General features: G+C 50.0%; 7 protein-coding genes and 2 long non-coding RNA genes across 21 annotated transcripts; 6 read left to right on the top strand and 3 right to left on the bottom strand.

The window, feature by feature from the left end:
- Window positions 1-2,775: 2,775 nt before the first annotated feature.
- Window positions 2,776-9,929, top strand: LOC132227839 (uncharacterized). Its single transcript, XR_009451243.1, has 3 exons — window positions 2,776-2,902; window positions 4,624-4,761; window positions 8,881-9,929. It is a non-coding gene; the product is annotated as an uncharacterized LOC132227839 (long non-coding RNA).
- Window positions 9,930-30,242: 20,313 nt separating this feature from the next.
- Window positions 30,243-31,218, top strand: LOC132227838 (uncharacterized). Its single transcript, XR_009451242.1, has 3 exons — window positions 30,243-30,414; window positions 30,667-30,716; window positions 30,762-31,218. It is a non-coding gene; the product is annotated as an uncharacterized LOC132227838 (long non-coding RNA).
- Window positions 31,219-48,395: 17,177 nt separating this feature from the next.
- CTDSP2 (CTD small phosphatase 2) lies at window positions 48,396-70,639 on the top strand. Of its 3 annotated transcripts, XM_059683425.1 has the most exons (8): window positions 48,396-48,948; window positions 61,568-61,716; window positions 63,209-63,247; window positions 63,696-63,797; window positions 64,328-64,384; window positions 66,551-66,643; window positions 66,765-66,950; window positions 67,146-70,639. In XM_059683425.1, the coding sequence occupies exons 1-8, from the start codon at window positions 48,885-48,887 to the stop codon at window positions 67,269-67,271; spliced, it is 816 nt and encodes a 271-aa protein (XP_059539408.1). In that variant the 5' UTR covers window positions 48,396-48,884; the 3' UTR covers window positions 67,272-70,639. The 3 variants fall into 3 exon arrangements, with proteins under 3 accessions (XP_059539408.1, XP_059539409.1, XP_059539410.1); XM_059683426.1 differs by lacking the exons at window positions 48,396-48,948; window positions 61,568-61,716 and adding an exon at window positions 61,739-61,996; XM_059683427.1 differs by lacking the exons at window positions 48,396-48,948; window positions 61,568-61,716 and adding an exon at window positions 61,740-61,966.
- A 145-nt stretch (window positions 70,640-70,784) lies between these two features.
- Window positions 70,785-99,342, top strand: AVIL (advillin). 4 transcript variants are annotated; one of them, XM_059683413.1, is made up of 19 exons: window positions 70,785-73,805; window positions 75,101-75,175; window positions 75,844-76,040; window positions 77,411-77,519; window positions 77,601-77,711; window positions 78,017-78,219; window positions 78,684-78,762; window positions 78,850-78,948; window positions 79,613-79,766; window positions 79,862-79,962; window positions 80,440-80,577; window positions 80,678-80,836; window positions 81,581-81,760; window positions 83,061-83,206; window positions 83,311-83,455; window positions 84,930-85,118; window positions 85,722-85,790; window positions 86,707-86,823; window positions 99,038-99,341. In XM_059683413.1, the coding sequence occupies exons 1-19, from the start codon at window positions 73,671-73,673 to the stop codon at window positions 99,161-99,163; spliced, it is 2,532 nt and encodes an 843-aa protein (XP_059539396.1). In that variant the 5' UTR covers window positions 70,785-73,670; the 3' UTR covers window positions 99,164-99,341. The 4 variants fall into 4 exon arrangements, with proteins under 4 accessions (XP_059539396.1, XP_059539397.1, XP_059539394.1 ...); XM_059683414.1 differs by lacking the exon at window positions 99,038-99,341 and adding an exon at window positions 89,991-90,578; XM_059683411.1 differs by having other exon boundaries at window positions 77,411-77,711; window positions 99,038-99,342.
- TSFM (Ts translation elongation factor, mitochondrial) lies at window positions 91,161-101,879 on the bottom strand. 5 transcript variants are annotated; one of them, XM_059683419.1, is made up of 6 exons: window positions 101,673-101,879; window positions 101,300-101,449; window positions 100,571-100,699; window positions 99,700-99,822; window positions 94,129-94,216; window positions 91,161-91,752 (listed from the first exon to the last, which is right to left on the bottom strand). In XM_059683419.1, exons 1-6 carry the CDS (start codon window positions 101,769-101,771, stop codon window positions 91,346-91,348), a joined length of 996 nt encoding a protein of 331 aa, XP_059539402.1. In that variant the 5' UTR covers window positions 101,772-101,879; the 3' UTR covers window positions 91,161-91,345. The 5 variants fall into 5 exon arrangements, with proteins under 5 accessions (XP_059539402.1, XP_059539403.1, XP_059539401.1 ...); XM_059683420.1 differs by having other exon boundaries at window positions 101,682-101,877; XM_059683418.1 differs by having other exon boundaries at window positions 101,300-101,470; window positions 101,682-101,876.
- A 143-nt stretch (window positions 101,880-102,022) lies between these two features.
- On the bottom strand, window positions 102,023-110,100 carry EEF1AKMT3 (EEF1A lysine methyltransferase 3). The gene is made up of 3 exons (XM_059683428.1): window positions 109,784-110,100; window positions 109,567-109,678; window positions 102,023-103,915 (listed from the first exon to the last, which is right to left on the bottom strand). Exons 1-3 carry the CDS (start codon window positions 109,958-109,960, stop codon window positions 103,524-103,526), a joined length of 681 nt encoding a protein of 226 aa, XP_059539411.1. The 5' UTR covers window positions 109,961-110,100; the 3' UTR covers window positions 102,023-103,523.
- Window positions 110,101-110,180: 80 nt separating this feature from the next.
- Window positions 110,181-113,938, top strand: METTL1 (methyltransferase 1, tRNA methylguanosine). 2 transcript variants are annotated; one of them, XM_059683424.1, is made up of 7 exons: window positions 110,531-110,676; window positions 110,976-111,061; window positions 111,350-111,513; window positions 112,418-112,602; window positions 112,695-112,808; window positions 113,167-113,268; window positions 113,415-113,938. In XM_059683424.1, exons 3-7 carry the CDS (start codon window positions 111,369-111,371, stop codon window positions 113,568-113,570), a joined length of 702 nt encoding a protein of 233 aa, XP_059539407.1. In that variant the 5' UTR covers window positions 110,531-110,676; window positions 110,976-111,061; window positions 111,350-111,368; the 3' UTR covers window positions 113,571-113,938. The 2 variants fall into 2 exon arrangements, with proteins under 2 accessions (XP_059539406.1, XP_059539407.1); XM_059683423.1 differs by lacking the exon at window positions 110,976-111,061 and having other exon boundaries at window positions 110,181-110,676.
- A 151-nt stretch (window positions 113,939-114,089) lies between these two features.
- LOC132227832 (25-hydroxyvitamin D-1 alpha hydroxylase, mitochondrial) lies at window positions 114,090-119,163 on the top strand. 3 transcript variants are annotated; one of them, XM_059683415.1, is made up of 9 exons: window positions 114,090-115,000; window positions 115,605-115,795; window positions 116,263-116,465; window positions 116,580-116,780; window positions 116,866-117,038; window positions 117,236-117,408; window positions 117,607-117,685; window positions 117,968-118,165; window positions 118,467-119,163. In XM_059683415.1, the coding sequence occupies exons 1-9, from the start codon at window positions 114,806-114,808 to the stop codon at window positions 118,578-118,580; spliced, it is 1,527 nt and encodes a 508-aa protein (XP_059539398.1). In that variant the 5' UTR covers window positions 114,090-114,805; the 3' UTR covers window positions 118,581-119,163. The 3 variants fall into 3 exon arrangements, with proteins under 3 accessions (XP_059539398.1, XP_059539400.1, XP_059539399.1); XM_059683417.1 differs by lacking the exon at window positions 116,580-116,780; XM_059683416.1 differs by lacking the exon at window positions 117,968-118,165.
- A 2,613-nt stretch (window positions 119,164-121,776) lies between these two features.
- Window positions 121,777-126,102, bottom strand: MARCHF9 (membrane associated ring-CH-type finger 9). The gene is made up of 4 exons (XM_059683405.1): window positions 125,738-126,102; window positions 124,589-124,744; window positions 123,719-123,911; window positions 121,777-123,242 (listed from the first exon to the last, which is right to left on the bottom strand). The coding sequence occupies exons 1-4, from the start codon at window positions 126,092-126,094 to the stop codon at window positions 122,908-122,910; spliced, it is 1,041 nt and encodes a 346-aa protein (XP_059539388.1). The 5' UTR covers window positions 126,095-126,102; the 3' UTR covers window positions 121,777-122,907.
- Between the last annotated feature and the right edge of the window lie 565 nt (window positions 126,103-126,667).

Here is a 126,667-nt window from a genome sequence, read left to right as displayed (position 1 = left end):
GGGTGAAAATGTTTTTTAAAGATGGATGGTGGTGATGGTTGCACAACAATGGGACTATACTTAATGCCACTGAACTATACACTTAAAAGTGGTTAAAACTGTCAATTTTCTGTTACGTATATTTTACTACAATAAAGAAGTAATGTCAGCAGCATTCACTCTGACCCCCAGAGACACTTGCAGTTAACTCAGCAAAGGGGGGTTTTCCCTCTGCCACCTTGAGTCACAGCAGTTCTGTGAGCCCTGTCCCGGGGTTCCCTGCTCCCAGACTCACCATCAGACCTCACCCAGAGTAAAACAGAACCAAAAAGGCGTGGCAACCAGAGCAGGAGCCTTCAGACTAACCCTAGCTCAGTCGCTAACTGCACTCTCAGGTGAGTTACTGCATCAATCGCAACGCCCTTATAAAGAAATCGGAGGCGACAATAGCAGCCCTGAGGGAGATGATGGATGTGAACACAGAGTGTGTGCAAGCTGACTTCACCACCTCCTACTGCGCTTGGTCAAATGAAAACATCTGGAACATAAGACGGAAGTTGCTTCCTGAAAATAAGGAGGTAGACAGCCAATAACTCAGTAAATACACCAAAAACTAATGCTTTGGTCTTCAGTCACCATCCCCATCCAAGGTGGGATGAAGCGGTTCTGCACAGTCTGTCCCCACCCCGAGACCCCATTTTGTCGAGATACTGATTTTCTCCACGATGGGCTTTGGTTCAGAGCCAGGTTCCAGCTTTGCCCACAGGCGGCCACGGCGTTGCCTCAATGAGGCGTGGAGTGGGGTTCTGAGCAGGCGCTAACTGGAGAGGGCGTATGGGAGAAGCGTACATACGAGTTGTATCCCATGAGTACATATTCAAAACCGCTCCTTCCAGCCCAGCCCCTGTGACTCAGGGGTTGAGCGTCGACCCAGGAACCAAGAGGTCGCTGGTTCGATTCCCAGTCAGGGCACATGCCTGGGTTTCGGGCTCATCCGCAGTAGGGAGCTGATGGATGATGTTCCTCTCATTGATGTTTCTATCTTTCTGTCCCTCTCCCTTCCTCTCTCTCTAAAAATCAATAACATATTAAAAATCAAAGATAGCTCCTTCTAATAATGTTCAAAGTGCTCTAATACATTGACATGACAAAAGACTGGTGGAATGGTGCCGGCGCCAGAAGGTGGCCACCAGACAGACCACAAACCCCATGGAGAAGGTGGTCAAAGGTGGCTGAGGTGGCTGCCCCTCAGTCTGACCACGCTGGTCTCACTGCTGTTAGAGCCACCAGCCCTGGCTCTGCTTCCACAGGACGTAGGTCACAGCCCTTCTCTCCAAGAAGGGCCTCTCTTCCCCGCAGCCTAAGAAGGAAGTTCAGGTCACCATGGCCTGATAAACCCACCCCTGGCCCTTCTCCTTCCTCCCTCTTGCCACCCCTCCTCACCAGGACCCTGTCTGGTGCTTCTCTCAGCCTTCCCTCCCCTCCCCTCCTCTCCCCTCCCCTCCCCTCCCCTCCCTTTCCCTTCGAGAAGTGACTTGTCAATGGGGAGCAGAGAGAGAGAGGTCCCAGGACTCCAAGTCTCCAGCCTCTGCCACAGCTCCAGGCTGCCTCACAGGGACCAGCTCGGCCCAGATGGAAATCATCTGGTGAAGGCTGCACGCTGATTTCACCCGTAATTACGTTATGCTCACCCACACCCATTCCCACATCGCCTCCTCCCACGTCCCCTTCCCACTCACTCGGGCGGTGCCAAGAAGTGAAAATGGAGGCAACCCTGAAGGCACCCTGACAGGCGATCTGGGGACACAACCAGAGCCCAGGGCTCGGCCTGCGAACAACTTCAGGCCCATGACCCGGTCGGGCCCAGCCTCCCGCACAGCCACTGCGCCTCAGCTGCAGAATCTGGAACACCAAAGGCCGAATCTCTCCTCAAAGCACAGGAAGGGGTAGCCGAGAAGTCCCGAGAAGCCAGCTCCTTTGGAGTGGCCCGTCCCCTCCCTTCCCCTGGGCCTCCCGGTGGCTGGTGGCTGGGGTGGCCTGTCCTTGCTGTGGGCCCCACAGCCTCACCCACACCAGCCAGAGGGGGCTGCGAGTCATCACACCCAAGGTCCAAAGACCCAGAGTTGTGAGGCTTTGAGAATGTCACTGTGAGTTCCAAAGTCCTTCTCTTCCATTTTGTGGGCTTTTAACTTTTCTGAATTCTCCAGGCAGGGCAGACCAAGGGGACTTTGATCCCAGGGGCACAGGGTGGAATAAACTGTTACTGCAAATGGGGCCTCATCCGGCCGGCTCTCCACCCTTCCTCTCTAGGCGGCCTGCGTAAGAGCAGGCCTGCTGGGCTCACCTGACCACACCTTCCCGGGAGGGAGCCGGTGGGGGCGGGGAGGTAGGGCTTGGGGAGCAGAGCAGTCACTTGGACTGGGAGCGGGAGGGAACTGTAGACACTCCCCACAACCCCCATTCCTGAAAGCCGGAGCGGTTCCTCACAAGAAACCATGAAGCACAAACAGCCCGACACTAGCGCAGCCTGGAACGTCTGAGCCACCACCTCCTCCCCCAGCTACCCTCTCCACGGCTCCACGGGGCGGGGTGGGGGTGGGGGAGAGCACTGCCCCCCCAGGAGGCCCTCACCGGCCTGGCCCTCCCCCGCTCTGACTGGGTGCTTAGAGGACCGGGCAGCTCCTGCCTCTCCAGCCTGTGCGCTCACAAAGGCGCCCTCTGTCTCAGCCTCCCCAGAACAGGCCTCCCCCTCGGTCGCCCCCCCACTCCCCCCTCCCCCCTCCCCCCCCCCCCCCCCACACACAGGCACTTCCTACAGGAGCAGCTTCCAAGCCGAGTTCCTGGCGGGCACTGTCCCCCAACAGCAAGCTGGAACAAAGGCCGCATGACTGAGTGCGCCCGTGCCTGTCAGGGCGCGGGGAAGGTAATTACAGGGGCAGCGCTCGCAGCCACACCTGGCCGTGCCGTCAACAGCCTCTCTTCCCGGCGAGCTGGGGGAGCTGAGAGACAGGGAGGCGACAAACCACAATTTGAATCATTTGGAGAGAAGCTATAAATATAATAATGAGTCATTTGTAAAATATAATTTCATCCAAAAGCCTGGGGAAAAAAAATGGGAAAGAAGTTCTTACGCTATTTCAGGCCAAATTGTTCAGGAGTGTTCTGCCAGAACCTGGGGAGGGGACCCGCTGCCCACCCCGAGCAAGGCTGGGCCTCACGGGAGGGCGGCCCTCCCCAGCCCTCGCTCGCCCTGGCGGAATGCGGCCTGGACACCCCTTGCCCAGGCCCCTCATCATAGCCTGGGATTGGAATGCTCGCAATTCAGTTCTCCCTCGGAGGGCTGATAAGCATCGCGGACACGCAGCCTTGCATCCAGGCTGAGCAGCTGAGAACAGTTTAGGGCAGGCCCGCTGTTGTTCTTGGCAACTCTCTCCAGCCCCGGGCCCTGCAGCCTTTCCTGCGCGGGGTGGCTTTTCCAGTGTGGCCACAAGGTCTCTTCTGGCCTCAGCTCCAGCCTGGGCCCCAGCTGCTCTGGGGGGAGGAGGCGCCAGTGCAGAGCTCTGTGGGGGAGTGGGCTGCAGTCACTCAGCCAGACCAGCTCACCACTGCCGTCCAGGGTAGCTGGGAAGAGCTGAAGCTCTGAAACTAGACTTTTTCTACTATCTGTGTGACCTTGGGTAAGGTACTTAACCTCTCTGGGCTCAGTTACATCATCTGTGAGATGGGTTTAATAATAGTCCCTTGCTCAAAGATGTTGAGAAGATGAAGTGAATTAACCTGTAAAACACTTAGAATTGGGACTGGCATCATGGGTGCTCAATAATCCTATATAATCAAAGGCTAACATGCAAATTGTCCCCTCCACTGGGAGTTCGACCAGGGAGCAGGGCCGGCCGGGGCCCCTCTCCCAGGCCGACCCTGCCCCTATTGGCCCCCCCTACCCCGATCCAGGTGGGCCTGCCAGACACTACCCATGCACGAATTCATGCACCGGTTCTCCAGGGTTAGCTAATAAAATCCTCGTTATTGTTTCTCACTGGGCACTTGATGCAGCAAGGAACCACAGGACACAGGCGCAATGGCACACATGACTGACCCTGAGTGATCAGGGATAAATGCCCGGTGCCCTGGCTTGTCCTTCAGCCATTTCATCATCTCAACTTGCCTGTCGACCCGAGCAAGCCCCTTCGCCTCTGTGGCCCGAGCGTCCCCTTTCTCCCTCTACCAGGCACCTTGTCTCTGAACTGAGCACAAGGGGAGGAGGGCAGCATCCTTCCTAATGTTTAGAGACCAAAAGTCAATTGGTACTTTAAAGCCACTGAGTGCATACTGAGCTTGAACTTCAGCCTTCCCTGCTCTCTTCCCTCTTCTCCGCCTCTCTCTCCTTCCCTCTTTTCTTTCCTCTGCTCTATGCTAAGTCCTGGCCTTCCACCCGCAGGCAGAGCTAGGAGGGTGGGATGAGGTTAAAGTGCTCAAAGCCTCTGTCTCTCCCAAGCGGCCAGGTCCACGTCCCCAGTTGCTGAGGGTGGCCCTGAAAGCCCTCCAGGAGACCCTGCTTCCAACGCACTCCCCCCTTCCCCAGGGGGCCAGGAGAAGTCAACAGAAATAGTCTCCAGGTCAATATTCTGCATTTTCCTTTCTCAGAAATCAGAGCTCCACAGCCAGCCTAGCTTGGAGGGAAAGGCAAGCTGAGGCCTTGCTCCTGTAACTGCCAAACTGTCCCCCCTCACGGCGGCCTGCCTTTTCCCATGCTGGCCCGGGGTCTTCGTCCTGTTGGCCTGGGTAACTTTTTTCTGTCCAATAATTCTTTAAATACCTGTCAGTGTTCACATTTCCCTGAATGTCTTATCTTATTTCCTTTTTAATGAGTTTGAACTAGGAATCTAAACAAGATCCATACGTTGTGATTGGTTGGTTGGTTGATTGATTGATTGATGTGTCTCTTAAGTCTCTTGTAGTCCCCCTCCATGTAAATGTGCCTCTCTCTCCCTCTCTCTCTCTCTCTCCCCTTGCAATTTGTTTTTGTTGTGTGTGTTTTTTATGAAAAAAATCTGGTTGTTTATCCTACAGAATTTCCTATCTGGATCTTTTTTTTTAAGTAAAACACAGTGGTTTTATTAAACACATTTCTTTATCCCCTGTGTACCTTGTAAATTGATAATTAGATCTCAAAGTCAGATTCTGGTTTGATTATTATTATCTCTTTTTGTTTCTGGTGTTTTTTTTATATTTTTATTGATTTTTTACAGAGAGGAAGGGAGAGAGATAGAGAGTTAGAAACATCGATGAGAGAGAAACATCGATCAGCTGCCTCCTGCACATCTCCCACTGGGGATGTGCCCACAACCCAGGCACATGCCCCTGACCGGAATCGAACCTGGGACCCTTCAGTCCACAGGCCGACGCTCCATCCACTGAGCCAAACCGGTTTTGGCTTGTTTCTGTTTTTTACATAGGTGGTGAAATGTGCCTCTGTCAATGTATATAATATTTGGTTGTCTCTCTTTTTGTCATATTGTCAGCTATTGTTCAGCATTGCCTAGATCCATTAATTCATTATGGGTTTCAAAACTGATATTCTAATTATATTATTATATACTAGGGGCCCGGTGCACAAAATTCATGCACTGGGTGTGTGTGTGGGTGGGGGGAGTGTCCCTCAGCCCAGTCTGCCCCCTCTCACATACTGGGAGCCCTCAGGCGTTGACCCCCATCACCCTCCAATCGCAGGATCGGCTCCTTGCTCAGGCCTGACGCCTCTGACAGAGGCGTCAGGCCTGGACAGGGGACCCTCATTTCCCCCCATCACTGGTTCTGCCCCCAGCCCAGGCCTGATGCCTCAGCCAGAGGCGTAGACCCCCATCACCCTCCAATCGCCTGATCGGCCCCCTGCCCAGGCCTGACGCCTCCGCCAGAGGTGTCAGGCTTGGACAGGGGACCCCCATCTCCCCCTGATCACTGGCTCTGGCCCCCGCCCAGGCCTGAGGCCTCTGGCCCAGGAATCATGCCTGGGCAGGGGACCCCCATCTCCCTCTGATCGCTTGCTCCACCCCCCGCCCAAGCCTGACGCCTCTGACCCAGGCTTCAGGCCTGGGCAAGGGGACCATCATATCCCCCCAATCCCCGGCTCAGCCCCCCGCCCAGGCCTGATGCCTCGGCCAGAGGAGTTGACCCTCATCACCCTCTGATCACCAATCACCGGATCGGCCCCTTGACCAGGCCTGAGGCCTCCGGGAGAGGTGTCAGGCCTGGGCAGGGGACCCCCAGCTCCCCGCGGCTGCAGGCTCCACCCCTGCCCAGGCCTAACGCCTCTGGCCTAGGCGTCCGGCCCAGGCAGCGGGGACCCGCAGCTGCAGCGGCCCCGCGATCGTGGGCTCCGCTTTAGGCCCAGGCAAGGGACCCCTAGCTCCTGGGACTGCCAGCTTCGACTGTGCCCAGTTCCCATCGCTGGCTCCACCCCTACTTCCTGCTATCACTGGCCAGGGCGGCAAAGGCACCTGATTCTCCGATCATGGCTGGGGGGCAGGGCAAAGGCGGCACCAGGGCCACCTTTGCCCTGCCCCCCAGCTCTTAGCTCCCCCCTGGGTTTCTGATCACTGTCAGTGGCAGGGGGCTTCTTCCTGCTTTCCCTTTCGCCTCCCTGCATTGTGCCTACATATGCAAATTAACCGCCATCTTGTTGGCAGTTAACTGCCAATCTTAGTTGGCAGTTAACTGCCAATCATAGTTGGCAGTTAATTTGCATATAGCCCTGATTAGCCAATGAAAAGGGTATCGTCATACGCCAATTACCATTTTTCTCTTTTATTAGTGTAGATCATAGAACACCTCCTTCCCAGTGCTCTTAATTGCCTTGTATAGATCCAGACTTCTATCTAGTATAATGTTCCTTCTGCTTGAAGGACTTTTGTCAACATTTCTTATAGTACAGGTCTACTGATAATGAATTCTTTCATTTTTTTAAGTGTTTTTATTGATTTTAGAGAGAGAGCAAGGGAGAGGAAGAGAGATAGAAACATCAATGAGAGAAAAACATCAACATCAATCTGCGCCTCCTGCACGCCACCCACTGGCATTGAGCCCACACCCGGGCATGTGCCCTGACCAGGGTCGAACCGAGTGACCTCTTGGTGTATAGTTGATGCTCAACCACTGAGTCACACCAGCCAGGCTGAATTCTTTCACATTTTGTCTGAAGTTGTTTTCATTTCACCTTAGTTTTTTAAAGATACTTTTGTTGGGTATAGAATTCTAGGCTGACGATTTTTCTTTCAGTATTATAAAGATGTTGCTCCATTAACTTCTGGCTTTCATTGTGGTAAAAAAAAATTTACTGTCATTTTTCTCTTTGTTTCTTTGTACATAAAATGTCTTTTTTCTCTGGGTGCTTTTAAGATATTTTACTTAGCACTGGATTTAAGCAATCAACACTAATAAAAGAGAAAAATGGTAATTGGCGTACGAGCTACCCTTTTCATTGGCTAATCAGGGCTATATGCAAATTAACTGCCAACTAAGATTGGCAGTTAACTGCCAACAAGATGGCGGTTAATTTGCATATGTAGGCACAATGCAGGGAGGCGAAAGGTAAAGCAGGAAGAAGCCCCCTGCCACTGAAAGTGATTGGAAACCCAGGGGGGAGCTAAGAGCTGGAGGCGGCCCTGGGGCCGCCTTTGCCCTGCCCCCCAGCCATGATCAGAGAATCAGGTGCCTTTGCCGCCCTGGCCAGTGATAGCAGGAAGTAGGGGTGGAGCCAGCGATGGGAGCTGGGCACGGTTGAAGCTGGCAGTCCCAGGAGCTAGGGGTCCCTTGCCTGGGCCTAAAGCGGAGCCCACGATCGAGGGGCCGCTGCAGCTGTGGGTCCCTGCTGCCCGGGCCAGATGCCTAGGCCAGAGGCCTTAGGCCTGGGCAGGGGTGGAGCCAGCAACCGCGGGGAGCTGGGGGTCCCCTGCCCAGGCCTGACACCTCTCCCGGAGGCCTCAGGCCTGGTCAAGGGGCCGATCCAGTGATTGGTGATCGGAGGGTGATGAGGGTCAACTCCTCTGGCCGAGGCATCAGGCCTGGGTGGGGGGCGGAGCCGGGGATTGGGGGATATGAGGGTCCCCTTGCCCAGGCCTGAAGGCTGGGTCAGAGGGGTCAGGCTTGGGCGGGGGGTGGAGCAAGCAATCAGAGGGAGATGGGGGTCCCCTGCCCAGGCATGATTCCTGGGCCAGAGGCCTCAGGCCTGGGCGGGGGCCAGAGCCAGTGATCAGGGGGAGATGGGGGTCCCCTGTCCAAGCCTGACACCTCTGTCAGAGGCGTCAGGCCTGGGCAAGGGGCTGATCCTGCGATTTGAGGGTGATGGGGGTCAACGCCTGAGAGCTCCCAGTATGTGAGAGGGGGCAGGCTGGGCTGAGGGACACTCCCCCCCCCACACACACACACACCCAGTGCACGAATTTCGTGCACCGGGCCCCTAGTTTTATTATAATATGCTTTAGTATAGTTCAATTTCTTGTGTTAGGGGCTCACTGAGCATCTTAGATCTGTTGGCTTATAGTTTTTTATCAATCTTGGAATATATTTGACCATTATTTGTTCAAATGTATTTTCTGCCCTCCCCCTTTTTCTGGGACTCCAAATATACATAGGCCCTCAGAAGTTTTCTCACAGATCACTGATGCTCTGTTCTTTTTTTCTTTCCTCAGTCTTTTTTTCCCGTGTTTCTTGTGTGTGTGTGTGTGTGTGTGTGTGTATTTACATTTATTTATTAAATTAATACCATTCAGGGATTAATTCTGGCAGAAAAGAAGGAAGACGCAGTATGCCTATATAAATGTATTAACGAATCTTAGCATTGAGATTTGTATTGATAAGTTTGTCGATTCTGATTACATATATTCATTTTCTCCCTTTTTGTAGATTCAAAAGGGCAGTACAAGAAGTGGAATCCTAAGAATGGTCTCCCTGAGCTCCAGCCTATGGAATGAAACCATGACATCTGTTTATCAGTACCTTGGTTTTCAAGTTCAAAAATTTACCCTGTGCATGATAACTGGGACACTACCTGCTTTGTCATTCTGCTTTTATTTATGTTTACAGTAGTATCGTTAGTGGTGCTGGCTTTCCTTTATGAAGTGCTTGCCTGCTGCTGAATTTTGTTTAGAGCAAGATGATCCTCCATGTTCTAGCTTTGCTTTCTTCTTCTTCGATGGTGATGATGTTGACGCCTCTGAAGATACTGAACGCTTTTCTACTACAGGAGTGGAAAGAGCTCGTTTTCCAAACAGCTCCCCTTCTCTCAAAAGGCTTGGATTCATAATGTTTATGCCAGCGGTTGGACGCTGTGCGGTCTCCACTTTCGGTCCTCGGGTATCAGGGTTCTCTCCTGCGAGTCTTCCGTAGATTATTCAAGGAGTTTTTCTGTATTTTAGTTGTAATTCCAGTTTGTTCTTGGGAGCATGTCCGTGCAACATCCACTTACTCTGCCGCCACTTTTAATCTTCCTGTGCTTCATTTTGGATAGTCCCTAGGACTGTATCACCAAGTTCACTAATGTTTTCTTTTTCAGGGTCTAAGCTGATGTTAATCACATTCAGTGCTCTTTAAAAATATTCCGCATTATATTTTTCATCTCTATAAGTTAGACTTGGATCTTTTTTATATCTTCCATGCCTGTACTTAACATGCTCAATCTTTCTTTTACTTTCTTGAACATATAACATTTTTTTTATGTCTTTGTCTATTAATGTCCTTGTTGTAACATCTGTGTCATTTCTGGGTTTGCTTCCATTGATGGATTGATCGGTTTTCCTTGTTATGGGTCATATTTTGCTGATTATTTGCTTGCCTGATGATTTTGGACTGAATGGCAAACATTGTGAATTTTACCTTGGGTGCTGGGTATTTTTGTATTTCTATAAATACGTTTGAGCTATGTTCTGGGACACAGTAAAGTTACGTGGAAACAGTTTGATTATTCTGTGTCTCACTTTTAAGCTTTGCTAGTTGGGACCAGAATATCAACTACTCAAGAACTAATCCGCTACTGAGGGCATCCCCTTCTGAGTACTCCATCTGAAGCCTTGTGATGTATGAGGTTTGCCATTCTGGCTAATGGGAACATAAACTGTTCTTGGCCTCGTGTGAGCTCCAAGAATTATTTCCTCTGCTTTTGTGTGGTTGTTTCCCTAAGTAGTTTCGTTACAAAATGCTCTGAGCAGTACTCAGCTAAAGACTCAAGGGAACCCTCTGCAGATTCCTGGGTATCCTTCCCCCCACCCATCTAACCCTACAACCTCCTCTCTCTTCCTTCCTCTCTCCACCTCTCACTCCTCTCTGGCACTCTGCCTTGAAAACTCTAGCTGCCATGACCTCAATGGACTACTTGCTCCATCTCTTCAACTCAGAGAAACGGTTGGACCCCACCTGGGTTCCTCCTCTTTGTGCTGCAGCCTTGAAACTCTCCAGGCCGTACACTGAGGTGACCACAGGGCTCATTCATTTGTTTCCCCTCGCCTGAGGATCACTGTCCTGTGCTGTCTGATGCCAGAACTATTGCTTCATATACAACTTTTTCATTACTCCAGATGGGAGGGTAAACTCCATCCCTGTTATTCCATCTTTGCCAGAAACTGAATGTAGCCTGGGCAACTTCCACTTAACTTTATATATTCCACCCAGGACCCTGCTTCCAGAATTTTTCCCTATACCCCACCATCATCTCCACCACCCCCAGTTGGACACCCCTCTAGAGGGAGCTTATAATAACTATGAGTTTGATTATCACTCATGAGTCTCTCTGCAGGGCCTCTATGTTGCTTCCTAGTCTGGGAGCTCATCTGGGGCAGGATCGTGTCTACACATCTTTGTATCCTCCCCGGTGTCTGGCACACAGTAGGTGCTGAATTAAATCTTTAGGATAATGAATAAAGAGAACTATATGGTCCCTTGGGCATCACCAGCTAGAACTAAACAACAACATGGCCATACCCGTAACTGGTGTGTGCTGTTAGGCTTGCCATACATGGTGGCACGAGCACTGACAGCTGTCCTCTGGCACTTCCCTCTCCCTGAGCTGAGTCGGCAGGATCCAGAGCGCTCCCAAGAATGTGGTTTTAAATATCCTGACCTTGACCATTCCAAGGCCTTTGATGGAGGGTGTGAGGCCCTGAGACACATGAGTCACACAAGGTGCCAGCAAAGTGTAACTGCTTCACGGAGGCTCCCAGAACACTCCCTGCCCTGAGGTGGTCGAAGGAGGAAAATAAACATGGAGAAGCCTAATAAAGACTCTCTCCAACGTTTGGCACATCCCTCACCCCCACAGATGTGCCCCGAACTCTCTGGCTGAACAGGGGGCACTGACGGGGATCCCGGGCATGTTCCACTGCCAGCTCAGTGTCTGGGGAAGGCTGCCCCAGTCGGTGCAAAGCAGGATCAAGAGGAGTCAAGGGGCAGGGGAGCGGGGACGCAGGCAGGTCAGTCTCTGGAATCACAGCCTGCGTGCTTCCCAAACCCTTGGCTCTGGAGACCCATGCCTCTGGGGTCTAGTAGACAAGGTCTGCAAAGCTCCTGTTCTGTGCCCTACACACTGCTAGATACCGTGAGGACAATGCAGTCCTGCTGCCAGTCCTTAAGGAATTTTAAAAAATATATATATATATTTTTATTGATTTTTTACAGAGAGGAAGGGAGAGGGATAGAGAGCTAGAAACATCGATAAGAGACACACATCAATCAGCTGCCTCCTGCACACCCCCTACTGGGGATGTGCCCGCAACCAAGGTACATGCCCTTGACCGGAATCGAACCTGGGACCCTTGAGTCCGCAGGCTGACGCTCTATCCACCGAGCCAAACCAGTTACGGCTCCTTAAGGAATTTAATAATTTCCCTAAAGGCTACGTATGTCTCCCAAAGTGGGGGTTCCCTATCACCTACATGTGACTCACCAGGGACATTAATTAATAATGCAGATTCCCCAGCCCAATCCCAGATAGAAAGAATCATATTCTTTGGGGATGAAGCCCAAGAATTGCTACTTTTAATAAACTTCTTATATACATAAAAGTATAAGAATTACTGCTCTAGTGTATCCCTATGACGACTGATTCACTGTGTTTAGGGACCTAAGACTTGCCAGAAGTTAAAAAACCTGGCCAGCCCTAGCCTATTTGGCTCAGTGGTTACAGCATTGGCCCACAGACCCAAGGGTCTCAGGTTTGATTCCCAGTCAAGGACATGTACCTTGGTTGCAGGTTCGATTCCTGGCTCGGGGCATGCAGAAGGCAACTAGTCAATGTGTCTCTCTCACATTGACATTTCTCTCTATCTCTCTCCTCCCTCTCTTCTACTCTCTCTAAAGGTCAATGGAAAAAATATCCTGAGGTGAAGATTTATAAAAAAGTCTGGTCATTGTCACCAAAGAAACCTAGAGTTTCTTTGATACTATAAGTCCCTTGGTGGACAAATAAGTCTCTTTGCTGCTGGTGGATTCTATGAGCTAGAATATAAAACCAGGAAAGGGCTGGGGAGCAAGATGCATCTATATCTGTCTTACCTCATACAATGTATTCCCCTATCCCTATTTCTGCTTATACTAATACTAAAGGCCCAGTGCACAAAATTCGTGCACTGGGGGAGGGGAGTCCCTCAGCCTGGCCTGTGCCCTCTCACAGTCTGGGACCCCTCAGGGGATGTCCGACTGCCGGCTTGTGGCTGGATGGCCTTCTGCTGATGCACGGCCTGCTGCTTGAGCTTCAGCAGCTGCTGCATGTGCACGGGCTGGGCCACCACGGTCTGTCCTGTGAACACCATCGAGTGGGTGAGTCAAACATGGAGGCAGCCTCACCCTGAGTTCCCTGCACTTCCCTGAGTCACTGAGTTGTTCAGACTGAGTTCCTTCTACAGAGAACGGCACCGGGATCGGGCCTAAGCAGGCAGTTGGATATCCTTCTCGCAGTCCGGGACCCCTCAGGGGATGCAGCAGTGCGCCAAGTGGCAGGCAGCCAGGGAGGAGCCCAAATCAGGGCGGCGCCACGCTGCTCGTGCTCATCCCGGCCGCTGTGCCTGCTGCTGCTGCTCAGTCATGAGAGGCTCCCGCCATGGCAGCTGTGCTCGCCAGCCATGAGCCCGGCTTCTGGGTGAGCGGTGCTCCCTCTGTGGGAGTGCAATGACCACCAAAGGGTAGCTCCTGCATTGAGCATCTGCCCCCTGGTGGTCAGTGTGCATCATAGCGACCGGTCGTTCCACTGTAACAGTTGCTTAGGCTTTTATTATACAGATATCTAGAGGCAAAGTTTCCAGGGTTTTCTAATCCTGCCAGTTTCCAGAATATCATCCATCTTTGTTTATTTGTTTGTTTGGTTAATCCTCACCTGAGGATATTTTTTCCACTGATGTTTAGAGAGAGTGGAAAAGAAGAGGAGAGAGAAACATCTATGTGAGAGAGACACATTGACTGGTTGCCTCCTGCACGCGCCCCAACCAGGCCTGGGATCGAACCTGCAACCCAGGTATGTGCCCTTGACCGGGAATCTAACCCTCAACACTTTGGTGCGAGGGCCAACACTCTAACCACTGAGCAATACCCTCCAGGGCCAGACTATCAGCCAACTTTGATCATAGGCAGGAAGGGCTTCCTGTAGCTATGCTATGTTTTCTTCCTTTTCTGTCTTTGGGTGGGCTAGTTTGAGAATAAGTTTTCCTTTTACAGTACTTTACTAGTACCAACAAGAAGCCAGCCCAATCTAACATTAAATATCTCTACTAAGTAATGTACTGCTACAGCCATAGTAGGCACATGATCTGCATCCCAACAGGAAACTGAATAACTAGATGTATTAGATTGCCAGTTTTTCAACCCAAGATATAGGGGTTCTTACTGCCCTTCCTCTTACCTCTTTGGTTGAATCAATTCCATGTTTTAGGTCCTGCCTTTTTTAAAAAAATATATATATATAGTTTTTATTGATTTTTTAGATAGAGAGGAAGGGAGAGGGAGAGAGAGAAACACTGATGAGAGAGAAATATTGATCAGCTGTCTCCTGCATGCTCCCTCCTGGGGATTGAGCCCATAACCTGGGCATGTGCCCTGATGGAGAATCGAACCAGTGACCTCTTGGTGAATGGGATGACTCACAATTCACTAAACCACATTGGCTGGGCTAGGGCCTGCCTCTTGAAACCCCCCACTTGTGGTACTAATTTCTGTACTAGTTAAGATTCTTTAGGTTAGAATAAACAAAAATCCAACTCACTGATTAAATAACAAAAAATAATTTATGGGCTCACAGTGCTCTAAAGTCCAGAGAAAGAGCTGGCTTTGAGCAAGACTTGATCCAAGAGTTCATACAACTGTCACCAAGGACTCAGTTTCTCCCTCTCCTACTCAGCAGCCTTTCACAGTGGCTTCATCACCATGTTTCATACAGTGGCCTTCAGGTCCCAGCACCTCCAGTCATAAAGTGGATACAGCAATTCCAGGCTCAAATCCAATACAAGTGACTGTTTTACAAATCCAGAGACTCACATTTTCTCATTCATTTGAAAGTCAGGTGCTCGACCCTGTACCCAACCACTGTGGCTGGAGGACTGGTTGGCTTAAGGACAGTTGAGACGAGAGCCCGTCCCACCCAAATCCCACGGCTGGGAGTGGGTGACATAATCTAAGGGGAAACCTTGTCCTATGCAAGAAGGTAGGGAATGGCTACCGGTTAGGCCAGTGGTCGGCAAACTCATTAATCAACAGAGCCAAATATCAACAGTAGGACGATTGAAAAAATTTTTTTTAATATATTTTATTGATTTTTTACAGAGAGGAAGGGAGAGAGATAGTGAGAAACATCGATCAGCTGCCTCCTGCACATCTCCCACCGGGGATGTGCCCGCAACCCAGGTACATGCCCTTGACCGGAATCGAACCTGGGACCCTTCAGTCCGCAGGCCGACGCTCTATCCACTGAGCCAAACCAGTTTCGGCTGAAATTTCTTTTGAGAGCCAAATTTTTTAAACTTAAACTATATAGGTAGGTACATTGTTATTAACTTAATTAGGGTGCTCCTAAGCTGGCCTTTGCTAAAAACACCCTCAATCTGATTGAGGTACGTTCACTGAGGTCGGCCCCTTCCAACTCTCCCATCCACACTCGTCTTGTATACTTGTTTCATCTATCTCCTTTCCAAAAACCGACTTCTGCGCATGGGCCACAAAGTTTCAATTGCACTGTACGTGCACACCCGTGGTATTTTGTGGAAGAACCACACTCAAGGGGCCAAAGAGCCGCATGTGGCTCGCGAGCCGCAGTTTGCGGACCACTGGGTTAGGCAACTGACAAGGAGTTTATCATCAACTGGAAGGGAAAACAGAGACCCACACGGTGTTACCAAAAGGAGGTCAGCACTGATACAGAAATGGGGATAACATTAACCAAGGGAACAAAAGAAGGTGGAATAACACCTGGAGAAATTTAGGGAGGTTTCTGGAAAGAGGAACAGGTACTTTCCAGGGAGATGAGGAGGCAAAGGATGAAGGAGGGCGGTTCAGGCAGAGATAAAAGCATGCCTGAGGGCATGGAAGCTAAGAAAGTCTGGCATATTCAGGGCACTGTCCTGCTGGAGAATAAAGGGGGAGGGAAAAGCTGGAAGAGAGAGGAATGCCCGCAGGTGGGGATGGACAGGTAGGCAAGGGCCAAGCCACGAAGGCCCAGAGCCACACTGTGGATTTATCAGTATGCAATTATCAGGTAGGTGACAGGGAGCTTCTGGAGAGAATGTGAACAGAGGAATGACAGGAGACTTCTATCAGAACAAAGATTCTGGCGAAGGAGTAGAGGATATGTTGGAGGGGTGTCAGATCCCAGACTCATACCCACTTCCCCATCTCTGTGAATGGCATTACAATTCTCTATCTGTGGTAATCATTAGTGCTGTTCCCCCACCATGTCCAGCCCCCCACCCATCACTTTCCTGCCCCTTTGACATGAGGAAAAGCCACAAGACTTGTTTTGACTAAAGAACACCGAGCACTAATTTTAAGGGATTTGCCACATCCCTTTTCTTGTCTCAAGTGATTATGCAAGTGTGTACCAAGAATCACGTCTCAATCTGTGATAGATATGGAGCAAGAAGTAAATCTTTGCTGTAGTAAGCCACTGAGATTTGGAGTTTGTTGCTGCAGCGCGACGTAGCCCATCCTAACTGATGCCCCCCATCTGCCAAGCCAGAAACCTGAGTATCATCACGGACTTCTTCCTTGCTCCCACTCCTCACCGCCATGTCTCTGAGTCTACCTTTACAGCTCTCTCCAATTAATCTATTTTCCGCCCTCACATCTGCCACTGGCCTAGTCCAGAACCCCATCCTCTCTTGTTTGGCCAACTGCTTCTCCAAACGGCTGTCTCTTTTTGTAATCTCATGTGACCCACTAGTTTTTTTCCCCATACTTAAGCCAAAGCGATCTTACTAAAACAAAGATTCGATCTCATCACTCTCTTGTTTTAAATTCTTCAGGCTTCCCATTCCTTTAGAATACAGTCAATACTTGTGAATAAAGTTTGCAGGATACTGTATGACCTGGTCATTGCTTATCTTCAATCTCTCTCTCTCTTCTCTTCCTCACACTTCAAATGAACAGACCTTCCTTCGGGGTCTTAAATTTGCCGCACTCTCCCTCAGCTTTGACACATGCTTCCCTCTCGTTGCCTGGCTAATTCCTACTCAATCCTCAGAATTCGTCTTAGATGTCACTTCTGCCTGAAAGCTTTCCCTGAGCCCCTAGTACTGAGTTAGATACCCTCTATATCCTCCCTTGTGCTTTCAGCACCTTGAACTTCTCATAGTTATATCATTTGTTTGGTGTCACTGGTACTTAATAAAAGATAGAAAGATCATCATCAAGGTCCTCAAGAAATGACCACCTGAACTAAAGGGGTGGCTGCAGAGACCAAAGGAAGAGGTGATCAGTGAAACATTTAGAATGACTCCCATGTCTCAGCCACAGGTAATAGAGGGATATCAATGTCACAATGAGGATGCAGATTCTATCATGAAGGTGACAGGAGCTGCAGCAGACAGTCCCCCAGCACTAACAGCATCCCGCCTCAGTGGCCACCACATCTCTGCCTTTCTGCCAGATGAAGCCTGGGGAGCTCCCTCAGCCAGCGTGCAGGGCAGCCCAGAAATAACGGGAGGTTAATGTTCCTGGCACAACCTTCAAAAAAGTGGGGGCTAGCCCTGGCTGGTTTGGCTCAGTAGAAAGAGTGTCAGCCTGCGGACTGAAGGGTCCCTGGTTCGATTCTGGTCAGGGGCACATGACCAGGTTGCAGGCTCCATACCAGTGGGAGGCGTGCAGGAGGCAGCCGATCAATCATTCTCTCTCATCATTGATGTTTCTATTTCTCTCTCTCCTCTCCCTTCTCTCTGAAATCAATAAAAAAAAATATTTTTTAAAAAAGTGGGGACCAGAGACCTTGGCATAGACACCCTAAGCTCCTGCTCTTCTGCAGGACAATTTGAGATTCGTTCTACCCCACTCCTCGGGGCCCTGGCAGATTGAGTCCACAGTGGTAGCCATGCTCTTCATGGCTTTTCCTCATTCCCTGCCTCACTCTCCTTGTTCCCCCCACTCCTGCTTCCCAGGATCACCTCCCAGAAACCACATGCAAGCCTCAGGCCTGCTTTCATCCCACACGGGAGTCACTGAAGACATTTGACAGGAAACAAGAGGAGAAGAGGCGGAAGGGACGTGTAGGGCAATGACAGCGCCTTAACCGCCATGTTTGCTGAGGTGCTCGTGGGACCGGAGGGATATAACCTCTGCTAAACCTACAGTGGCTTTTTGCCGTTATTTGCCACTGCCGGCCTCTCTCTCTTTGACATGCTTTATGGACACAATACTTCTCTGGTTTTCCTCCTATGTTCCTGGCTACTACTTCCAATTTCTTTTGTAAAAATGAAGTCGATGGTGTTGAAGCTGGGTGATGGACACTAGCAGTTGTGGTTGTATTTTATACTGTTCTATACTTTCCAAAATGCTTTTTAAAAACTTTTTATTTATTGATTTGAAAGAGAAAGAGATTTGTTGTTCCACTTATTTATGCATTCACTGGCTGATTCTTATATGTGGCCTGACTGTGGATTGAACTCACAACCTTGGTGAATCAGAACAATACTCTAGCCAACTGAGCTACCCAGCCAGGGCCCAAAATACTTTTTAATAATACATTTTAATTAAAAAAAAACACAAACATTTTAAAATGGGTTTCTCTTCTCCGTCTACCCCAGTCCTCAAATGTGTGCACAGCATACACAGGCGTCACCTGAGATCCTATTAGAAGCTGGCTCACCTTGGCCTGCTTGACCTGCCCTGCTGTTTTTCTGAACTCATCTCACACCACGCTACCTTGCGCGGACATAGCTCTGGCCACACTGGCCTTCCTTCTCATCCTCAAACACACGCATCAGTGATCTATGACTTTTGCGCTTGCACAGCCACAAAGGACAGATGCCACTACATGATCTCCGCTCAGATGCCACCCCCTCAAAGCATCACTCTAAAATAGCGCAGGCAAAGCGCACACACAAGCTCTATCCCGCTGACCTGTTTTAGTGTCTTATCAGGATCTGAAATTATCTGTTTATTTCAATTTTGTCCACTAGCTCCATCTCGCCTAGCACTCCTGGAAGGTGCTCCTGTTCACCGCGCTCTCCCAACTCCTGGCAGATTCAAATTGCGCAGTAAATATTTGTTGAATGCATGAATATATGCCTGCAGAATTCAGGAGAGAGCGAGCTGGGGGTGTAGACTTGGGAGCTGGCATCACAACAGTAACAGTTGCAACCATGTCATGAATTGGTTTGCCCAGAGAGTGGGCGGAAGTGCGGGAGACCGGAATAGAATCCCGGAGATCATCTACAGGGAGGAGGAGAGAAAGGAGCCTGAGGGAAGCGAGGAGATGTGGCCAGAGAGGCTGCGCGAAGCACTGGTGGGGACACCAGGGCAGAAGGCAGTGCAGGAGCGGGAAGTGGGGGACAGACGGAGGAAGAAGGCATCGGAGAGAACCATGCCCTTGGATGCTGGTCACTAGGAGATCACAAGTGAGCAGCCAGTTCCAGTAAAATGAGGGGCAACCGGCAACCAGTGAAAGTCATTGGGTACATGCCTTGGCCTCCCGCCATGTGGGGGACAATTCCGATGTCCCTCAGAAGGTCCCCAACAGGATCGAGCCCCAATGGAACAAGGTCAGAAGTACACCCTTTATCAGCTTGTCTTCCTGTCCTGCTGCATTCTCCCTACTCCCTTCTCTCTACTGCCTCTCCCCTGCTTCTTGCAGTCCCTTCCATTAGCCTGAATCCTCGGGCTAGCTTTCTGGGAAATCCAAACCGGAGCAGATCTTTCATTTCTCTCCTCTCTTTCTGTTTTTCGAGGAGGGAAGGAGCCTTTCCCTTACATCTCACTGACCGGAGGTTCCTATGCCCGTGTGTACACTAATCATAACCACCAGGGAAGGGGGTTATTATGACTGGCTTAGACCCCTCCTGATCCATTCCCTGGGGCTGGGCATACCATCCATTGAGAACATGAAGCCAGATCCTGGCTCCATTTCCAAACCATCACTATTCCCAGGACTAAGTAGCGTGGGGGGCCTCCCCAGGGATGGCACATCTTTTGTTGTTGCTGTTCATTCTCACCCGAGGATATTTCTTTCCATTGAGAGTGGAAGACAGGGGGAGGAGAGAGAGAGAGAGAGAGAGAGAGAGAGAGAGAGAGAGAGAGAGAGAGAGGTGAGAGATACATTGATAGGTTGCCTCCTGCATGCACCCCAACCTGGGTGGGTCAGGGACTGAACTTGCAACCCAGGTACATGCCCTTGACTGGGAATCGAACCCGTGACCCTCTGGTGTGCAGGCTGACACTCTAACCACTGAGCCACACCGGGCCAGGGTGGCACATCTTAACCCCTGCACACACTCCCTCTGCACCAACCAGAGCGCCATATTGCTGGGTGCTCAGCTTATACCTCTGCTCTGCAGGGCACGGTGCTAAGTGCTGGGGACCAAAATGCAAAGACCATAAGATAGGATGCCTGACCTGAAGGGCTGTAGCACCCTAGACGCATTGCATACACAGGACTATAATGCAAAAGTACAGAGAACAGCACAGTTAAACAGTTAATTCTAAATCAGGGAGGGAAGAATTATCAGTCAGGGTAGACTAGGCCATACTAAAGAAACAAACAACCCCTTGGATTTATTTATCCCACATGACACAGCCGCATGGTGGGCAGGAGGTTCTGCTGCTTGGCATCACTTCCACACCGGAACCCAGTCTGGTGAAGCAGCCAATATCTGGATATTGCTGAGCCAGAGGGAGAGAGCTCAGGAGGGTTTTGAATTAGCAATTGATTCTTGGCTCAGAAGTAAAATGTATGACTTCCACTTACAACCCATTGGCTAAAACTGGTCACGTGGCTCAAATCCACCTCAGAGAGCCAGGAAGTGAGATTCTACCATATGTCAGAAGGCAGAGAGGCAGGGATATTTGGTGTAAAAACTTCCAGAAATCATGAAGGAAGAATAACATTTGCACTGAGCTTTGAAAAAAAATGTTAGTCTTCAATAGATGAAGTTAGGGGCAAGGGAGGAGGGCCTGCCTGATAGAGAGCTCTATAAAAGCAGTCCCAGAGGCTGGCTAGTGTGACCGAAGCCAGGCTTCATGAGGGGGCAGAGGTGGGGCTGGGATTGAACTGGGAAAGAAGGCTGAGTTTAGACTGTGAGGGCTTTGAATATCACGATAAGGATGTATACTCTAATAGATTTTTGGCAATAGGAAGCTGCCAAAAGGTTTTAAGCAGGTAAGTAACATGATTTGATCAGGTTGTTGTTGTTTTTAAAATATATTTTATTGATTTTGAGAGGGAGAGGGAGAGAGAGATAGAAACATCAATGATGAGAATCATTGATCAGCTGCCTCCTGCACGCCCCCTACTGGGGATCAAGCCCACAACCCAGGCATGTGCCCTGACCGGGAACTGAACTATGACCTTCTGGTTCATAGGCTGATGCTCAACCACTGAGCAACGCTGGCTGTGCATGGGTTGTTGTTGTGTTTTTGTTTTTGTTTTTTTAGGGAAGTAACTTTGGCAAAAGAATAAGAAGGAAATTGGAAAGACCAAAGGCTAGGAGGCTATAGGAAGCTGTTGTCATAGTCCAGGCAAGCCATGAGGAGGAAATGAGACGTGGGAGGGGCTAGAGGAGGACACTGAGGAAGAGACAGATGGGAGAGACACTTCCTATCCAGAAAAGATACTGCCTGTTTTTAAAAAATATTTTTTAATTGATTTCAGAGAAGAAGGGAGAGGGAGAGAGAGATAGAAACATCAATGGTGAGAGAGAATGATTGCTAGGCTGCCTCTTGCACACCCTGCCCTGGGAAAGAGCCTGCAACCTGGGCATGTGCCCTGTCCGGGAATCGAACCTTGACCTCCTGGTTCATAGGTCTACGCTCAACCACTGAGCTATGCTGGCAGGGCTCCAGTACATTCTTTAAAAGCAAATCCTAGTTACCGTATCATTTAATTTGTAATTTCTACAGTATGTGATAAAGACTCTTTTACCCATAATTACAATGCCATTGTCATACCGAAATAAATTAACAATAATTACGTAAGATTATCATATATCCAGTCATTAGCAACATTTCCCTCATGGTCTCTCATTTTTCCCGAGTTGGTTCATTTGAATCCAAACACCATCCACACATTCCACTTGGTTCTCCGTCTTCCTCTCCCTTGTCATTTACTAGCTGAGGATTCTGGGTCATTTGTTCTACAGAATTCCCCACATTCTAAATTTTGCTGATGGAATACCCCTGCTGACATTTGACATGCTTGCCTTCCTCCTGCATTTCCTGTGAACTGGTGGCTGGGCCTAATGCTTCCCTCCTTTGAACAGAAGCAGGGGGGCAAAAAGGGAAGGGGGAAGCGGGCCATTTTTGCACAACACCTACTATGTGCCAGACACTGTGTAGGTTCTTTACAAAGATGATCTCACGTAACCCTCAGCACCACCCTTTGAGGAGAGTACTCATTATCACTAGTCTGACAGATGAGGAAACTAGGACTCACTCTAACCCAGTGGTTCTCAACCTTCCTCATGCCTCGACCCTTTAATACAGTTCCTCATGTTGTGGTGACCCCCAATTTCATTGTTACAAATTGAACATAATTAAAGCATAGTGATTAATCACAAAAACAATATGTAATTATGTATGTGTTTTCCGATGGTCTTAGGCGACCCCTGTGAAAGGGTCGTTCGACCCCCAAAGGGGCCGCGACCCACAGGTTGAGAACCGCTGCTCTAACCTGTCCAACCTCACGAAGCCAGAAACTGCAGGGGCTGGGGTTGGGACCTGGCTCTGATGCCAAGCCCCTTCTCTTTTCACTGCCCCGGGCCGGGGAAGCGCTTGGCACGAGTGGCAGTGCTAGGAAGAAAGCCCAGCGAGCCCGACTCCTAACACAACTTCATTGTTAATGCTAAATATTGAGACTGGCATAGGTCACAAGGACCTGAGCCATGAATGCTGCATCACTGTCCCCATTTTACGGGAGAGAAACTGAGGCCCAGAAAGGGGAAGCGGCTTGCCCGGGCACTGCATTTGGTGAGCAGAGCCAAGATTCACCCCCAAGTTCGTCCCACGTGGCCTCTCCTGGTGGATGGCTCCAACCCTCCGGGGGCCTCAGGGGGGTGAGTATGGGTGCAGGGACAGGAACCGGCGGGCGGTTTTCCTGGATGGAGTCTGTAGCGTGAGCTCTCCCTCTTGGCCCCGAGCGGATCTATTCCTTTCTGCCAAGTTCCCCAACCACGGACGGCACACACACAGCTCACAGCAGCGAGGCGGCCAGGGAGGGCCAGCCCATGCCCGGCCCCATCCATCTTGGTGGCACGGACTTCCTCCCAGAGCTTTCTCGGGAGGCCCCACTCCCCGCCTCACGGCTGGACTCCAGGAGGAGCCCACTCACAGGACAGACGGAGGCAACGCTCCGGGCGAGGCAGCCCCGTGAGCCGTGTCTCCTCCCCAGAGCTGCCACGAACCATCGAGAAAACCAGGACATTCTCCCCCACCAGGATATTTTGTATGCTTTGCACTTGCTGCTGCGTTTCCTTCATCTAAAAGCTCTAAAATTTCAAATAAAAAGGTACAATGAAAGCAGCAGCAGGATAAATAGCCACAGCGATCTGAGCTGAAACCCTGGAAGCTTTATTCACATCTTTAGAAAAACTCTGAAGGCTCCTAGTAGCAGCTGCAGTACAAAGCCTCACACTTTAATTCTAAGGCTGCCAGAAATAGGCCTGTCAGGCCTGAAATATCACTGCATTTCATTACTCTTAAATGTGCATTACCATCTCTGCCTCGTTACCAGCTTGGGGGGCGGGGGGTACCAGACCAACTCCAGAGAGAACTGAGAACCTGGGGCTTGTGGGGCGAGGGGAGAGGTGGCGTTGGGACTAGAACACAGAGGATGGGAGGGGAGACCTAGTGGCTTAAGGCCTCTCAAGGACACAGATTAGACAGAGGCCCACGGAAGTGGAGGGTCCTGTTATTAACAGGCAGCCGCTTGGAAGAGCCTGATGTCACCCACTTGGGCGGTGAAGCCAGGAGGAGACAGGGAAGAGGCAGGCCTGCTGGGGTGGAGGTGAGGACAGTTGTTGAGCAAAGAATGGGGCCCGAAGAAGCTCTGGGTAAAGGGCACGGAGGCCTTCATGCCTGCCAGCAGGTAGGAACCAATCAAAGGCAAATTAGGCCATCAGGGCCCAGGGAGTCTGCAACCACAGGCACAGAGCAGCCAGTGGAAAATGCTGGAGGGAGAGGCTGCTGGACATTTGGAAGTTTGGAGCTGGGAGCAATCTGCATGTTTATAATAAAACTGACACTCAGGGCAGCTCTGAATAATTCAGTAGGCGCTGGGATCTCATTACAGTGCGTGTCCCTGGGGTACAAAGGGAGAGGGGCTGGCTGGGCCCAGGCCGCTGCCATCGCTTGGTTCTCTGAAAGGGCGTGACAGATGGGCCAGCGCTGGCCACCACCCAGTCACGCTTCACACGCTGATTGGTTTTCAAAGGAAGACAGGGTTTGTGAATGGAGCCAGCTTGTTGCTTGCTGCCTTCAAATGGACGCCGCTGGGTCGCGTGGCCAGCCGGGCCCCCTTGTGAATGGGGCATCACCAGTGGGTGGTGAACAAGCCAGGGGTGACTCCCCGTCCCTCCCCCTGTCACTGCTGAGGCTGGGGGGTGAGGAGAGGGGGAGAAGGAAGTGCCCCAAACCCTTCTCTCTGCTGACAGATTTACCTTCCATGGGTCCTCCTCTGCGCTAGCTAGCCCCGTATCAGTTAGAATAAAATCCAGCTTCATACACACACAAAAAGTTAAAACAAGATGGAAATTTACTTTTCTCTCATGTAAAGAAGTCCAAAGATAATCATCACAGGCCTAGTTTGTCTGCTCCACCACCATCAGAGACCTAGGCCCTGTGCCTCCCGTGGTTATGCCATTCTTAGTCCTTACATGCCACTCCTGGCCCAACGTGATGCTCACGCTCCAACATGATGTCCATGTCCCACCAGCCACCAGAGCAAAGAAGATGGGAAGAAGGGGCCCAGGGCACATGCCAGCATGTTTGCAATTTCCCAGAAGTTGCCACAAAAAAACTTGTGCTTAATAGACCACGACTTACTTAGATGGTGACACCTAGCTGCAAGAGAGGCTGGGAATGTGTTGCTGGTTTTATATGACCATGTGTTTGTTGGCAGACATTTCCCCAGGGTCTAGACAATTTCTGCACATCTTTCAAGTGAAGCACTGACTGTCCTTTGTTCCAGACTCTCGTTTCCAGGATACAGTGAACATCCATGGAAAGGATATAGTGCCTTCCTCCAGAGCAAGGAGCAGTCATGTTGCCCATTTTAAAAGATTTGGGCTCCCCACGTTCAGGTACCTCTCCTAAAATGCAAGCCACGATGTGTCCAGGCTTCACCTGCCCTCTTTGTGGCCCTGCGGGAACTGAGGCTGATGCTCTTCTACTGCTATTGCTGTGAGTCATGAACTGTCCTTCGTCTCTGACCCAGGAGTCTTAGCTCCTGCCAGCACTATGACAGGGACTAATTTATTAGCTTGTAAGTGAGATAAAATCTCAGATCTTCAAAGTTCTTGACAGTGTTCAGCTAAGAATCGAGATTTCTGCAGGACTAGTTACTAGAAATCTGCTCTATTTCCCTTCCCAGCTACTTGAGCTGTCCCCATGGGTGTTCCAGGTGCCTCTTCCCCTCCCACAACTAGAGGAAGCAGCCTTCATGTGAGACTCCAGCCACTTCCAGAATTCCAGCCGGTCCTGAAATGGCCAATGACGGGGAGCTAACACACCTGCTTACATCCCAGCACTGAGCGTTCTCTCAGGGCCCCATGGACCGCCTTGTCCCCATCTAGTTGGTTCCCAATTAGAGGAGATGCTGAATCCCACTCTGGCTTCTGCATCTGGAATGACTTGGTGACCTTGTCCTGTTTTCCTGAACCAAACTGCACCTTCTTCTCCATCCCCGACTCCATCTCCTCCAGCGCCACGCCTCCCCGCCCCTCCTGCCCTCCCCTCCACCTCACCCTCCCACCAGTGTCTCCTAGGTCAGATGCCCCTGGAGCTACCACCTCAGTTGTCCTGTTCTGTAGCTACCTCCCTACCCTACGACAGTCCTCCTCTGGCTGTGAAGCTGGGGCTCAGCCATCCTATTTATGCAGCACCCATCACCACCCCCTTCTCAAGGCGCTCACATGTGTATCAAGGGGAACAACTCCAGCTCGTTTCGCTTCCCCTCAGTCTCCTTCTCTTCATCCTTCAAGCCAGAGCTCTGAAGCCACCTTAAGCCCCATCACCTCTCAGCAGCCCCCCTCCACCACACAATCACTAAGCCCTGCCTCCGAAGTCTCTCTGGTGTCTGTCCCTTCTGACCCAACCCCACCGCCCTGGTTCAGACCCCACTGCTTCTTGCCTGGAATCTCATAGCAACCGCCCACCAGGTGCCCCCCAGATTCAGCTCAGGCTCCAAAGAGCTGCCCGGGAGACCATCTGAGACGTAAGTCGGTTCATAGCCCTCGCCACCAGCTGAACAAAGTACCGTGGCACCTAAGACCTGATTGCTCTCCCTGTCCAGCGCCTCTCTCACCCCGCCTCTCCTAAACACCCTCAGGCTGTCAGGCTGCAGCCACTCTGAGCTACTCCGCAGTCCACGGAAAATGCCCTGCTCTCAAGTGCCCTGCACCTATTATCTATTCTTCTGGGAATGCCCTTCCTCTCTCCTCTCTCTGCCCCCTTCCTGGGCACTTACCACTACATATCCATCCAACTCAAGCACGGCCTCCTCTAGAAGCAGTCTCTCTGCTCCTCCACAGCCCCAGCCGCTGGGCCCTCCCCTCTGTGCCGCCTCAGCTCTGCACACACGTATCCCCATTAAGGCACACCCCCCAATGTAGGCAAGTATGTGTTCTCCAGATGGTAAGATTCTGGAGAGCAGGGGTCAAAATTGTTCATCTTTGTGACCCAGCCATGCTCAATAACTCCTGGTTATCTGAATAAATGGACTGCCCCTCACTCCACTCATCTCCGACTCCAAGGCTAGCTCAGTGGTGAGCTGTGACCAAAGGACAGCCCCACATAGAAGTCGCTCCCCGGAGGGCCTCAGGCTGGAAGATGGTTCCAGGATGGAGAAAAAGGAGCAATGAGGACGAAGGTGGATGAGTCGGGGTTTGCCCCTCAGGAAGACCGAGGGATGGAAAGTAAGTGATGACGGGCACAGAGAAGTCAGTTCCCAAAGGCAATGCAGACCTGGGTCAGCTGAAGCAGCACGTCCATCCTCTTTTCAGGTATGTATACGGTAGGGGAGAGGGGCCAAGAGGGTCTGGATTTTCATCAGACGCTACCAGAGACAGCAAGCCGGTCCAGAAGGGAATCCCTTAATAGCACTCTTAGGAAATCCAGGGCTCCGAGTGTGTCCTAGGACAGGGAGCTCAGCCCAGGGCCAGGTCTCTGCCTCCTGCCTCACTGCCAAGGAGAGAGACCCTACACAGTGAGGTCTGGATTACATATTAATAGGCTTCCAGCCCTAAATGCACTGATTAGATCTTGGAACTGAAAAAGGACATGCATGGAAAAGCCTGAAATCCAAATAAAGTGTGCAGTGTGGTTAATAATATTGAACCAATGTTAATTTCTTTATTTGGACAAATGTACGATAGGTAGGTAAGATGTTAACTTTGGGGGGAGCTGGGGAAGGGTATATGGGAACTAGCAGGGTCAGGCCCATCCATCCATCCACCCGGTCCTTAGGCCAGCCCATCACAGCTGGCAGGAAGGACTTGCAACTTTTTGGTACGACTAAAATGATCCCAAATTACATAGTATAATGAAACAAAGCCAAAACAGACTTTAAAACATAAGTCAAGCCCTAGCCAGTTTGGCTCAGTGGATAGAGTCTTGGCCCTCGGACTAAAGGGTCCCGGGTTTGATTCCGGTTAAGGACACGTACCTTGGTTGCAGGTTCCCCCGCCCTGGTCTGGGTACATGCAGGAGGCAACCAATTGATGTGTCTCTCTCACATCGATGTTTCTCTCTGTCTTTCCCTCTCCCTCCCACTCTCTCTAAAAATCAATGGAAAAAATATTCTCAGCTGGGTATTAACCAAAAAAACAACATAAAAAAACATAAGTCAAAGTTTAAGAGGTAGGAAGAGAGACAGCACAAGTTTACATGGAAAGTAAAAGAGCAAAAAGAGAGGATACATGTTTCTTAGTTGAGAATCTGAAGACCTTTGCCACATTCATTCATCCACTGAACAAATATTTATTAAGCATCTACTATGTGCCAAGCGTTGTCTTCTGAGCCAGGAGGACAGTAGTGACCTTCCCTCCTAGAGTTGCTATTTTAATGAATCTAGAGTTTAATCTGCTCATCTAACCCCACACCACCCACAGGTTCCCACACTCAGCACCCAGGACTGAAAAATGGGGCCAGTTTCTCTTCCCATCAGAGTCCCGGGAGGACTTTGCTGGACCTGAGAGAGTCAGGAGACCTGAGGCGGCTCCAGAGAGGGCACTGAGTAGGACCAACTTCTTCTCTGCTCCTGACCAGTCATGGAACTCTGTCCCTGGGCTTTCTCATTTGTAAAATGAGGAAAGTAGTAAGAAACCAAGAGATACGTTGAAGCTCAGTAGGTATGAGTGTCCTTAAAGGAAAAAAGTGCTTGGCCTGGTGTAGTTCAGTGATTGAGCCTGGACCTATGAACCCGGAGGTCACGGTTTCTCAGTCAGTGCACATGCCTGGCTTTCAGGCTCCTAGGCAGCCCATCGATGATTCTCTCTCATCATTGATGTTTCTATCTCTTTCTTCCTCTCCCTTCCTCTCTGAAATCAATAAAAAAAAAAATACATATTTTTAAAAGGATAAAAGTGCTTGTATTAATATGATTGTTACATGTAGACCCAGACCAAGAAATAGGTTAGGGCCTCTCTTCTGTAGTTACTACACACCCTCCTCTTTCCGATGTCAAAAAAAATCTTCAGAACTGGAGTGAAAAATAAAACAAAACCCGGCGCGCTCTCCCGGCGCAGGGCGCCCGGCTGGGCGGTCAGCCCGCACCAGCTGGATGGTCAAGGCCAGGGTCAGCCCCGCGCACCCACCGGCCCAAGACCAGCCCCACAGCGGGCGGGAGGGACTAGCGGCGCTGCGCCCCGGCCCCGCCTCGCTGGCCCGGCGGAGGAACCGGGGCCCCAGCCCGCACCCCCTTAGGAGGCCCTGCTGGCGACGCGGCCGCGCCCCGCTGGCCCCGGCCCAGCCGCCCTCGGAGGGAAAGTTGTTGCTCAAGCCTGAGGAATGCGGAGCCGCGGCGGCGCGGGAGGAAGCGGCGGGAGATTACAGGCGGCCGGCGGGACCGCGGCAGCTGCGCCCCAATGTAAACACGCGCCGGGCGGGAAGCGGCGCCGCCCAGGCCGGCGGGCTCCGTCCGGAGGTGGCAGCCGCGCGGCCCGGGGCTGGGAGCATCGGGCCGTCTGGGAACCTGAGCCCAGGCATGCCCACGGGCCAGGCGAGACCCTCCCGCTGAACAGTCCAAGCAGGCAGGGATTTGTGTCTTTTATGTTCATGATTAATCGCTCCCGCCTGAGAGTGCCGTGAGCATAGTAGGCGCTCAATAAACATTTTTGAAAGCGTGCTCTCATCCCTCCCGGCCTGTGTCCTCCCATGTACAAGGAGCGTTTGATCTCTGAGGCCCCTAGCAACTCTGAAACCCTAGGATGCTAAGATTAAATCCCATGTGTACTGCTGTGGTTTGCTTTAGTTTTTCAGGGACATTTTTAGTGCTACCCTTTATGATGTGCCAGGAGTGAATCTGACACCAGATGGCTTTTTTTTTTTTTTTTTAAATAAGAAAGAAGACAAAGGGAGGGAAAAAAATATTTTCCAACTGGCAGTGCTGACAGGATTTTGGAAGAGAATCTAGGGAGGCGAAGAGGAGCTGTTTCAGCCTGATTCTTCTTCCTCCCGCACACTCTGCCACCCTAGCCGCCACCATAAATGGGGTAGATCATACTGATGCTTTTTATAGACGAGGCGAAGGGAACATCATCACCGGAAACTCTACCCCGCGCCAGGACTTGCTGTGCTGTCTCTGGCTCTTACAGAGGACTGGATCGCGAGCCACAGGGTTAGGGATTCCAGCTATAGGAAGCCTCCGGCTACAGGCTGACGCTGGCGTTCATTACAAAGACAGACACCTGACAAATCAAAAGCTAGAGCCCCTGCCCAGGGAACACTGTGGGAAAGGGGCCAAAAATGGCAGTCTCTGCGGGAAATCCTCTTCTCTTGGACCCCAGTTCCCTTTCCTCATACAGGGAGGAGGGGAACGGGTTCCTTACTCAGAATGGCCTGTAACTCAGTTCCTCACGTTGTGGCAAGGAAAGGGGAAATTCCTAGAATGAGCCAATTTGGCAGCGTGCACAGCGGTGTCAACCAGGGATGCTGAAGTCAGACTGCTTGGGTGCAAGTCTTGGCGGCACCACTTACTCTCTGAGCAGGGCAAGTGCCTTTCCCTCTCTGGGCCTTCGTTTCCTCAATTGTAAGATGGAATAAAGTCCCCACCTTGTAGGACTGTTGTGTGGATTTAATGAGACGCAATAAGGGTCTGCCTTTTCAACAGACCTTTTAAAAAGGTAAGCATTCCATATTCGTCTTATTTGTGCAGGTACAGGATCCCCCAGAAGAGGCCGTTTCTGCTGGTAGGGCCTTGAAGAGCCCCACTGCGGCACCGGCACCTCTGGACAAAGGAGTCCCAGTCCAGCCGGCTGGTCCCTCTCTCCTGCTGCTCCTTCACACCCCCAGGAGACTGGGGGAAGGTGCACAGGAGAGCAAAAGTCACATGTCAGGCTCCAATGTGATGAGTCAGCCCTAAAGAGATGGGGGGTGGGGGGGGAGAGCTGGTAAGAAATAGTCTGCCCTAATCCCGAGGGAAGAAGGGAGTAATGGGCAAAGAAAGGAGAAGTGCTGGTGCTAGGTTTCAAGGTTGTGACTGATGTAGCAGAAGGTGAGAGACTTGCGATAGCTGCCTATGGTATAGAACCCTATTGGGTGTCCTTGATTTCCTACTCCTAAGTTGTTTTCTGATTGTTTTAGACGCAGTGCTGTTGAGTTCTTCATCAGCAAGCTCCTTGAGACCAGGTCTTGTCTTTTTGTTGTGGTATCTACCCCACACAAACTCCCAGCAGAAGCTACACAAAACCTAAATACTCTGGACGTGCTTGCTGATTTGGTTGAGCTGTTGTGATGGACTGAATGTTTGTGTTCCCCCAAAATTCCTCTGTTGAGATCCTAACCCCTAATGTGATGGTATTTGGAGATGGGGCCTTTGGGAGGTGATTAGGTCATGAGGCCCACAAATGGGATTAGGGCCCTTAGAAAGAGACCCCGGAGAGCTCTCGTGCCCCTTCTGCTAGCGGACAGCCATCTGTGGGCCAGGAAGCAGGCCCTCACAGACATTGAGTCCGCCAGCACCTTGATCTCGGACTTCCCGGCCTCCAGAACTGCAAGAAATAAATTTCTGTTGTTTATAAGCCTGTAAGTCTATAGTATTCTGCTATAGTAGCCCGAATTAAGACATGCCAAAACAGGGGAACAAGTTGCTCAGCTGGTTATATTGTCATCCCAATACACCAAGGTTGTGGTTTGATCCCCTGTCTCTTGGGGATGTAATGGAAGAGGAGGAGAGAGGGACCAGTCAGCTGGACGGAGACTCCTCCCATTTATAGTGGAGGCTGGGGTGGCGGTGAGGACTGAAAGGAGCAGCATTCACAGCCAGGAGGAGTGATGTCAGCGCACACCCATGAATAGAACAGAATGGCCACACAGACGCAGACGTCAGGACACATAGGAATCAACCAACGAATGCATAAATAAGTGGAACAACAAGCCAGTGTTTCTCTCTCTCCTCTCCTCTCTCTAAAATCAATCAATCAATAAAATAAGAACAGGAGAACATGTTGAAACTCCAGACTGGATGGGCAAGGAGAGACAGTACAGCTGACACGCAGGGACCAGAGGGTCATCTGCTGGCCCCAAGTGTCCTTCTTTCAACCCATATGCTCTCCAAATACTCCATTCAAATGTTTCCAGCCTAGAGAAAGTCAGTCACACCTAGGTCCCAGCCTGCCCCACCACAGGGGAGGTGACGTGCATTCCAGACCTGGGAAAATGCATCTCGAGCTACTCGTCACTCCTAGCCGGCATGAGCCTCCAAGGCAAGCTTTGCTGCCACCTCTTTCCCTTTCTGGAATGGGCACTGGACGCCCAGCCAGGACAGAGGCAATGCTGCCGAGACATTTTCTGGAACCTCCATGTAGTTCTTCACATGGCTGGCTTACTCTCACCCTTTGGGTTTTCTCTTGAAAGGAAACCACCCTTTATCAAAATTAACCACTCCCCGCTCCCTAAATTACCTTTCATTATCTTACCCTGTTATTTTTGTTATTTACACGCTCATTGTCTCTCCACCCCACCCAGACTGAAGGTTCCACAAGAGCAGGACCTGTCTTCTGCTCTTCACTTTATCCTAGACCAGTGGTTCTCAACCTTCCTCATGCCGCGACCCTTTAATACAGTTCCTCATGTTGTGGTGACCCCCAATTCCATTGTTACAAACTGAACATAATTAAAGCATAGTGATTAGCCGAAACCGGTTTGGCTCAGTGGATAGAGTGTCGGCCTGCGGACTGAAGGGTCCCGGGTTCGATTCCGGTCAAGGGCATGTACCTGGGTTGCGGGCACATCCCCAGTAGGAGATGTGCAGGAGGCAGCTGATCGATGTTTCTCTCTCATCGATGTTTCTGACTATCTCTCTCCCTTCCTCTCTGTGAAAAATCAATAAAATATATTTTAAAAAAAAAAAGCATAGTGATTAATCACAAAACAATATGTAATTATACATGTGTTTTCCAATGGTCTTAGGCGACCCCTGTGAAAGGGTCGTTCAACCCCCAAAGGGGCCGCGACCCACAGGTTGAGAACCGCTGTCCTAGACCCTTTCATGGTGTCTGATATACAGTGTCTGCTTAGAGTGGTGGTCTCCCCCGTCAGTTATTCCCCTAGCATTCTCAGTAATTCTTATCTATCAGATAAATCTTGTGTCTCCTGCATATAGGAAACTTATTAATCCTGCCCTTTAGCCATCAGCTCATTGTTGCCTCCTTTACTCCACCAAGTACCCAGGAGGGATGCCTAGCATGGATGTGTCAGTTAGGACCTTTTGCTTGAAAGCAACAGACCAACTAAAATAAAAGTGGCTTAAACAATGAGCAAGCATATCATTTTTCAGAGGCAGAGAGGATTAATTCCGTCTTCAATGAAGTCAAGACTCCAGTCACCTTCCTGTGATTCTGTCCAGATCCCTGCCCAGCGGGCTTCCCCTTCTGTCTCATTTGCCAGGGTTGCATCACATGCCTCGGTCTAACCAATCACTGGCAAGGAGACAGAAGCACATGAGTGGCTGCTTAGAATTATCAACATGTATCTCCTGTGGCTGAGAAGGGTCTCCTTCCCTGGGTACAAGGCAGCTAAATCCGGGAACAAAATTAAGTTTACCAGCACAGAGGGAAAAAAAGGGTAGGGAGTGGCTGCTGAATCCATGAGCTGCCCAATAACCTTCCAACAAATTGTTTTCCTGCTTAGGTTAGCCAGAGTTGGTTTCTGTGGCCTGTAACCACAGAATTCTGGCTGAGGCAGCTCTGAGGCTCCTCAGTGAGGAGTGACAGGCACAGCATTCACAGCCAGGAGGAGTGATGTCAGCACACACCCATGAAATAGAACAGAATGGCCACACAGACGCAGACATAAAATAGCCCTAGCCCCAGGAACAAGTAGGGTTTTGAGAGCTGGATTGAAGGCTGTATATCTCAGGTGACTTTACTCTGACTGTGTCCCGAGGCTATGTGACCTGGGGAAGGTGGGTCACATGGATATTCATATTGCAGTGGATGGAAGTAACCACCCTCACTTTTCTTTTCTTTTTTATTTTATTTATTTATTTATTTATTTTTTAAAATATATTTTATTGATTTTTTACAGAGAGGAAGGGAGAGAAATAGAGAGTTAGAAACATCGATGAGAGAGAAACATCGATCAGCTGCCTCCTGCACATCTCCCACTGGGGATGTGTACGCAACCCAGGTACATGCCCTTGACCGGAATCGAACCCGGGACCTTTCAGTCTGCAGGCCGACGCTCTATCCACTGAGCTAAACCGGTTTCGGCACCACCCTCACTTTTCAAATTCCATCTTTCCTTGGTGTCCAAGAGGCTATCCATCTGGATGACTGACTGGCCTCTCCCACCCACAGCCTTCCCTACAGAAGACTTGAGCGATTATGCAGCCATTTTCCTCCCAACTCCTCTCTCACCCTCAGAGACATGCTGCTTCGTGGTTCTGCACTTGAGCAGCTCTCCCAACTCTGGACCCAAAGCTCCATCATCACCACCCTCCAATCTGCGACTCAGACCTTCCTTCTCTGACCTCAAACTCCTTTCCTTCCTCCCTTCCTCCTCTTGGCGCCCCACTTCCACGAAGCCTGCTTTGAAGAACTTGGTCTAGTCCCTGGCCATATCACCATCTGATTAGTGGCTGTCAATATTGTCTTATCCTCTTCTGCCTCATGGCAAATGGACTGCCCCAAAGCCAGCCACTCTGCTGCCTCTCCCTCTAGTTCTGGAATGCCCCCCACCCCGCTCACTTCCTCCCTCTGAGCTGGGGTTACTCACCGATGCTTACTACCTCTGTCCCTGTTCCCAGCTGTACTCACTGATTCTGTCTCACCTCAACTAGGCTTCACTGGACCCAGTACTAACCCCTGTCACCTCTGCAGGTTCCTACTCAAGTTCCCTCAGCACCTCTTCTAAGCTCCTGAAGCTCCCCCCCTCCCCCCAGCTCACCTTCCTCCCACCGACACCCCTCTCCCCAACTCTGCCAGCAGGATCGAGAGTGCTGGCGCGGACCTCACTGCTGGCCACCTCAAGAAGACGTCTGAGACTTTGGTGAAAAGATGCCGGAGTAAAGCCCTTTCTGTCCCTTTCACTCAGAATTTACCCCAAATGACAAGAATAAGAAACAAAAACCCAAACTCCATCTTCAGCTAAACCAGGAGACAGAGTCCTGGACCACATCAGAGAAAAACAGAAAGTGGGTGGGAGAGTGGCGGATGACTAGCAGAGGCCGCCCGAAACGGCCAGAGGCAGACACCCCCAAGAAGCAAGTGGGCTCTTCCCTCTGAAGCCAGGGACGCTCAGGAATAGGAAGTAGCAAGTGAACCAGAAGGCAGGGGTCTAAAAATTGAGGAATTGTTCAAAGACCTACTTAAAGAGTAATTAGATAGTCAGGAAACCCAGCCGTTCCCAGCACAATCAAGTGACTTACTGTGTCCCCTACCGGACTCATGCAGGAGACAGAAAGATCGATTCTGGAGACACTGTAACAGAGAGAAGCTGGACTGTGTAGAGAGGGTGGTAAGGGTGGAGAAGAAGGACTAGGATCAAAAATGGAGTGAGCCGAAACCGGTTTGGCTTAGTGGATAGAGCGTCGGCCTGTGGACTGAAGGGTCCCGGGTTCGATTCCGGTCAGGGGCATGTGCCTGGGTTGCGGGCACATCTCTCTCCCTTCTATCTCTCTCCCTTCCTCTCTGTGAAAAATCAATAAAATATGTTTTAAAAAAAAAAATGGAGTGAAATGCCTGACTGGCGTGGCTCAGTTGTTGAACATCGACCTATGAACCAGGAAGTCACGGTTTAATTCCTGGTCAGGGCACATGCCTGGGTTTCAGGCTCTGAGGCAGCCCATCAATGATTCTCTCTCATAATTGATGTTTCTCTCTCTCTCTCCCTCTGCCTTCCTTTCTGAAATCAATTATATATATATATATATATATATATATATATATATATATATATATATATATTTTTTTTTTTTTTAAGAGTAAAAGCCGGCATTCTGAATTGTGTTACTCCGCCTGCTTGCCACACACCTCTTGCCACTCCCACACGGCACCCAGCTCTGGGACCCTGGGAAGGTGGGCTTATAACCTTCGAGTAGGAGGGTCAAGGCTTTTTTTTCCCTTTTATTTATTTTTTTATTTTTTCAGAGACAAAGGATAGTTTATTATTCACAATAATAGCAATAGCCCGAATATCGGTTTTTATGCCCAGGAAGCCTAAGTCCCCTAATGTAAAATGATCATATGACAACTACATATAAAGTAGGTTGCATTACGAGAAAGGGAATCTCAGTTTGGGAAGCTCAAACTTTTATGATGGGTAGTAAGTGCCCCTTCCCTTTGCTCTTTTTGTTTTGTTTTGTTTTTGTTTTCTTTAATTAAATCTTTATTGTTCAGATTATTACATTTGTTCCTCTTTTTTCCCCCCATAACTCCCCTCCTCCCAGTTCCCACCCCACCCTCCGCCCTCACTCCCCACCCACTGTCCTCATCCATAGGTGCACGATTTTTGTCCAGTCTCTTCCCGCATCTCCCACACCCCTTTCCCCCCCAAGAATAGTCAGTCCATTCCCTTTCTATGGAAAAAAAAAAATCAAACTGTGCCATTTGATACTGACAATTGGAGCTCCCCAGTGAAAGAGTCCAGCCAGCCACCTAATTGCCCTACCAGGAGCCAAAATTGAGAACTTCCAACTGGCTCTCTAGAGCCCCCTTCTCAAATATGAATGGACAGCCCGGGAAGACCAGACATCTGAGGAAAGTCTCCAGCATGATACCAACCAATCCATCAGAAAACATGAAGTCAGAGGAAACAGAGACAATACAGGAAGAAGAACATTTCAGGTTAATATCCTCAGAGACATAAGATACTGCAAGAAGCCAGAGAACAAAAACATGAAACCATTTTTAAAAAGAAAGAAAGAAAAAGAAAAGACAGGGAACATGAAAGCACTCTTGAAATAAATTTTTTAAAAGAAAAAGAACATAACATAGCAAACAGATTGGGATAGAACATTGAGGAAAACTCCAGAAAACAGAAGAGATGGTCAACAGAAAAATAATAAAAGAATTAAAGGATCAGTCCAAGAGGTCCAGTATTCCCAATAATAGGAGTTGCAGAGATTTCAAAGAAACAAAGAAATTCCCAGAATGAAAGGACATAAATTGTTAGAACAGAGGTTTTTAAAATTTAGCATAAATCAGAATACCTAGAGGGCTTGTTAAATACAGATTGCTGGGTCCCATCACCAGCCTCTGCTTCAGTAGTTGTGGGATGGGGCCCGGAACCTGCATTTCTAACATTTCCCCACAGGTGATGCTGGTGGTGCTGGTCCAGGGACCACACTTTGAAAACCACAGTTAGATTAAAAAGAACTACCAAGTAGCCCTGGCTGGGCAGCTCAGGTGGTTACAGTGTTGTCCCAATATGCCAAGGTTGTGGATTCAGTCCCCCATCAGGGCGCATACAACAAGCAACCAAGGAATGCATAAATAAGTGAAACAACAAATCTCTCTCTTTCTCTCTCTCTCCCTCTAAAATCAATAAATAAAAATTATTTGGAAAAAAAAACTATCAAGTGCCTAGAAAAATGAATGACAATATATTGTAACATTTCAATATATCAGGGAGAAAAGATAAAATCCTAAAAGTGGAGGTGGGTGGGAGGAGGTGAATTCAAACTCTCAGGAATCAAAATAGCATGAGATTCAACTGCGAAATTAGAAGCTGAAAGAAAAAGGAGCAATGTCTTCAAAATTCTGAAGAAAAATAATTTTCAACCTAAAATTCTATACCCAACTGAAACTATTCCTCATGGGCGAGGGTGGGATAAAATCATTTTAAATAAGCAAAAGTCTCTAAAATGTTACCTCCCAGGCACTCTTTCTTAGAAAGCTACTGGAGGATGTGCTTCATCCAACAAGGGAGCAAACCGAGAAAGAGGAAGACACAGGGTCCTAGAAAGAGGAAAGGGCATAGGGAACTCTTAACTCCTGGCAACGGGAAGTCTGAGGGTGACAAGTATGCTGACCTGAGAGCAACACTTCCAGAGAAAAGCATCCCAGGAAAAACGTCTCCAAGGAAAACCAAAACAGAACCAATGGGAATACATGACAGGTCTGGCCATATGCATAATTGTCCTGAGAAGGCATTTCACAGAACTGTTGAAGGGTGTGGGAAGATGGAGCCAGAAATTCAAAGAAAACTAAGCAAATGAAAAAAAAAAATAAAAATGAGGCAATTAACTCCAGGAAAAAACAAAAACGTTGTATCAGAAAGGAAATGTAAACAGAGCACACAACAGAAAGTTATATTGGAAAAGGAAATATAACCAGAATACTTGCCTCAAAAGTAAACAATATTTTCTAGGTCAATAATGAAGTCACGGAACACAGAGTTAACCCTAAGTTATAATATAAACATAATTGGGATGGGCGAGGGGAAGAAGCACATCAGAGAATAAAAATCCTCACCTACCAAAACAAGAAGCCAACCAAGAAGATAGATGAATCCAGTGTGGCAATCCATATATTATTTGGTAATCTGGAAGGGAATACCAGCCGAAGCAGCTAAAAGAATTGGAAGTGGTCACCCCTGGGGAGGAGGAAAGACTGGGAGAAAGGCCAGGGTGACTTCTGTTTGCTACAAGCCCTTTAGAACCACTTGATTTTTAGGCTATGTGTATGTATTATCTTGATAAAAATAAATATTAATTTTATAAAGCATCTATCAAAGGAAGTGCCACACCCTCCACGACAGCATGTCTGAGGGACCCCGTGTGAACTCAAAGGAGCAAGGGTTTCTCCGCTCTCATCCCCTCCAGGGTGGGCATTACTCATCAGCTCAGCTGGCTTCTTCCCAGATGCAATCTCTCCACCTCCTGTTCCATCCGCCGGGGCCAGGATGGCTGTACTCCAGCCCTACTGAGCTGTCCGTTTCCAGATAGTGCCTCAGACTTGCACCCACTGTGCCCTCTACCTGCAAGGTTACTCTTTCCCACTTCACTCTCGCCCCAACAGATCAATGATGGTTTTTACCTTAGATAACACTTTCTCCATAGCCATCCTTCTCCCCACCCTGATCAGGACAAAAATGCACCTCCCTGTGCTCTCATACAGCTGTGCTTCCCGCTGTCCCGCTCAGCACACTGTGCTGTAAATGCCCCTCACTTGTTTGGCTTTCCACTAGACTATAAACCAGTGGTTCTCAACCTTCCTCATGCCGCGACCCTTTAATACAGTTCCTCATGTTGTGGTGACCCCCAATTTCATTGTTACAAACTGAACATAATTAAAGCATCGTGATTAATCACAAAAACAATATGTAATTCTATATGTGTTTTCCGATGGTCTTAGGCTACCCCTGTGAAAGGGTCGTTCGACCCCCAAAGGGGTCGCGACCCACAGGTTGAGAACTGAGAACGGCTGCAAACTCTATGAAGGCAAGAAACTGTCTTATTCAATCTAGCCCCAGGAAGAGGCCTGATGCATGGTAAAATAGTCAATGATTATGCAAATGGCTAAATACAGGACTCACTCATAAGGGCTTAATAAATATTAGAATGAGTACACTAATGATTCACAAAAAATTCGGAGCTCTGCCTCCATCCAAAATAGGCCTCCCTTCTGCCGTCTCCATTCTGTCTCCTCGCCCTCCGTCCAAGGTCATACTTTTCAGGCGAGTTGGCTGTGGCCAGGGGCTCAACTACAATCTACTTATTCCTGCCTGCATCCCAGAAAGAAGCCAGGGCTCCTTCATTGTGACCAGGGGCAGCCCCCGTACAGGCTGCCTAGAACGGTGTGAGCAAGTTAGGGGCTGTCCGTCTGCCCAGCTGAGAAGGAAATCGACCCCGCTTTCGTTTCCCTGTCCAGGCCCAAAGCACAGCTCGCAGCGGCCTGGGACCCAGGCTCCATAGCGGGGACAGGGTTAGCTCTTGCTTGGGCCTGCCTCACTGAGCGGCTGGCTCGACCCAGTTTTCTCACCTCCTTGCCCATTCTGCAGGCCAAGGGCTGAGATTCTGGCCCTCCCCGCTGGCAGGCCTGGGTGCCTCCTGGCCAGTGCCTTCCACCGGACAGGTGTGCGACCCTAGCCTGGGGTGCAGGGAGGACCGGAGGCAAGAAGCCGGCGTGCCAGGCAAGGGCCGGACACACAGCGGGTGCTGGAGGGTAAAGCCCACCGTGCGGCACTCCCGGAGCTCCAGAGGCCAAAGCGAAGCGGGCTCCTCGAGGCCTGGGCGGAAGGGACAGAAGCTGCACCCCTGGAAGCCTGCAGCTCGCCGCCGGTCAGGGCGCCCCACCCCCACCGCACACGTGACCTCGGAGGGTTTGGAATGCGCGACCTCAGCTGTGCCCCGAGGGGCCGCGGAACCGGGGAGGGAGGGAGGGAGGGAGCGGCCGCACCGGGGCGGGAGGGGGCACACAGGGGAGGCCCCTCTCTCCTTTCCCCACCGCGCGAGCAGGGGTAGCGAGGGAAGGGGAGGTTTGGCTTGGTCCAGGGAACCTGTAAACGCGGGCAGAGAAACTCGATCTACACCAGGAGCCTCCCTATTTAGAAGGGCCGAGCCAGGCGAGTTGTGGCTGCTAGGGGCGCAGGTCACATGACCGCCTGGACTCGGGAGGGAGGGGAGGCTGTGCTCCCGAGCAGCCGGATCTAGAGGCCGGAGTCCCGGCTAGGCCCTCGGGCTCCCGCCCCGAATAGTCCGGTTTGTCCTTACCTCGCACTCCCGCACTCGTCCGTGGTGGGAGGTCCACGGTGCGCCCTGCGGCCAGCGAGTGCGTCCACCCCGCGCGCCCTTTCTGACCGCCTGGGTGAGGTCTGTCCGTGGCTTTCACAAGCCCCAGTTAGGACGCGACTCCTGTACACGTGGCGGCGGTCAGGCTGCGAGGCGAGGCGAGGCGAGGCGAGGCTCCGGGTCTGAACTCCCCATCCTGGGTGGTGGAGACAGTGCCTAGGAGGCCGACATTCCCCCTCCCCGCCTCCCTGCCTCCCTGGCCCAGGAGACCACCAGTGCCTAGAGAGGAAGATGCCTGCTGGGACTGCCTTCCAACAGAACCCACTGTGCGCCAGGCTGTGTCAGAGGCATGAGGGCTGTGGAGAAAAAAAGACAGTCCCTGCCCTCAAGGAGCTGACAGTAGAGTTGGGGGAACAGTCAAGGAAACCAGAATGAAATACAGAAGCACAGAGAGCACCTAAGACAGGCTGGGACCTGGGAGATGTGAAGAAGAGATGGCACTTGAATCGTATTTTAAAGGGTGAGGAGCCATCACTCAGGAGGGGAAATGTGGAGGCACAGGGCACCAAAGATTCCCTGGTGCTAGTGCCTCTGGACCAGTGGCTCTCAACCTTCCTAATGCCGCGACCCTTTAATACAGTTCCTCATGTTGTGGTGACCCCCAATTTCATTGTTACAAATTGAACATAATTAAAGCATAGTGATTAATCACAAAAACAATATGTAATTATATATGTGTTTTCCGATGGTCTTAGGCGAACCCTGTGAAAGGGTCGTTTGACCCCCAAAGGGGTCGCGACCCACAGGTTGAGAACCGCTGCTCTAGACAGATGTTATGTTTAGGGAAGGAGTTGGACATAGGGCGGGGAAGCCAACAGGAGCCAGAGCTGGCATCTGAGCTTGGTCCTGAAAGTCTTGGAACTGCTGAATCATTCTGAAAGGTGAACATGGTGGATGGTGCGCGAAGGTAGGCTAGATAGCCATATCAGATGGTGATTTAAGAAAACTGAATTTAAGGAAAGTGGATGGGGGGTGGGATAGCCAAAGGGAAGGGCTGCACAGCACCGAGCCAATGGGACACTGGGATGATGATGGCAGGAAAAACATACTTAAAAAGAGGGCCTGGAAGACAGGTTCAGGGGTAAGTCTGGGACAAGTTGCCACTGTCCATTGCTCCCCTGGTTGTCAGTCTCATGGGGTCCCTTAGAGGTTGGGGGATATGGCTGTGGCGGAATGGCACAGGCAGGCTCCTTAGAGGGAGAGCATGCCCTGGGTCCTTTGTCCTGAGCGGACTTATCTCTTGCAGTAGAAATCTTAGGGGAGGTTTTGAGGGAGTGTCTCAACAGAATATTCATCAGCTTTCCAGGTGTGTTCTTTCAGGGTCATGGTCTCCAGTGATTGGTCGGTGCCAGGGGGGGTCATTAGTCAATGTAGTTGGTCCTGGGGCAGCCACAGTGCCACTTGTCTGGTTTTGCTTTTCTGGGCCTGGAGCTGGAATACAACTGAGGCCTAGATGTTATCTTTAGGGAAGAAGGGTCAGGGTGTCTAAACCGCCTGACCAGCGACATGAAAGATCCGGGGTCCAAACTGCATGACCAGTGAGTGCTATGTATGCTCGGGGAGGGCGTCCGGAGCTTTCTGTCCTGGTGAGTTTCTGTACCTGGCCCATCACCCTTGCTCGGGGGGTCTAACACATTCCAGGTAGACAGGACCAGATCTGCATCTCCTAGGAGAGCTGGGCATGGATTTGGATTTGGGACCTAGAGAAGCAAAGAGGTTGATTAGGAGCCTCTGGCCAGCCTCCCGTGATTGCAGCAATGGAAATGGAAAGAATGAAAAGGCCACACAAATACCTGTGAGGGGAAGAGCCACCGGTCTTCAGGGCAGGTGGGGGGTGGTGACGAGCAGGCAGGAAGAGTCTTGGGTGACCTCAGGTTTCTGGCTGGGGGAACTGGATGATGGATGCAGAAGGAACAGGTTTAGTTCCCTAATATGAGGGAACTAAATCAAGAGGTTAAGTAACTAGGTGGTAGGGATGGGATGATGAGCAGACCTGCACCCAAAGGCATCATCCCAAATCTGAAGCCCCAGTGAGGTTTCCCAGACTACTCTACAGGCTTCTCCCTTCCTCCACAGCCCCAGGTTCTGGCACCCCCACAGCTCTTCAGGCACTGTCACCAGGGCTCCTTCCCTCAACCCACCCCCACCTCACCCCCAGCAACTTGCCCCGGGCAACCAGAATGGAACCGCACAAGCTTCTGACAGGAGGGCACAGGGCTCCTGAACCCAGGGGCTGAGACCCCACCTTCCCAGTTACAATACATAATGGATGTGAGCCTGCAGGAAAGTCAGAGAAACCAGTAAGATGGATGTTTCCCATTTGTAATAAATTTTTTAAAATTTTAATGGAACATTTCAACGACATCATAAGGTCATGAAAGATCCCCGTCAGCCCAACCCTGTGTTTTCTGTGGGGAAAGGGACAGAGTTCTGGAGTAAACACGAAACTCCCACAGAGGAAGTTTCTGTTTCCCTTTCCCAAACCCTGGCTCAGGAACACGCAGTCCAACTCTAGCAGCCATGGGTGACAGACAGGGACTGCCACTCCTCTGAGCCCCACCCTCACCACCCCACTTTTTACACTGGGGTGGGGGGAGTGCTGTTTCCAAATTGCTTCTCGCCAGTTGTTAGGCCTAGAGAGTCCTGGCTTCAGCTATCACCTTTGAACCTAATACCAGCCTACCCAGTCATACAGCCAGCAACTGCTCAGGGCCTGGAGGCAGGAGGTTCTTTACAGGCTGTTTTAGACAGAAGTTAGATGCCCACTTGCCTCCCATCTCCCCACCCAGTTGGGGGTGTGCAAGAGGCACCCTCTTACCTATAAGAAAGAGGCCCATCATGACCCCAGAGAGCTTTCTGTCATGGAGACCCCTAATCTGGGGACAGGGCAGTGAGAAACACGTGACATCAAGAGTCCCTGCCTAGCCCTGACTGGTTTGGCTCAGTGGACAGAGCGTTGGCCTGCGGACTGAGGGGTCCCAGGTTCGATTCCAGTCAAGGGCATGTACTTTGGTTGCAGGCACATCCCCAGTAGGGGGTGGGCAGGAGGCAGCTGATCCATGTTTCTCTCTCATCAATGTTTCAAACTCTCTATCTCTCTCCTTTCCTCTCTGTAAAAAATCAATAAAATATATTGGGGAAAAAAAAAAGAGTCCCTGCCTATCTGCGTTTTGGAGTTCCAGGCTCCAGTGAAGATGTCGCTGCCTTTATATAGGGTGTCCCAAAATTCACGCAAGAAGTAATTTTGATAGAAAACACAGGTTTATAATTAAAAATTGTAAATTTTTTATTGATTCATAAAGTATACAGTATAGGGTTATGTATAGAATAGAACATAGGGTAAATGGCCTCCACGGCTTTGCTGGCACATACGCAAAGCCGTGGTCTTCATTGGTCTTCATTGCCGGGGTCCAACCCCAGCAGGTCCAGGGGTTCCCAAAGGCGTAGACGGAGTCGGCGAAGAAGGAATGACACAGAGGCAGAATTCAGTTGATCAGCATGGTTGGGTTCTCTTGCCTGGTTCTATTGCCAGGTTCTGTAGGTTCTCCGGCCAATTTCTGTAGCCATGTTCCCTCGCTAGGTTCTCCAGCCAGGTTCTGTCTGAGATCTCCAGCCAGGTTCAGTCACCAGGTTCTAGTCAGGTTCTCTTGCCATGTTCTATAGTCAGGTTCAGTCCAGGATCTATTGCCATGTTCTCTCCAGCGAAGTTCTTCTGTCTCCAGGCTCCGTGTAGGTTCTGTCTTCTGAATTCTGTCTCCTGAGTTCTGTGTCTTGCTGTCTTGTTACATCTGTATTTATACCAGTTGATTCAATCCTATCAATCTCTATTACAAAGGTTAGGGCGTTTCTTATCTCCATTCCAGGGAGTAAAGATTATGTAGCTTAAGCATGATTGTTCGTAGTTAAAGTGATTAATTACCCGCCTGGCACTTAGTTGAGGGGTTTTATTCCCTCCCTAACTTCAGGGGAAAATCCCTACCTGGGGATTCATCCTTTCTTGGAGAGGTGACCTTTGGTTAAAACACAGCGCCAAGAAGGTGAGCAAACATATTAAGAACCGTATGCCATATATGCCAGGTCCCTTGAAACAGCAAGGATGGACCGGCTCCCGGCACTTCATTGTCCCTGCTCCTGGGCCATAATTGGTACTTGGTAATGCTTATCAAATTGAAGGGATTGAAATCAAAGGGCAACAGATATTAGAATCTGATTCAATAAACCAAGTAAAATTAGGCTTTTATTTTTTGTTGTTGTTGTTAATGCTCACGCAAAATTCAAATCTTGCATGAATTTTGGTACCCCTATAGTTTCTGGAGGTACAAAGGTCCTCGGATCAGACCTCCCAAACCTTCCCTCATCTAACACTCCCCCCCCCCCGCACCCCCATCCTGGGTTCTATTGACACTCTCACCTATGGTCTTGGAAGGGTTTCTGTCTGCTTTCTTTCTTTATAAGTTTTGACTTTTAGAGAGAGCAGGAGAGAGAGGAACATCAATTCAATGTGAGAGTGAAACATGGATCAGTTGCCCCTCACACACTCCCTGACTGAGGATGGAACCCAAAATCTGGGCGTGTGCTCTGACTGGGCACCAAACCCGAGACATTTCGATACATGGGATGATGCTCCAACCACTGAACACACTGGCCAGGGCTGCCTGCTTTCTTATACAGTGGGGCCTTGACTTACGAGTTTAATTCGTTCCGTGACGGAGCTCGTAACTCAAATTACTCGTATGTCAAATCTTAAAGTGAACGAGTGAGACACGTGATGCTGGGCTGATGTTGTGGCGTTCACTGTGACGTTCGCTGCGCCAACTAGCGGTGGGGTATCTGAAGCTGGCTCGTAACCCGAATTTTAGCTCGCACCTCAAAGCAAAAAATCGGCCGAGAGAGGGCTCATATCTCGAAAAACTCGTTAGTCGGGACACTCATAAGTCAAGGCCCCACTGTACATAAACCTTCCTTTGACCTCAAAGCAAGAGGTACTTGAGGGCCATCTCCTCTGCACCTTTCAGGAACAGCTAGAGCCCCACACACAGAAGGTATCCACAGCAGAAAGGAGATGAAAGCAGTGTTGTTCCAACTGTAGATCACAACCTGGAGGTGGATCATGAAATCAATTTAAAGGGTTATGGCCAGCACCTTTAAAAAAGGGAATAGAGCCCTAGCTGGTTTGGCTCAGTGGATAGCATTGGCCTGCGGACTGAAGGGTCCCGAGTTCGATTCCAGTCAAGGACACAAACCTGGGTTGCGGGTTCAATCCCCAGTTGGGGGTGTGCAAGAGGCAGCCGATCAATGATTCTCTCTCATCATTGATGTTTCTCTCTCTCCCTCTCCCTTCCTCTCTGAAATCAATAAATATATATATATTTTTTAAAAATGAAATAGAATACAACAGAAAATATCAGGGTGTATACACATAGCAAGAATAAAGTATTGTCCCCATACAATTTATTTCAATTATTTCACAATATAAAATGGGTTTCTTGCTGTGGGTCAGTGGACAAAAGAACACTGGTTAAGACATGGAATCAAGACTCATACAGCAAACACACAAAGGCTGCCTGCTCTGTGGCAAGTACTCTGCGAGGCACAAGAGACCCAATCATGAATAACACAATCTCTAGTCTCGATCCATCTTCTGGCTGGGAAGCCAATCGGCAAACTAACAGCTGCAGGATAAGATGCTCAATTAAGCTCTGAGAGAGTATGTGGGAGGCTATAAAGCCCTGATCTGAGAGTGGGCATCCGGGCGGGCTTCTCAGAGGAGGTGATACAGTCAGCGTTCTTAGCAAGAAAAGACAGTGACTAGGATCTCCTGCAGGAAAGGAACTATGGTCAAATGGCAAGAGTTCTAGTTTTCGAGGCTAAAGACAACTTCTAGTCCTATCTCTTCTTAACAAGCTGTGAAATCTTAGGTGAGTCCCTTAACCTTTCCACACCGTTTCCTCATCTACAAAATGGACATTTTCACTGTCAATCCCAAAGAAGAGGTCACATGAGACAGATAATGTAAGTGAAAGTACTGTGTAAACTAGAAAATAGGGAAGGGTTGTTTCTATGGCTGAGGAAATGTAAGCGTAGAGAAAAAAGTGTCCTATTCAACACTGTGGGTAGCACATCCCCCTCAATCCTCAACCCCAGGGTCTGGCCTGCACTCCTCGTCCTCCCACTGCAACCGAGCTACCTTGCAAGAGGGCGGGGGCAGGACTCTTAGAAACCTGACCATGGAAGATTTACCTTAATAATTCTATTGCTTTAATGATGTTTTGATAATGATGGGCGGTAAATAAATATATGAGAATTCCTCCCTTTCCCCTTCTGTTAATGAACTGCGATGTACCCAAACTCTGTGCTTAAAGTTACATAAGCATCATTCACATCCTCTGCAACAGCTTTCATTTGGGAAAAACAGCATTTCCATTAAAATGGTGTTATGTAAAAAGGCTTTGTGTACGTACGTGTAGGAGCAGGCACGCATGAACACTGTGAGGCACACAGAAGCATACACCCAAGGGGAGCAGTATTCGACAGTACCTCGCGAGGTACATGTGACTGACTTGTCCTCCCACCCCAGGGAAACCAAGTGCACGTCCGGCAACGGGAACTGCAGCAGGCCTCCATCCCCAGGGACCAGAACAGTCCTCGCCTTTCTGGCTTCCGGAAGCCCCTTCCTTATGGGTTCCATGGAGTCACAGGCTGTTAAGAAGCAGCTCAGAAGTCACCCAGTGCAATCTCACTCTACACCACTCTTGCCAGCCTTGACTCTCACAGCTCCCTCCCTGTCGAGGCCGCCCATGTCACCTATGGCAGAGGCAGCTCACTGGAAAAGACCTGGTATAGGGTTGAAACTTCTCTTGCTGAGCTATTTCTTGGGGACAAATGTATATCCCTCACCTTGAGCCAGCCATAGCGTCCAGGAGCCATAGCCAATGGAGGGTGCCTGGGGCCTAAGAGCAAGGAGGGAGGCCAGCAAGAGTGCAGACCTGAAGCTCTTCCCACCTCCATCCATCCGGCTTCCTAATGTCGCGACCCCTGAAAGCACATCCTGCATATCAGATGTTTATATTACGGTTCATAACAGTAGCAACATTACAGTTATGAAGTAGCAACGAAAATAATCTTATGGTTGGGAGTCACCACAACATGAGGAACTGTATTAAAGGGTCGCGGCTTTAGGAAGGTTGAGAACCACAGGAGTTTAAGTACAGTTCCTCATGTTGTGACCCAACCATAAAATTATTTTCGTTGCTACTTCATAACTGTCATGTTGGTACTGTTATGAACCGTAATGTAAATATCTGATATGCAGGACGGTCTTAGGGGACCCCTGTGAAAGGGTCGTTCCACCGCCAAAGGGGTCGCGACCCACAGGTTGAGAACCGCTGCACTAAACTGAGGCTGGTACTGGGGGCGAGAGGAGGAGTGAGGTGGGAGGAGGGGAAGAGAGGCGGAAACCCTGAATGCCAGTGGCTTTGGGCACATCCCTGCACCTCAAGTCTCACTTGAAGTGTGGGGGTCAGACATCACGAGGTCAGTTCCAGCGCTGAGTCTCTGGGAGTCCAGCGTCCGTCTTTTCGGGATTCGACAGCTGTCCTCTTTTATGTGAAACGGTGGTCCACGACTCCAGGACCAAGCAGGAAGTAAGAAAACTGCCCTCCCGTGAATCCTCGCGTCACAGCCAGACCTGCGTTAGGCTTCGCAGCGGGCCCTGGCGACCCGCGAAGAGACGGCACAAACCGGAACGCCCCAGCGCCGCGTCGGGAAACGTGAGCTTCGGAGTGTCCTTTTAAGTGGTTGGGAAGGGGGTGTGGCCAGGGAGACTAGGAGGCCGCAGCTGCGCGAAAGGGGCGTGGCCTGGGGGCGTGGCCGCAGCGACTGGAATGTTGTTGGGTCCTCGCACCGCATAGTAAGGAGGAGACACGCCCCTTTTCTCTGAGAGGGCCAATTGGAGCGCCGGAGCGGTTTCAAGTCTCCCCGGCCAGCTTGCCCGCCCGCCACCCCACCCCCCTCGGGGATTCGCTTTTTCCGTAACAAAATAGCGAAGCTCCGGATGTTCCGCAGCCCCGCTGCTCACGGACAGAGGGTCCCTGGGCCTAGGACGGTGCTCCGCAACGCGAGGAGCCGGTGGGCCGTGGAGAGGGCCGTGGAGAGGCCGAGTCCACAGCCCGGAGGCGCGCGGGGGTGGGCGCTGCAGCCGCGGGTTGTTTATCTGGAGTACGGAGGGGAGGGGGGAGCCTGGAAACCGCCCCGTGTCCCATTTCCTCCTCTTGTTTTCGCTCCGGATTCTCCATGTTGGACCCAAACTGAGGAGCCCGGAGCTGCCGCCGGGGGATCGGGGCCGGGGGCACCCGGGGGAGCCGCTGGCCGGGCCGCCTGCTCTCCGTACAGGCCGCCTCCCTTCCCGGCCCAGGGAGGGAACCAGAGCAGGGATGTGAACAGCGGTGGGAACCCGAGTCTCGCGTGCAGGAGCGGAGCGGGCCCCCGCCCAGGCCCCCCAGCCCAGCCCAGCCCAGCCTGCGCCCGCCGGTCCTCCCGCCCAGCCAGCCCGGGCCCGCGGGATTGTTAGATGGAACACGGCTCCATCATCACCCAGGCGCGGAGGGAAGACGCCCTGGTGCTCACCAAGCAAGGTAGGGGCCAGCAACTTCCCAAAACTTTGCGTCGCCCCCGATCGGGGAGGGGGCTGACACCGCCCCGAAACCGAGGCCTGGCCCGCGACCTCCCGAGGCTCAGAACGGGCGATTCCACCCGGGACCCCCGGTCCTTTCGCCCCCGCGTCCGGGTCCGCACTCCGACCCCCGTGGGGGTGGCGCGGGCGCCGAGCTGCGGGCGCCGAGGGGGAGGGGCGTCATCTGCGCAGCTGTCACTCCGTCCCGCGCCTCCTCCCCGGGAAGAGACGGGGGCAGCGCTGGCAGCACGCGTCCCCCGCGTCCGTCTCCTCCGAGTTGGGGGTGGGTCGTCACTTTCCCGCACGACTGTGCACGCTGCCCTAGGGCCGCGGGCGGGTGGGGAGGGGCGGGGGTCCCGAGCGGGCACGGAGCCTGGAGTCTCGCACTTCCCAGGCCCCCCAGCCCGGCGGGCGCCGTCCGGCGGGACTTGGGACCAAGTTCACAGCGCGGGGGCGGGGGCGGGGGCGGGGGCGGGGGCGGGGGCGGCCGCGGGGGGGGCCGAGCCTGGCGGCCCTGCGCGGGGCCGGGACCTCCGCGGCGCGGGCTCTCGCGCGGCCGCCTCCCGCCGCGGTCGCTGAGCGAACCGGCCCGAGCCCCTCCCTGCGGGGCGCTCCCGGCCGCCCCTGCACACACAGCCGCGTTTGTTTAGCCCGGGAGCGGTGTCCCTGGTTACATAATTCGCCCGATGGCATCAGACCCGGCGTGGTTCTGAGTCGCGCAGCGAGAAAGTGCGGGCTCTCCGTGGGCAGCGGCCCCGCCTCGCCGAGGGCCGGGTGGGGATGCGAGGAGGCCGGCGGCCGGCCCTGTCGGGGGGCGGGGAGGGGCGCGGGGGGAAGGTGGGGGCCCGAGGGGGGGCTCTCCTGAGTTTGGCCGCGGTGGAGGCCCCGAAACTCTTGCCCCCTCCCCCCTTCTTCAGGCTTTGAGGACGGAGTCTAGAAGCACGGGGAGTGAGGACCAGCGTCATTTATTTCTGGAGAACTTCCCGCACTGGGGCCACCTGGCCCTGAGCCGGAGAGCACGCTCTGGGGCCTGGCTCGGAGTTTCGCCCTCCCCCGGGCCTCCCACCCCCACCCCAGAGCGGGGCGCAAGGGCTCGTGCTGCCGGGGAACACAACACGGAGGCCTGGAGCCTGTGGGGGGCCAGCAGCGGGGTCTCTGTGTTGCCCCAACCCCCTATTTGGTAACATAAGTCAACAGATCACTTATTGGTGGGGTTCACAGACCCAAGGAGCTCCCCCAACTTGCCTAGGGGCAAAGGAGCTGGGGTCAGCGGTCCCCAGTTCCCCGCGTGGGGGGCAGTGCAGCTTCCGGAATCGCGGTTCTCCTTTCCTAAGCCTGTCCTGGAGGAGAGCCTGGCGGCCCGATCCCAGCCCTCCAAGCCCCTGACTCCCTCTCCCCCAGCTGCGACCCCAGCTGCCGCTTCACCCCCTGCTCTCCGCTCAGCTGCGCCGAGAGGAAGAGGGGAGGCTTTCCATGTTGGTAACTTCACTCTCTGTCCAACCTCCCCCAGGAAAGGACTCCAAGAGGCCTCCCACACTGAAGAGATTTGGGGTGGGAGGGTTCCGGAGGTAGCAGTGTTGGTGAGAAGGGGGAAGAACAACCCTGTGCCTCCCCACGCAGGTCCTCCCTTCCTGGAGGGGCTCAGGAGGGTGCCTTCCTGGTGAGGGCACCACCCAGGGGTGAGGGAAAGCTGACCTGCTGAAGGGACATCTCAGAGTTCACAGCTGGACAGCTCATCCAGAGCGGATGGCAGGGAAGAGAAGAGATGACAGCAGAAAGCAAAGCATCTGGCTCCTTGACAGTGTTTAGTTGTTGATGCTGGTTGGAGTTGCGTTTTTCATTTCCTTTGTTTGTGTGGCTTGTCCTTCAGATTTATCCCTGGAGGAATCTGAATTCTTAAGCCAGCAGCCCTGGGTCTCCCCCCCCCCCCCCCTCTTGTAATTTGATTACAGTCCAGAGAAAGCATACTTTCTTCCTGGGCTGCTCAGGCAACCACCAAAGCCAACTTTCTGAGTTCCTCGTCATTTACAAATCCTGCATCTTAAAAAAAAAAAAGTGGAAGTAGGAAGCAAATGTTTTCCTTTTCTCCATAGCACCTCATCTCTAGGCCCTTCTCCCTTTGGAAAAAGAGGAAGAAGTGGAGGGCAATTTATTAATAAATTTCTAGAAAACACAAATTGTTCCTAGCTTGAGCAGTTTTTTAGTGAAGTTGTTGCCATTGCAGCGTTGTTTTGTGTATGTGTGTGTCGTTTTCTTTTTCTGGTTTGGCATTCTCTTCTCAGGTCTTTCACACTGGCTGGGTGTGTTGAGTATTCAAAAGTAATTACAGTCGGGGAAGTAGAAGAAAGTTGCTGAAAGCATTGATGATAAAAGGGCCAACATTGGATCATTTTCCCAGACAGATGGGTGAAATGGCTTCCTGGTAACAGCAAGAACAGGGTTGTGTGTAATATCCAAAGTAAAAAAGAAAAGTTACCAGTTTGGCCAGAGAATGGCCCTTTCTTGCAGCCCATATGCGGTGTCGCCCCATTGCTGGGAGGCTGTACCATGGGCTCTGGGATTGGATGGGAAAGCCGAGGAAACAGGCCACCGCTCTAACCCCCCAGTGTGAAATGAGAGGGTGGAGGCAGCCTCTTCCCGAGCTCCAGGTGACTCACAGGCCCTTCGGGGAGTCGGGGCCTTTGGGACCGTTCTTGTTTCCATGAGACCTGATGTCCCTTCCTTTCAGGGAGAGGAGGGTGATGCTTTGGGTTGTCTTCTGAAATGTGTAACTGAACTGGTTCTGGCAGCTGACCGTACCTAAGAATTGGGACCAGGGCAGGTTTTTCTAGCTCCTGCTTTCTCCTCCCCAGGAGGGGACTTTCTGCCTTACTTGCTCATGAAAGCGCTACCTTTCCCTATAGTTGTAGCTAGGCCCTTAACCTGAGAAGCTGAGGCACAGTCTTGTTGGGGCTTTCTTCCTTAGCTGGCTCTTGTGGGTCCACGGTGCCTGTTGGGAGCTGGCTGCTCCTGCCTGCTGGTTTCTCTCCTCCTTGCCCAGCCTTCAGTCTTGGCCTCTGTGGCTGCTGAAGCTAGCTCCTGTGTCGCCTTTAGAGGCTCCCTCCCCCTTTCTTGGAGTGGGTAATGGCTTGTGGGGTGACTTGAGCTTCTGTTTGCTCAAGGGAGTACTGCTAACTCAGCAATGAAGTTTGAAATGCCTAACATCCTGGGGTGGGGAGTTTACAGTTCTGCTGCTGAATTTGACTTACAGAGCTTTCAGCTGAGCAGGACGTAGGAACTGCTGTGAAAAACCTTTCCTGAGACAGCAAGAGAGTATGGTGTTCCTGTCTCCTTCCTTCTCTGCTATAGGGGACTTAAATAAACTGGGCGATGGAGAGGTCCCTTTTCATCCTCTGGGAATTTCTGAATTCCTTCTGATCATGGACTTTGTTAAATCAGTAAAGGCTGTATTGGTCACATTTCTAGACAAGGTAAATTGATGCTCCCAGCCATTCTTTGGATAATTTATTAATAGAAGTGTTCGCAACTAAGTATGGGAAAGAGAGACAATGTGTACATATTTATATACAAATATATCCCTTTCTCTTCCTCCTCAACATTCTTCCTGCTAGCTTTTGAGTAATTTGGGGGTCTTGTCTATTTCTATTTTGGAATAGGTAGTGGTGGTGGGGAGGTGAGGCAGGGGCAGCAGTTAAAGTGTTCGTTGTTATTTCAAATAAGTCTTTCAGGAGCAAAATTGGTTGCTTCAGTCCTGGGTGCAAATCCCTGCTTTCCCTGTGTACATACCTGATTGACAGATCACTTCAGTGTTCTGAGTGACTTATCTGTAAAATAGAAATACTGATATCTATACATCTATAATGGCTGGTACTTAGTAGGTGATTGATAATGTTAGCCTCCTTTTCTACATATCTAGACCACTGCTACTCAGAACCTCCTCCATTCCCCCAGGACACAATGCAAACAGCACTTAGTCATGTGGGTTTTATTGTTAAAGACAGGTGGCCAGGGGTCAGAGGGGACACTGATGTGGGGGCTTGGGCCTTCTGGAAGGATCAACCTCATGACCTTGCTAAACAGATCCCTTCTTTGTGCCAGTGTGACTTGGTGGGATTTTATCTGCACTAATTTGAGTGCATGTGCCTGGGGGCTTTTGCAATTCTCCCTGGCGCCTGGGCATCTGGGGGTGGGAGGAGGCCAGGTGGCCGTGCCCATCCTGTGAAGAGTCTCTGAAGTCTAAACCTACTGAGCAGTTGCTCGACCTTCAGAAATGAACATAATGGAGATTTGAGACCACTGTGTGCTGCACTCTCACTGTTTGCATTTGCTTTGAGAATTCATGAACCTGGTGATACTCAGATTTCTTTTAGCAAATTCTAGTAACAAGAGAAAAATAAATGGGTTTTGAAGAGAAATAGATGTTCTTAAGCTGTGTCTTTGCTGCTGTGGTTTTGGGATACAACATTGAGAAAGCACAAAAAGCAGCGTAAAACTGCTTTTCATCCTTTCTCAGGCTGGCCAGCTCAGGAAGCACAGAATTAACTCACTTGTTTTGGGGACATGGGATTGGGTGTGGCTCTGACGTGATTCTCTCCCTGTCTGAAATGGAGGAATAGTTCCCAACTGGGATGCAGATGAGCTCATTAACATGCAAATCTTATGAAGGAACTAGTAGAAATCAACGTGGAGAAGTTGACTTAGAACTGGAAGCCTCCCTGGACCAGAGGCCAACTAGCACAAAGTCCATGCCACCAGCAAAGTGCCCAGCCCTTCAGGTCTGAGTGGCCTATGCCTGCAGAATGGGAACTCTTCAGGAGTGTGCAGACCTCTCTGTGTGCAGGAGGTGCAGATGTCCTGATCTCTGAGTGGACCTCCTGACATTTCCTTTCCCTTTCCAGGTCCTCCTAGTACTTGCCATCCCCACATCAGACTTTGCTCTTACTCTCTTTTTATTCTATGCCTTCTTTTATCTCCTGCTGTTCTCTGGGAAACAAATGTGGCTCCAACCACAGTGAGAGCCAAGCAAATTCATCAGAAGCTCAAATCATATAACACAGGCTGCAAAGCCCCTTCCCAAAATGGTAGATCCAGCTCAGCTGTTCCCATAGTAGAATGGGGCTAGGGCCCTACTTTACAGGAACAGGGATCTATAGGAAGAGACAGCAGGCCTAGGTCAGTCCTGGAAGAGTTAGTCAAGGACCACTGGCAACCTTAGACATTAGGTCTCAGCCAGGGACACACATCAGATTCTCCTGTGACACTTACTAAAAATACCAACCCACCTGGGTCCTACTGAACAGAGCGTAAGCCGGTGGGCCGGGCATGCTCATGTGCCACATGCTCCCTGTGATTCTGACAGGTGTCCCTGGAGAAGAGCCAGCTAAGCTCGCACAGCAGTGGCCCCGACTGCCTATTTAGCCCTGAGTGGGAAGAGTCCCCTGGAGAGATCCAGTTTTGCTGTTTGTTACAAGATCCTGTGGCTTCTAAAGGGACGTTCTAAAGTTTTCTCAGTGTGAGTGGATCTAGTAATGATCCTTGCTTACCCAGTAATGATCGCAGACAATATTTATAGGGCACTTACCATGGGCCAGGCACTGTTCCTAGCACTAAATGCCTTTGAGTTCAAGCTTCAGGTAAGCTGAAGCCACCTGCTAAGGAACAGCCTTGCAATGCAGACCTCTCCTTACTGACCTGGGAGGAAAATGAACTGAAGAAAGGTTGTGTCCTAGGCAAGACCAGAGATGTTTGAGAGGCTGAAGTGGGACAGGAGCCAGGTGTCCCAACTTCTAGCTCAGTGTTCTCCAGGTAGGCACACCTATGCTGGTTGGTGGGTCCCAGGTAAAACAGGGCTGTGGGAGGAGCAGGTCAGTGTCCCTAGAGATGGGACAGACTCCGTGACAGTCCTTCCTGGCTGACTCCTTACAGTCCTGCAGAGGCCAGCCATGAGAGGAAGGAAGGAAGGAACTGATTGGCCAGCCCCATGAGAGAGAGAGTGTGTGTGTATGTGTTGGGGGGGGGGGGGGGGCGCGGGCACTGACTGGGATTGGTTTTGGCAGAGTCCCAGAAAAGCCATTTCCCGGGGTTGGCCATGTAGCTACCTCTGTGTGACCTCTGGAATGAGAAGAAATCTCTGGTCTCTTTCAATGTGCACATTTTGAGGTTGAGACTGAGATAATGATATGAAAGTACTTTGTATTTAATGACTAGCAGCTGACACTTAGCGTTTACTAGGGTTAGGACACACCCTAAGCTCCTTGTAATTATCACAGCTCTGTGAAATAGGTAATACTAGTCTTCCCATTTTTCAGATGAAAAAACTGAGGCCCAAGGCCACATACGTTACACATGACAGAGCCAGGGTTTAAAGCCAAGTGCATGGTAACTTGTGTATTCACTCACAGTTCACTAGTTAGAGAGATGGGTGAGTCCCTTGCTTTGTCCTGTGCCGCCTTTGCTCCTCTCCACCTCTCTCTCATACACGTGTCACCTAAAGCAGGCTTCCATAACTGGAAGGGAAAGAGACGCTGGATTCTTCAGTCTTTCACCAAATCCAGTCATTCCAGGAATCGAGCAGAGAGCCACGGCAGAGACTGAAACAGCCATCCAGAGGGTGTTTGTGTCCTGCTTGGCAGGTTTCTGTTAGCCTCCCAGCCTCCCACAGGGGCCTGCTCAGCACCTCCTTAAGTGGTGAGAGAAAGGCTCAAGGTGGGCAAGTATGGCTTCCAGTCCTCCATGATGACATCTCTGCCCTAGCTGGCTCTGTGTGGGGCAGGATCCAGTCCTTTGGGTTTTCCTGGGTTGTACCTCAGATCTCTCCCTGCTGCTGCTGTGGGCCATTAGATCACTTCCTGGCATCCAAGAGCCCTCTGGTGTTAGACTGGAGGCTCCTCCATTTCTGGTCCAAGACCTGTTGCTCCTTCTGGGAACCTCACCCCACCCCAGCATGTTTTTAAAGTATGTGAGAGAGCCCAGGAGCGTGTTTGGGCTCATTCTAAAATTGATAAGAGTATCTTGATCATGTTTTAAAGTTGTTAGGAATCCCCTACTCCCAAAACTGAGTCCTTCTTGAGGGAAGGTCCTTAAAGTTGAGACCCTATGTTGAGGTCAGTGACTAGATTGCCAAAGGGGACAGGGAAAAGACTGGAGACAAGTTAGCCAGGGATCTGTCACCCCCACCCTTACCCCACAGGTGGTACTAAAGACCCAGGACTGAAAGAAGTTATACTTTGTCAGAAAGGAGAGAGAGATGCAGGGAACCCTCCTGCCCCAGGAAGGAGAATTAATGGAGACATGTAGTCCATTCTATTCTTGCTCTCTCGTTGTACATGTGGTTTACCATGACTGAATGCAATCCTTTATTTTTCATAAATAAATCCTTTGGCGGGGGGTGGGGGTGGGGGGTGGGGGAGTCCATGCCATCAGATTCACAGCTGCTCTTTGAAACCTTTGGAACTGTTGCTAAACTGGGTGAGGCCTTGCCTGCCTTGTTTTCCAAAAAGAACGGTGTCAGCATTTGGGCACTGTGGAAACTGGTCCAACCGCCCCATTATTTCCAGGCTTTTCTATGTGTGGGATGTCTAGGCATCTCTCACCCTCCGGCTCCCTGCTGACTCACCTGCTGGTCCAGGAGCATTTCCATCCACCTGGCACTTTAGGGCCTGTCCTTAGCCAAGGCACAGATGCCCCTTGCTGAGGACCTGGGAGGAATCCGCTCCATGGGAAGCCCCAGTCAGATGTATCTTGGCTGCAGGGCCCAGGCAGCTGGCCAAGAAGGGCCGGAAATGCTCCAAATACTCTCCTTCCTCCAATAGCTAAAGGGAGGGAGGCCCCCTCAGAGAGGCCATTTTCTAGTGATAGCCAGACTAAATCCTTTCTGTGGGGGATGGGAGATGGAGGAGAATAAAGTCCGTCTAAGGGATGAACCAAGAAAGCATCCTTCTACATGAATGGGCTTGTTAACCTCCAGTAGGCCGAGAGCGTGTCTTCTGCTGAATCCTAGGCGATATGCAAGGCGTTCCTTTGCTGGGACACGAAGCTGTGTTGGCAACAGTGATAGCTAAACCTGACCTTCAGAAGAAGGTTAAAAATAGTATTGTCCTAGCAAAGCCAGTCTTCATCTGTGCGCATGTACATGCACATGCACAGGCTTCTTAAGAGGCTCAGACAAGTAAGTGTCCCCACCTGGTGTTTCTTGGAGGCAGTGGTGGTAGACACGGGGGAGAGGGCATCGTTTATTTCAAGTGAAACAGCCTCTCACCTGCTTTCCTGTTATTTGCAGAATAGCCCCAAGAGTTACAAGCCGGGAAACAACTTTTGTAGTGGATTTGGGAGAAGGTATAGGGGTTGTTTCGACTTTTTTGAAACCTGCTCATGATCAGAGTTCCTTTGTCACCTTTCATCTACTTTCTTGAGCTTCAACCACATGTTGGGGTGGGAGGGCCCCTGACTTCCTTTCGTTGGCCCCGTCGAATGAGGCCCTCAGTGTTGTCAGGTAGTGGTCATCTCTCCTTAGATAGTTACTAAAATGAGCACAACATTGACCTTTAGTTTGCACAGTACATTACAGACAATAAGTTTTGTTTATAATTTCAGTCAGGAGTCAGGTCTTGCTGTTATCCCAACTAATGGATGAGGAAACTAAGGCTTAAAGAGGCTGTGTGCCCGAGTCAGTAACTGGCAGAGCCTGAACCCTAACCCAGGTGATCCTCATACCTCTCAGGTCCCCCCTCTCTTTACACCCTGCCTCAGTAGGAGGCCTTGCAGTAGTGAACTAACTGGAGGGGTGGCCTGGCTTCTCTGTTCTTAGTCACTTGCACACTTTCTTCTTAAGCCAGAGCTGCCCCCATTAGCTCTGTGCTGGTTCTCTCCAACATGCAGCCCTAAGCCAGATGTTTGGAGCAGGGAGAGTAGGGCTGGGTATCCACAAAACAGGTAGCAGTAGGATGAAGGAGGGAGAACAGCTGGTTATGGGGCTACATGGCACCCACTGGAATCCTGTCCTCCCTCAGGGAAATTGTGCAGTGAAATCCTCACAGGCTTGTAAATCTTGTGTCCTCCTGGTGAGGAGGGGCCAGTGCCCCTTCCCCATCATACACGGAGGGTGGGGGGTAGCCTGCACCTGGCTGTCAGGGACACAGTGCTGCGTTCTGGCTGACAGGAGTCCTTTGAAAGGCTCTTTGACACAGGTTTCAGATCCCACTCTGGTGTGTGTTCCCACTGAGCAAAGCAGGTCTTGGACCAAAACTCTGGCTCCCGCTCCTTCCCCATCCCATCCCCCATTGTCTTGATCTCCCCGAGGTAACTGCCAGGGAAAGCAGGTGCAGGGCTGGGGTGTGGGTGAGGCGAACCCTGGAATGGAATTCCAGAGCCTCGCACTGTTTTATTCCTTGCACTTTTCATGGCCTGCCCAAGAGGACAGCAAAGAAGAGGGGCTAGAGCTAGACTGACTCTGCTGGCCCAGCCTAGAGAGGAACACAGCAAACGTACTTGGGAGTGCCCCACGACCTCCCAGTTGTGGCAGGAGTAAACACACAGGATGACCCTGAGCTGTTGGGGGCCCTAGGTTAAGGAGACCTGGGTTTAAATCCTGGCTCTGCTGTCCTGTGTAACCTTGAGTGAGTTACTTAACCTCCCTGTGCTTTAGTTTCCCTTCTGGAAAATGGGGGACTAGTGCCTACAGATGGGTTTTAAGTGAGGATTAAATGAGTAATGTCAAGTGCCTTAACGCAGGCCCGCACATCATCGGTGCTCAGTAAACATGACCGAGGCCCAGAAAGACTAAGGGGTTTGCCTCTGCTGCTCAGCTCCTTCAGAGCCCACCTTCATCTTCTCACACACTGGCACCCTTTCTGCGCTGAACTCTGGGCTATTGCGAACTAGCGAAGAGTTCCACAGGCCTAGAGGCCCCTGGAGTCATTCACACAGCCAGTGAAAGTTATTGCGCGCCCACCGCAGAGAGAGCTGGAGGCTGATGAATGAACAGGCCCTGTCAGGAGACAGCCATGTTGAGAGAAGGCTGAAGAGGCCCTGAGGGATTCTTAGTGGCAGTGTTCGTAAAGGTAAAGAGGACGGACAACCTGGAGAAGGACTGAAGGAAGTGGGGCCCCAACAGGGAAAAGAGTAGTGAGTCTGGGGCATTGACTTGCTGTTAATGGGTCTGGGGTACCTTCCCAGGCACCACTGCTCTATGCCCTGCTCTGAGCACCAGCCCCCGAGGTCAAGGCATTTGTGGTCTCTGAGGCCCAGGGTCTGCCCTGGTCACGTTTTTTTGAAAGATTCTCATCCCCTGCAGAGCCCACACCAAGCTGAGTTGGCCCCCAGCCCCACCTTGCCAAGAAGTTGCCTAAGACAAGCACTTGTGCCTGTTGGGCCTCCCGATGGACACCAATGAGGCCTCTCTGTGGCCCCAGCCAGCTGCCCTTCACCTCCTAGCCTCTCAGGATTACTCAGCCTTCACAGTGTCTGTCACTAAGATGCTGAGTGCGTTCTTGATGGCTTCTCTTAAGGAAAGGCTCAGCTGTGTGGCCTTTTAAGAAAGGCTCAGTGGCTGGGTTAAGCCTCTGATTGTGGTTCTGCGTGAAGAAACCATAAACCAAAGGAAAAGCAAAGGTTCAGCTTCGGTCTTGGAGCTTTATGTCAGCGTCTGCTTGAATCCCTGGGTTTGGAATTGAATGTGGGTCATACAAGCAGGTGGAGAAGCTGTCTTTTCCCTCTGGTTTCTGCATAGATTACTATGAATAGGAAAAATCAAAGGAGCCTCCTGCTAAGTGCTCTAACGTTTGTCTCCTTGATACAGAGGCCTTGGGTGGAAGTCCCCAATGTACTTTCTTCCTAACAAAATCCCCAGTCCCTGGAAATCTTGATTCTTCCACCAGGGTCAAAAGCTTGAGGGTAATATCCAGGTTTTTAGGGTGATTGCTGGGGAGGCCTGATCATTTTCTAAAAGCTTTCTAATGGTCATACCAGTTTCAAGGGAGCTGGTCTAACGCAGGGAGAGGAGAGAGAGAGCTTTGGGGGACCCACTGACCGACCAGGGATACCCTCTCTGCACTGCAGGAATCCCTCCACCTTTCTGTTGGGGCAGAGTTAAATCAGTGGCACTGGGGCGGGGCTGACTGCCATGTGACTGACTGACTACCCGGGGTCCTGGGGAATAGAGTTTGGTTTTCTCCCTTCCTCTCTAGGGACATAGGCAGCCCAATAACTGGGTGTTAAATGGCTCTTCCATCACCTCACCTGCACAGGCCACTTTGGTGGTGCGGTGCGTGCTGTGAGGACTTGGGGGAGTTTCTGAGGCCCCCCACTGCATTGCTTTCCCCTTCCCTTACAGCAGGGAACAACACAAGGAAAGTTGTCTTCATGCCACATACCCTTTGGCCTTTTTTCCTCCACAAAGACATTGGCCTTTCCAGTGTTTATTTTTCTGCAGTTTACCGTGTGCTTCAGAGTGGAATGGGTTAGGTTCAATCCTCAGGCCCATCGCCCACACAGGCCTGGGAAGAGGAGACCTGTGGCTGAGGGCCATTCTGGCCGTGGTTGTGTGGCGCCGCCTCCTGGCCACAGCACCCACAGTGTTTTCCTGCTCTTGATCAACAGCTGCCAGAACCGTTCCTCTAAAAACCAAAAGGAACTTGGAAAAGATGCTATATTCTGAAGTCCTTTCTGGTTCATCCTTTAATGCCCATAGATTTTTTATCAACTTGGCCTTTCTGGGGCTGCCTTGCCAAGCCTTCTATTAAAACATCTTTTTGAGGGCATGAGTGGGGGGGTTGGGGAGCAATGGGGAGAGAAGGATACATATGTAATACCTTAGTAAAAAAATAAAAACGGTAATAAATAAATAAGGGGGGCGGGGAAACACCTTTGTATTTCCAAAGCCTGAATTATCAAGGAAGGACTGAACAGTAACAGTCTGGAAACAGGGACCTCAAACTAGAACCCAGCATTAGATTAACCCCAACCCAAGGGGTTTAAGATTAGAGGAGGGGAGTATTATGAAAAGTGGCTGGAGTGTGGGAGGAGACAAGGGTTTGAACAAAGTACATACTAGCTTTTTCTTCGGGTCGGGTCTGCGGCTCTTCTGTTCTCTAGTCAGCTGTGTCTAGTCTGGGCTCAGTTCTGACCCAGCAGCTAGGGAAGCTGACCCTGAACAGAACCACAGCTCCACTAACTTGAAGGGAAGGGGTCCCGTTTACTTACCTAGAACGGGTAGTCTCGTGGGAACAGGTGTTGGTCAGGGAGGATTCGTCTTTGTGAATTAATTTTGAGGGGACCTGCCGTGTGCAGCAACAGAGCAGGAGGACACCGTTACTGTGCCTGGTGCCATCTCTGAGTGCCCTCCCCAGGAAATGAAGAGCAGATTTTCTGCAGCCTATTTCCCAAACCAGAAAGTGGGGATTCCTGCTGTTTTTGCTCTAGAGAAAAGATGTTGGAATAAACGTGTACATTTCACTGCTGACTACTATTGTTACCCTGGTGGAGCTTACAGACTAGAGCGGATAGATACAACACCAGAGTTGGGGGGAGGTACCTGTGGACAGAGATGCTCTGTAGTTAATGTTTCATCATTCCTTCTGCTCTAGGCCTGGTCTCCAAGTCCTCTCCTAAAAAGCCCCGTGGACGTAACATCTTCAAGGCCCTTTTCTGCTGTTTTCGCGCCCAGCATGTTGGCCAGTCAAGCTCGTGCACTGAGCTCTCCGCATACAAGGAGGAAGCCAACACCATTGCTAAGGTAGCTGGGCAGGGTGGTGTGATGCCATGAAGGAGGGAGCTGCTAGTGGAGTCCATGCATCCACAACAAGTGGACAAGCAGCCCTGCCGGAGGTCACGAAGATCTCTGGCTGAGAGGAGGCCCTTCCTCTGATGGACCCATAGTTGGTTCATCTTCTTCTTGCTTCCCACTTGTGGCATGGGCCACCCGGATGTCCCTGTCGTTTCTGAGGGCCCCTGAAGTCCACATCCTTCCAGATTCTAGGAAATGTGTAAGGAGATTTACAGATTCCCACATACAGGTGTGGAAACAGACCCAGAGGGTTCATGTAGCCCCTAAAGAATTAACAGTTAATAAATGGTAGTGTCGGGTTCCAACTCAGATTATTCTGCCTATAGGTCCTGTGTCTGCTGTTTGCTTTTTACTATGCAAAACTACCTTCCAAGTTACTTGACTTTCAGGGAACCAAGGAATTGAAATTCTTCCACATTCTTGATAACCCCTTCAGCACTCTCACCCAAATGTGAGAGACATTTGGGAATGTGTAGGTGTCTTTGATCTTCACAATGACCAGTAAATATGTCTGGCTTTTCAAGGATAGGAACAGCCCTGACCAAAAATCCTTCTGCCCCCAATGCCATTGGTACTTCTTTACAAAACACCAAGGTCTAGCTGTCCTTCTCTCTCAAAACCAGGCTAATGACGTGTACATCAGTGAAAAATCGCTTCATTATCCAGTAGTACAACATGATGTATTACTAAGCGATTGATTTTTACAAAGTGTTCATAATAACATGGAAAAGAACTGAGCTGCAACATTAAGTGTAAAAGCAGAATGCAAAATTATATACCCCGGGGGCGGGGGGGGAGACTGCTAAAACAAACTTAAAAGAAGTGCCAAGTTAAGTTTTCTAAGGGCTAGGGTTTTTTCTTCAAGGTTTCCATTAAGAACACACTACTTTTTACAACAGTCTTATCATTAGCAAAAGGTGGGGAAGCCATTCTGATCTCTCCCACTCCACCTCCCCACCCATCTTGGGACCCATAATGTGGGTTCCCGTTGGCTTGCTTCTGTTTTGTAGAGGCTCAATTGCTCCCCTATGTGTCTCCCCCAAGGAGGGAAGAGACAGTACATGTTCTCAAGGAGAAGCTTAGGTTCAAGGACTAAGCAAGAGGCTAAACCACCACAGTGAGGAATTCCAGTTTTGGTTCTGACTCTTACTCTGTGTCCCTGCACCACTCACTTGAATTCCCTATTCCTTGCTTTGTTTAACTGAGGCAGTGGCAACTGAGAGCAGGGACAGTGTCTTCTCCACCCTTCATCAGGCCTCATGTGGAAAGGAAGTTCTGGCCTTTCCTGCCCAGACCTTAAGAAAAGTCCATTTTGTCATGTCGGTACCTTCAAGGAGGCTGGGGTCTTGGGGAGATGACCCTCTAGGCCTGAGGCAGAAGCAGTGGGCTAGCCGGGTTGGGGATCGGTAGGCTGGCACTGACTGCCTCCTCTTCTCCGCAGTCTGACCTGCTCCAGTGTCTCCAGTACCAGTTTTATCAGGTATGTGAATCTGACCGGGTACGTGCTCAGAAGCCCAAGATCCCATGATCCCAGCTCACCCCATGGGATAATGCCCTCATTTCTGTGTCTAGCTGGCCAACTCCCCATCCTGGGAAGCTATTTGTTCCAGATGTTTGCTGAGGGCCCATCATGTGCAGTCTGTGGATTTTGGAGGCACAGCTTGGGTCCATCCCACACCAGCCCTGGCCCCCATCTCCAATGTCCAGATCATTTCATAGTGCAGTTGGAGGCTGAGGCCAAGGAGCCCACTTTGTCTCTTCTTTTTCTACTTCTTGGCCTTCGAGAGAGGCATCTCTCCTGAGTTGAAGTTGGGGGTCTTTCATCTCAATGAGCCCAGCTCTTCCCAGAGTTCTGCTGAGATGAACACTGAGATTGAACAACTGGGCTTTCTTGGTGGCAGATCTCATCAGCCTGGCTCTGGTTTTAGATCCCAGGGACTTGCCTGCTCCCAGAGGTGACAGAGGAAGATCAAGGAAGGATCTGTGTGGTCATTGACTTGGATGAAACCCTTGTGCATAGCTCTTTTAAGGTAACTCAACATCTGGAGTCCTTCCTACCCGCATCTTAGGCTATCTCGTGCATCTGGCTGAGGTGACCTAAAGTTGATGATAGAAGAGTGATCATGATCAGGATGGGGCAAGCTGGCCCTCTCAAATTTTGGGCACGCTGGCATCACAAATATCTGGAGACTACACCCAAGAATGTCGAGTAGGAACCCGTGCTCTCCCTAACCACTGCTAGCAGGCCGCCACTGCCCCCAGTCACATAGCATAGAGTGTTACCAGGGTTGTGTGCAGGGCAGGCCTAAAAGAGGGCTTTACTCAGCCTTGGATCTTGCTCCTCTCTGTTTTATTAAAAAGTTTGTTAACTCAAGAAGGCCCTGAAACTCTCAGCTCAGGTAGAATTTTTGGGGAGGCGTAAGTAGGGAAAACCAGACAAGACACTGCATCCTGTGCTGGGGTGAGAACCACTTAGTGGGCTGGCAGGAGGAGCTTCCTAGAGTCTAAGATCTGTTCCCACCCCTCAGTCACTGACCTCATTAACTTTTCTCCTTTCCAGCCAATCAACAACGCTGACTTCATAGTGCCTGTGGAGATTGAGGGGACCACTCACCAGGTAAGTGGCCTGCTAGGCCACACGCATCCCCAGGGGCTCGGGTCCTCCATTCTTCTCAGGGCTTGTGTTGCGTCAATTGATCCCTTTCCTGTAACTTTAGCCTCTTTTTTATTGGTACCTTTCACGCCTTTTCACACTCAAGGCTTTCTCATCTTAATTTTTTTTTTTTTTAAATTTCAGCCCCTAATCCCCCACTAGCTGTCACCTTTTTTCTCTTTGCAGCCAAGCTGTTTGAAATTAAATATTTTTTAATCATAGAGATGGCTACCATTTATTGATCACTCCCCTCTCCCACTGTGACCAGCACTATTATATAATTTATCACATTTTCTCTAATTCTGAATAGCTGATTCTCTGCCTGATCCAGGCAAGGAAGCCAGTACTAGCTGTTTTCTCTCCTCCCCATGCCTACCATCTCCAACTAGCTAGGGAACTTCTTCCTCCCTAGCCAAGCATCTCCTCTAAGAAGCTTTCTCCTACTCCCTTCCCTTTGGGTCCCTAAACTGGTTTCTTCCCCATTAAGTGTTCAGTACACATCTGTCAAAAGAGCACTTGAAGCCAAATAAGATTAGGTTTGCCCTAGCTGATGTGGCTCAGCAAATAGAGCGTAGGCCTGTGGACTGAAGAGTCCCTGGTTCAGTTCCTGTCAAGGGCATATGCCCAGGTTGTGGACTCAATCTCCAGTGTGGGGCTTGTAGGAGGCAGCCAATCAATGACTCTCTTTCATCATTGATGTTTCAATCTCTCCCTCTCTCAAATCAATAAAAATATATTTTTAAAAATAAATAAGATTTGGTTCTGGCCTTGCATACCCTACTCAGCCCAGGGTTAAGGACCATGTGGTATAGATAGTGGAAAAACATTTACTGCAAACGCTTGCACAGAAGGCATGGCAGCTGGCCTGAGAGTCAGGGACCATCAGGAGCAATGCCCTGGTAGCCCTAATGCTTGCACAGCTGGTCCTTGTAGAGGAACGGGGTTTGGGGCTTCTGTGGGTTGTCATCACCATCCTGCGTCATCAGAGGCTTTCTTCACCAGCACCAACCCCCTCATAACTGAGGGACTCTGCCAAGCCCTGGACAGTCTGAGGGTGTAGAAATGAACAGAACCCACAGGGAAAAGATGAAGGCATGTTTTCAAGCAGGCAGATAAAGACTGTGAATCCGTAGTTTAAGGGCGGGCATGAAGAAGGCAGTTTCAGCAGAGTGGTGAGGGATGCTGAGCTTGATGAAGAGCCAGGAAGAGGGAGGAACTTTTTGAAGGTTGAAGAAATGGCAGATGATAGGGAGCCAAGCTGTGGCTCCCTGGAGTGGAGGACTGCTGCTGCAGAGCAAGGAGGGGGCTGGTGGCCAGGCCAGGCCGCCTCCAGAGGGAGAGTCACAGCAGGTACATACTCAAGTGGGGAGTCCCGTAAGTGAGTGGGGCTTTGAAGGAGCGGATCTAGTAGCACCTGTCGGCCATGTGAGAGGGCAAGAGCCTGGAGGTAGGAAAGCAGTAGCATGCAGACTGATGAGGAACGTGTAGCCAACGGATCTTTCAGGCCAAAATGTACAAGATCATGAAAGGTGGACACACGTGTTAAGAGTTGTTTAGCAGGAGTGAGTACTAAACGGGTGGGGTCACTAGAGCAAGAACCTGCTGAGTGCCTGGTCTAGGGTCATTGAGGGGAAAAGTCACTTCTCCCTGCTGCATTTCAGAGAAGCTATGTGAGGGCATGAGGCTTCAGGAAGTATCTGCGACCTTGCCTGATGGTGACCGGACACACTGTCCTGCCAGAGCCAAGGACAGGAAGCTCCCGCAGAGGCTGTGGCTGGATTCAAGTAATCCAGGATAGGCTGTTTCCGCCCGTGAGGCCTATTCTTGATTACTTGTTTCTGGAGGCAGCTGATGGTTCGCCGCTGGACAGAGTTGGCTCCCAGGACAGGTGCATGCGTTTCTTCCTGAGCTGGGTCAAGGCTGGGACCACCGAGCCAACAAGCCTGGTGAGGAGGTGCTACTAATACTCGGGCCTGTGGGCCAGAAGGCTTCCAGCCAGGGGTCCCAGGGGCCGAGGTGTGGGAGTCTGAAACCACTTGCTGCTTTTTGTGGAAGTGGTGACAGTGACCTATCCTGTGACACTTCACCCTCACAGGGATGCCTTCAACAAGCCTCTTTGCTTTTCCTCAGGTGTATGTGCTCAAGAGGCCTTATGTGGATGAGTTCCTGAGACGGATGGGGGAGCTCTTTGAATGTGTTCTTTTCACTGCCAGCCTGGCCAAGGTACCTGGGGCAGGAGGAGAGAAAAGAACTGGGAGCAGGTGTGGCAGCTACAAGGGTGGTCCAGTAGCCCCTTGCTGGTCCCCAGATTGCCACCAAACCCAAGTGTCTTCTCTCCTCCCAGTATGCCGACCCTGTGACGGATCTGCTGGACAGGTGTGGGGTGTTCCGGGCCCGCCTATTCCGTGAGTCCTGTGTGTTCCACCAGGGCTGCTATGTCAAGGACCTCAGCCGCCTGGGAAGGGACCTGAGGAAAACCCTTATCTTGGACAACTCGCCTGCTTCTTACATCTTCCATCCAGAGAATGCAGTGAGTGGCCCAGATGCCCACTGCAGGGGTTGGGAGTGTCCCTGCCCTAAGTGGGAGAGGGAGGGGGTGGGGATCCTGGGACTTGGCCAGAAGAGCACACCATCCCAAGAGGACCCAGCCAGCTCCAAGGGCTCTGGGGCAAGGGAAGGAAGATCTGGCATTCGGGAGGTTTATGCTGCCTTTTCCCTGCCTCAGGTGCCCGTGCAGTCTTGGTTTGATGACATGGCAGACACCGAGCTGCTGAACCTGATCCCAATCTTTGAGGAGCTGAGTGGAGCAGAGGATGTCTACACCAGCCTTGGACAGCTGCGGGCCCCTTAGCCTTCCCTGATTCCAAGCTACGGCCATCCCAGTAGGGGACTGCCTACACTGTGCCTTTATGACCAGCCTGACAGACGGAGTGGAAACGGGAGCATCTCACCAAACGGGGCCTGGAAATACAAGTGATGGGAAAGAACTTTAGGACAGGTTAGACGCCGAGTGGGCAAACATCAGACCAATGATACTCCAAGCCGCCTACTCCCCGAGTTGGGTTCCTGAGATGAGTGTGTGTGTATGTGTTGCCTTGAACTGTGTTCAAGGATATAAGTGTTTTAGGTTGGGGACAAGCTGAAAAATCAAGACCCTCCCTAAGTTGGTCTCCTCTCCAGTCACCTTGAGCTCTATAGGCATGAAGACTATTCAGGGCTCCATTGCCAAACCAATGGCCTGTCCTCAGTGTTGTAAGGCTTGTGCCAAGGAGAAAGGAGGGGTCAGCGGGTGCCCGGGGCAGACTCCTTTTTAAAACCTTTCTCCAGCCAGCTGCTGCAGATAGAGGACAATTCTGGGAGATGGAAGCTTGTTCCAGAGCTGGTTGCCCCAGGGGCCATCCCGTCCTGCAGTTCAAGGGCTGCACTTCCTTCCAGCTGAGTGCCTGGCCTGGGCCCTGGGCCTGCCTTCCTCACCACCTAGCCATAAGTCTCAAACCCGTGGGGAAGGAGGTCTTCCTGCCATGGAAGAGGGCAGATAACTGATTTCCGTTCTTTTGACTCTTTTAAAATTCTCTTTCTAAACATGGCGTGTTGGGCCTGTTTTGTTTCTGACAAAGCTGCAGTCCTGGGCTTAGGGTGAATGTGGGAGGCACTGGGGTGCAGGGAAGAGGAAAATCCGAAAAGCCTGAATATGTGTGTCCCCTTAGCTTATATGTGGATCAGCTGAGCTTGGTACTGTCTGTAAGTCTGTCTTCAGGGATTCTCTGCTGGTGCTGGTGCAAGGACTTTGGTTCCAAAGTCCAGGAAGGGCGCTCCCTACCTGCCCTTCCTGTTCTTGGGCAGGGCTCTTTCCTGTTGTGTCTCCCTGGGCCTGGCCTTTGACAAGCTCTACTCCACCTTCATCCCTCCTGGCTGTTGGTTTTTCTCTCCAGGGCCTCAGAGGCACTCCTGCTTTTCCTGGGCTGAGGGGGAGTGGGGGTTCTTCTCATTACTTTGCCAGCCTAACACATGCTTCCTGCCTCTGGTAACAGGTATGATGAGCCCTTCATACACCTGCCCTTTGCGTGTCTCTTGCTTTCAAAGTTTGTTAAAAGTGAATGCTTTAAAAAGGAGCCACAAAATGGAATTCCCCAGGATGGAAATAGGGGGGGAACTGCCGCTATAATTGGGAGCATAAGGGACCCCCCCCCCAAAGGAGGCCCCATTTCAGCATCTCGGCCTTAATCGTGGTTTCCCGCAGGGTTGGGTGGGGTTCTCTCCTCTTCCCTCCCTCCCCCCCTCTGAGGCCGGAAGGAGTTCCTCTCTCACCTCTTGTCCCTGGAGGCAGGTGTTACAAAGCATTTGTACATAATTTCGGGTGTAAGGACACCTCCCACTCGGGACTCATCCCCATTACCCATTTCCACACGTTAGGTCCAGCCTGAGAAGAGCCAGGTGGGGGAGCAGCAGCTTCCTGTTCTGGGTGGTAGCTGGCTGACTAGCATCTTTCCCGTATTATGGTGCCACCTCCTGCTGTGTCCAAGGATGTAAGGCCTCGTGTTTCCCTGGTGTCACAGACATGGGACAGTCCCCAAAGCCATATGGTCCTTTCCTCCAGCATCATTTCTAGTTTCCATGGGGTCCTGCAGGTAGGGGAAGGAGGGCTCTGGTATAAGCCAGGGACAAAGGCTCCTGAAGGAAATGGGGGCCTCTGGATCTAAGGCCCAGGGCTAGGCCTCCACCCTAATACTGTGGGAGGGGTCTCTCTTAAGACCCACCCTAAGGGTTAACTTAACCCTTGGGTTCAATCTGCCATCTGGCCCAGCCAAGGTTTTCTGACTAAGCAAAAAGTGTCCCTAGGACGCTTTCTCCATGTTCCTCCAATGAAGAGCCCAGGCAGCCCCTTGCCTATCAGGCTTGTCCGAGTGTGACCCATGACAGGGCCAGGAGAGCCGGGGGCAGTGTCCTCATGTCTGGTGCGGACTCTGCCCTGCCCACCTGCAGTTCCTCAACAGACAAGCCATTTCCACTTCCCCAGAGAAGCAACCAGGCCAAATAAACCTGAACAGGGTCTGTCCGTGTGGACCAGAGCCAGCCTCATTTGCTGTCTGGTTTCCAGTTTCAAGTGTGTGTGGGGGCAAGAGAAGGTTGCTCCTGCGATGACTCAGGCCAGACCCAGTTTTTGGGGAGGAAGATTGGGAGAGAGCCGGTTCGCCTCAGGATCTGTGCTCGGGCTTCCTACCAGCCCTCCCTGTGTGCGGCTGGTCTTTGGAAGGCAGTCGGCTGCCATGCCTGGTCAACACCAATTCAAACCACGCCAGGAATCTGCCCCCTGCCAGGTTCAGTTCTTTAATGTGCCTCTTCAGGGACACAGTGTGTCTCTCTGATTGGGCTTCTAAGTCAAAGCCTGATGTTCGTGTCCCTCTCATAGGGGGAGCTTTGGACACAGGACCAGTTTGGAAAGGGTCAGGTAAGAGTTCACTCTGCACATTGTAGAGGGGACTCTGTAGGCCCATGGGTCCCTTATACACAGAGGTTCAGCAAATTTGCCTTCAGTTAACCTGGGACTTTCTGTTTCATCCCCTCCTGCCTCCCAAAGATTATGACCATTTTGTAAGCGTATAAACTCACCTCTGTTAACAGTGGCCAAAAAGCTTTGTGCTAAAAAGGCACGGGAAATCTAAAGGCACCCGTTCCCTGAAAAATGGGTGCCATCCTATCCTGCTACCCCTGCCCTGTCCCTGAAGCCTCTCAGCAGGGCAGCTGCTTGTAATGCTGTCCTGCATCCCCTGTCCCAGCCAGGCCAAGGGTCAGGAAGGGAAGCCTGTTTCCCCTCCATGTCTTCAGTCGGTTACTTGACCGTTGTCCCTCGGTCACTGTAAAATGGGGCTTTAGGTCCCACCCCCCTTTTTAAGGCAGAGGTCTGGCCCGCTGCCCCTGGAGCAGACCCTCCTCTTGGGCCCCATGTGCTTCTTCGCTTGTCTTTATCCCCCGTTTGACACGACCCACGTCAGTGCCACGTTTCCCCTTCAAGTCGCCATTTGGAGGGTAGGGGATCTGCTTCCTACTGTGACTGGGCTATGGGATTCTGACTACCTTGCTTAAAGATTCATGGTTTGATAAATTTGTATTTAAAAACTTGAAATGTAGGGCGCCATTATGTGTCTGTTTATATTTTTGGAATATTTGTATTACTTACAATTAATAAAAGTGGGTTTAAAAAGCCCATCCAGGAAGGGGCACTGCCTCCCGACCCTGCTGTTCATTTGGGCATCTACTGGGCACACCCTTCACCCCTGGCAACCCCTTCGTCATGATGAAGCTGGAGTACCATGGCTGGGAGACCAGCTGCGGACTCAGCGCGGGCTTCTGCTCAAAGTCACGGAAGTCAGGCTATATTAGCTCTTCCCAGCCCCCAACAGAACCAACTCCGTTGCCATCCAGGTGCTTAATAAGCATGCACTTGGTGTCCTATCGACTTACGGGGATAGACCTGCAGCCCCAGGGGGCTTGGAGTCTTCATTCTTCTGTGCCCCTTACTGATGTTCCCAAACCAGGATGTCTGAAACTCAGAACCCGGGATGGCTCCTGGCACATAGTAGGCACTCAAATATTGATTGGACTGATGTATGACACCAAGAAGCAAAACAGGATGAGGTATAACACTCCTGGCCCCTCTCCTAGACCTGCCCGCCCCTTCTGAGAAATGCCCAGAAGCTTCTTGGGGAGGCGCTTGCCAGCCTGGACATCCAGGCACTCGGCAGGCAGCTCTAGCCCTTGCCTCCTGTCAGCATAATGCATCCATATCTACAATATGGCAAATTTCATATCCTCCCACCCACTTTCCTGCATTATTGATGGGCTATGCACTTTTTAAAAATCAATTAGATCAGGGCGTGGAGCTGGAGTTAAAAAAAAAAAAAAAAGCCTTTAAAAGTCTGCTCTGTTTTTTTGCTGTTTTGAATAGGAACAGATAAAGCTTTCCCTCTGGTTTGAATAAGTCAAGCCCAGGGCTAGCTTGGCTGTGATTGGCCAGGACTAGGAAAATGTGGTTAAGATGCAAACCCAAGCAAATATAACCCAGTGTCTGTGCAGCCATTACTAAGCTCAGGCGGCAGACCTGGAGACTCCTGCTTTGGGGTGGTTCTTCAAAAGCGCTGCTGCTTACTTGCCAGCAAACTGGGAAGACTGTGGGAGAGAAGCAAGGCAAGGTAAGGTCTTTTCGGTTTACGGGTGCATGCCAGTAGAGCGATCCTACTGAACAAGGAAGAAACAAAAGGGAGAGGAGATTGAGATTTCCCTTGCTCTGTCTTCGGTGAGGCTTTTAAAGGGTTGGACCAGGAGTTTGAAACACATTTTGCAAAGTTCTGCTGAAAAACCAAGGGCCTTTTTAGAGACCTCTGAACAGATAGGGCACATTTTTAAAAGCTGGGGATGAAGAAGACCCCTCAGAAAGATGGTCTGGGGCATGGGAGAGGTTAAAACCAGCAACCTCTGTTTGGGGTCCATTCATACTGCCATCTCTCTAAGAATTAAGGGCCACTAGCTTTTAACTCGTGATTTCAAAACTGCACCCCACCCCAGGGGTTTCTGCAGTGATCTTAAAGGGTGCTGAATTCATAAGAACCTGGGAGGAGGGAGAGAGGGACTAAGTTTGGGGGAAATTTGATGTCACGGATGGAGTCGCATTTTCTGGGTGTTCCAGTGTGGCTAGAAGTCCCTTTGAGCATGTCCTCTCCTGCATTTGGGGGACCCAGGACCCGTAAGATCCTTCCTGCTGACAAATGGGACTGCTTTTGGCCTCAAAGACGGCCCTAATTAATGCCAGTTGGGTTGGCTTTTACCAGGTTGACACTTCTCTACTTTCAAGGAGTGAATTCATTGGCCCTTGTCCCCTTTGCCTAGTTACTAACAGCATTTGCCTTGAATGACTGAAATGGAGGGTCTGAAGAAAACCTGAACAAATATTTCCTGGCAGTTCTGAGCAGCACAGGGTGGGGCAATGCAAGTTATCAAATTAAATCCTCAAACAGTGGCTGCTCCGCCTCGCTGCTCAGCTTTAGTCCTGCCATAGCAGTAGACAAAGGGAGTTTGTTTTTGTGTTTTCACTAAAGTACATACTAAACAGCACATATTCTCCAAAACCGGGTTCATCCACCACAGCTCAAGGAAAGAATGGCCAGACATGCTCCTCTTAACAAGCACAGTGTGCCTCTAGATCGCAAAGCTCCCCACAGCCTTTGTGGATGGGTTTTCATCCGACATAGACCATCAAGCCGGTCCTGTTCCTTTGCCTCTTGGGCATATCCATCATGTGTATTGTCATCAGATTGTAAGCTCCCTGAGAGCAAGAACCAGGCATGCCTTCTAATTACATAAAGGCCCTATGGGACCATGGACATGTGTAGGTGCTTGATAACCCTGGATACGCCTTGAATAGAGATGGTGCATGATCCACACAGACTTCTCTTTACCGCTGCCTTCCTCCCCCCACCCAAGGCCAGACACAGCACCACTGGCTCCTTAGGGTCGGGAAGAGGGAGGGCAGCAGCTCACTGGCAGGCCAGGCCACGCCCACCTCCCCCTGTTGGCACCTGTACTCTGTCCCAGGCCCAGCCTTGCTTGCCATTTTACTTTTTTTTTGCTGTGAGGTACAGGGAATATATTAGTCAAGTAGGATGGGTTGTCTGAGTTTTAGGATAGTTTACTTGAAAGTAAAAGCTCAAAGAAAAGGTCAGAGAGTTGACTGTGGAGGAGCGGGGAAGAAATAGAGGGGATGAGAATGAGAGAAGGCAGCCCAATTTAGAAATACGTAGTTTGACATCAGCTTTCTTCCTGGTGTACCACTGAATTTAGATAAGTTTAGGAAGGGCTGCAGTACATCAAAAACACTAAAAGCACAGATTTTAGGATCAGATAAGGAATTCATACTAGTGTGTGACCCTGGACAAATTATTTTATCTCTCTGAGCCTGTTTTCCTACAATGTAAGACAAAGAAAATACACTCAGCTTATGAGAAATAAATGAGATAAAGTGAATCAACACAGGGCTTAGCATATTTATCACTCCTTCAGTCAATAACCTGGTGTTACCAGAGTTCTTCACAAGGGAAGTGGCAAGTGGGAAGCAGAACTTCCGGGTGGGAGTCCTGGCAGCCAGGCTAACGATGTGACCTTGGACAAGTCATTTCCCCCATCACTGTGAAATAGCAGGACATGGCAGGGTGGCTGACAAAAGGTTCGGAAGTGACTTAGGAAGAAAGCTGGATGAATGCCTGCTGGGACAGGCCTCATCTCCCTGCTTGCTCTACGATGTTTCAGTCCCAGGAAGACGAGAGCCATGTCTCTGAGCAGCGCCTTCAGGGCTGTGGGCAACGACCCTGGGATCATCACCTGGAGAATAGAGGTGAGCGGAACTGGGGCACACCCTCCCCCTAGCCACCCAGGCCTGACACTGGACAGCCCTTCTGTCTCCGGTCAGAAGCGGGAGAGACAGCATCTAAGTGCACATTTTCCTTTGGCCCCGCCTGGGTGTTCAAAGCAGGTGGGTAGCAGGCAGCGGAAATGTTCTTAGCCTTGGAGAGAAGGGCTCCAAGCAAAAGTAAGCTTGTCCTTTATTCAGCCATCTGCTCGGGTGAGTCTGCACTTCCAGTAAATGCCCTGGAGAGATGGGTGGGGCCAGGGCCCACCCAGGAGACTGATACTCCTAGCTGCTTTTGTCAGAACCAGAGTGCTCTGGCTCCCACAAAGTAGTAGGGGAGGTTTGGGGCACTGCACAGGAGGGCACGGCTCATCCCTGATCCCGCCTGGACTTGAGCCCTATGCTGACCTTGAGCTCCAGCACTCTGTAGCTAGGAACCGCCCTATCTGGGAAGCCCCACCGGCCAGATGAAAGGACCCCCACCCACCCTCATGTCCCTGCTCTGAGTGAGTGATGCCTAAAGCCCAGAGGTGTGCCTCACTCCACTACCCTCCACGTAGAAGGAGAGTCACAGCCTCTAGCAAGCGGCTGAGTGTGTGAGAGGCCCAGCACATTTCCAATAGGTACTAAAAAGTACAAAAATCAGGGGTATTTAATATATTTACATTTAACACACACCTTTTACATAGAATACACACAAGTATGACTGCAGGTTTACCTCACTTGGAGTTAGTGATGAAAATCTACATCTGAGACCATGGAAATAGTCCTCCTGGGGCAAGACAGACACGCAGGTGATAAAGCAGGGCCCCAACCCGGACGCTGGGCTTGGAGCCCACACGCGACTGGCATTCGCCCCAAAGCCCCACAGAACCTTAGTGTTCTGTTCTTGCAGACCTTGGCCAGCACTGGGGGTCAGAGTTGGAGAGCAATGTCGGAGGCAGCGGTGCAGCTGCTCAGAGGGAAGGTCTTAGTTTGTAGCTTATACCCAGCTCTCCCCTGCAGCGGGCCGAGGGTCCTCACAGTGCAGCAAGACAGCACAGGGCGGGCAGCAGGGAGGAGGATGGGGTGAGGATAGGCACCCAGATTCAGACTAGGGTGTCCAGGTTGAGCTCAGAAGCCAGGTGGCCATGCTACTCCTGCCACACCCTGTAAGATCAGCGGGGACATCTCCCCTGCCTCTCCCCCGCTGTCTGTGACTTTGAGGAGAGGGCTGCTTCGGGGAGGGGGAGGGGGAGGTGGGAGGGAATGCAGCCTGTGCACATCCCTTATCCTTCCAGAAAATGGAGCTGGCGCTGGTGCCCCTGAGTGCCCATGGCAGCTTCTATGAGGGGGACTGCTACGTCATCCTCTCGGTGAGCACCACCCCCCTCCCCCCCACCCCCCATTCCCACACGCTTCTCCCTAGAGCCAGGCTCCGCAGAGATGCTACTCAGATCCCTGGTGTCGATCGTGATTCTTCCTCAATGTTATACAGGACAGGCCTACAATTTGACCTTAAAGGCCGTTCTTAGGTGGGAGTTTTCAATTTTGCATCAGAGGGTGGGGGTGGGGCCCTCAGTCTGAACTTAGATAAGTAACTCACAAACAGCACATCCTGGGGAGGGGGGAGCCCCCGATTACAGCGGTGTGGAAGGCCAGATAAATGCAGGCCTCGAAGTGCTCATTCTAGTTGAGGAAACAACATCCCACATGAATAGTGCTGACAGCCACAAGATGGACAGATCAGCACTGTGCCAGCTCTGTAAGTTCAAGGGAATGGAGGAGCCACAAGGTAAGTCTGCATTCCAAGTTGGAAAAGGTCCCTGTTGCACTCCATTTATTTGAGAACAATAAGCTGTCAAATTTTCCCAAACATGGAGAGGAATTGCCTGAGCTTGAGCCACACTGTAGGTCCACATAGGGGCCACTGCAGGGAGGGAGAGGTCTGGAGCCACTGCACGCTGCGTTCTCCCCATGCCATGGGGCAGCAGCAAAGGGGAGGCGAGCTGGTCCCTGACCTGTCTCTCTGGCTGCATCCCAGACCCGGAGAGCGGGCAGTCTCCTCTCCCAGGACGTCCACTTCTGGATCGGCAAGGACTCCTCCCAGGATGAGCAGAGCTGCGCAGCCATCTACGCCACTCAGCTGGACGACTACCTGGGGGGCCGCCCCGTGCAGCACCGAGAAGTCCAGCACCATGAGTCCGACACCTTCCGCGGCTACTTCAAGCAGGGTATCATGTGAGTAGTTACGGATGAGCCAGGAAAAATGGCAGTTTACCAAAAAGGAAACCCAAAGGGCCAATAAGTACATGAAGAAAGTAATCACAGAAATGTAAATCCAAACAAAGCTTATAATTTCCACTACGCGAGTAGCACAAATCTGAGAGCTGGGCGGTGCAAGTGCTGGCGAGATTGTGGGGAAATAGGAGCCCTTGTGCCTTGCTGGTGGGAGGGAGGGCTGGCACAGCATTTCAAAGAGTAATCTGCCCGAGGCAAATCCCATTTCTGGGTGTATAATTCAAAGGAATTCTCACATACCCAGTTCCATAAAGGCACATGAACCAGGATGTTCACAGCAGTTATCATTAGTGATGGCAGGAGCTGCAGAAAGTGTAGAAGCCCCTCACTGGCAGACTGGACAAGAAAAATACTCCAGGACACTAAGGAGTGCCATGCAGGAGCCAGAAGCAACGGCTTACATACATACCTAACATGGACAGAGCTTAAAACCAGGGTGCTTTAGTGAACACAGAAAGAAACAGCCTTGAGCTATGTAACAGAATGCCAATTTGTTTTTTTAAAAAACCACATGCACACAAAACAACAGGTCGCATTTCACCAGAATAAATATAAATCCATGTTAAACTGTTAGAATGGTTGCCTGTGGTGGGGTGAAGACTGGAAGTAGGGTATGCAGATAAGAGAGAATACGTAAATACCTAAAACGAGAGGGTTCTGGTACTGCTCCATGAACTAATGAGTTTGAATAACTCAAAACTTTGCACTCAAGATTAAAACAACAAGAAATTCCAATGAGCTCAAGAATTCTGAGGCTGGTCCAAGGTCAGCTTCGTGCAGATTGGCAGTTCCCACTGAGGACCTGCTGGGCACAGGGCAACACACTGTCACCAGGAACCTGGTATGGAGGCTGGTTGGGTGGGTGCCGGGGCAGGAGAACTGATTCCAGGAGGGAGTTGGTCCTCAGGCCATGGTGCCATCGATGCTTCTGCTGCTGCCCAGCTTGTGCCCCTCTCCCTGCCACACACTGATATTCACAGTTCCCGGCACAAAACAAGCTCGTTCATGCTATGGGGTCTTCAGTACCAATGTTCCCTGTTTTGAACACTAGTTCCTTGTTGTTGGTTCCTATTCCTTTAATTCTCAGCTGGACTGTTACACCCTCTGAGAAGACTGCCTCACCACTCGGTCAAAAAGTCTGTCGCTGTGTCTACTTCTGTGGCAGCGATTACTACCATATAGGCTTACTTTGCTTATTTACTGTTGTCACCCACATGGGCAGAAACCGCATCTGTGTAATTCACCACTGTCTCCCCGGTACCTAACACACAGCAGGTGCCCAATCAATAACTTAATGGCTGTTCCCTTAGCTACAAGAGGGGGGGTGTGGCCTCTGGGATGAAGCATGTGGAGACCAACACCTATGACGTGGAGCGGCTGTTACACGTGAAGGGGAAGAGAAACATCAGGGCCACGGAGGTAAGTCCTCCCACTCTTTCTGGGCCCAGGGCCTCTCTACCTGGTGCCCAAGGATTCCTCTTGAATAATGTCTACCTCCAGGTGGAAATGAGCTGGGACAGTTTTAACCGAGGTGATGTCTTCTTGCTGGACCTTGGGAAGGTCATCATCCAATGGAATGGTCCAGAGAGCAACAGCGGGGAGCGTCTGAAGGTACAGCTCTTTCCGGTCTTCCTGCTCTCCTCCCCCTCAGGCCCGCTCATAGAGCCTGGCTCTCTCAGGTGCCTTTTCCTTCTTCCTTCCTTGCTGGCTCTTCCCTGAGATTCAAGGCGGACCCCTGCCTTGGAGTAGAGTCTGTTTTAGAAAGAGACCATGTGTGTGAGTCTGTGACTCACCCCTGGGCTCCTCAGCGTCAGAGTAACTCCTGTCTGAGACCTAGGCTGCTCCTCCCAAAGCCATTGGGCGGAGGTGGGGGGAGGGGCAGAGAAGCTGAGTGCTTCCATGGGTTTCCTTGACAGGCTATGCTTCTGGCAAAGGATATTCGGGACAGGGAGCGAGGGGGCCGTGCTGAAATAGGAGTGATCGAGGGAGACACGGAGGCAGCAAGCCCAGAGCTGATGAAGGTCCTTCAGGACACCCTCGGCCGACGCTCTATTATCAAGCCTGCAGTCCCAGATGAGATCATAGATCAGCAGCAGAAATCAAATATCATGTTATATCAGTGAGTAGCTAAACCTGGCTGCTGGTTGGAAGCTGGGGCAGGGGGAGGGTGTCCCCTGGAAGACTAGGGGATACTTCTGCTTGGCTCCTCATTTTGGGTGCAGGAGTCTGGCTTTCTTTTAGTCTTTTTCCCATGCAGCTTCTAGAAAGAGCTTGCTGTTCCGATTCAAGGAGGCAGCTACCATCTGTCCTTGTCAGCAACTCTTCCTGGTCTCTTGGGGAAACTGTTCCTTTACTCTGATCTATGCCTGCGCAGGGATGTGACGGGATGTTTGGAGAGAGATGCACAAGTCTCCACTAGAGAACTGAGTCCCTCACATTCCTGTCTGCATTCACGGCATGCCTGTCACAGGAAGTCAAACTCTCCCCAGAAACTCCACATTAAAACAAAGCCAGGAAAATACCTAACGACTATAAGATGCTTTGCAGAAGAGAAGGCACAGGCTAACCTCTCCCTTTCTCCAGTGTCTCAGACTCAGCTGGGCAGCTGGTGGTCAGAGAGGTAGCGACGAGGCCGCTGGTCCAGGACCTACTGAACCATGATGTAAGCAGAGCTTGAGTGGGGTGGCCAGACCTGGCCTCAGGGCAGGCCCTGGGAAAGTGTAACCACCTTTGTCCCTGACTGCTTCAGGACTGCTACATCCTGGACCACAGCGGAACCAAGATCTACGTGTGGAAAGGAAGAGGAGCCACAAAGGCTGAGAAGCAGATGGCCATGTCTAAGGCCCTGGTAGGAGCTACAGATGCACAGCATTGTCCAAAAAATTCTGTCAGTAACACTTCAGCTGTGCTCAGAGAGCCACACCAGGCCCTGAGCAAAGCACACTGCAGTTACATACATGGACTTCGAAGTCAGGCAAACTGGGATTCAAATCTAGGTTCAATGCCATCCCCTGGAGTTGTTGTGGGGATTAAATAACATCTGTTAAGGCATTCAGAACAGTACCTGGTACACACTGGGTCAATAAAAGGTGGTTGTTACTATTGAAGGGGACAGATAGCACGTATCAAGGGTAATGGCCCTGTCCTCAAGGAGCGTATGATATTGTGCAGACCCCGCAGATGAACCAAGCAGTACGCACTCACAGAGCAATAAATGGGCAAATGAATGTGAGACAAAGTCAGTATTCTACATGAGTGTTCAAAGAACAGAAAATAAGAATCATCATCACGATAGGCCAATAAACAGATGATAAATGTTCCATTCAGTACTTTCCTTGAGTGAGGTACATTTGTCCTAGACAGAAATGAGTTAGAATTTGACTCTGACTCCCAGAAGGGAATAAGGGAGCAATCCTACCAACTGGCTTCAAAGGGGTGAATGACCGGTCAGCAAAGGACTCGGTGCATTCCCTGACTGACCTGCTTTTCGGGGGGTGGCGGGGTACCTACAGAACTTCATCAAGATGAAGGGCTACCCCAGCAGCACCAATGTGGAGACCGTCAACGATGGTGCTGAGTCAGCCATGTTCAAGCAGCTGTTCCAGAAGTGGTCGGGGAAGGAGCAGACCGTGGGCCTGGGGAAAACGTTCGGCATTGGTAAAATCGGTAAGGTCGCCTCAGCCTGTCTTCCTGCTGAGACTGTAGGAAGAAGGCATGGATGATCTTCACTCACTCGGCTTCTCCCAACCCCTTCTCTGCAGCTAAAGTTTTCCAGGATAAATTTGATGTGACTCTGCTGCACTCCAAACCAGAGGTAGCTGCCCAGGAAAGAATGGTGGACGACGGCAATGGAAAAATCGAGGTAAGCCTAACGATTCCCATCTCAGTGCGGGTGGGCAGCTCTGGCCCTCCAGGCTATTCTGCTGTAGAGGAGGGGGCAGGTGGTTTTGTCTGCTTTGCTTTCCTTTTCATCTCCGGTGCCTAGGAGTATTCTCTCCAAGGTGTCTGAGTCTGCAGTTTTCCCACAATTCTTCAGGGAAGTGAAAGGCATATACCCTAGTGAGCTATCAATAACTCACCTGGCAGGACTATTCAAATCACCTCGGCTGACAGGAGGTGCCTGACCAGGGACAATCCAGTTCTCCTCCAGATTCAAATCATGCAAATGTGATAAGGCCTCGCCACTGGGGAAGCAGCCCCAGAGGGGGCAGGGGACTTTGAGTGGCAGATGTTAGTGCCTTTCCTGAGGATTCTCTGCTAAGCACCGCCCGTTCCCCTCAGCCAGCTGTCTCTTCAAATAGGACCCCATCTCTGGGGAACTGTCTCCTTCTGTGCCCAGGTCTGGAGAATTGAAAACCTGGAGCTGGTCCCCGTGGAGCATCAGTGGCACGGCTTCTTCTATGGGGGAGACTGCTATCTGGTTCTCTACACATTCGAGGTTTACGCGAAGCCACATTACATCTTGTACATCTGGCAGGTAGGCCTGGGCAGGCTCTCAGCTTTCAGAGCCGGTGCTTCCTCCGGCCACTAGGCTGGGGCAAGGGCAGCAGCAGCCATTTCTCCCGTCACCGCTGCAGGGCCGCCACGCCTCACAGGACGAGCTGGCAGCCTCGGCATTCCAGGCGGTGGAGGTGGATCGGAAGTTTGATGGGGCCCCTGTGCAGGTCCGGGTTATCATGGGGAAGGAGCCACGCCACTTCATGGCCATCTTCAAAGGAAAGCTGGTTATCTTTGAGGTGAGAGCCCTCAGATAAAGTTACACCATGAGCCAGAATGCTCCACACTAACAAGGAGGAGCTAACGTAGAGGAGAGGGGTGGGGAGCAGGCCTTGGGGCAGACATGGACAAGGAGGGGTTAATCTCTCCAAGACACTGAAGTGAATCCCAACTGCCTAGGTCTTCAAGTCCAAACCACTGCCTAATTCATGCTCAAGGTCTTTCATAATCTGACCCAGATTACCCGTGTAGGTGTGCTACCCTCACTCCCTAACCTACACGCTCCACTCGTCAGGTGGGTCTCCTCACTGGGCCGCACATGTGCCATATCACACTCCCTATCAACCTTTCCCACCGAATGTCCTTCAGATTCAAGTCCTACTTCGTCCATGAAGCCCTGGCTGAAGCACTACCAAAAATGTATAATGGCACGTGCCTGACATACACAAGTCTGTGGTCAAGTCCTAGTCTTGCCATTTATTAGCCAGGTTTCTAAGCCTCAGTTTCCCCATCTGTACTATGGGATGATACCTTCACAGAGTTATTTGGAGGATCAATAAAATGATGTAGGTAAGGCACCAGCCACAAAGCCTCCATATAACAGAGGTCTCAGGATGAAAGCTAACATTACTGGTACCAGTTAGCCTACATGCTCCTCAGAGGCAAATATGGTGTCAAATACATCCATGTTCTCCTCAACAGCTAGCCCAGTGCTCTCTCCCATGGTGCACCTCAAATCCAGACTCTGCTTTTCTCCTCTCTAGGGTGGGACTTCCAGGAAGGGAAATGCCGAGCCCGACCCTCCAGTAAGGCTCTTCCAAATTCAAGGAAATGACAAATCTAACACCAAAGCAGTGGAGGTGCCGGCCTTCGCCTCCTCCCTGAACTCCAATGACGTCTTTCTGCTGCGGACGCAGGCAGAGCACTACCTGTGGTACGGCAAGGTAGGATGGCTGGGCTCAGTGGTCATACCAGCCCTGTGCCGACCCTCCTGTCAGCAGAGCTGGAAGAGTTCACAGAAAGATGAACCTTTTTCCTAAAGGGTCTTCAAAGGGACTGCCAACATTCCCACAATTAGGCCTCCAATTAGAAAGTCAATGACCGTCCTGCCCATACCCAGAGACACTCCATAAACTTCAAAATAACACGATCTTTGCACACCAGTTTGGTGGATTACAATAAGACAGGCATTACCACTGAACAATAACACGAAAAATGTGATTTTTGTCCATTCAGACTGCATCTGCATTAAAAAGAACTAAGTTGTTTTACAAAAGAGAATTGAACAGGAAAAGATGCTCAACATCATTAGTCATTATGGAAATGCAAGTGAAAACCCAATGAGATACACACTTATTAGAATGACTAAAAAAATTGAGAATATCAAGTGCAGATGAGGACGTTTCTTATAAAACATACACTTATACAATCCAACAATCCCACTTCTGGGCATTTAAACCATGTGAAATAAAACAGTCTTCACACGAAGACCCATATACAAATGTTTATAGCACATAGCGCCTTTATTCACAATCACTGGAAACTGAAAGCATCTCCACTGGAGAATGGATAAACAGTATCACATCCGTGCAATGGAATACTACTCAGCAACACAAAGAGTGAGTGTCAAATACCCACAACTACAAGGATGAGACTAAGTGAAAGCAGCCAGACTCAAAGGCTACATGGTGTGTGATTCCATTTCTGACCTCTGGAAAAGGCAAAACTAGTGTGATGGAGAGCAGAACTGGTTGCCAGAGGTTAAGGATGGGAAGAGTTGGATACAAAGGGATAGTGTGGGCGAATCTTTTGCTGGGGCAAGGCAAATGTTCTGATTCTTTGTTGTGGTGGTAACTCGAGTCAATGCATTTGTCAAGACTCATAAAACCATATGCCAAAAAGAGTGAATTTTTGTGGATGTAATTTTAAAAATAAGTTTAAATTTTTCTCTTAAAAAAATATTAAAAGTAGGTGGTAAAATTCCAACTGAAACCCAAACAAAGGTGACTCTTGTCAACATCCATGTGGTTTCAGAGTCCAGTTTTGTTCTTTGACACCATAGTGTTTTCCTCCCCCCACCAGAGCCCCTTCCCAGCACTAGAACAAACCTATTCCCCTGTCCCAAAGTACTATGGCTTGGTTGCTGATCCTAGCTACACTAAGCTATTAGTCTCAGAAGCTTTTTTTCTACATCAATGTGCTCATGTGCAACTAACATCTGTGTTCTCCTCACCCCACTCTCAGGGGTCTAGTGGGGATGAGCGGGCAATGGCTAAGGAGCTGGCCGGGATTCTCTGTAATGGCACCGAGGACACTGTGGCCGAGGGTCAGGAGACCCCGGAGTTCTGGGACCTGTTGGGAGGGAAAACTCCCTATGCCAGTCACAAAAGGTACGGGACCACAGCATCCCCTCCTCGTGGCTCCCCCTGCCTCCCAGGCTTGTGAACCGCACATGATTTCTAAGCTCAGTTCCTCCAAATGGACTGTATTGCAGACTACAGCAGGAAGTCCTGGATGTCCAGCCCCGTCTCTTTGAATGTTCCAATAAGACTGGCCGGTTCATTGTCACTGAGATCACAGAATTCACCCAGGATGACCTGAACCCAAGTGATGTGATGCTCCTGGATACCTGGGACCAGGTAAGACACAGCCAGAGTGCTTGGAACAAAAGACAGAGATCCTCACAGTTTGGGCTATTTTTATGTAGTAACTCCCCTGCCAGAATAAACCCAGAGTAACCCTGGACCATCCCCAAGTCAATCAAACAACTGTTAGTGGTGACCAATAACAGAGCCTGCTTTTTACCAGAGCTGAAAAGAACAGAATGTTGTTTAAAACTCACCATCCTGGGAACTCTCCCACCTTGCTCTAGGAAAAATCAGGCCATCCTATCTGTCATCAGGCACTTCTTTCTCTCAGGATCAATAGCAGCAGGTTCCACACCCAGATATGGGCCTTTGAGGAACAAAGGGGTATCTCCAAGGCAACCTCCCCTGACATCCCATTTTCTTCAGTTTGGTTCAGCAAACAGGCTCAGCACCTCCTGTTCTAGGAGCGAGGTGCGATGTCACCGAGGTGAGGAGTGCTATCCTGCTCTGGGACTTCACAGGCTGATGGGGGTGGGGACGTAGGAGCATCATTTTACTATGATGGAGGTGCATAAAAGGTGCCACGGGAGCACAGATTAGGGGCACTCACACAGTTTAGCAGCTCAGAGCTGACGTCCTGGAGGAGACGGCTCCCGACTGAATCTCCAAGGATAAATAGGCATTAATCGGGTAAAGAGGGCATTCCGGGCAAAGGAAATAGCACAGGTAAAAGCAAGGCACGAAGTATTCTAGCACACATGAAACCACGGAAGAAAAATATTATCGGAACATAAGACAGAGCTAAAGAGCACCCTGGAGATGCAGCTAAGGAAGTAGGTATGGACCTTACCTACTATGTGAAAAAGTTTGAGATTTATCCTGGAAAGCTACTGAAATTTAAGCAGGTGAGCGGCAAGGTCGGACTGCACTTTAAGAAGAGCATTCCAGCAAGTGTAGGAGAGGAGGGATGGGGGTGAGAACAAAAGAAGACTACGCTGGGAGGCCATTCAGTAGTCTATTGTTAGAGTTAAGTGCTGCTGCGTGGGCCCACATAGGAGCAATGGAGTAGAGATGCAGAGATGGTGACAGATTTGATAAATCCAGAGAAGGTAAACTGGCTGACCTGAGTAACTCACTGGATATGGGCCATTTAGGATGAATCCCAGGTTATGGCCTTAAAAATGACTGGGTGGACACCATTCACTAAGAATGGGGACACAGACCAAAGTTTAGAAAAGAGCTACATTTTGGGGTGTTATATTTGAGGTGCTTGAAGACAACCAAGAGGAGGTGTTTTGCAAGAAGTTGGATTCAGGAACTTGAAGTTCAGAGAAAGAGCTCAGGTCTGGAGATGTACATATGGGAGATACACACGGCAATTAAAATCACAAATCAATTGATTCTGAGAAAAGCTCTCTGCTGAGGCTGTGAATAGCTGAGGGGGTAAGAGAGGGCAGTGTTTAGGATCTAGTACACGGAACTTGTTATGAGCACATTAACTAATATTCAATCTCTACCATAACAGGTGTTCTTGTGGATTGGGGCTGAGGCCAATGCCATAGAGAAGGAGAGCGCTCTGGCTACAGCCCAGGAGTACCTGCACACTCACCCTAGTGGCCGAGACACTGACACACCGATCCTGATCATCAAGCAGGGGTTCGAGCTTCCCATCTTCACAGGCTGGTTCTTGGCCTGGGACTCTCACATTTGGAGTGTAAGGACAGAGAACGGGGAGGCGTTCTTAATGTCAGGGAGCTCAGCATTAACAGCTCAGTGGGACAGTGGGGTACTCAAGGGCTGAGTAAACCCAAGTCCACATTTCCCTTACTCCCTGTCCCCTGCTTTTTACTTCTCTTTCCCACCCTCCACAGCACGAAGTCCAGTTAGAGAATTCACAGCTTATTTCAGGAATAAGCAGCATGTAGAAGTAATAATGTTTAGAAAGTATACCCACACACCTGTTTTTTAGCTTTACAACCTTCCTGACAGCCACTGTAAACATAGTTTCCCATGTTACAGATGGGAAGCTTAGAGGACAGATTATTTGTCTGAAGACACAATTAACCAGATTTTCTGACTCCTAGTCAACTGCTGTCTTAGGTCTTATACGGAGGATTGAGGGACCACCAGCAAAGAATGCATATGTTTCATACCTTCCAATCCTGCATGGGCCCAGAGGGATTTTCATTTTTGCTCATCCCTGAAATGTCCTGGGATTCTCTGGCATTTTTGCTTTTCTCAAGGGTTCAGATTAGGCCTGAGATGGCCATCCTTATATGCAGCACTTCATCCTATGTTTTCTATCTCTTCCTTACAGGCTGGGAAATCCTATGAACAGTTAAAAGAAGAGCTGGGAGACACTGCTGCCATCACGAGAATCACTGCTGTGAGTTCTTGGAGGAGCAAGTCACACAGGCAACCAGAACCAAAGGGAAACACAAGTGATCCAGATGTCACAGGGTGACACCCTGTCATGTCCTCTCAGTATCACTCAAGTCATCTGTTCTGATATGAAGACTGTTTTAATGAATAGAAAAGCAGGTCTCAGAGCCAAGTTCCTCAGTTTACCACCTTCCAGAATTTAGAACAGACTTGCTGTTTTTAAAAAGCAACAAAAACTAATTTTAGTATTCAACTCTCTCTGTCATTCAGGACAGATTAAATTTATTGACAGCATTTCTCAGAAGTAGTAAGTTTCTAACCCAAATGATATGTTTATCAGTTCCTGACAGTGGAATCCACAGAAATTCAGATCATTACTCCTATTTTAATGGCTAAAAGAAGTGGAGCCTCTGCCAGGAATTCAACAGCAATTTAACATCAGGATGAGTCGGACAGCACTAGCTGTCCGAACCAACTGGCAACTATGTCCTCTGTGCTCTACAAACTCAAGATTCCAAAGCTAACAGTGATGTCGCATCTTTAAAATGTATTTAAGGAAAGTATGACTTCAACTGAAGTCACTTAAAGCCTGGAAATGCAGAGCCTAAGTTAAGTGCCAAGAGAAGGGATGCGATCACAATATTTAATGAGATTTAAGCACAGCACTGATGCCAAACTGGCTACACAGGATTTACCTTATATTTATTCAATCAGCTTTCCCAAGGACCCCAAAGTCTGAATATTTTGGATTCCCTGACGATTCTGACATGCAGCCAGGTTTGGGGACAACTGTTCTAAAAGCTAATTACAAAGAGTGAAGTGGTATAAACCAAAATTTTAATATTATACACACAGACCTTCGATTGCACAAACCTGAACAGTTTTTTTACCATGTCTCCATTTTCATCTATTTTACCTAGGACATGAGGAATACAACCTTCTCCCTGAATTCTGAGATAAAATATTACCCTATAGAAGTTCTACTGAAAAATCAGAATCAAGAATTGCCTGAGGATGTGGACCCTGCCAAAAAGGAGGTGAGTCGCTGAAGGAGCTGTGTCTGATGCAAGTGCAGCTCTCCAGGAGTAAAGTGCCTGTCTCCATACACGGCCTAGGACACTTCTGGAACACTGTAAGCACTCAGACATTTGAGCTACCAGTATCTCAAAAACCCAGGGCTCTTTCTTTCTTTCTTTTATTTTATTATTATTAACCAAAGAATATACTTTATTCAGATACCCTCAGTTTTTCTCCATTGTCCATTTTGTTTCAGGATCTTATCCAGGACATCCTGTTACATTGAGCAGTATTGTTTCCTTAGGCCAGTGGTCGGCAAACTCATTATTAGTCAACAGAGCCAGATATCAACAGTACAACTAAAATTTCTTTTGAGAGCCAAATTTTTTAAACTTAAACTATATAGGTAGGTACATTGTTATTAACTTAATTAGGGTACTCCTAAGGCTTAGGAAGAGCCACACTCAAGGAGCCAAAGAGCCGCATGCATGTGGCTTGCGAGCTGCAGTTTGCTAACCATGGCCTTAGGCTATTCTTCTTTTTTTTTATATATATATTTTATTGATTTTTTACAGAGAGGAGGGGAGAAGGATAGAGAGTTAGAAACATCAATGAGAGAGAAACATCGATCAGCTGCCTCCTGCACACTCCCTACTGGGGATGTGCTCGCAACCAAGGTATAGGCCCTTGACCGGAATCGAACCTGGGACCCTTCAGTCCGCAGGCTGATGCTCTATCCACTGAGCCAAACCGGTTAGGGCTCCTTAGGCTATTCTTGGTTGTCATAGTTCCTCCAACTTTGTCTTTGATGACTCAGTATCCTATGCCTTCTGTAACAAATTACATCATAAGATGTCCTTAGATTTTTAGACACATCCACAAAGAAATGGCTGCAGCTTAAGTTCCAGTTTAGGCAAATAGCTGGCTGGTGTGGCTCATCTGGTTAGAGCACCATCCTGTACACCAAAAGGTGGGGGGTTAAATTCCCAGTCAGGGCACATAACTAGGTTATGGGTTTGATCCTGTGGGGATGTGCACTGGGGGCAACCAATTAATGTTTCTCTCTCTCTCTCTCCCCCACTCCCTCGTTCTCTCGCGTCCTCTCACTCTTGCTCTCCCAGAAGGGCACACATTACCAGCCATCCCGTCCCCTTCTTGGTCACCGCAGCCACCACCACCAAACAACTGACACTAATAAGTAACTATTCATCCCCACTGACTCCATTGCTTGCTGCCAGCCGCCTGCCGCCCTACCGGGCTCTTTCTTTTATTTTCTTTCTTTTATTTTTTTTGGGGGGGGGTGGGGGGGGTTAATCCTCACCAGAGGATATGTTTCCATTGATTTTTAGAGAGTGAAAGGGAGGGGAAGAGACACAGAGAGAAACATCAATGTGAGAGAGTTACATCAATGGGCACGTAGACCGATCAGAGCTAAAAAATGCCCTTGACCTGAATCGAACTTGGGACACTTCAGTCCGAGGGCCAAACTGGTTAGGGCTCCAGGGCTCTTCTTTGATATGCTTTTCTCACCTCCCATATCAATCCATCAGCTAGCCTCTGTCCATGCTCTCCACCTCTCTGCTGCCAGTCTGGTCCAGCCATCATGGCCTACTACAACAGTCCCCAACTGGTCCCTACACCATTTCTACAATCTGTTCCCCACCTAACAACCAATGAGCTATTGAAACAAATGACACTGTTCTACTTAAAGCACTTGAATGGCTTCCTACTGCACATACAAAAGAAACCAAAGTCCTTCCCAATCTGCCCCCTGCTCCCCTCTGATTTTTTTTAAAATATATTTATTGATTTCCCACAAAGAGGAAGGGAGAGGGACAGAGAGCTAGAAACATCATTGAGAGAGAAACATCGATCAGCTGCCCCCTGCACACCCCCCAGTGGGGTATGCCCGCAACCAAGGCACATGCCCTTGACCGGAATCGAACCCGGGACCCTTGAGTCCACAGGCTGACGCTCTACCCACTGAGCCAAACCGGCCAGGGCTCCCCTCTGATTTAATCCCATCACCACTACCCTCTTCACTTAGCCCCCTTCAGCCAGTAGCTGCTTTTCTTCTCACATGTTCATTCCAGCCTTTGAGCCTCTACACTTGCTATTGCTCCTGCCAGAAAAAAAGTCAGTCAACGCCTCATTATTTAGGTCTCAGCTCCAATATCACATCCCCAAGAAGGCCATCCCTGACTACCCCACCTAACACTGCTTCCCTCACCCCTCCAGTCCCTTTATACTGTGTATTGTCTGTCTCCCCCTCTAGTAGTATCCTTAAGAGCAAGGGCCTTATCTGTCTTGTTCACCATCACATTCTCAGCTTTTCACCACCTAAAACAGTACCCGACAAATAGTAGGCACTTCTTTAGTTCTGGTTAAATGAATTAACATACTCACGTGGAATGAATTACTCTCTCCCTTGAAGGATTTGATTTGGGGAGAGTCTCTAGATTTTCCACGACATCTTATCTAACCAACTCCTGAGTACTAGACGACAGCTTTCTTAAAAGCACAGGTCATATATTAATAATGTTACTTGGATAGGACATACTCATTAAACATCAACAAATAAATGTTAGGAAAATTTTATGCTCTCAACAAGATCCACCTGATGTTGTATTTGAAAATGTCTGGGCCCTGGCATGGTGGTTCAGTTGGCTAGAGCATCATCCCCATACACCAAGATTTTGGGTTCAATCCCCAGTCAGGGCACATACAAGAATCAACCAATGCATAAATAAGTGGAATAACAAATCGACGTCTGCCTCTCTCTCTCTCTCCCCTCCTCTCTCTCTCAATTTTTTCAAAATGTCTGGATAAAAATGAGATATGGGCATAAAGCAAAGAAAACTATTGCTCCATTTAGTTCTCTATGTAGCCAAAACCTAATGTCTAGAAATCATACATAATATATAACCCATTTCTTGTCCCTCTGGCAAGAAACTGGTGCCAGGTGACTCCGTGAGAGAAGTGAACTAATCAGTTCTTCCACAGGCCAAGATGGGACTCTACAACCTGAAGAACTCTCCAGTGAATAATTTATGTCTATTACTGAATTTCTAAAATCCAGTCTCCTTCCCCTTCAAGGTCCTATCCCTCTTAGCCCCACTCTCCCAAACTGTTGGCACTGATAGGTGCCATGCTTCCTTTTAACCGGAAACTTTCTTTTCTTTCTTAGAATTACCTCTCTGAACAGGACTTTGTTTCTGTGTTTGGCATCACAAGAGGGCAATTTGCTGCTCTGCCTGGCTGGAGACAGCTCCAAATGAAGAAAGAAAAGGGGCTTTTCTAAATCAAGCAAGCATAGACATCCTGCAAGAGCACAGAAGAGAGCAGGTAGTGCCAATATCAGGAAAGAATGTATCTACCTATCGTTGCCTAACATTCAGCTACTTCATTTAGATAAAACAGGGTCTGCAAATCACAGCATGTTCTCCATTTTTCTCATCCCTGCATTCCTTAGTTGTTATATACTCACTTTTTAATTTTTGTGGCCTTCTGGCTAAAGCCTCGGCGGAAAGCACTAAAAACTACATGAATCTGGAGAAGCCAAAAGTCATACAACAAAAAAACAGCAACTAAGTTTAAAGTGTTTAGGCAGAAACCTAAGTTTGTCTCCAATTTTAAGATCAGTATTTCCAAAACCGATTTACCCACAAATCATTGAAGTTAATTACATGTATATCCCAAAGCCAAAATCCAAATGCCCAGATCTGTATGTGCCAGAGCTTTTAACTTTTCAAATAAAGATACCTATATGAGCAAATGCGAGTTCTGTTCAGTATTATGGTTTTGCCCATTCTAGTGATCATCTGATGTACTGCTGGGAGAAATGTCTCAGGATGAAGGAAGTACAGAGGCACTGTTGGGTGAGCTCTCTAGATCACTGGACCACTGTGATTCCTGTTTCTGGCACAAGAATGCCAAAATCTGCCGTACAGCTGTCCAGGAAAACCCCATTATCCAACAGAAAACTAGGGTCATGTGTTATTAATTTCAGTAATGAGGCCAGAACCAGTGTGAATACCACCAGAGAGCCTTCAAAGCACACTACAGAGATCAACAAATGAACCACATTTTCCAGACAACTCTAGGTTTGAGTCAACAATTCCAAAAGAACCCATGTGGCAGGAGTAATGTCACTGGGAAGTTCCAGGATGGAAGAATGGTGCAAAGCATCAAAGAGGCTTCCATGCCACAGAAGATAGGAGGGGAAGTTTTAGGGACGCCATAATAAACCTATGAAGGGAGCACGTGGATGCCTATTTTCTCAGAGACTGTCAATAAGGCCCATTCGTTGTTTTCTAAGACACAGAAAAGCTGAGCCCAGCATTACGCAAACAAGGAAAAGATTCTACTCTCTTTATTATATAACGATTTTATTTAATAACTTTACTCATGATGTATAATTTCATTACAAACACAAATGAAAAACAAATCCTGGGTTTGAAGAGGCTTAGAAAATAACTGCTTTTTGTAATAAAGCCCAGAACTAAGAACAAATGTTTCCTCCTGGCCTGAAGTCTCTGGAACCTATTCAGCCTCTGCTGCCTCTCCCTCTTCGCCACATTCAAACCGCACAAAGTCTACCACAGACACTCCCTGGGGCTGCACATACTGTCCCAATGTGATAGAGGGATCCAGCAAGTACGGCTGGGACAGCATCTTGGTTTCTGTCTCTCCCCCAGGCTCATCGTCCAGGGAGCCAACAGAGAGAGGGGCCATGCCTACCACATGCTGCCCAAGGCGGCGGCCAAGTTCTTCCAGGTTTGCTTTCCACTCAGATATCTCGCAGATGACCAGGGCCCCGTACTTCCCCAGCACCAGGTTGTGGAGTGAGGGGCTGTGCATTGTTCCATGGACATAAGAGCCAACATAGAACCCATTTGGCACCTTCACCCATGCAGCTCGTTTAAGAGTCATGTTTTCTCCCAGTTTCCCTATAAAAAAGCAAAAACAAAAACACGCTTCCAGAATATGATGCCTGTCATAGTACCAAATACACAAAGAGGTGGCCAAATTTGGGAGACGGTCTTTGGCATTTATACTGTGGATATGCTGTAAGATGGAGCTATCATTTTCAGTTTAAAGAGGAAAAGGTGTGTACAGGGAGGAGGCAGAGAAAACAGAGTGCACCTTTATGGAGTGCCAACTATGTGCCAGGCAGGCTAAATTTAAAAGCATAGGCTATGCCCTGGCCAGTGTGCTCAATGGTTAGAGCATCGGCCCGCACACTGCAGGATCTCGGGTTTGATTCGGGTCAAGGAGACACACCTGGGTTGCAGGTTTGACCCCCAGCCCCAGTTGGGGTGCATGCACGAGGCAACCAATCGATGTGTCTCTTTCACATCTATGTTTCTCTTTCTTCTCCCTCCTCCCTCTCTCCCTCCCTCCCACTCTCTCTAAAATTCAATGAAAAAAATATCCTCCAGTATTTACAAATAAAAATAAAAACTTAAAAAATAAGCTTTGGCCCTAACCGGTTTGGCTCTATGGAGAGCATCGGCCTGCAGACTCAAGGGTCCCAGGTTCGATTCCGGTCAAGGGCATGTACCTTGGTTGCAGGCACATCCCCAGTGGGGAGTGTGCAGGAGGCAGCTGATCAATGTTTCTCTATCATCGATGTTTCTGACTCTCTCTATCCTTCTCCCTTCCTCTCTGTAAAAAATCAATAAAATACATTGTTTTTAAAAAATTAAATAAGCTATGGTGTCACACAGATCCTGGACTCAGGTCTCAGTTCTGCCTCTTACCAGCTATATGACCTTAGGAAAGTAACTTAATGATATAACTCCATTTATTAATTTATCAAGCCTTAGTTGCTTCATGTATAAAATGGAGATACCACTTAACCTGAAATCAAGATTATTGGGAGAAATAAATAATACATATAAAAGCACTTATTATTTAGTGAGCACTCAAATGCTGGCTACTGTTTTAAACATAGGCTTATGCAGCTTAAGTAACCTACCAGCCAAGGTCACATGGCTAATACATGGCAGACTGGAATTAAAACTTAGATCTGACTCCCAAAGCAATTAAGTGTTTTTTCCCACCAAATTACCATCCCTCCCAAATACCACCATAACTGGCACAGACAACTCCTGATTATCCATTGTATCAGGGAAAAGTCCACAACTAAAAACCCCAGAAAATCCAAAACCCTGTGTCATCTCATAGTTTCAACTTCCTCTCATCAAAACAAAATTTTTTTTAAATCACATTTTAAGAGGCCCTTATGAGAACCAAAAATGGATTTTAGTTTTCCCCTTTCTCTTAGGATGCTTTACCGTCTAAGCAAAGTCCAAATAAGCCAAAAGGTTGGGAAGGGTAAAAGAGTAAACAAAGGGGTCTGGATAAATATCCCTGAGTTAGCCATAAGTTATTATAAAAGTCATAAAAGGGAGTATCCAGAAACCAGAAAGAATCTTACACAGCTCAAAATATCTACCCAATAGTTAATTCCCAGACATTAACAAGCGGCTGAAAAACCTAGTTCTTCCAGAATTTCATAATTAGCTCCAAATACAGCTGTCTGCCTGGTTTCTCATCTATGACTCACTGAAACATTATACATACTTCAAGACGACCTGATAGAAACTGATGCCTTGACTGGAAATGTAAGATGAGCAATAAATTCCCAGCAAGCTCAAACCCCAGCCTTACTTCCCTCCCTCCATCAAGGTCACCTAGGGAGAAGGTAAAATCCCCACTAGTCCCACCACAATGATCCAGACCCGGTTCCTATAGCCGTGGGCTCTGAGAGACTGTACCTTCACAAGTTCAGGATCCAATGTTTTTAAAGGAGGGACCAAATTCCTAAAAATGATGGCCCTAAATTTCCCTGGGTCCCTTTATAAAGAAGGTGAAATGACCTCTGATGTATCATTTCCCCAGAGTAGTCAACAGACGCCACAAGGCCACCTCTGCCTAAAGACATGCTTTGTTTGGTCAGCACAGTGATGCACCCAAGTGGTAAAATCATTTTATTAACTGCAAACAGATAAAAACTGAGATTTTTGTATTCAAATCTAAATTCTTTGAAAGAGCTTTAAAATTCTGATGACACCAGAGCCCCATTTCCCCCAGGTTAACAAGTGGCTAGCGCTTGGTAATGCTTCTCTTCAGCAGAGGGTGAGCTTTTCAGTCCTACTGCTCCCTAATGTCTTAACACACAATCCACTGAGCACATTCATATTATCTGATCCTTTTAGGCACATGCGCTTGTAATTCTTCATCTAGATTTGGAGGAATACCAAAGATACCAAGAGATCCAGTTCTTCATTTCTAGCTTCCAGATCCTTACAAATACTCACCAATTGCTAAGGCCAGCTGATCCTTGAGAGAGCCTTTCCTCTCAGGCCCAAAGGGAAGTTCAGAGAGCTCAGAGGAGTTCAAGAAGCCCTAAGTGCACACACACACAAAAAACAAACATAAATTATCAAAAACAAGGCAAATATAGCTTATTTTTCAGAAAATGCTATAAGACAACTAAATATTTTTTTTAATATTTTATTGATTTTTTATAGAGAGGAAGGGAGAGAGATAGAGAGTTAGAAACATCGATGAAAGAGAAACATCGATCAGCTGCCTCCTGCACATCTCCTACTGGGGATGTGCCCGCAACCAAGGTACATGCCCTTGACCGGAATCGAACCTGGGACCTTTCAGTCTGCAGGCCGACGCTCTATCCACTGAGCCAAACCAGTTTCGGCAAGACAACTAAATATAGCTGATATTTTCATTAAGCCAAGGATGTTAAAAATTGGTAACAGTTCCATTTTTGTAAATATTTTATTCTATCACTCCACGACCCCAATTCCATCCCACTCCTGTCTTCTGGCCCTTTTCCCTTTTTAAAAAAAAGATATTTTGTTAGAGAAAGAGAGAGAGAGAGAAACATCAATGTGAGAGCGGAACATCAACTGGCTGCCTCCTGTACACCCCGTACCAGGGATCTAGCTGGAAACCTTTTGGTGCATGGGACAAAGCTCAACCAACTGAGCCACACCGGCCAAGCTGGCCTAACTTCTTAAAATGTAGTTTCCTAGATACCAGGAATAATATTTTCATATCAATCATAACATTTTAAAGCTTAAAAGGTTTGTGAGTCCTAGCCAGTTCAGCTCAGTGGACAGAGCATCAGCCTGTGGACTGAAGAGTCCAGGCTCCATCAGGTCAAGGGTACGGACCTCAGTTACAGGCTCAATCCCTGGCACCAGTAGGGGTGCCGGCAGGAAGCAACTAATCGATGTGTCTCTCACATCCTGCTTCTCTCTCTCTGTCTCTCCTCCTACCTTTCACTCTCTAAAAAAATCAATGGAAAAATATCCTTGGGTGAGGTTTAACAAAACAAAAAAAAGGCTTGCAGATTGTTAATTGTTAATGCATAATAGTACAAATTCAAAGGAGGAGAACTGGACAATAGCTCACAAAACTACAATCCTATTTCTAGGAATTTACCCTGGCAATACACTTCCAATAATATGAGTGTACATATTCAGTGAGCAATTATGTCTAATAATAAAATACTGGAAACAGCCTAATGCCTAAACCTAAGAGAAGACTGGTTGAATAAACCACAACTCAGCCATACAATGGTATACTCTGTAACTGAAAAAAGAAAAAAAGGAGAGCTCCATGAGCTGCTATGCAGTATTTCTAGCTATATTAAATGAAAAAAATAAATTTAAAGAGCATATACAAATTATACCACCAGTTGTATAAAAGATATTTTTTGTTGTTGTTTTTTAAATTATATATATATTTTAATTGATTTCAGAGAGGGAGAGGGAGAGAGAGAAACATCAGTGATGAAAGAATCATTGATTGGCTGCCTCCTGCACGCCCCCTATTGGGGATTGAGCCTGCAACCATGTGTCCTTGACCAGAATCGAACCCAGGACCCTTTAGTCTGCAGGCCGACACTCTATCAACTGAGACAACCAGCCAGGGTGTGTAAGAGGTATTTGTATAAATATGCTTATTTTTGTGAAAAGACATAAAGGATAACCATAAACCAATAAATCTGCTTATCTATAGGAGTGGATAGGAAATGGGGTAGAAAGGAGACAAGAGGTAGTAAGGTGTGTGTGTGTGTGTGTGTGTGTGTGTGTGTGTGTGTGTGTGTGTTTATCATAATTTTAACTTTCAGAACCTTGTTAATGTGTTACACATTCAAAAATTAAATTAACAAGGTTTTGGAGTGAAAATGAAAATTGATTAAAAGGAAACATAAGACTAACTGTATTTCAAATGAACAACATAACCTCACTGGGTGTGTGTGTGTGTGTAATCCAAGTAACTTTCAATACAGTTCTTTGACCACATAACTTCAATGTAAAGATAAAAAGAACATCAAAGAAATCTTGAACTCCTTAGCAAGTTTGTTATTTGCAGTGGTCAGGTATAGTAACTCTGGAACAATTTGGTGTGTATTGTAACATCGAGTAAATAAGTAAACATATCAAAGTTGCTAGGAGCCAATGTACTCACTATGAGAAAGGGAACATAAAAAGACAGAATGGGGGAAGAAAAGGAAGAACGCTGTGGTGCAGGACTAGAATTGAAGTATAAATTCTAATCTACACACACACACACACACACACACACACACACACACACACACACATCCTGTCTGCTAAAAGAACGGAGAAGCAATGACATCTCAGTAGAAATAAATATACCTAGATCTTGGTTTCTCAAAACCATTCCCCCACTAAAAGGGATCAGGATTCCTTAGAGAAGTAAACAATTCCATGTTTGGAGCAAGGAAAGCATGACATAAGTCCAGAATATCTTGTATGCCAAAAAAAGTAAAGAAACACTCATAAAATGAGGATCTATCAAAAGACAATGGAGCCAGCCTGCACAGGTTTGCCTTGCACTGGCCAAATCCAGGAATAATTTGAGCATCAAAATAAATAATGCTTTAAAAACCCTCTTGATTTACATTTCGAATTCCCCACTCTGCTATCAAATGCCGAGACACCCAAATTCTTTTGAGAATATTTTTAACCTTTCAAACATTTTAACCTCCAAGCATATTTATAGTGCTATTCAAACTTTTCTAAAGTCTAAACAAAGCAGGAACATTTTCTTTTGCCTTTTTTTTTTTTTTTGAGAGGTAAATAACACTAAGCAAATTTCTAGCAAAGGGATGGAACCATAACAGCAGGACAATATTTTTCTAATTACAGATTTTCAGATTTGATTGGATCTAATAACTGCTATGATCAAAGATGCTTGGGGAATGCTGGATTAAACAGATTTCCTTACTGCAGAACCACTCAGAGATCTGAAATGTGTTAGCAGGCATGGAATCCACCAAAAATAAACGTATAAATAAATAATTATACAATGAATTGTAGCTTGCTGTATAAAGTAAGAATCCATGAATCAATGTTGCACTAAACAAAGGGATAAGTTTCTTACAGTAGAATGTCAACAAAATTAATATATATAAAACAAATTATAAGTTAAAAAAAATTACCCTTATGCAACTATCATAGTAATAAATGATCTGCCAAGAATCAATGGATGCTAAAACTATTAGGCAAAAGTTTTTTGTGTGTGTTGTTGTTTTAAATATATTTTTATTTATTTCAGAGAGGGAGGGAGAAGGGAAGGGAGACAGAAACATCAATGATGACAGGGAATCATTGACTGGCTACCTCCTGCACGCCCCACACTGGAGATCGAGCCCGCAATCCGGGAATCGAACCATGATCTCCTGGTTCATAGGTCAATGCTCAACCACAGGCTAAAGTTTTTTGGAAGCTGGATGTTTATACAGTCTCAAGGAATTTCCCATACAGATAAGTTGTTAATTACAAAGAGGAACATGGTAACTTCACAGTGGAGAAATCTGGCAGAAACTATCTTAACCAAGAGATCAAAATTAGCATCAGTAATGGGACCAACAGTTATTATGTACCTCCTGATATGATGTTCTGAGAAAAATACAGGATAATTTATTTACTATTCCTACAAAAAATCCATATTGTGAGTCTAAATAAGAAGAAACATCAAACCCAAATTGAAGGACATTCTACAAAACTGTCCTGTACTCTTCAAAAATGTCAATGTAGCCGAAACCGACTGAGGGGTCCGGGTTCGATTCCAGTCAGGGGCATGTATCTGGGTTGCGGGCATATCCCCAGTGGGGGATGTGCAGGAGGCAGCTGATCGATGTTTCTCTCTCATCGATGTTTCTAACTATCTCTCTCCCTTCCTCTCTGTAAAAAATCAATAAAATATATTTTTTTTAAAAAAATTCTAAAAAAAAAAAAAAGTCAATGTAGTCTGGCTAGTGTTGCTCAGTGGTTGAGCATTGACCCATGAACCAGGAGGTCACAGTTCAATTCTCGGTCAGAGCACATGCCTGGGGTGGGGCTCAATCCCCAGTGTGGGACATGCAGGAGGCAGCCGATCAGTGATTCTCTCTCATGATTGGTATTTCTCTCTCTCTCTCTCTCTCTCTCCCTCTCCCTTTCTCTCTGAAATCAATAAAAATATATTTAAAAAGAAAAAGTAAATGTAATGAAAGATAAAGAAAGGAAACTGAACAGACATGATAACTAAAAATCGCGTTGGTAACAATAGATATATACAAACTGATAAAGCAAATGAGGCAAAATGTTAACAATTGGTGACTCTGGATAAAAACCCACCATAGTTTACTGTAGAATACTGACAACTTTTCTGTAAGGTTGAATTTTTTTCAAAATAAGTTTTAAAAATTAAAGACCAAAAGTGGAAAAAAGGAAATAAAGCTAAAGGAACCAAAGTCTCTTATTACAGATAATGAAACAGAAACACAGTAAAGTAAATGAATGGCTCAGGGTTACAAATAGAATCAATGGCACAGTCAAGATTAGAATTTATAGTTCAAGTGAATCATCTACTCAATACAATTCTAAAAAATAATCTCAATGCAATTTTCTGTATAATGTGACTATTTAATGCCAGCAACAATCAGCATTTACCATGAGATCTCAAGAAAAGGACAAATAGGAAGAGAAAAATGGTAGTACTAAATTTTTTAAAAATTGTGCAAACAGTCGGTTTATTTTTGCCTTGAATCAAAGGCTTTAAACAAGCTTGAATCAAAGGCAAATATATCATTCCTTCCTTGATCCTTCTATGAACAAAAATAACCTTATCCTTCTAAATTATGCCTTCTCCAATATCTTTTGTTTGTTTGATTTGTTTTGTTTTATACAGAGAGGAAGGGAAAGGAAAAGAGAAAGTATTTACAGAAACATTGGTGTGAGAGTGGAACATCAATCTGCTGCCTCTTGCATGTCCCCTACCAGGAATCAAGCAGAGAAACTCAGGCATGTGCCCTGACCAGGAATTGAACCTGTAACCAACGTCTTGGTGCATGGGACGACGTCCAACCCATTGAGCCACACAGGCCAGAGCTCCAATATCTTTATTTAAGAATCCTTTCCTCAGGTCAGATTTCTGAATACAAATCTGCACCTGATTTGACTGACTTCACCCCACTGGCATTCATTCATTCATTCAACACAGATTTACTGAGCCTCAGCTAAGTGCTGGGCCCACTTCTCTTTCACCAGACATAGTAGTGAAAAGACAACTCCCCTGCCTCATGAAGCTTGTGTTCTACTGGGAAAGACAGACATATACGTGTAAATAAAAATGTAAAACATAAGCACTATAACACAAAAATGTTAATGAAATAAGTGGACAGACCACAGGAGGAAGGGTACACCTCTCCAAAGAGATAACATTTAAGCAGAGACAAGAAGGGAGACATGAAACTGTCTGAAAAAGTAAACAACGAAGACTCTAAAGAGGGGAGGTGGAGTGGAACAAATCCAGCATGTTGAAGACAACACACTGGAGACCCCAAAACTCACTTTACTGTAAGTGGAGAGTTGATCCTTTAGGCTCTGACAATGCAACATGGTTCCAAGGGCTACTTGCTGGACCAACTGTTGAAATTTCAGATTTCTTGCAACAAAATCTGTCTCACAGTTTACCTGTAGGAACAAACTGATGTTGCTGTATAAGCTATTTACTGTTAGTTTCCACAAGTGCCTTAAGGTTGGAGAGTAAACAAGGTATTGACAGAACAAGCTGCAGACTCAACAAAGCAAAAATAAATGACCCCAGAACTTTAAATCTGCAGTTCCTCTCCTAGCTGAGGCCAAAAGCTGAATAAGTGATTCCCGCCGCATCCCTCAGTTAGCAATGACTTGCACATTCAGAAGATGGTCCACCATGTCCCCAAAAGACTCACTCGCCGTGGCTGTGTGCCTTAATCAACTGATTCTCCAGCCTCCCCCAACTACAACCCAGTTTTGTTATCAGCTTATTTATCTCCTTCTCTCACTCTAAACTCTAATCCCACTCTAATCCAAATCTGATTCTTCACTAATTGTGGCCCCCAAATTCTAAAACAGCAACTCTCTATCCATCAACTAATTAATATAATTCCTAGCTTTAAAATCAAACTGTTCCAGGAAACAATCAGTGAAAAAGTATAAGGCTACACCAGACTGACATTTAGGAATAATATTCTAGACTGCTAGGTCTTTTCTCATCAACACACCTTCACATTTCTATACTTAAATGAATATACAGCTAATAATTGTGGTCTCATGGGTTCAATTCAACTACCCTTTGCGGCTCTCAAACACCTATTCTTTCAGAATGCCAACAGTCTACCGCAAAGCCGTACACTGCAGGGGCAGCTGTTCCTGGTATTTGGAATTCTGGACATCTCACCTCAACTAACACAGTCGAGTTTCCTTCCTGCAGCAGCCCGATCAGACCTTCTTTAGTCTTCCTCCCATGGAGCTTGGCAGCTTTGCCCCAGCCCTCCTTCTGGGCCTGCTCATGAAGCCAGCTCTCTGCCTACAAATTGGAAAGGAAAAGGGCAGATGACAAAGTCACAGAATTTAGAACTGAACGGGGATCTAAACTATGTTCAGACTCCTCCTGCTTCCCTTCAATCCCATAAGAGAAACTGGAGTATGGCAGTCTATGGCTACATGCCAAACACCCAGCATTGTGCCTGGTGCTTTGGATAAACCTAATCCTCACCACGACCCTACGGGGCGGGTAGTAGTATTTTCACTGTGTATATACACAAGAGCAATGCAACTCTGAAAGATTAAGTGAGAAGGGTCACAGGGGTAGCGTGAGGGCACCAGGATTTTAACCCCGGTCCGTCTGACTCCAAAGCTCACACAAGCCCTTTCAGCTCTCAGCAGCAGGAAGCAGCACTGCCGTTTGCAAGATGTAAGGTTTGTTAAGCCTGGGATCCTGAATAAATTGCTTCCCAATAGGACGGAGTCAACGGCTGAGGCTGTCACTTAAGTCAGAATCCTACCTAGAGGTCGGCGTTAGGAGTCGCTGGGCAGAAGCCTGACTTCCACGCTCCCCAGCGCGACCGCCCGGACACACGGACCTCCGCCCCAGGCCCCTCCCGGTCCCCTGCCCGCCCCCGCACACCTGTCTGAGATCCCCGCCGCAAGTCTCCAGGGCTTTCTTGCAGTTCACAAAGGAATAGCCCGTTTTCCGCCGCAACTTCATGAGCAGATCCTTGCTGGAGGCCGAGGACAGCCAGTGCCCCGCGTGAAAGGTGTGCCATGGCTGCGGCGACTGAAGCGGAAGGGGCCCTGTCTGGAGGAGCAAGAACTAGGGGTGAGGAGCAGAACTCGGCGAGGTGTTGCGGCGGCCGAAAGCACGTCCGCAGCGAGGTGACCTGAGGAGGGACTGGGGCCCGGAGTTGGGGGAAGGCTGCGGCGGAAGCTGGACCGCGAAGAGGCCAGGAGGTGGGGGAAAGGGTGGGGTGCAGTCTGAAAGGGAGTCGGAGGTAGGGTGCCCGGGAGACCTGCTTTCCTTGCGGGGGACCAAGGCCCCTCACCGGACAGCTCCCGGTCCGCGCGACCAGACAGAGGCGCAGTGACCGCAGCAGCGACATCTCCCCGGCCGCCGCACGTTGCTGCGGGTGCGCCGCACTGATGAGGCCACGGGCCTACGGCGTGGCGGCAGGGCCAAACCTCTCCGCCGGGATGTGCCGAACGGGATGCCGCCGCCTACTGGCCGGAGGGCGCACCCTCGCCTCCCCCACTGGGCTTATTGAGATGACTTTTCAGAACGGAATTGCTACCCCCAGTGAAATAGGAAACCATGAGACAAAGTCGTCACAAAGTAACAACACAAGACAGGTGGTAACACTTTGTTTCTTTATTTCCAATGCTCTTTCATATTTAGTATCCATTTATGAATCAAGACAAAATTGTGAGGTAGGTGGGTGGGTTCAGAAATTTGCCAGAGGTCACCTGGGAAAGGTAGGGGCATGGTCCCTTCAACAAACTCAATAAATATTTGTTGAATGAGTAAAATATTTATTAAACACTAAATAAATATAAGTGTGCCAGGAACTATGCTAGGCTTCAGGGAATTAGAGTAATTAACTACAGCCCTACCCTCCCACGCAATCTATCTAATGGTGAGAAAATCGGGAGCAGACACATGACCACCCAAGACAAGGTAAGTCTCATAAGATGAACAGTTAGGGTGTCAAAGGAGAAAGAAATCACATCCCAACAGAGGGCTCAGGAAAAGCTTTTTTTCAGGATAGAGGCTAAGAGTAGTGAAGATTTTGACCGATAGAAATAGCCCTTCCAGGGAAGGAATCATCAAAGAGAATGAAGAAAGGAGTCAGGGAAGCTTGGTGTGGATTTAGGGAACAAAGAGAAGACTTTTGGCCCGAGGTTGCAATACATTTGGAAACAAGCAGGAAATGAAGTAGAGGGTGATTTGGGATTAACTAGGATAGACTGAGTACCAAGCAGAGGAGCTTACTCTTGCTTCTGTAGGCAGCAGCAGAAGCAAATCAGGGATGCTTTTGGAAAAGTTGGAGGCCAGGAGGCCAGAGGAAGTGATATGTGGCCTGAGGAGTAAGGATAGCCCCAACCAGAGTTACCACAGTGGGAAGAGAAAAGAGATGAAGGCAAAACACATTAGGAAGGAAGGACTGACAGGGTTTAGACACTGAAATAAAAATAAAGAACCAAGTACTTAGCGATCAGGACCCCGACTCCAAAAAAGAATGAAGAAGGTACAGGCCAAAGGACAGCTCTGCTTCCTATCCCCAGCTTCGGGCCTGGGAGGACCTGACCCAGTTAGAACCATGGTCCCACCAGACTACCTCTAGAAGCAAGAAGTGGGTGGTCTGAGGCTTCTTACTTGCCCGCACCCCAACAAAAGCCTGAGTTCTTTGGATGTAGAAGAGATCTTTAATGCTCATGTTTCTTTCCCTTAAAAAAAAAAATTCCAGTAGAATTTGGCCAAATACATATATTCTGTATGAAAAGACAATAGCAGGACTGGACGTGATCAGTGACCGTCTCTCTGCAGCCACTGTTCTCACATCTCATTTACCTCCCCTTCGCCTCAAAACCCTGGATACCCTCCCATCATCATCCTTTGCTGAGAACAAGAGCTAGGAACGTCCTTTGTGCTCTAATCCAGCGCTGCTAGGGCTCTAGGATTCTTAGCCAGCAGGCACCTCCCTGTACCTGCCCAAGAGTACCTGGGGAAACTCAGAAGGAAGGAGGAGAGAGAGAGGCAAGGGAAATCCATCCTTTTTGGTCCTTATGTTTCTGGCTTTGGAGATGTGGCAGTTCCTTCATTAGGACAAGGGGTCCGGAGAAGCAGAAGGATGACATCAAACAGGTCTTCGTTCCCTGTGCCTGGCCCTATAGATGTTGACATTCTCATCCTCATCCCGCTGGGCCAGCTCCAGCTGGAAATGCTGGGGCAGGAGGTACTGAAAGAAGCTCTCTGTCCCATGCTCCTCTCTCATCTTGGAGGCCAGATAGATGGTGCCATGGGGCCCGCACAGGTGTTGGAGTGTCCCCAGCAGCAGTGGGAAGGTGGACTCCAGATACACAATATCAGCCCCCAGCACCAGGTCATAATCGCCAGGGAAGACATGCTGGTCAATCCCCCAGGACAAAGCGCGGACCTGGGCCCGGCCTCCAGCTGGCACGTTGGCCTGGACGTTGCCCTGGATCTGTTCTAGGGCCGGGGGCAGGTCAGTGATGGTAACATCCCCCCCTGAGAGAGAGAGGAAGGAGGAGAAATGAAAGTCAGAGGGACCAACAAAGGGATCTCGGCTCCTGCCCAGAAGGTCCAGAGGCCTCAGAGCCTGGAGGACACTGTCTTGACAGTCGAAGTCCACCCTTTGGCTTCAGTTGCACTAACCTCCACCTTACCCACCGCCATTCTCATTACACTACATTCTACCACATCAACATTCTCTCTGAGCTAATCTTCAACCTCTCTGCTCAAAACACAACAATCATATGTCAGCAGAAGCCTGGGTAGCACTAAGCTGGAGACGGGCTATGCACCCACCCCCTACTGCCTCGGACCAGCTTCAGAGGTCTGGAAAGCTTCCCAGAAGACGTGCCCTCAGTGAGCCTTAAAGGACAAGTCAGGTGGAGCTTTCCACACAGAGAACTGAGAGTACAAAGGCCTGGTGGTGAGAGCATGGAGTATTCAAGGAAGGCTGGATCTTAGATAATGTGGAAGGGAGGAGAAAAGTGTCAAGACATGAGAGTAAAGAGAAAAATGATAACATGCTAAGGAGATTCAGTCTTGATCCTAAGGGCAATGGGGGTTTTGTTGTTGTTGTTGTTTTTTAAAATATATATTTTTATTGATTTCAGAGAGGAAGGGAGAGGGAGAGAGATAGAAACATCAATAATGAGAATCTCTGATCGGCTGCCTCCTGCACACCCCCTACTGGGGATAGAGCCTGCAACCCAGGCATGTGATGTGCCCTTGACCGAAATCGAACTCGGGACCCTTCGGTCCGCAGGCCGACGCTCTATCCACTGAGCCAAACCAGCTAGGGCAGCGCAATAGATTTTAAATATAGAAGTAGGAAGGGTGCAGATAATCAAACTAGCATCTCAGAAAGCTTCATTCATGCAATAAATATATGTATTGAGCATCTAAGTTCTGGGGATATAGCAGTGAGCAAGACAAAACCTCAATCTTCCTAGAGGTAGAGACACACTAAGTACTGCAAGACTCTTTAATCATAACCATGATGACCATTATAGAAACAGCAAGTATTAAGAATTCATTCATTCATTTATGTTGATTATGTGCCTGTATGCCAGGTGCTGCAAACACAGCAGTAAACCAATCAAGAATCCCACTGATGGAGCTTACAGTCTAGTGGCAAGAAATAGACAACAAACAAAACATAAAATACACTGCACATGAGATGGTAGTGAGTGCTGTGGTGAAGGACGCATCAAGCAGGGGAGGAGAATAACAGCTGCTTGCGGGACAGGCAGGGAATGTAGTTTTCAACGGGATGGTTAGGGAAAGTCTTACTGAAGAGATGCATTTGGGCAAAGAAAGATGGAAGTGACGGAGCAAACCACATGGATCTCTCAGGCTAAAATGTACCAAATGAGGGACCACAGAGTGCAAAGACCTTGAGGCAAGGAGGTGCCTGGCAGGCCTACGGAGCAGCAGGAAGCCAGTGGCCGGAGCAGAGTAAGTGAGGGAGAAAAAAGTGGGGGCCGGATTCTAAACAGGGCCTTTTCAGGAGACTGTAAGAAATTTGGCTTTCACTCTGGCTGAGATAGGAGGCTACTGGATAATTTTAAATGGAAGAAGGAAATACACTGAGTTATGCTTTTAAAGGATTACTCTGGCTGCTGGGGTGAGAAAAGACGGCAGAGTGGCAAGGTCAGATGCAATGATGATCATGGTTTGAACCAGGGCAATAGCAATGTCTAACAAGTGGTCGGACCCTGAACATATTTTAAAGGTAGTCAATAGAATTTGCTGACAGATTAGATATGAAATACGAGAGAGAGAGAGAGAGAGAGAGAGAGAGAGAGAAATTGAGCCTGGCACTAAGATGTTTAGCCTGAGAGAGAGAGAGAGAGAGAGAGAGAGAGAGAGAGAGAGAGAAATTGAGCCTGGCACTAAGATGTTTAGCCTGACCAACTAGAAGACTGAGTTGCCATTCATTTAGATGAGCAAGATTGCAGGATTGGGCAGAAAGATCATGAGTCTGTTTCTAGACACATTAAATTTAAGACGTCCATCAGACAAGCACATGATATCCCAGGAGAAGAGATTACACAAACAAGTCTGAACAAGGTAGACATGGGCCAGAGAGTCATCAGCATAGAAAGGGTATTTAAAAACATGACATGATAGGATTGCTTGGGAGTGAGAGCAGGCAGAACAGGGAAGGGCTCACAGCACTTCTCCTGAGCCCTGGGAAACTCAAATTATCAGTTGAAAAGGAACCAGAATGAACTAGAGAGAAGGAAAATCTGATAATTCATGAGAGATGTGGATGGAGAAGTGTTTACTGGAACAATATCTTGGAATAGATGAGGTTTGGTGTCTCCTGAAAAGTGGAGAGCTTGACCTTAGCTAAGAGCATAACAGTCATTCATGGTACACACACTATAGGAGAGAAGGTAGCACATACAGACCCAGATACAGGTAGGTGAGTAGATCATGTTGACTTTTTCTATGAGAAAATAGAAGCAATCAGAAGAGATAGGAAACAAAGTCATCAGCTGAGAGTGAAGACAGGGGAGGAAGCATTTGGAGGTTTAAAGGGCAAGAAGGTAAGAATCAGATGTTTAGGAGAGTGAACGAGGGAGGTGCAATAGGCTAGCTGGGTAGCACTTAAGGATGCACCTGAGGTTAGTAACAAATTTAAAATGAAACCAGCCAGCACATTTGTGTATACACTAGGAGAGCCTAAGCTGGCCTGCGGTGGCAGTGTCCAGGAGGCCTTCCCTTGGAAGGCTGAGCACTAAAGGATGTGTGTGCATGAACCAGCTGGCACAGGATTTAAGGCACAGAGCATGGCCTGTGTGAAGGCTCCACGGAAGGAAACATCAAGATAGACCTGAGGCCCTGGCCTGGTAGCTCACTTGGTTAGAGCAGCATCCTGATATGCCAAGGTTGCAGGTTCCATCCCTGGTCACAGCACATACAAGAATCAACGGGTGAATGGATAAATAGGTGGAACAACAAATCGATGTTTCTCTCTCTCTGAAATCAATAAATAAATAAAATTTTTTTTTTCAATCAACCAATGGCCCAGCCTGTATTGCTCTGTGGTTGAGATCAACCTATGAACCAGGAGGTCATGGCTCGATTCCTAGTCAGGGCACAGGCTTGATCCTCAGTGGGGAACATGCACAAGGCAGCTGATCAATGATTCTCTCTCATCATTAATATTTCTATCTCTTTCTCCCTCTCCCTTCCTCTCTGAAATTAATAAAAAAAAATTTTTTTAAATAAAAAAAGGGGGGGTGTGGGGTGGGAAAGGTCAATGGGGGGAAAAAGGGACATATGTAATACTTTTAACAATAAAGATTAAAAATAACTAACTAAATAAATAAAATAAAAATCAACCAATGAATGCTAAGTGGAACAACAAATCAATGTTTCTCTATCCCTTCGTCTCGCTCTCTCTCTCTCTTTCTCTCTCTCTCAATTTTTAAAAGCCCTCTCCCTTCCCCTTTTCTGAAAATCAGGCAAAAATATTTTTTCAAAAAGAATAAAATCCATTTAAAAAAGAAAAAAGACTTGAGGAACTGACACAAGGGTAACAGGTAGCACAAGGCTTAAGGAAGGGGAGGGAGAGGCACAGAAAGAGGCTAGAGAGGGAAGTCAGACGTTGGAGGCTATCTAAACATAGTGGTCCTATTCTGAAAGCAACAAGAAGCTATTGAAAGATGGAAGTGTGTGTGTGTGTGTGTGTGTGTGTGTGTGTGTGTGTGTGTTGGGGTGGGGAGGAGTAATAGCAGTTACATTCTGGAAAGATCACTCTAATTGTTGGGTGGAGTCTGCAGAGGTATAGGCGGCAGCAAGGAGTTGAAGCAGGAAGACCAGTTTGACTAACTGTGGCAGTTCTAGGCAAGTAATGGTGGTGGCATGGACTGGGGAGCTATCAGTGACAATGGGAAACATGACATGTAAGATTCTATTAACCAATGTCACCCCAATAAATAAAGAGATTTAAAAGATTTTTAGGAGATAAAATCAATAGGACTTGAATAATGGATATGGGGTAAGAAAAAGAGATGTGTCCAAGGTGCTGTCTAGGTTTTCCACTGGGTGTGATTCACGGAGATGGAGAAGTCTGAGGAAGAAACAGGTTTGGTGGGGGAAGGTCGTAAGATCAAGTTTGGGCATGCCCAACTTCCCCACCTAAAAACTCTAATGAAAATCTAAGGAAGAGATGGCAGTAGTTTGAACTAAAGATGGTGGAGGAATGGACAACTGGGTAAGCATTAAGGACCTATGACCCAGAGGAATGGCTGATTGAGGGCATAGGATAAGGGACAAGATGACAGATTTCTGACTTGGCAGCTCAAGAAGGGTCCAAGGAGGAGAAACCAGCCTAGGAGCAAGTGAAAGCAGGTGTTCCCAACCATGTTACATGCCTTTCTCCACTGTTAGCATAACTGCCCATCTCTCATTCACCCGTCCTTCATGGAAAACTACTGCTGACACCCCTTCAGCTCTTTCTGAGCCTGCTGTGTTCACGCTGCTCACCTCTTTCCCGTCCAACAGAGCTTCTCTTTGGAAACCAGGGAGACATGACAAGGGTATGTCCACTGCCTCTGTGCATCTCACCAGAGTTCTTGTACTGTAACTTCTTCCCTGTCCTCCTCGCTAGACCATGAGCTCCTCAGGGAGAGGAAATCTGTCTTACTTGTATTCCAATAGCTAGCATGACTCTTAGCATATAGAGAACTCCAAATACATGTTGGTTGAATGAGCAGAATGAGTGCCTGCCTCTTAAAAGACTTCCCTCGATGTTAATTTGCATTTCTAGGGAGATGACATTAGAAATGTTTTTAAACGAGTGTTTCTGGTGTGAGATTTTGCCTGACTATCATATTATAAATTAAGGGACTGTTTCCTTTGCAGTTTTTGGTTCTTGACAAAAGTGAAGCAAAGTTTTCCTTACCTTTTCCTTTTTCAAGTCTGTGGTACCTAATTCCTATCCCATCCCACAAAACACACCCTAACCCTCAGAAAGTCTTAAGCTTTCTCCCAAGCAATCAAAACCTTAAAAATCTAAAAAACAAAAACAAAAAACTTTTAAACCCCTCATAGTAAAGTCAGAAAGCACTCATGAGGTTTAAAACATGTTGTATGCGGGAAACGTATTTATACGTTTTATGTATTTATACGTTCTACCAATGTAGTAGAGCGCGGGACACGTATTAATACGTTTTTTATAGACTAGCGGTAGAATGTGGGTAACGTATAAATACGTAAACTAAAGTTATCGTAATTTTACTGTGAACGTTGCCATTTGCGCAAAAAATTAGCAAAAATGGCCCGCGCCACCTGTTAGCGCGCGATAAAAACTACTCGAAAACAATGTGTTAATACCAACAGGTTACTTCCCCTAGGTATCCCCAAATATGCATCCTTCCAGAAGACCATGTCCAAAGCCAAGGAGCTTTTAAGTGAGTCTTGTCCATGAAATCAAAAAAAGTAAAAAAAGGTAGAAAACTCCCTTCTATTAAGGCCTGCCCGGTCCATGAGCGCTGCCTTCCACACAAAAACAGGTATAAAGGCGGGGGAGGGGGGGGGTCCCCAACCATTCCCCTCTCCCGAGGATCCAGCAAGTGACCATCTCCCCACATTCCCGCCCCCACCCCCACCCTCTCGGGACCACAAAGCTCACGCACCCTGCAGCGCTGCCAAGATCCCCACGATGCCGGTTCCCGCACCCAGTTCGATCACCTTCTTGTCTCGGAAATCCACATTTTGATTTTCGAAATAGTTGCACAGGCTCAGAGCCTATAAGAGAAAGAAAGACCGTCGCGGGGATCGCTCCATATGGCAAAGGGCGAGTCCGGGTCTGGCGCTCCCGCGGGCCCGCGCCCGGGGCCGCCCGCTCCTCACCGCATCCCACACGCGCGCGGCCACCCCGAGGCGGGACCCGAAGTTCTGCGTGATGCTCAGCACGTGCCCACAGAAACAGAACCGGCTCTTCTCCGAGTAAGAGTCGGCGAAGAGCCCGACCTCCCGCGGGAACACCGATTCGGGCTCGGAGGCAGGATCTGGACGGAGGTCCGCCATCCGGTCCAGAGAGTTGGGGACACCGCCGCCGGCCCGGGGACCCCCGATCCGGAGCGGGGCGGGGCGGGGGACCTCGGGCCACGTCGGCTGCCCCGTGGCACCGAGCCCCGCCTCCTGAGTCTGCCTCCTCCCTGCAGTTGGACTTCCCGGACGTGGGATGCGGAGCTACCCTCCCACTCCGGTCCCCAGCCCACACCCGCGGGACTCACTCCAGACCACGCCGGTCAGACCCGGCAGTGTGGTCCGAGGCCCGGAGAGAGGGGAGCGGCGCGAGGATTCATTCTGCCGTGGAAGGGGGGGCCCCAGACCCCTTTTACCTGCGGGGTGCACGGCCTCCTGCCGCCAGGGTAGTCACCCAGAGCCGGCCGGCGCAGGCCAAGCGAAGAGGAGGGGCGCGGGCCCTGCCTCTCCGGCCCGGGACAGACCTGAGGTGCAGAGGCGCCGGCGGCACGGATCCCCTCGGGTCCGCCCCGCCCCGCCCCATCCAATGCGCTCTCTCGGGTCTTTAAGGGGCGGGGTCTGCTCGGATGTGCTTCTGCGTCATCAGCGTGCGCCGCGGCCGCGGTCTCCACGTGGGTTCAGAAGAGACACGGGCTGGGGATCATGGCGGGAGCCGAGGCCGGGGGCGCGGCCGGAGCCCAGGCCCCGCAGCCGCAGAAGCGCTACTATCGGCAGCGCGCTCACTCCAACCCCATGGCGGACCACACGCTGCGCTAGTGAGTGCGCGGGGCAGGGGCAGGGGCCGGGGCCGGGGCAGGAGGGGGCGGAGCACTCAGGGTGGCCCTAAGCCGCCGCGAAGAGCGGTTGTGCTGGGAGGGTTCCTGGTAGCCCCGGAGGCTGGGCTCCGTGACGTCAGCCTTGGGGGTGGACCCGGCAGATTGGGCGGTGGGCGGGGTGCGGGCTGGAGGGGGCGTGGCGTTCTGGCAGAGTCTGGGTTGAGGTGCAAGTCTGGCGCGGGAAATTGTCACTGAGACAGTTGTCAGTGATGGCGACAGAAGGCCTTTTACATCGTAAGGTTTTCTTTGTCGGATTTAATAAAAAGACAACACCCAGCCGGCCTGCATCTTACTCCATCCTCTTCACCCAGAGCACGTAAGCAAAGTAAGATCCCAGCGCCTCCAGGAAGCCAGTCTCTGAGCGAAGGGGAACTCGTGCCCAGCCAGTCGTCAACCCCTAGATATGGGGATGGGCGGGCCTCGTGATGGGCCTATGATTCACAGGGTGGTTTCCACTGTATCTCCTAGAGGCCACGGGACCCACTGTTACAGAATTGTTTAGAAACCCACTCACCTACTTCCCATCCTTACCCCTCCACCCACGCACATGTAGTGACACTACTGCAATAGTATGGCCAGCCCTCTCACGTTTCTCACGTCTTCTCTCCAACAGCCCTGTGAAGCCAGAGGAGATGGATTGGTCCGAGCTATATCCAGAATTCTTCGCTCCACTGACTCAAAATCAGAGCCATGATGACCCGAAGGATAAGAAAGAAAAGAGAGCTCAAGCCCAAGTGGAATTTGCAGACATAGGCTGTGGCTATGGTGGCCTGTTAGGTAACACTCTGTCTGGGCAAGGAAAGGCAATGCCTAGGTTCTGCCACCTCAGCAGATTTGGTGGGGGCCATAGTTGGCCTTTCCCCTTCGGACCAGACACGAGTGCTGTGACATCAGTGGGGAAAGTCTCCACCTTCCATCTACTCTGGGTCTGTGGCCTTTGCCCTGGAGAAGGGAGGGGGCTGCCTCAAATGCCTCTTCAAACTTGGGTTGTCCTGTCTGGCCTGGCCCCTGGCCCCCGTCACTACGTGAGCCATTTCACCTGCCAAGTGCCGGGTCAGTGAGCTGGTCAGCACAAGCGTCAGAGATCAGCCACTGTGGCCAGTGATCCTGAACTGTCTTTCTCAGGGATTCCATCACTCCCCCCTCCCTCACCAGAACTCATTCCTTCTGCTCCACTCTCCTGTTTTTGAGTTCCTCTAGTATTCTTTGTAATGCACCCATACGTGCTTGCTAAGCCACTTCTCTATTTTTATATCTTCCCATAGAGATAATGACATGGCAAAGAGGAAGAGCATGGTACTTGGTGGCAGAAAGCTTTGGTTCAAGTTCCAGTTCTGTCTCTTCTTAGCTCTGTGACCTTGGACATTTCTTATCCTCAGTTTCCTCATATTCACAATTTACCACAGAGTTCTAAGAGGGTTAAATGAGAGAATGTGTGAAAGCACTAAAGCACTTGCAAATATACATGTCTTCCCAGGCTCTCCAACTTCCAGTCCTGGTGACAGTTTTAATATCTCCCCCAGCCCTCTACTCCAGTGTAAAACCATCCATATAGACCTCTCTGTCCACCTTGCCATTGCAGATATTGGTTGTTGCAGATTGAGGTTTCCTTTCCTGTACTGACTCCTTTGAAGTTCCTGTAGTATGAGGTTGATGATTCCATTCCTGTTTCTGTGTCCAGTGGAACTGTCACCGCTGTTCCCAGACACACTGATTCTGGGTCTGGAGATCCGGGTAAAGGTCTCAGACTATGTACAGGATCGGATACGAGCCCTACGAGCAGCTCCTGGAGGTGGCTTCCAGAACATCGCCTGTCTCCGCAGCAACGCCATGAAACACCTTCCTAACTTCTTCTACAAGGGCCAGGTGGGGACGGGCCCCGGTGGGTTAGGCTGGTGGAAAGGTGGGACATGGAGGCCAGGCTCTCACAACCCAGTTTGTGCATGTCTGTCTCACAGCTGACAAAGATGTTCTTCCTCTTCCCTGACCCACATTTCAAGCGGACGAAGCACAAGTGGCGAATCATCAGTCCCACACTACTGGCAGAATATGCCTACGTGCTGAGAGTTGGGGTGAGTTGGGAGTGGGAGGAAGGGTGGGGTGAGTATCCTATTCGGGGACCTTCCACTAAGAATTCAGTGGGGCCCCAGCCGATTTGGCTCAGTGGATAGAGTGTCAGCCTGAGCACTAATGGGTCCCGGGTTCGATTCTGGTCAAGGGCACATACCCAGGTTGTGGGCTCGATCCCCAGTAGGGGGCATGCAAGAGGCAGCTAATCAGATTCTCTCTCATTATTGATGTTTCTCTCTCTCCCTCTCCCTTCCCCTCTAAAATCAATAAAAATATTTTTTAAAAAAATAATTCAGTGGGAATGCAGCCCATCACCTTGCTGCTCAATTGCATACAGCCCCCCTGATTTTGCCTGTGCAGGGGCTGGTGTATACTATAACTGATGTGCTGGAGCTACATGAATGGATGTGTACCCATTTTGAAGGGCACCCCCTATTTGAGCGTGTGCCTCTGGAGGAGCTGGTAAGTTGGGGGCCTGAGGGAAATTGTGAAGATACAGGCCCTTTCCAGACTGGTGTTATAGTCTTTGAACCCAGCTTAGTGTCAGGAGGATGGGTGGGAGTCTCAGGGCCAGGGGTGGTCAAGGACTTATTGGACCCTTCTCCCAGAGTGAAGACCCTATTGTGGGACATTTGGGCACCTCAACTGAGGAGGGAAAGAAAGTTCTACGCAATGGAGGAAAGAATTTCCCCGCCATCTTCCGAAGAATACAGGATCCCACCCTCCAGGTGGTGACCCCCAACCCTACCCCTCCTGGTCACTGACTGCTTACCTCGCTTCATCTGGACTCCTTCTTCCAGGAACTAGAAAGAAGATCAACCCCCTGGACCTTCCCAGCTGAGACTGCTGGGGCTTTGAGGCAACAATCTCTCAAAGAAGTTGGGGGACTGCCCAGGGCAGAGCCCTGGTTTTCATTACTACCCTTGCCTCTTCCTTTCCTGCCCCTCCATTGCCAACAGGAAGTAGAAGAAGCTGACTGAGAAGATCAGAAGACCTTGAACCAGTAGGGATATTTGGGAGGATTGGGGTCTTGCTCCTCCTTAGCACTTCCTTCTCCCTCTGGGATCTCTCCTCAGCTGAAGTGAGGAATACAGTTCTCCACTGTCCATCTAAACGGCCTGCTAAGTTCAAATCACCTGTCCACTTGTGTGTACTTTGTAGTCCTGGGGTTAACAGATAAGTGGGCACATGCCCATGCTGCTATTTCTCAGGGAAGGGGAGAGTGTGTATCATGTATATCTTCCCAGCCTCTCCCTGCCTAAGACTTGATCTGGGGAATTTATGCTGCCTTTATTGTAACTGTTTCTGAAGAGTCCCAGGGAGGGTGCGGGGTTGGAGACCCTTTTTTCATCTTGAACTTCTGGGTTGACTGGCTGACATAAAAGGACCCCCATCCTCAAGGAACAAAGATGAAGGCTCCGTAACCCATTTTACCCCATTAACTCACCTGCCATTTGCCCAGTGTCCAGTACAGGAGTTGGGGGATATGTGATAGTGCAAGAAAATTCTGCTCATACAGAGAAGGAGCAGCTGATGAGCCAAGAATATGAGGACAGCTACGGCTGTGCCTCTTCCCCGCTCACTTCCTTTCCAGGAAGAGCTAGAGGATGGGGAATTCCTGAGCATGGGCCCAGGGGCCTGTCTCCGAGAGAAAGTGGTGGGAATATCAGGGACTGACTATATCTTGGTCACCTAAGTTTCACTAAATAGCCTTTCCCAGGAAGAGGTCTTCAGGTTATGGGACTAGGGCACCAGCCCAGGAGGAGAAACTGAGGCAGACCTCCCCTCCCAAGAGGGTCATTGCAACATGAGACCCAAGAGAGCTGCACAGGCAGCCTCAGCCCCTCCTACTGTTCCTAGGTGCTAATCCCTGCACAGACCACTGGAAAGAGGATTGGCTGAGTGGCTTGGAGAGGGGGCGTCGCCACTACCTTCCCCAAGGGTTAAATAGGGGCGCAGACAAGATGCTTGGAAGTGCTGTATTTCCCCGAACCAGACCATGACCCAGACCCTCAAGCTCGCCTCCAGGGTGTTGCATCGAGCCCGCTGTGTTTTTGAGATGGGCGCCTCACTGGGCTCCAGAGGCTCCGGCTCAGCGCCTCGGGGCTTGGCAGACATCCCAGGCCCCTCCACGCCGGGTTTTCTGGCCGAACTTTTCTGCAAGGGAGGGCTGTCGCGCCTACACGAGCTGCAGGTAGATTGGGACTCTGTTCCTGGGACTCCCGCGCTGGGGACACAGACTAGTGCAGATCGTAGGAGGGAAGGCCAGTGAGGACGGATGCGCATGAATTACAGAAAGACTAGCTGGGACTTGGGGCTTTGGCTCAAGCAGCACGGAGTCCATCCCGACACCCAGCAGGAGTGCATTCAGAAAGCGCCTTCTCCTCGCAGTGCGGAAGTCTGGAAGCCCGGTAGGTCCAGACAAGTGGGCAGGAGGCAGGAACGCGCAGGACCTTCCCCGGGCATTCCGCGTGTTGGGCTTAAAGCTACCTGCGCTCTTATCCTTTGGGCTCTCGTCCTGAAATGGAGAGTCCACGTGTAAACCTTTAGGGATTTTTCCACCGTGGCTTGGCCAAGGTGACCAAAGAGAGGTCCTGAATATCTAAGCAAAGTCCTTCCACTTGGCCCGTCACATTCCAACTTTCTAGGGATGGAAAGAGGGGGAGGGGTTTTTAGCATTAGGTCCATGCACCAGCTGGGAGCTCCCCCTTCCAAAGCCTCGCCACTTGGCCTTGGCACGGGCCAACCTGGGAGTCCCTTTGCCCATGTCTCCGGTGTCGCCGGGCCCATTCTCCCAGGTGCAGGGCGCTGCGCGCTTCGGTCCTGTGTGGTTGGCCAGCTTCGGGAAGGTGCGCACGGTGTACGTGGCGGCCCCTACACTCATCGAGCAGCTGCTGCGACAGGAGGGGCCCAGGCCCGAGCGCTGCAGCTTCTCACCGTGGGCTGAGCACCGGCGCCAGCGCCAGCGGGCTTGCGGACTGCTCACGGCGTGAGTCCTCTCTGGCCCAAAGCCCTGAAGCCCCACTGCGTCCCTCTCCATTGGAGGGTCTGGAGACAGTCTGGGGGTGTGGAGGAGGGGAGGCCGTCTCCCCCAGACTCTGCCAAATAGGGATTTTCACCCCAGTCTGTTTCTCAAGCTCAGGTAGAGCCCGTCCCGCGCCCCACGCTCCCCTCCTCTTGATCCTTATCTTTTGAGGGCAGAATCCTGGGTGCCGGCAAACGGGGCTAGGGTACCAGGATCCAGATGTAATGTAAGATTCTGTGACTCAGGTTACCCAGGAATCCAGGCCCCTCTGGGGGCAGGAAATGAGTAAGGAGGAAAGGGGATGAAAAGCAGACGCAACTCCACTCCTAGTCACCCGAGCGGAACACGCTCCTCAACCGCAGCCAGCAGCGCCGAACGGCCTCCACATACCCACATCTGCCCTGATGCGCCCCCTCTCCGCACCCCTACAGGGAAGGCGAAGAATGGCAGAGGCTCCGCAGCCTCCTGGCCCCGCTCCTCCTTCGGCCTCAAGCAGCTGCCCGCTATGCCAGGACCCTGGACGACGTGGTCCTTGACCTGGTGCGGCGACTGCGGCGTCAACGGGGACGTGGTACTGGGTCGCCCGCCCTGGTTCGCGATGTAGCCGGAGAGTTTTACAAGTTTGGACTAGAAGGTGAGTACCAAGACAGTTGAGGCAAGCTTAGGAGGCATTACCCCCCGCCCCCCGCCCAGGGTGTGGGGTGGAGGTGGGGTCGCCCGTGTCCTGACAGCGCCCCCTCCCGGCCAGGCATAGCAGCTGTGCTGCTGGGTTCGCGCCTGGGCTGCCTGGAGACAGAAGTGCCTCCAGACACCGAGACCTTCATCCGGGCGGTGGGATCTGTGTTTGTGTCCACGCTGTTGACCATGGCGATGCCCAACTGGCTGCACCGCCTGGTGCCGGGACCCTGGGGCCGCCTCTGCCAAGATTGGGACCAGATGTTTGCATTTGGTGAGGCACAGACGTGAAGCCGGGATGGGAGGACGGAAAGCCGTCCAGGGGTAGTGAGGCCTCCCTGCACCTTCCCCCCACGCAGCCCAGAAGCACGTGGAGCGGCGAGAGGCCGAGGTAGCCATGAGGAGCCAGGGAAGGCCTGAGGAGGACATGGAATCGGGGGCGCACCTGACCTACTTCCTGTTTCAGGAAGAGTTGCCTGCCCCGTCCATCCTGGGGAATGTGACGGAGCTGCTACTGGCCGGAGTGGACACGGTAGCGTTCTCCCTCCATGTTGTGGGCCCCACTTTCAGAGCTTAGCCTGTCCAATCTCAATCCGGCTGCAGAGGATTCGCTATGGCCCTCTAGAACCGCTTGGGTTAGCACTTCCTGGGCTGCGGGCAGCTTCACGTTCTGCTCCCTAGGCTGGTTTCTGCTCTTACTGCCTCCAATGCTCTCACCTATCCTCTCAGGTGTCCAACACGCTCTCCTGGGCTTTATATGAACTCTCTCGGCACCCCGAAGTCCAGACGGCTCTCCACTCCGAGATCACAGCTGCCTTGGCCAGGGGGTCCAATGCCCACTCCTCAGCCACTGTTCTGTCCCAGCTGCCCCTGCTGAAGGCTGTCCTCAAGGAAGTGCTAAGGTGAGGGGGAAGGAGAGAAGGAGCTAGAGAAAATGCTGGGGAAGGGCTGGGAAAGCAGGCAGTCGATGGGAGTAGGGAGAAAGTGGAGAAAATTGTACTCTACTCCTGGCCAAGAATGGGTTTGGAAGTTGCTGGCATGAGAGGGAGGCTAACGGCCCAGCCTCACCTTCCTGTCTCTCCTTGTGCTCTGCCACACAGACTGTACCCCGTAGTACCTGGAAATTCCCGTGTTCCAGATAAAGACATTCGTGTAGGTGATTATATCATCCCCAGAAATGTGAGTAGAGCCTATGGGTCCATTTTGCTAAGCCATCCCTCGCTATCTTGGCCCTGATCGCATTCTCAACTCTCCATAAGCCCTTCAAACCCTTCCCTTGGCCTGAGTGCTTCTCTCTGGGATATAATGGGGCAGTGGAAAAATCACTTCAAAAGCAGCCACAGAAAATTTCCCCATCACCTACTAGAGCCTGCCTTCATCCCAGTCCATATAGTCTTTTCTCCATGTCTCTCCTTGCATTCCTGGGTCCGAATTGACAAGTCTGTGTTTCTCCCTCACCAGACGCTGGTCACTCTGTGTCACTATGCCACTTCAAGGGACCCTGCCCAGTTCCCAGATCCAAATACTTTTCGCCCAGCGCGCTGGCTGGGGGAAGGTCCAGCCCCCCACCCATTTGCCTGCCTTCCCTTTGGCTTCGGCAAGCGCAGCTGCATGGGGAGACGCCTGGCAGAACTTGAGCTGCAAATGGCTTTGGCCCAGGTGAGTGATCTAGACCTCCAGACGAGAGAGACCCTAACCCTCTCAAGCTGTGAGCTCTTCTCCTGACAAACATAGGAGAACATTTAAGACTTAATGTTTTAAATACGTCAATCTCATTATAGTCCTGGAAAGTGAATGAGGGTATTTGGACTATCTATTTCTCTACCATAGTCCCTTATCCTGATTAACCAAGAAGTTCACTACCAACCTTGACCATTCTAACACAAATAATGCCCATGACCAAAGCAGCCCACCATTGTAGACTCCTCCCATAATGATAGCTTTCTTCCTCACTTTTCAGATCTTGACCCACTTTGAGGTACAGCCTGAGCCAGGCGCTGCCCCAATCAGACCCATGACCCGGACTGTCCTGGTACCTGAGAGGAGCATCAACCTACAGTTTGTGGACAGATAGTCCTGGGGAAGGAGGCTGTTACCTCTTCTCTCATCATAGGGGTTTATTAGGCACAAGACCAAGAGATGTGTATTTCCCCTGAGACCTGTCTATCTCATCACACTAGTCAGAATGATCATAGCAAAGGGTTTGAGGCAGTCCTGGCCAAGGTGTGAAGTATGCATTTGGCCTGACCCAGCAGGCCCGGAGAAAACCACAGTCCCTCTGCTGCTCAGCCCTTTTCCTGATCATATCATATGCATCCTTCAAGGGCCAGCTCAGACTTTTAACTAATAATGCTGGGTGACCTGAGGAAGAATTCCACCACCGCCCTTCGGGGGCTCCACAGTGTTCATAGATGCTGCTGACTAGCTCTTTACATGACATGAGCTAAGTAATTGTGCATCTGGTCTGCACCTGGTTGGTCTTCCTTGCATGTGAGCTCTTTGAGAGGAAGGATGAGGCCTTATTCAGTGTTTATACCCCTGCCAGGGCCTGTCCCTGGGTGACACGCAAAATCTCAGATTGAATCTGGACCATGTGGCAGAAGCGGGGAGCAGCTTACCAGGCTCTGCCTACCCCGTTCCTTCCTCACCTTGCCTCTCGGAGGGTGAATCTGCCTTTGCCTGGTTTATGATTTTTTAACAATGATCCTTGCCTCTCTGGTCACTATTGAGTTGGCTTGACTTAGTTCCCAGACAGAGACATCTCTGCACCTTTCCTTGTATATGCCTTCCTTTTACATATTGATATTTTTAAATATTCATAGTTTTGAAATAAAAAAAATTTGAATGTTCCCTCCTTGACTTTTGACTTATTTCTCTCCCACTTTCACTTCCTACAAGACCTGGAGGCAAGACCCTCACCCAAATCCCTGACCTTGTTTTCTCAGGCCCTGGGATTGACCCCAATAGCATGGGAGGTCTAGGTACCTGGAAGAGGGTTTGCATCACAAACCCAGACACGTTTCTGTCTGGAGTGGGAACAGCCAAGTCTGGCTCCCTGGAGGAGAGTAAGAGGGTGGTGGTAAGGAGTAACCACAGGGCTAGCTGTAAAAAAGGGCCGGAGCTAGGGATTTACAGAGATGGCCAGAGGCGGCTGACTCTTTGGTAGAAGTGTTTTTGGAACCTGAACTGAAGGACATCCTAGAATGGCCACTCTGACCTCTCTGGGAAAATTGCTCCAAGGTCTTTTCCTTTGGAGGAAGACTGGATACAACCAGAGAAATGAAGTCAGACAGGATGAAAGCTCAGTGTGGGGGTGGCCAGGAGCCCTGGGGCACCAAGCAGAAAGGGGCTGGGCAGAGGGAGCCTGTTGCCCTGAGTCAGCACTCTCTGGCCCCCCAGAAGTTGGGCACAGCCCTCCCCTTGTGCTGTATACAGATGAACTCATCTTCCATATAAATCAATCTCTCAGCACACTCCCCACAGCTCCCTCTGAGGGTAGCCCAGATTACCCTCCCCATGTCAGGACTTGTCCCCTTTCCTCCTGCTCCTTCCACACCCCATTCCAATGAGCCAGATGTAGATGGAGATTTCACTTCACACTTCCTCCTCCTCCCCACCACCTCAACCCCCTGCCCTAGACATGGCTCCCTGACCACAGAAACTTCATTAGCCACCAAGCCTTCTGGGGAGTTATCTATTTATGTAAAATCTACAGAGGGGCAGGTTGTCCCTTTACTGTCCCTTCTCTCAATTCCTGTACTATACTCGATCCCCATTCCCATTCCCCTATCACTAAACTCAACCCAAACTTCAGTGAGCTGATTTTTCGCCGACTTGAGCTTTGAAAGAATAAAGCCCCAATTCCTCTCAGACCCTTTCCCCTGGACTTAGTGATGCAGGCTCTGACACCCACACTCCCCACTGGGCAAGTTGGACTGCTCACTTGAGGATGGCAACAGTTACTATGACCCCTTTTCTGGATAAGATTCTCTTTAAGGTGGAAAAGGGAAGGATAGGGGACAGTACTGATTGCTGGTCCCAACCCAATACCAAGACATCCAATGGTACTGAAAGGAAGAGGAATATACTGTCTCACTTGGCCTGGTTTTAGGACCTAGAGTCCAAATGGAGACAGTGTTTGTGTGCCTATGATCTTGGGATTATTTAAATTTCCATGTGGGCCATCACGGGGGCAGCCCAGGCTTGGCACAGGAAACCCCAACTATGTGGTACCTACCTGAACCCTATCTGCCATGATAGGCACTAGTAGTCACTCTGATTTGCTGTCTCCCATCTGACAGCTGGTTCCCACCAGCTATCCTGTGAATAGCAAATCAGTAAAGTCTGGCTCTTCTGTCTGCTCAAGTAGGGAATGTGGAAGGTTACTTCTCTGGAGAAACAATTTTCCACTGGAAAATGGGGGAGGGGGGAACGGGATATTGCTTAGCCTCAGTTCCCTCTCCATGTTGATTCCTGGAGGTGATACACATCCCACACGTCCAGGTGACTTTGGTATCTATACCTCCAGGCAAGTCTGGGTGCTAGCACCATGGACAGCAGCGAAGACCCCCTTTTAGAGAGGGGTAAGAGATAACCAATACCCAAGCAAGGATATGTGACCTTTAACAGATAAGCATTTTCCCCAAAACATCCCCAGGGAGCACACAGAGCAGACCTTCTCTGAGAGAAGGACTAATAATAGGAAAGGCCTCTGGATCTGACTTTAGCAAAGTGTGAAGTAATTAATTTAATTGCTGATGAGTAGTTCACTTAAAAGATACCATCATTCATATAATACACAGCTCCAAGACCTCAGGAGAAAGGGCTGAGGCTTAGGCTGATCCACATTTTAACCAGTCCTCCCCAAATTTTCTCTATAGACAACTGCCCTCTACGCTGCTGTCTCCAAGCACAATACTTCCAGTTAATACCACCAGCTGAGACACAGCAGGATCAGACCTATAAGCTGGAGACTCATATCATGGAAGGATTCTGTCCATCTCACTTCAAATAAGTCCAAATTCACTTCACACCCCTTCTCCGGGTGAGCACAGTACCTGAGAAGGACTAAGAATCCAAATGATCCCCAGAGCAAGAAGGAGAGCTCCAGCCTTCCTCTGCTCCCACGTGTAGAGCATTGGAGGAGCTCTCATTCTTACAAATAACCACCATCCTTCACATTTGCAATGCCTAGTTTCCCTCATATTTACATATCTATGACACTCAACACACATTTCCAAGGCTCTGTGCAATTCCAGATGAAAAACACATTTTGCAATTTGTTAACCAGCTATTATTTGAAATAAATGGACCATCATCTACAGTATAAATCATTTTATGCCATCATTGATTTTCTTTGCAGTGGCATTCAACCTGTCCCTTCTTCTTCTTTTTTTAAATATATTTTTATTTATGTCAGAGAGGAAGGGAGAGGAAGAGAGAGATAGAAACATCAATGATGAGAGAGAGTCATTGATCAGCTGCCTCCTGCAAGCCCCACACTGGGGATTGAGTCCGAAACCTGGGCATATGCCCTGACCGGGAATCGAACCGTGACCTTCTGGTTCATAGGTCGATGCTCAACCACTGAGCCATGCCGGCTGGGCGCAACCTGCCCCTTCTCTATCCTCATTCCAACCCTATGAGGTAGACAGGAAAACCACAGTGGAGAGATTTTTTTGTAAATCACAAACTTGGAGGTGGTAGGTCCACCCATTAGATACCTCTGAGCGTTGCCATCTAGCAGCCAACATGAATTATTCACCAGCAAGTGGGAGTTACACCTCCAATTCAGAACCCACTGCTGCATTTGGGATTTGTAACCTCTGCAGAGAAACCTCCCCACACCTCCCAACCCTCCAGAGAAGCCCCAGATGAGAAAGGAGTCTCCACGTGCATATAAATGATTCTTTATGCCCTCCCCCCATGCAATGGGGGGCAGAGCAGGGGAAGTCCCCCCGCCCTCATGCAGGGAACGGGAGGTCAATGTATACTAGTCTTATTGCCAGCTGCCCTGTGGCCATGGGGTGGGGAATGGGGGGGGGGGTCTACAGCCCCTTTCTTCTGGCATTGGTTCCCCCTCACCAAGTCACCATGGTAGAGCTGAGGGGCTGGAGGCCCTAGGAGCTGAGGTAAGGACGGTTCTCTGGGGAAGAAAAGCTGTTCTCCCCACTTGCCCACTGGCTGCCCCAGGATGAGTGTGGGGAATGGAATGTCATCCAAGTGACTCCACCCAGTGGGCAGAAGCCAGACAATGTCTCCAGCTTGAGGCTGCCCACAGAGATCTTCAGTGGTGGGAGCAGTGTGCCCCAAACATCTGGTCCAGGTGGTACCTCCAGCAGCCATGATAGCTCATCTCTGGCCGACGCATTGACTCAAGATCCCCGCTCCTGGAGTTCAGTTCAGACTGTGGTGACCCTCATGACAACCTCTCGGCCGGAATGGGAACTAGAACGCGCATCTGGTGGCCGAAGCTGTCCAAGGAGGTGCAGGATTGTGTAACCACAGCGCTGAGGCAAGAGCGTCCGCATGCGCTGGGCAGCCGGGGGTCGGCTGGTGGCCCCAGAGGGAGGGCCCGTCCGTGAGGTCCTGGGGCCCGGCTTCCCTGCCGTCCCTCCCCCTGCATCTCCTCCTATGTCCTTGGTCTTGTCATAATTCAGGACCTTCCACTGCTGGTTCACTGCCTGCCAGCGTTTGAAGATGCGGTAGACAGAGGAGCCTTCGTGGACAATGAGTCCTAAGCAAGAGGGGTAAGATATCCAGGGTCAACTGCTGCCCAGACCTAGGCCAGAGGTGCTGAAGCAAGCATTTTCCAGAGTGAGGAGATAGGGTTGCAAAAGGCTTGGAGAAGCTGGGAAGGGAGGGGCACCAAGATAGCCCTAAGGGCTCTCAATGGTAGAAAACGTGGCCTTAAAGCTGAAGGAATGGGGAGGGAAAGTTAAGTGTATGAGTGCAGCGGTTCTCAACCTGTGGGTCGCGACCCCTTTAGCGGTCGAACGACCCTTTCACAGGTGTCGCCTAAGACCATCCTGCATATCAGATATTTACATTACGATTCATAACAGTAGCAACATTACAGTTATGAAGTAGCAACGAAAATAATTTTATGGTTGGGTCACAACATAAGGAACTGTATTTAAAGGGCCAGAAGGTTGAGAACCACTGAGTTAGAGGAAGTTGCTCCTCAGGTCAAAGGGAGAGAGGTGCCCGCACCTATGCAGACGACATCCATGAAGCCATACATGCCGTAGCAGATCTGAAATAGCAGATCCTGTCGTTGCCACTTGGCTGAAGGGCTGAGTGAGGACCAGATGAGCCAGGAGATGCTGGCGACGAGGAAGAGAGAGCCCAGAACTATGGCCGCAATCTGGACCTTCTCAATGACTGTCAGGGAGATGGCTTGCCACTGTGTGGGAGAGAGGGTTCCAAAAAGTCACAGAAAGACATGGAGGGCCAGGTGATGGTTAGCCCTGAGAAGGAGGATGCTCCAGGAGCCTTCCTGGAACCCTTCCGGCAGGATTAACACCTGTCTCTTCTGTGCCCTGATCAAACCTAGCCTGTGGCACTGCTCAAGTTGTTTGAAACCATGTGTCTGTCCTGGTTTAGAAAGGCAGGATCAGGCAAGTGCTCTGAAGCCAGACCATCTAGGTTTGAATTCCAAATTCTAACTCCATCACTTCCTGGCTGAGTAACCTTGGGCAAGTTTTCAAATCTCTTTGTGCACCAATCTTTAAGATGGGGATAATAATGGTATATAACTAATAGAATTATTATGATGATTAAAAGAGTTAATACACACCAAGAGCTTGACACACAGAAAACACTACATAATTGCTATCCTCATTGATATTACTATCTTTTTCTTTTTTGTTGTCCCAGTGCAGTGCCTAGAACAGTGCCTGGAATAAAGGTGGCACGCAATAGTGTCTTTGTAAATAAGTGAAGAAAGGGAGGATTTACAGAAAGACAGGAAGTTGTGGGGAGGGGTAAATAAATGGATGAAATAGGCTCCCCGGAGGGTTCCTGACTCTGAATGCTGAAAGGCCCTTACTCCAATCCGAGAGTCCTCTCCGCGCACCTCACCTGCAGTGGGTTCTTGGTGCTGATCGCCAGGACCTGGTACTTGAAGTAGCAGAGCTCACAGCTCCAGGAGCCCCTCTCGCTAATCCAGCGGATGAGGCAGGGCTGGTGCGTGCAGCGCACGGAGCCGTCACAGCGGCAGGGGCTCAGGAGCTCCCCCTGGAGGAAGAGTGACGACAGTCCCTGTCAGCTAGCACCACCGGGACCCACTCCTCTCCGCTCTGGGAGATCAGTCATTGTCCCACCTTAGAAAAGCTCAGGCCTTTCACCCCACAGAGGGCAAGAGGCTAAGGCTGCAGGACAAAAGAAAAAAGTTAGAGCGCAAGGTAAACTTCCCTGACCAAACAGACGAGGATGAAAAGGGACTGGAGCGGAGGTGGGGAAATGGGTCTTCTCTTTCCCCAGCATTTGGAGAGGGTGGTCTTTAAGGCGTCCCGACTGGAAGGCTACCCCTTAGGATCTGAAGGGTTAGCGTTAGAGCTTCAGAGCCAGGCCTTCCTCCCCTTCCATCGCCGTAAAGCATGTCACAGGTGTGGCGCGCACTGGGCTGGGTTAGTCCTCCGTTTCCAAGTATCAAAAGGGAGAAGAAATTGGTGGTGGGGGGGGAGCAGGTGTTCCCTTTTAATCCAGGAAATATGTCTCACCGCATAGAGACATCCCCTGCACTAACCCGAGACAACTTTGTCCATAACATTTAAACAATGAGCACTCTTTGCAATGAGATGGAAAGTTGCAGAACGGGAAGTGGAGAAAAGTGCCCCACGGAGAGAAATGTTGAATGAGGCCAGGGCGCCGGCTGGGCCCCTCCCTTCCAGGTGGAAACCAGCGCTCTCCTCGGCCACCTCCCCAGCCGACAAAGACCCCAGGGGGAGAGGCCGGGGGAGGAAGGCAGTCCCCGTTCGTGGGCGAGGGATGTTGAGCTTCGCCGGGAGAAAGTCCCACCCCTTCCCGGCGACCCCTGGTCCCCCTCCACCTCCAACAGACGCTCCGGGCGTCTCCAGCCGGCCCCCCAACCTCCCCCGAGTCCCACTCGGGTGCCGGGTCCCGCCCAGCCTCCCAGGCCCCGCCCCCGTCCGCGGCCTCCCCGGGCGCCCCAGGTGGGCGCCGCCACCCCGCCCGGCCCCGCCCCGCGAGCGCCCGGCCCGGCCTGACCTGCTCGGGGCCCTGGAAGCAGATCCGGCACTGGGGGGTCCGCAGCCCGCTGTCCAGGCTGCTGCTGAGCGACAGGGCGTCCAGCGCGCCCGGGGGCGGCGGCGGCGCGGGCGGCGGCGGGGGTCCGGCCCGCGGCTCCTTGTCGCCGGCCAGGCCCCGCGCGCGCGGCCCCGGCCCGTAGTACTCCTCCTCGTCGCCGTCGCCCTCGTCCCGGGCCGCGCAGCCGGCGAAGGGCGCCCAGCCGCAGCCGCTCCCCCCGCCCCCCCGGGGCTGCGGCTCGGCGCGGGGCCGCCCCCCGCCCGTCAGCACCAGCAGCTTCAGCTCGTTCAGGAACATGCGGAGCCGCGACTTGAGCATCGTCCGGGCGCCGGGGGGCGGGGGGCGGCGCGCAGGGGCTCCGGGCGGCGGGGGAAGGGAGAGGGCAAGGCCGGAAAGGGGGCGCGCACCGGGGAGCCCAGCCCCGCCGGGGTCCTCGGGGCCTGGGAGCGCCGTTCACGGCCGCCACCGCCGGGGCTTCGGGGCTGGCGGCGCCGGGAGGGCGGGCGGCCCGGGGGCGGCGGGGCGGGCGGCCATGGCCCGGGCGGTGGGCGGGGAGGGGGTTCAGGGTACCGCGCCCCGCGGGTCTGGGTCCGGAGCGGGCCGGACCCCCGGGATTACGCGCCCGGATCCTCCTGCGGCGGAGCCGCCCCCCATCGCCGTGCTCCCGGCCCCAGTCCCGCTTCGGCTCCCGGCTCCGTCTCGGCTCGGCCCGTGCGCTCGGCGGTGGCAAATGGCGGCTCCTTCCGGCGGCGGCGGCGGCGGCGGCGGAGACCCCCCCACCCCCGGAGCGGCGGGCGGGAGGGGCGGGCGGGGCGGGAGCCGGGGAGCCGGTGAGGGATGGAGGGAGGGGCGGGGCGGGGAGGGGGAGAGGAGCAGTGGCCGCGGCTGCGC

The sequence above is a fragment of the Myotis daubentonii genome, chromosome 2 (assembly GCF_963259705.1).
Source record: "Myotis daubentonii chromosome 2, mMyoDau2.1, whole genome shotgun sequence".
Lineage (NCBI taxonomy): Eukaryota > Metazoa > Chordata > Mammalia > Chiroptera > Vespertilionidae > Myotis > Myotis daubentonii.
This window is presented reverse-complemented; position numbering and strand designations above follow the sequence as displayed.

What these genes read in the sequence shown, in the direction of transcription:
- CTDSP2 (XM_059683425.1), top strand. Translation starts at nt 48,885, where the DNA reads ATGGAACACGGCTCCATCATCACCCAGGCGCGGAGGGAAGACGCCCTG. An exon ending in AAGCCAACACCATTGCTAAG is followed by an intron (nt 61,717 to 63,208) that starts GTAGCTGGGCAG and finishes TCTTCTCCGCAG; the next exon opens with TCTGACCTGCTCCAGTGTCT. An exon ending in TCACTGCCAGCCTGGCCAAG is followed by an intron (nt 66,644 to 66,764) that starts GTACCTGGGGCA and finishes CTCTCCTCCCAG; the next exon opens with TATGCCGACCCTGTGACGGA.
- MARCHF9 (XM_059683405.1), bottom strand. Translation starts at nt 126,094, where the DNA reads ATGCTCAAGTCGCGGCTCCGCATGTTCCTGAACGAGCTGAAGCTGCTG. An exon ending in GCTTCCAGGGCCCCGAGCAG is followed by an intron (nt 124,745 to 125,737) that starts GTCAGGCCGGGC and finishes CTCTTCCTCCAG; the next exon opens with GGGGAGCTCCTGAGCCCCTG. An exon ending in CATGGATGTCGTCTGCATAG is followed by an intron (nt 123,243 to 123,718) that starts GTGCGGGCACCT and finishes CCTCTTGCTTAG; the next exon opens with GACTCATTGTCCACGAAGGC.
- LOC132227832 (XM_059683415.1), top strand. Translation starts at nt 114,806, where the DNA reads ATGACCCAGACCCTCAAGCTCGCCTCCAGGGTGTTGCATCGAGCCCGC. An exon ending in GGACCAGATGTTTGCATTTG is followed by an intron (nt 116,781 to 116,865) that starts GTGAGGCACAGA and finishes CCCCCCACGCAG; the next exon opens with CCCAGAAGCACGTGGAGCGG. An exon ending in TACTGGCCGGAGTGGACACG is followed by an intron (nt 117,039 to 117,235) that starts GTAGCGTTCTCC and finishes CTATCCTCTCAG; the next exon opens with GTGTCCAACACGCTCTCCTG.
- EEF1AKMT3 (XM_059683428.1), bottom strand. Translation starts at nt 109,960, where the DNA reads ATGGCGGACCTCCGTCCAGATCCTGCCTCCGAGCCCGAATCGGTGTTC. An exon ending in CCGCGCGCGTGTGGGATGCG is followed by an intron (nt 109,679 to 109,783) that starts GTGAGGAGCGGG and finishes TTTCTCTTATAG; the next exon opens with GCTCTGAGCCTGTGCAACTA. An exon ending in GATCTTGGCAGCGCTGCAGG is followed by an intron (nt 103,916 to 109,566) that starts GTGCGTGAGCTT and finishes TCTCTCTCTCAG; the next exon opens with GGGGGGATGTTACCATCACT.
- AVIL (XM_059683411.1), top strand. Translation starts at nt 73,671, where the DNA reads ATGCCTGCTGGGACAGGCCTCATCTCCCTGCTTGCTCTACGATGTTTC. An exon ending in TGGCCATGTCTAAGGCCCTG is followed by an intron (nt 78,949 to 79,612) that starts GTAGGAGCTACA and finishes GGGTACCTACAG; the next exon opens with AACTTCATCAAGATGAAGGG. An exon ending in TCCTGGATACCTGGGACCAG is followed by an intron (nt 83,456 to 84,929) that starts GTAAGACACAGC and finishes CTACCATAACAG; the next exon opens with GTGTTCTTGTGGATTGGGGC.
- TSFM (XM_059683418.1), bottom strand. Translation starts at nt 101,771, where the DNA reads ATGTCGCTGCTGCGGTCACTGCGCCTCTGTCTGGTCGCGCGGACCGGG. An exon ending in ACTCGACTGTGTTAGTTGAG is followed by an intron (nt 99,823 to 100,570) that starts GTGAGATGTCCA and finishes TTGTTCCTACAG; the next exon opens with GTAAACTGTGAGACAGATTT. An exon ending in AACTCTCCACTTACAGTAAA is followed by an intron (nt 94,217 to 99,699) that starts GTGAGTTTTGGG and finishes GTGTGCACTTAG; the next exon opens with GGCTTCTTGAACTCCTCTGA.
- METTL1 (XM_059683423.1), top strand. Translation starts at nt 110,564, where the DNA reads ATGGCGGGAGCCGAGGCCGGGGGCGCGGCCGGAGCCCAGGCCCCGCAG. An exon ending in GCGGACCACACGCTGCGCTA is followed by an intron (nt 110,677 to 111,349) that starts GTGAGTGCGCGG and finishes TCTCTCCAACAG; the next exon opens with CCCTGTGAAGCCAGAGGAGA. An exon ending in ACTTCTTCTACAAGGGCCAG is followed by an intron (nt 112,603 to 112,694) that starts GTGGGGACGGGC and finishes TCTGTCTCACAG; the next exon opens with CTGACAAAGATGTTCTTCCT.